Source organism: Vanacampus margaritifer, chromosome 5, assembly GCF_051991255.1.
Source record: "Vanacampus margaritifer isolate UIUO_Vmar chromosome 5, RoL_Vmar_1.0, whole genome shotgun sequence".
NCBI classification, from domain to species: Eukaryota; Metazoa; Chordata; class Actinopteri; order Syngnathiformes; family Syngnathidae; genus Vanacampus; species Vanacampus margaritifer.
This window is the reverse complement of record NC_135436.1, coordinates 22658099-22779994: the sequence shown is the minus strand read 5'-3', so window position 1 is coordinate 22779994 and position 121896 is coordinate 22658099. Positions and strand designations below refer to the sequence as shown.

General features: G+C 39.8%; 11 protein-coding genes and 1 long non-coding RNA gene across 20 annotated transcripts in view; 7 read left to right on the top strand and 5 right to left on the bottom strand.

The window, feature by feature from the left end:
- The first annotated feature begins 758 nt into the window (after positions 1 to 758).
- LOC144052201 (alpha-(1,3)-fucosyltransferase 4-like) lies at positions 759 to 2820 on the top strand. Its single transcript, XM_077566083.1, has one exon. It carries the CDS (start codon positions 811 to 813, stop codon positions 1900 to 1902), a length of 1092 nt encoding a protein of 363 aa, XP_077422209.1. The 5' UTR covers positions 759 to 810; the 3' UTR covers positions 1903 to 2820.
- A 1530-nt stretch (positions 2821 to 4350) lies between these two features.
- Positions 4351 to 6164, bottom strand: LOC144052323 (uncharacterized). 4 transcript variants are annotated; one of them, XR_013294192.1, is made up of 4 exons: positions 6016 to 6164; positions 5552 to 5644; positions 5375 to 5423; positions 4351 to 5223 (listed from the first exon to the last, which is right to left on the bottom strand). It is a non-coding gene; the product is annotated as an uncharacterized LOC144052323 (long non-coding RNA). The 4 variants fall into 4 exon arrangements; XR_013294193.1 differs by having other exon boundaries at positions 4351 to 5144; XR_013294195.1 differs by having other exon boundaries at positions 4351 to 5121.
- An 831-nt stretch (positions 6165 to 6995) lies between these two features.
- Positions 6996 to 35106, bottom strand: col26a1 (collagen, type XXVI, alpha 1). Of its 2 annotated transcripts, XM_077566262.1 has the most exons (15): positions 34651 to 35106; positions 32935 to 33040; positions 32027 to 32149; positions 31216 to 31319; positions 19416 to 19477; positions 19233 to 19335; positions 17757 to 17855; positions 17546 to 17680; positions 12840 to 12908; positions 12711 to 12763; positions 12572 to 12634; positions 12201 to 12236; positions 12078 to 12122; positions 10767 to 10851; positions 6996 to 9296 (listed from the first exon to the last, which is right to left on the bottom strand). In XM_077566262.1, the coding sequence occupies exons 3-15, from the start codon at positions 32080 to 32082 to the stop codon at positions 9169 to 9171; spliced, it is 1038 nt and encodes a 345-aa protein (XP_077422388.1). In that variant the 5' UTR covers positions 32083 to 32149; positions 32935 to 33040; positions 34651 to 35106; the 3' UTR covers positions 6996 to 9168. The 2 variants fall into 2 exon arrangements, with proteins under 2 accessions (XP_077422388.1, XP_077422389.1); XM_077566263.1 differs by lacking the exon at positions 32935 to 33040.
- Positions 34109 to 36254, top strand: srprb (SRP receptor subunit beta). Its single transcript, XM_077566264.1, has 7 exons — positions 34109 to 34368; positions 34673 to 34767; positions 34843 to 34920; positions 35001 to 35083; positions 35219 to 35355; positions 35427 to 35481; positions 35563 to 36254. The coding sequence occupies exons 1-7, from the start codon at positions 34212 to 34214 to the stop codon at positions 35771 to 35773; spliced, it is 816 nt and encodes a 271-aa protein (XP_077422390.1). The 5' UTR covers positions 34109 to 34211; the 3' UTR covers positions 35774 to 36254.
- On the bottom strand, positions 35987 to 39410 carry wdr53 (WD repeat domain 53). Its single transcript, XM_077566261.1, has 3 exons — positions 39195 to 39410; positions 38293 to 38782; positions 35987 to 38027 (listed from the first exon to the last, which is right to left on the bottom strand). Exons 2-3 carry the CDS (start codon positions 38779 to 38781, stop codon positions 37413 to 37415), a joined length of 1104 nt encoding a protein of 367 aa, XP_077422387.1. The 5' UTR covers position 38782; positions 39195 to 39410; the 3' UTR covers positions 35987 to 37412.
- A 947-nt stretch (positions 39411 to 40357) lies between these two features.
- neu4 (sialidase 4) lies at positions 40358 to 43246 on the top strand. Its single transcript, XM_077566122.1, has 4 exons — positions 40358 to 40401; positions 40515 to 40729; positions 40822 to 41077; positions 42028 to 43246. The coding sequence occupies exons 2-4, from the start codon at positions 40529 to 40531 to the stop codon at positions 42933 to 42935; spliced, it is 1365 nt and encodes a 454-aa protein (XP_077422248.1). The 5' UTR covers positions 40358 to 40401; positions 40515 to 40528; the 3' UTR covers positions 42936 to 43246.
- A 1054-nt stretch (positions 43247 to 44300) lies between these two features.
- On the top strand, positions 44301 to 53200 carry lxn (latexin). Of its 2 annotated transcripts, none has more exons than XM_077565355.1 (7): positions 44301 to 44461; positions 49262 to 49429; positions 49512 to 49574; positions 50624 to 50807; positions 51806 to 51942; positions 52032 to 52094; positions 52866 to 53200. In XM_077565355.1, the coding sequence occupies exons 1-7, from the start codon at positions 44357 to 44359 to the stop codon at positions 52977 to 52979; spliced, it is 834 nt and encodes a 277-aa protein (XP_077421481.1). In that variant the 5' UTR covers positions 44301 to 44356; the 3' UTR covers positions 52980 to 53200. The 2 variants fall into 2 exon arrangements, with proteins under 2 accessions (XP_077421481.1, XP_077421482.1); XM_077565356.1 differs by lacking the exon at positions 44301 to 44461 and adding an exon at positions 48937 to 49010 and having other exon boundaries at positions 52866 to 53194.
- Positions 44514 to 58904, bottom strand: gfm1 (G elongation factor, mitochondrial 1). The gene is made up of 18 exons (XM_077565352.1): positions 58716 to 58904; positions 58484 to 58636; positions 58286 to 58418; positions 57871 to 58075; positions 57679 to 57795; positions 57274 to 57424; positions 56040 to 56194; positions 55875 to 55959; positions 55663 to 55800; positions 55344 to 55445; positions 54806 to 54862; positions 54598 to 54735; positions 53141 to 53223; positions 47758 to 47920; positions 47546 to 47690; positions 47318 to 47478; positions 47182 to 47235; positions 44514 to 45999 (listed from the first exon to the last, which is right to left on the bottom strand). The coding sequence occupies exons 1-18, from the start codon at positions 58788 to 58790 to the stop codon at positions 45871 to 45873; spliced, it is 2244 nt and encodes a 747-aa protein (XP_077421478.1). The 5' UTR covers positions 58791 to 58904; the 3' UTR covers positions 44514 to 45870.
- Positions 58905 to 59250: 346 nt separating this feature from the next.
- On the top strand, positions 59251 to 82539 carry itpkcb (inositol-trisphosphate 3-kinase Cb). 2 transcript variants are annotated; one of them, XM_077565354.1, is made up of 10 exons: positions 59251 to 59351; positions 59485 to 59606; positions 64795 to 64845; positions 64966 to 66060; positions 75464 to 75563; positions 75644 to 75857; positions 77987 to 78191; positions 78281 to 78382; positions 80070 to 80141; positions 81262 to 82539. In XM_077565354.1, exons 4-10 carry the CDS (start codon positions 65011 to 65013, stop codon positions 81469 to 81471), a joined length of 1953 nt encoding a protein of 650 aa, XP_077421480.1. In that variant the 5' UTR covers positions 59251 to 59351; positions 59485 to 59606; positions 64795 to 64845; positions 64966 to 65010; the 3' UTR covers positions 81472 to 82539. The 2 variants fall into 2 exon arrangements, with proteins under 2 accessions (XP_077421480.1, XP_077421479.1); XM_077565353.1 differs by having other exon boundaries at positions 59251 to 59606.
- A 924-nt stretch (positions 82540 to 83463) lies between these two features.
- Positions 83464 to 87206, bottom strand: actmap (actin maturation protease). 2 transcript variants are annotated; one of them, XM_077566884.1, is made up of 7 exons: positions 87123 to 87206; positions 86705 to 86893; positions 86196 to 86264; positions 85901 to 86019; positions 84609 to 84738; positions 84358 to 84428; positions 83464 to 83993 (listed from the first exon to the last, which is right to left on the bottom strand). In XM_077566884.1, the coding sequence occupies exons 2-7, from the start codon at positions 86878 to 86880 to the stop codon at positions 83584 to 83586; spliced, it is 975 nt and encodes a 324-aa protein (XP_077423010.1). In that variant the 5' UTR covers positions 86881 to 86893; positions 87123 to 87206; the 3' UTR covers positions 83464 to 83583. The 2 variants fall into 2 exon arrangements, with proteins under 2 accessions (XP_077423010.1, XP_077423011.1); XM_077566885.1 differs by having other exon boundaries at positions 86991 to 87128.
- Positions 87207 to 87457: 251 nt separating this feature from the next.
- snrpa (small nuclear ribonucleoprotein polypeptide A) lies at positions 87458 to 90431 on the top strand. Of its 2 annotated transcripts, XM_077566887.1 has the most exons (8): positions 87458 to 87532; positions 87835 to 87907; positions 88252 to 88424; positions 88511 to 88660; positions 88762 to 88923; positions 89922 to 90010; positions 90090 to 90273; positions 90350 to 90431. In XM_077566887.1, the coding sequence occupies exons 2-7, from the start codon at positions 87835 to 87837 to the stop codon at positions 90247 to 90249; spliced, it is 807 nt and encodes a 268-aa protein (XP_077423013.1). In that variant the 5' UTR covers positions 87458 to 87532; the 3' UTR covers positions 90250 to 90273; positions 90350 to 90431. The 2 variants fall into 2 exon arrangements, with proteins under 2 accessions (XP_077423013.1, XP_077423012.1); XM_077566886.1 differs by having other exon boundaries at positions 90090 to 90431.
- Positions 90432 to 93677: 3246 nt separating this feature from the next.
- Positions 93678 to 121896, top strand: part of LOC144052477 (uncharacterized) — a 39145-nt gene continuing 10926 nt past the window's right edge. The window contains exons 1-6 of the mRNA XM_077566570.1: positions 93678 to 95337; positions 101680 to 102009; positions 117080 to 117137; positions 118675 to 118923; positions 121266 to 121326; positions 121499 to 121629. Of these exons, the coding sequence (XP_077422696.1) occupies positions 95143 to 95337; positions 101680 to 102009; positions 117080 to 117137; positions 118675 to 118923; positions 121266 to 121326; positions 121499 to 121629 (1024 nt within the window). The 5' untranslated portion in view covers positions 93678 to 95142. The remainder of the gene's footprint in view (positions 95338 to 101679; positions 102010 to 117079; positions 117138 to 118674; positions 118924 to 121265; positions 121327 to 121498; positions 121630 to 121896) is intronic.

Genomic DNA, 121896 nt, shown 5'->3' with positions numbered 1-121896 from the left:
ACGACCATGTTTCTTAATGTTTTAAAATGAAATATATATTTAAAAAAAATACTCAATCTTGCTTATAAAATAGTAATCATAAAAATATAAGTTAAACACAGCTATTGTATGTGCATGATCATGATAACAATAAGTTTTCAATATATTGTGCAGCCCTACTTAAAATATACACTCAACATAAAATGATAAAGAACATACAAAATACAAATTTATCAGAATAAATATGATCAATTGTCTGATTTTACTTAACAATTAATAGCCCAATTAAAATAAATAAAAAACCGGGAACCCATTTTGAGAATCCCTGCTTCTAACGATAGATTCGTAAAAAATAAAATAACTTATTATTGTGTTTTAAACCAACAAAATGAAGCTGACACTAAAATCCCTAATATTTGTGAATCTCATTGTGTAAAATGGACTAAAATAAATACCCTATCCTCTTTAATGGATTAAAATTTAGGCATAGTCCCTCAAGTACACTGATATATTCACTGATGGTCACCAGGGCAACTTTTTCGAGCCTTACTATAACCTCGAAGGTACAAAGTGTGTGTGATAAATGTGTCATAAAACGTTACTTATTTCCTGAACTGGAGGTGTTGACTTTGAGTTTCTAAGTGCCAGAGAGGCCGTGTGGACGTCACAGAAGCCTCATTGACTGGCAACAGAAACCCGCCAGCACTCTGCCACGTCCAGTATCAGCGTCCCGATTGGACCGCTGCAAACTGGATTAAAGCTTTTTTAAAGCTTAAGGCTGCCATGAAGACAACTACAAGGTGCGCTTGTGTTCGGGGGTGAAAGGCACCTATGGGAGTTTGGGCACGACAGACCCGCGCATGCTCAAAGAGGCGCCCCGGTTTGTCCAAATGTGACGGCTACTTCTTCACCGCGGGCCTAGTGGCTGCCACCTTCCTCGTCCTCCTGGGATTTTCTTTGCTCCACTTACCGGAGCCGCTCGCGCTAAAGCCGGCGACGACCGCTCCCGAGGTGACGCTCTTGATTTGGACTCATCCGTTCGGGCGGAAGCGACCACTTCCGGATTGTTTGGCGCGCTACGGCGTGGACGGCTGCGTGCTGACTGACGACGCGCGCGCGTACCCGCACGCAGACGGCGTGCTCGTGCACCATCGCGACGTGGCCTCGGGAAGTGCCGAACTGCCGCCGGAAGTGGGCCGGCCGCCTTGGCAGAAGTGGATATGGCTCAACTACGAGTCGCCCTCGCACACGCCGGCCCTGTGGCGCCTGGAGGGGCGCTTCAACCTCACAATGAGCTACCGCGCCGACTCTGACATCTTCCTCCCCTATGGCTACCTGGTCCAGAAACATGGCAATGGGCAGCCGCTCTCAGAACCTTCCAGAACTTCTCGGCCTGGCTTGGTAGCGTGGGTGGTGAGCAATTGGGTGGATTCGCAGGCCCGCGTGGCCTTCTACTTCCAGCTTAGTCAGTACATCCAGGTGGATGTGTTCGGCCGAGCTGGACGCAGCATTCCTGAAGGCCTCGGAAGCGTGGTGCGGCTTGTAAAGCACTACAATTTCTATTTAGCACTTGAGAACTCACAACACACGGACTACATCACAGAGAAGCTGTGGAACGCCGTGCTGGCCGGAGCCGTGCCAGTGGTCCTGGGTCCCGCACGGAAGAACTACGAGCGCTTCCTGCCGCCCGAGGCCTTCATCCACGTGGATGACTTCTCCTCGGTCGAAGCACTGGCCCGGTACCTGCTGTTGCTCAGGCAGGACCCGGCACGGCTGATGGGGCACCTGCGCTGGAGGACGGGCTTCGGACTGCGCCAGCCTGCCTTCTGGGAAGAACATTACTGCACCGCCTGCAGGGCGTTGAGGAAGACCATCGGACGCACTCACGTGGTCCATGACTTGACCGGATGGTTTGAGTCCTGAGGACTTCCCGTGTACAGTAAACAAACCCCCCCAGGACTGGGACAGAACCCTGTAGCGAAAAACTTTGACACTCCCATTTCGAATTCCTCTTGTAACCCTTACAAATACATTACAGGCTATTTGATTTTGGAAAAAAAGAACAAGCGTGCGTCTTTTAGTGGTAGAATGATTAAAGATTTCTAGTCGAATATAATGTGAGTAAAGTCGATGTTCGATTTTTTTTCTTTTTGGTTTCAATAGGAAGATAAGATTCTAAAAACAAAATTAGCTATTAGTCAATTTAAAGGGTATTAAAGACACTATATTGTCCTACTGTGTGCGCGTTAGAGAGACTTTTGGCTAAATGCTACCTAATAAAATCAGTTTATTTATTTACATTTTCTTTTTATTATGTTTTCTATTTCCATTTTACAAGACGGTGATATTTGTCTTAAAAACGAGACAACATGGTGATGTTTTTGAAGCGGCAGGAATAGATTAATGACATTTTAATTAATTCAAGGGAAAATTAATTTGTTACGATTAGCTTCAGTTAGAAGCTTGGTCACAGAAAAAAAAATGAACGTCTCAACTCACTTCAGAGCAAGTAGCAGTTTGGCAACAGCTGCTTATCGTCACTCGCAGTTGAATTTTACTGCCACATTAAACATAAGCATATCCTTTGCTAGCTCCATGCTAACACAACGGGAAACCCCAAAGATGGGCTAATGATTAGCATGTCGCATCAATGTAGTGGTTGTTATAACTATTTGGGCTGAATGAGTTTGAAAAATAATCACATTATGATTATGACTGTGACAATCAAGGCAACTAAGTCTTTTAAAAATTCCGAACATCCAGTTGCTAACTTTGCACATTGAAAACTAACGTACTGTTTTTACTCGTGACTAGCATACAAACCTGGAAGATTGTTATAGTCATTAACTCTTTGACTGCCAGACGTTTTCAGAAAAGGGATGCCGTGGGTGCCAGCCGATTTAAGCATTACTGACTGATCTTTCAAGGTCCACAGAAAATTATGTGTTTGGACTATGGAAACACACATACTACCAAATGAAAGATTGGACTCTCATCTTTCATCAGAAAAAAAAGTTTGTTTCTACCTTATTCCGTTTTTCAGTAATCAACAATAGAAAATGGTTAGTTTCACCTCTGTTTTGAAAAAAAAAAAAAACGTATTTTAACGTCTTTGGCACTCCTCCATAGGATTTTACTAAACGTTATTTAACGTTTTTGGCAGTCAAAGAGTTAATAGTCAAAACAACATTTCATCACATTTTGTAGTCAAAATAAACCCCACGGATCAAATGACGACGACCCAATGCTTTTCAATGAGCGTCGTTTCACCGAGTAAGACCGCCATATTGACTTTGTCGAAATTGTCACTACTTTGAGGAAAAGTGTCGATTACATTACAAACAACATTTAAACGTGAACAACTTCCTGTCATGTTAACACAGACGGCCGCCTTAATAAGCCTGATCAGAGACAAAAAGCATACAAGCGCAGTTATGTATTGTTGTCAAATACTGTCGCCGGGCCTCCCTCGCTATCCTTTCATCTGTGCGTTTTTCGCCCATACGTCTCCCGACCCCCACCAACTACCAATCAGCCCTCCCTCTCCTTCTCTTTCTTCTTGTTTTTCCTGTCTACTGAACAGAGACATGTTGATATGAGGCCCCGCTCGCCCGGCCACAAGGGAGCAAGTCTCTGGTGCCTTTTGATCAGCTGCAAGATCAGACATGTCGCCCTCTCCCCGCCCCCACGTACACTCCAGTGACTGATCATGCAGCATAATGGGCAGCCGCGGACGACCCCGAAAGATGCACACCCACGTCCGTTCCCTCCATAAAGCCAATTGAAGCGGCCTGTTGTCTCTACCTCCGCTCGCACACTGCGGCGGCTTGTTTGCTGGACGCGAGGGACGGCGGGCGCGTGTGGCTGTGCGTATGTGTGCGATTTCCCCTTTCTTGCCCTTTTTTGTTGCCTTTGACAGTAAGATGGATGATCGCAATCACACAGGAGCCATCAGCGAGACAGAGTGGAAGGTCCACGGGCCGGCGAGACACAGCCATGGGAAACCAGCCGTCAGATTACTGCACGCCGCGCTTTTATTTGTCGTCTGTGTGCGTATGCAAGGGCCTTGCTTGCTTGCAAGAACGTGAAAACTTCGTACCTCAGATCATTATTCCCCTATGAAATGAATGGAAATACCATTAATCCGTTCTAGGCTCGCCACAAAAAAAAAGAGTTTTAAAAAAATCTATCTCAAAGCAAAAACACCATTACAGAATGATTTTTTTTTTTTTAAACATTATGATTCATCGCTACTCCTGGCAGTATAGTATAGTACAGTCAGGAAATCATAAGCGAAGAAGATTTTCAAAACTACTGTTAATGACTCAATAAACAGCATAAATATTTAGATCCCGGTTTTATTTAATTCAATTTTATTTTACAAACTGCAACATAATACAAAGATAATGACATTGAAACATTGCCCCTGCCCAAAATTTTTGACAAAAAAACAACTAATAATTAGCAGATTTTTCTCTCTGTTATAAAGTTCAGCAAAAATATTAAAGAACAAAGTATTGTAAAACTGTCAAATGTTTGGCATGTTAGTCGGCAAGTTATTTTATTAGTTAGATAAATTAATTGATTAATTTATTGAAATTTTGTTCTGTAAAATATCAGGTCCTTAGCAATATTAGTCATTTAATGCAGAGGATAAAGTACATATGCATGTGAGCATTGTTATAATGTCTACATGCGTTTATTGATGCACCGTTTGTATTCTAATAGCCATTGCCTAAAGGGTTATACTATACTAGGGCAACTGTCAATGTTATTTGCTAGCCCATATATGGTGTTTTGCTTGTGTTAGCATTAAGCTAGCAAAAGGCAATGTTGTGTTTTAAACAATGTGTAATTGTATTTTTTTATGTTTAGCTTGACAGTAGAAATAAACAGTATGAAGCCTCTTTTTAAAGAATTGTTCACTCTATACCAAAGTACAACATTTTTGCTCACAGGTCAAAGCAAAAAATAAATAAATAAAAATCATCCGAACGACTGGAGTGGACTTGTTTATGTGAGAGTTCTTCGTAAGTGTACCGCGAGTCAATATGTCTGCCGATGTGACGCGAGGTTCTTTCATCCGCCGGGCCCACTTTTCACTCCCCAGTCGGCGGATGTTTTTAGGAGAAACATCTGTTGCTGTACAAATGAGATTAGCGGGTCTCCAGCCCGCGGGGGCCATATGAACAGCACAGTTAGTCAAAAGGATGGTGGGAAGAAGAAAAAATGGGGAGGGGTTTGCTGAAAGGAAACATTGATTTAAATCTACTAAAATTGCTTTGGAATCTAAGTATTCATCACAGCACACCGTCACCCTGTTTAACAGCAGACCCCCCCCCAATCTCATATTGATAAATCCAATTTTTCACCTTGTTGCTAAGCAACGACTCACCTCAGCCCCTGGAAAGTTGTCAGCCGCTGACACAAGGTAATATTTAATCCTGCAGGAGAAGGGGAAGAGGAATTGAAATGGACTGTAGTTTAGCAACAAAGGTGTTGTGCATGCTGGTAAATCTTTTGTAGTGTTACACACACACACACACACACACACACACACATGCCGTCATACCTGCTCGGTCCGTGCACCAATGTGGAGAAAGTCACTCCAGCACTCTTGCTCCTTCTGGGTCAACGATGCTGAGATTCATCGGGGTCTGGGTCACTTCATTGTAAAATGGGAGGAATGCTGAGAGTCCAAGGGATTGTTGATATGTGGACCTGTTCTAAATGGCCGCATTTGCTTACTCATGTTTATAATATACAAGTGAGAAAAGGAAAATTGCGCTATTTATCAAATTGTTTTTGAGGAATAAACAGATGTCAGCATTGCTGATAAATATGGGTCAGTCCACGTTGAAGTTCAACTTAATTCAATTATATATAACTATTCCAATTAATTAGCATGGTAAGCTATGGTAATTTGTAAATAAAAAAAATACTGTTGTTTGAAAGTGATTGGGCAATATCTGAATTTGCATGTTCATATTTTATTTTATTTGGCGTGCTACCTTAAATGAATCAGAAGTTACTCACCAGTTACTCAGTAGGCTACTTGAATAGTTCTTCCACAAGCTACGGTCTTTATCAAAGTAATTATTTTGGCAGAACACTACAATTGTTGGCTACTCTACCTTGAGTTTGCAACGACAGACTTTTTTTTTTTAACCTGTCGACCGCCGAGCTAATTCAGTTTCTTCTTTGTATTTTCCAGCAGTCTGGATGGCGCGTGGCACTATGCTGCCTCTCACAGGTTAAACATGGTACTACAACAGGTATTGTTGGTCACCTCAAGTGCACCACTGTAAGCACACGTATGCTTTTTTTGTTCTTACCATGGGTTCTCTCATATTTGAAAAATGGGCTATGGTTTTAAAAGTTGTGTATTTACCGCTTAGGTTAAGGTAAAGAACACCAATTCTTGTATTTCTTGCTATTCTCCTTACTAAATATGTGAACATTCTGCGTCACTTTCCAAATGTAAACAGAAGCAAATACACAGGTGAATGAACAAAAACAAACAAAGTGGGACGGCAAAAATATCCCTCGGTTCTATTCTATACTGTGTACCTGCAAGCTGTTGCAGCTCCACAAATGGAGAGAGACAGCCAGTCATACCTGATACACTCTCACCACCGCACTCTCTGTATTGAACCTCTTTGAACTGCTGCATCTGGTTGTGCTCAAGGGTACCGTCAATAGTGGGTTTTCTCTGCGTCTTCCTTCGGGTTAACGGCGACTACACGTTTTTGTGTGTTTTTTGTTGTTGTTGCTGATGGGTTAAGGCAGGCATCTATTTGAGGGAGGAGGGTGTTTATTCTATGTGATCATCGCGGTTACAAATGCTAAGGACAAAATTACATATGAAAGAAAATGTACAGATGGAGCCAGACATGACTAATCAATCACCAACCTGGTTAGACTCAAGAAGAAAAAACTCAAGTCGCAGTAAGATTTTTATTTTTATTTTTTACTAATGGAAAGATGTAAACAGAAAAGGGTACAGGAGACTTTATATTACACACTAGACATTTAAAAAATATATTTTTATTCAGTCACTTAGATATGAATTTAGCATGTGAATTATTGTGCGTATAGTTTGCGGTGGTGTAGAAATGTAGTGGGAGTTTCTAATATTTTGGTAAAGTCAATGAACTCAGTGAGAGGTGAAAAATTGTTGTAAACAATATAATGCTGTGTAGATGTACATCTGAAGTGTCTTGTGTGTTTTACAACACAATTCTGATCACTCAAACAGACATTTTGTGACGTCAATTGGAAATCTCATCTGTAGTGTGTATTTGTCATTATTACACCATGTGTTATTGTCAAATAAAGCCCATACACAGTTGAGCCCAAAATGAGTCACAACTTGGCCACGTTTTGAGTTTGTGATTTTTGTTGTCTTTGGCTTCTTGTTGTCATTTTCTGGCTTGAAATGACACACAAAGTGGAAAAAGAGTGTCAGCGCTATTTTAGTGGCTAAATTCTCTTCAGTTCGGTAAATTTTTCAGTTCAACACGTTATTTTTATAGTTAAAATATTATTATTATATTACTGTATGTGCAAGTGTCATTTTTATTGCGTCAAAATTACTGCATTCATTTTTAATTTTAAGTTCCTTTAATGCCACAATTTTTTTTAACGCACGATTAATGACCGCCTCTTACTTGGACATCCTGTACTGGGGGACATGTCCACATCAAAATTTTGCAGTAATAAATTTAATAATAATGCATATATTTGTGGAGACTGGTGTCAAGTTGTATTTTACAATTTTTAAAATGTGCGGAATTTCACAAATTACTTCATGTTAAAGATGTGATAGCTCTTAATATGAAAATAAAAATGCACTGAGCTGTCATCATCGTCTTACAAATGCAATTATGCCATCTAGTGGCAGAAAAAAGATCTCAACACAAATCAATATCACATGTTTTTTTTTTACAGTGCAAACGGTATACCTTTTTAATTTTAACTCAATTTTATGAATTATTATGAAATGACTAAAAGACGGAGCCATATTACTATTAGTTTAACATTTTTGTCCTCTTTCATGTTAAGAGTATGAAAACTTGGAAAAAATATATGTTATTGTTCATATTGAGGTATAAAATTTGCGATTAATCGTGAGTTAACTATTGAAGTCATGCGTTTAATTATGATTAAAAATTGTAATCGCCTGACACCCCTAGTTCTTATATTTAATATGTTCAACCTATGCATAATGATACAGTAGCTTACAATAATATTTAACATACTGTTTATTTAAAAAATAAAAAAAAGTTTTGCTTTATGGTGTAACTTGGAGTATTTTTTAAGTTTCAGAACCACTGACCAGTGATCTAGCGTACAGTATTCTAATTTACTGAACATATGAGTATGAATAATATCATTTTTAATAGAATTCAATAAAAAATTAACTTGACAGTCTTTTTCACTTTGTGTCATTTCCACTTAGTCACCCATTCAACAAATAAAAATGCACTTGAGCTGAAGATATGACACATTTCGGCCTTTACTGTCCATAGCACATCGAAGTTTATTATGCGAGGGACTTGATATAGCGATACAGCCGGCCTTCCGAGGCGCTTACGAAGATGTAATCCCGTCAGGTTGTGAGAGAGGAAAAGAAAGAAGAAAAAAAAACAACTTACTTTCCAGATGTGCGCTCGCTCTCCAGATGTACTCTCTAAAAAGCAAACTATCATTTTAAGCAGACGCTGCTGGCAGCCTGTCACGTCTTACCTCTCCTTTAACGAGGCAGAGAGGAGAGTAAAAAAAAAATATGTTTGACAGGCCGACACGGGATGAATGGCGAGGATGCCGCGCGAGAGTGTTCGACACTAAACAGTACGTTTTTGGGCACCGGCTCTCAGGAAACTCTCCTATCGCAGCCTGGGGAGCTTTTGCCAGCGCAACTGATGTGTTTACTAGGCCGTCTTTTATCTGTAGAAAGAAAGAAGCCAAGACCCTCATAACACTTTATGGGCTTATATTTCACTGTCTGACACCATGTAAGCGCTGCTACTACACTCATGTAGACTGAAATCCTGCTGCAGCCGCGCCAAAAAAGGAACTATGAAATATCATATCGAACTCACTCGGATGCTTACGGCGATAAAAAGGCAATAAAAAAGTGTGAGAAAAAAATGAAACATCCAGCCGAAAATATACACTGCGATTGCCTTAAACGGGAGATGGTTTTTGTTTTCCCGGGGGTGCGGGTTTGGGAGAAGCTTGGCGGCGTTTGGATTTTCTCAGTGTCAAGGACAGGGGGTCCATAATGACATCATAACCGGACCCCTCTGGGATTCCTGTGTGGGGACAAGGACGAACGAGTCAGTCACATTGGAATGCGCAAACGCTTTGATATAGAGACAGTCAACAATACCATTTTTTTAATGAAAAAAAATTCAAAAATAAAAAAACATTAAAAAAAAAATACTAAATTAGCAACCATTTAAAAAATATCAAGTCATAATAAAAATAAATAGCAAATTAATAATACAAAATAAATTAAATAAATTAAGTGATGTATGATTAAATGTTGGTTTAAACTGTTTATCATGTGGCATTGGCTTCATTTTCATTTTTTTTAATCCAGTACAATACATTTGTTACAAATAGTTCAGTTGTATTCCAAAAGTAAGCACAATACATCATTCATGTTAAGTTGACCTCCACATAATTGTGGTATTCACAAATTCCTCTATTTGTGGATTTTTAATTTTTTTTTTTAATTTTGTGTTTGCACCAGATCATACACTTAGTCACATTTACATCCAATTTTTTTCAATGGTAATTATAAATTATTCACAAATTTTTGCTATTCACGGTCAGTTCACTGTAATCATTTAAAAATCTAAATATGAAGTTTTTTGAAGTGTAAATGTTCTAAGTGGCTACCAAAAAAATATTACTAACGTATACTTTTTAGGAAAAAAATCTCTGCTGTGTTTTTGATGAACACTTGTGCCTACTCTGAAAAAGGGTTGAGTGACTTCCGATTTTCATTTCGTAATCGACGCTAAGGTGATGATAGTTATTTAAAAAAATATATATTTTCATAACTCTTCTGATGAAACATCGACTTAAATTCGTTACACAGACTGAAGTCAATTTGAATGTCGGCGCACACAAAAAACGGCGCAATGCTCTTGTCCTCATGGGAAATGCGGTCTTCTTTCAGGCATAACATTACCGCTTTTGTCCATATGGCGGCGCCATAATCAACACAAACCGAAAGTTCCTTAGTGTTGCTTTAAATTGACGTTAATTAATCAACACAAGCTTGCTCACTCGCTTTCCCCGCTGTCCTCGGTCGCACACCGACCTCACGTAACCCAACTGAAGGGTCGCTACTCTGTACACTGAGGAGTATGTAACAATAATTGTTGACTTTAAAATATAAACGTAATTATTGCGCAGTGGTAAAGTTGACACATTGACTAGTTGACTAGACTGCATTTCATTGGTATTTGGTCTAACAAGTTTGAAAGCCACTGTTCTCCATCAAAAGGAAATTAGGTTAAAACCAGAGCCCAGACCTAAATCTAATAGAAAAACAGTGGAGTGACCTCACACAAAAGACGCCCTTGCATTCGGATATATTTGGAGCGCTCTTGCAGCATAAGTACTGTATGTGTCATGTTGATTAATGCGTAAAAAAAAAGTAAAGTTTGAGGGTGTGCACACTGATGCAATTAACACACATAAATTATGTGTATTTTTATGTCTCTACCCACGACTGCTAAATGTTGTTGTGTCGTTGGCTTCTGGCTCACCGTGAATGCCAATCATGTGCTCCAGGATCAGGACTCTCTCAGCCAGGATCTTCAAAGCCTCCCTGAGTTGTGGCACCGCGTCCGGCTTGAATTCAAAATGTCACCGTTAACAGACGAGCGTGTTCCATGCAAATCTTTTCTCATATTGTACATTTATTCTTGCAATTTTAGGACTTTATTGTGGTTTCATTTATTATTATTATTATCACAATATTATGACTTTATTCTGGTAAAAATGTTTGTTTGTTTTTTGCTAGTACAATTATAATTATATAGTACAAAACTGAGTAATTTCTCAAAATACATTACAATTTTATTCTCACAATATCAGGACTTTATCCTGGTAAAAATATATAAAATAAATAAATAGTACTAATAATTTTTTGGCATTGTTTTGTTTTGAGTCTTCCCGCATTAATGAATGTGATGCATTGTAAAGCGCCATTTGGTGTAGAAAACGCGATATAAGATCAGCCCATTCACCATTTACATTACAAATGGGACTTCTGGTCAAGTGACTTCTGGTCACTATTCTGGTCAAGTAACATTTTCATCTACTATGATTACTATTTTGTTATTTTACAAAAATCACTTTAATATAATGTTTGTCTCATAAAATTAACTCATTCACTGCCATTGACGGCTATAGACGTCAAAAATTCATTTGAACTATTTCTATTAGTTAAAAAAAAAAATTCTAACAAGAGTATGAAAACCTAGAATTTTTTAGAACAGATATAAAATTTGTAATTTGTGAAGTCCTGCAATTAATTATGATAAGAAAATTTAATCGCCCCAAATTTTTTATAACCTTTTTTTAAAAAATCGTGTCAGGCAATTAAATGTTTTTAACTGTAATTAATCGCATGACTTCAATAGTTAACTCACGAATAATTGCAAATTTTATATCTGTTTTAAATGAACAATAAAAAAATCTAGGTTTTCATACTTTTGTTAACAAAAGTGGGAAAAATGTTAAATAGAAATAGTTCAAATGAATTTTTGACGTCAATAGCCGTCAATGGCAGCGAATGAGTTAAATTGGATTCTTTCCCCATTATATTACAAAATAGTTCTTGCAATATTACAACTGTAGTCTGGTTTAAAAAAATGTTAATAAAATAATAATAACAATAATAATAATAAATTCAGGTAAATTGACCAGGCTTTTTTTGCAACAACAACAAAAAAAGAAGAAGAAAAAATCTTGTGATACTATGACCATACTCTACTCTTACAAATATTTTGGTAACATGCAAATATAGTGCATATACGGTCGTAAATGTAGGTAGAGTAGCAGACACTTCTTACGTCATTGAAGCTTTCACCTGGCTCTCCTTTGAACCCCGGTCGTCCCTGTGACAAAAAAAAAACAATCATCTTGTCATGCCTTTACTGTTTGTGCTTAATATAACACAACAAGCGTATACTCACATCTTGGCCCGGCTGGCCTATTTCACCTGGAAGCCCCTGACGGAGGAATAAAGACAAGAGAAGAGGACATATTTTAGCACCCTTGTTCTCATACACTCGTCCTGGTCTTCAGCAGACCTCCGGTCTTAAATCATTGCACTAGGATCAGCTTTAAAGGCGGAGGCCCACTAGAGAGGGGAGCAAAGTGGCCTTGGACAAAGAGAGCAGGGAGGATTAGTCACGGGCTGGAGCAAGTCTTTGAAGAAAAGCTGCTTCACCTTTCGGATCACATGACATCACGGGACGCAGACTTAGAAATAATATCCAATCAATTTGTTCAGCCACACAAGTCATCCTAAAACAAACATTTCGTATCAATGAATCAGCCTCACCCTTTGCCCTGGATCACCTCTGGGTCCAGTAATCCCAGGCTGGCCGGGGTCGCCGTCCTTGCCCTTGTGTAGAACACAAGGACACATGTTCATGATGATTTACTCTTTTATTGTTGAACATTCGTGGAAAAGTACTCACATTCTGTCCCGGTATGCCCGGAATCCCAGCAGGGCCCCTGGGTCCCAACGGACCTGTGCACAGTAATTGTACACAATTTTGGATATTATTGTGTATTAATATGAAAAACAAAAATTACGACCTATGTACCTTGAGGGCCAGGTTGCCCAGGTGGACCAGGTGGCCCAGGTGGGCCATTCAGACGGATGTACTCCCCATCTGTACAAAAATAACCCACGCACACAATTAGCACAAATGTTTCACACTATTCATTAACTCTGGCCATTTTCCCTGAAGCAACCCCCTTCGCTCCCGGCTGGTTTACTGGATTTTAAAGGATTTTGCAAGGCCCACAGAATACTGTGCTCTATTGCTATGAAAACATAGAATCTACCAAAAGTTTTAGATAAAGATTACAGTTTCTTCTTTCATCAGGAAAAAAAAAGCATATTTGTATCTGTTTCCATTTTGCAGCAATTAGCATTAGAACATAGCTAAGTTTCATCATTAGTCACAAACCTGTTGAAAACACTGGAAAAAAGAGCTTTTTGCAACATGGCCCTGGTTGATCTCTTAAACTCTACTGCCACCTGCGAGCCGTTTACCCGTTCTCTGCAGTTCAGAGGCTGCATCAAAGCCTTCTGTATGCTCTAGCATAAAAAAACATGAATAATGTTTACATATGTTTTTGGGAGTGCAGGACAAAGTATTAAAAAACATATTTACCGGTATACGTTTCTGGGTTTGAATGAATTTGAATGAGTTTAATATTGTACATCTATATCACAAAAACCTGGCATTTGGCAAGGGGTGTGTAGACTTTTTATATCCACTACAGTATACTGTACATTTTCACCATGATACATGCGATTGTAAAAATATTTTTTGACAAGAATAAAGAGGAAAGTTAGCTATGTTTTGGCCTTCATGTGATGAGACTTACCTCCCAAGCAGGTGTATTAGCTACGAAGGGCGTGTTTCATTGCAAGCTTAAACAGTTTGTTGAATGAGTCTTAATATGCATCTTTAACTCATTTGCTCCCAAAAACGTAAAAATACGTTCTATTTCAAACGTTTTAAGCGTCCCAAAGACGTATTAATACGTTTTTATGTGTGTGTTTTTATGCTAGAGCATACAGAAGGCTTTGATGCCTCTCAACTACAAAGAACGGTTGAAGAAATGGCAGTTATTACACAAGCAGCTAGCAGGTGGCAGCAGAGCATAGGAAATGAACCAGGACCACGTTGAAAAAACCCTCAATCACTCACAATTCTAAATAAATTTGTGAATAATGATGAAATTTAGCTATATTCTAATGCTAATTGCTGCAAAACGGAAGAAGAGAAAGAAAGAAGAGACTCTAACCTTTCTTTTGGTAGGTCTCATGTTTTTATAGCAATAGAACACAATATTCTGTGGGCCTTGCAAAATCAGTCCAAATCCAGTAAAACAGCCGGGAGCGAAGGGGGTTGCTTCAGTAAAGATGGCTGGGAGTAAATGAGTTAATATGCAGGGAAGATTTGTTGTCTACCTTTTAATGTAGTATTTAACATGTAAACGCGTGTTGCTTTGTAGTTTGGAGACTTGCTTGGCACGCACAATCCAGGCGTATCACATTACATCCCAGGCGAGCTGTATAATCCCAACCTCGGATCACCATACAATTAAATTGTGCAACCAACTGCACGGATGAGTGACAAAAAAAGAACATTCACGACAGTCTAATAGTTTCCGTTCCCACCCCACCCAAGTGTAGGCTGTTTTATTAACTTTTATTTTTGCACATGACTAATTATTGAAAACAAATCCGACAGGCTGAAAATAAAACAGAGGACTTTAACATATGCCAGCCAAAGTGCTTATTATTATATATCATAATCATTTGTGGCTTGTATGTTTTTGTCCGTTTCCTAAGAGGCCCTCTGAGGCTTTATTTGTTTTTACAAATATACAGCGGGTCGGATCAAAAGCTCTCTGTGGGTTGTGTCTGGCCCACGGGCAGTAGATTCTCCACCCCCAGTGTAGGAAGCCAGAACTTTAATTAAGATAACATAAGTAGTTGAGATGATAAGAGTCACCACTGAGGTTATATTATTCCCACTGTGACAGTGACTGACAGCAGCAGCAGGACAATCCAAGCCAGCGCTCATTAAACGGCATATTAGAAACTTGAACGTGGTGTGTTTTCACAGAAAACACATTGAGAGTTGGAATGGGCGACTTGTTCTCAGCATGTAAGATGTGTCAAAGAACGCTTCAAAACACCCCTACTTCCTCTTCACTTCAACATATGCTCAGCTTGCCGCATGTCGAGGCTGTGCTGTTACATGATGGCGAGAGTCCACGGAGAGAAAAAAGAAAAAAAAGAAGCAGATTTTCCTCTGGAAGTCATTTTCTTATGTTCCGACCTGGAGGCCTCGCCAAGAAACTTAACATGAGTGGCAGACCATCTCCTCCCCTCGCTGGCCGCGGGCCATGGCGCGTTCCCCCGAAACGCACACTGTTGTGCTGACAGCTAACAAATTAGGGCCGATTTACAGCCGCTTGATTCCCCCCCCGAAGCTAACGCGGTCCCGCAGACCCAAATCTGCATTGTTCCAGACCCGCAGACACAGTTGTGGGCTCAGAGAGGCAGACACAGCTTAATCAGAGCAAGTCGACCACAGGAGCGTGACGCATGGACGTCTGCTGCCTTCTAGTGGTAAGAGTCACAATCTAACTTGCACAGTATTTAGCCATTGGTTCTTTCGCATTCTACTAGAGAGAACACACGTACCACTAGTTATACTCGTATCACACTTTTAGAATGACTTTAGTTGACCCTTTCATCCATCTATATTGTATAGACCTTGTCATCATTTGGGTCATGAGTGAGCTGCAGCCTGTCTCAGCTGACTTTGGGCAAGAGGCGAGGTACACCTTGGACCGAGCTCACATGCAGACAATCAAGGATCCACGCTCACATTCACACCTATGGAGAGTTTAAAGTCTTAAATTAACCAGAGTTGTTTTGTTTTACTATATTATTACTGTGAATTAAAAAATAGGAAGTGTTACTATTACGCCTCGAAAGGCGCACATTTGTCATTTTTTTCTCTGACTCTTTAGTGGAACCCCCCCCCCCCCCAAAAAAAAAATCCCCCCCAAGAAGGAAACCTGTGACATCTATCAGGATAAATGTGATGATAACCAACTGAGAATTGGAAATGGGATTTATTGCGGCGTAGTAATGCTGTGGTAGAGTGTAGACGGGTCTCTGTCCTCACTCCTCAGTCCAGTATGCCCATAATAATCATTAAATAGAAAAACATAACACACGGAAAGAGGACCTTGGGGAAAAAAAATTGTGCAAGGGAGAAGGGCGGGGAATCGCAATTAAGATTATTTTTCAAAATTGTCCAGCCCTATTCACTACATTCATTTGCATCTGTCAATCTTCCGTCACTGTAAAATCAGCTGGGTCAAAAAATAACCCAAATTGTGTCGAAAAGAGACCGACCCAACTTTTTGGGTTATCCTTTTAGCCCACATTCTAAAAACAATTGGGTCAAAAAAATAACCCAACAAATGGTCAAAGATGGACCGATCCTCTACTTGGGTCAATGTAACCCAATTTTGAATCAAGAAATGGGTCTTTTAGTGTAAAACTCATACATATTGGTCAGATCCTTGGGTCAAAAAAATTGGGTCATTTTGTATAAAACAACACAGAAAGCTGGGTCAAATTAACCCATAAAGTGGATCTTTCCATTTTTGATCCATAATTGACCCAACTGTTTTTATAATGCAATAAGTAATATCAAATGAATAACCCACAAAACAAATACAAAAATTGGATTGCCGTGTGTGTTATTTATTTAATTCCACCCTACTTTTTGGGTTAATTAGCACAAAAACTAGGGTCAGTTCATTTTTGACCCAATTCAATAGGGTTATTCAATTCAACCAAAAAGTCAGGTCAAATGAACAATTCACAAAACAACCTCAAAAATCGGGTTGCTTTGTGTGTTATACATTTAATTTGACCCAACATTCTGGGTTAAATAACACAAAAACTTGGGTCGGTTCATTTTTGACCCAATTCACTTGGGTTATTCAATTCAACCAAAAAGTCGGATCAAATGAATAATTCACAAAACAACCCAAAAATGGTATTGCTTTGTGGGTTATTCATTTAATTTGACCCAACATTTTGGGTTACATAACACAAAAACTTGGGTCAGTTCATTTTTGACCCAATTCACTTGGGTTATTCAATTCAACCAAAAAGTCGGATCAAATGAATAATTCACAAAACAACCCAAAAAATTGCGTTGCTTTGTGGGTAATTCATTTAATTTAAACTATTTAGCAGAAAAAGTTGGGTCGGTTAATTTGACCCAATTTGTTCAATTAACCTACAAAGTTGGGTCAAATAAATAACCCACAAAAGAACCCAAAAATTGTGTTGCTTTGTGGATTATTAATGTAACTTGACCCAACGTTTTAGGTTAAATAACCCCAAAAAGTTGGGAGGATTTTTAACCCAACTAATTTTTAGTGTTGTGATTTGAGCCCCTTTGTTGTTGGTGGTCTTCAGTCAGACTGCTGTAAAGTGTGGCACAGCGACGTCAGCTGAGCACACGGGAACAATTAAACTCAATGAGCGCCAGCGCTTCTCTAGTAAAGACGTGCTTCGCTAAATGCGTAAGACACATTGCTCGTTTAAATACTTACAGATCGCTGCTTTAGTCGTTTTTCCACCTGTAAACTCTTTTCCATTCATGTGCTTTTATTTTTTTCCCCACCAGAGTGTATGAATGAATAAACAGCAGGAACGGTTTGAGCGTTGTAAGTGTGAGTGCGATCTTCTCACCTTGCTCATCCACTTGAAACACATCCCCCCTAATGTGTACGATAGAAGCCCTGGAAGGGGGACCTGGAGGACCTGGTGGGCCAGCCGGGCCAGGGAGACCCCCTTCACCAGATAGACCTTTGTCCCCTTTTGAGCCTGAACACCAACAGTTAATAAGTTGAACAGATGATCCTCCTTCCCAAAAAGACATCAAATTCGGACGATGTCTTACCGATGACTCCGGGAAGGCCTGATCTCCCCGGTGGACCCCGAGGTCCGGCCTTGCCTGGTGGTCCCATGGGCCCTGGTACTGCCTCGCAAGCACATGCAGCTGTTTAACAGATATATCTGTTTACAGGATATGTCGGGTGGGGAACGTTTTGCTGAGACTTCATATCAGTGAGCAGTGCGGTTTGGCTTTTGGGGGAAATTTTTCATATAATGATGCAAAAATGGGTTTTTTTACCCCCCACAAAAATCTTGATTTCAACTTTTAATGAATTTGTCCACAAATGATATTGACATTACTGACTCAAAATATAAAGTTTCTATACAAAAAAAAACCTGTCATCTAATAATCAGGGATGTGATTTGACCAAAGTGAAATTATCTGAAAATTTAGCCGGGGGTCTGGGGTTTTCCGTGTTTTTAAGTACTTTCAATGCACTCACATGACAAAGAAATAGACAAAACAACAGCATAAATTTTCAATGTATATTGAACTATCCCATATAAAATGGCAGTTTTAGTCAACTCAAAATCAGTCACATTCTAAAACATTGGACTGTCTTTGCTTTTAAAAACTATCACTGAGAATATCATCATATCTAACTAATGTGATTACTAAGTTAACACATAAATAATGTTGAAGAGTTCAAATTTCATGAACAAATAATTGTATCATGACCAAATGAAAAGTAACTCATATTAGAGCATACCACAAATGTCTTTGTTATAGCAGAAGATGTTATCTGTCGGAGTCATGTGCATACACAATGAACTACTATATAAAAAAAAAATAAAAAATCTGAATAATTTTTTTTTGGGGGGGGAGATAAAAAAAAAAGCGGAATTCCGCGAATTAGCGGAAAAATCACATCCCTGAATAATTCAATTAATCGTTAATAATTGCCCAGCCTGACTCCTCGGTACACTCTAAAAAGAGAATTGATGAACCAATTTAAGATTACAAATCGAATTGTTGACCAACTTAAAAAAAAAAACTTCAATTGGTTACACACAATTGAATTAAGTTAGTCCAAAATGAATATATTAAGCTTAATTATTTATGAGTTCATTAAACATAATATATTTACCTGAATTAAGTTCATGCAAAGTGACTCCAAAACAAAGTATTAAGCTTAATGAACTCATAATAAATTAAACTTAATACGGTATATTCACTTTGGACTAACTTAATTCAATCGTGTGTTAGCAATTGAAGCGACTTTGTATGTAAAGTTGGTCAACAATTCAATTTGTAGTCTTAAATTGGTTCAACAATTCTCTTTGTAAGAGTTTAATACAAGTAGTCACGTCAGAGAGAGGATGAACTTTGAACTCCAGAAGACACAAAAAAAACATTAACCAAACACGTTATCATCCCTAAATGAACTCAAATGTATCAATAAAACTGATTAATCGCCTACTTTATATATATTTAATGATTTGTTTGTAAAAGTCCGATTTAAATGATGTATCGACATACCTGGCGGAGTCGGCAGCGGTGCGTCCACCTCATTGCCGACGGTTCCCTGTGTTGGCCTGGCGACAGTTGGCGCTGGCAGCCGCATGTCTTCTAACAACTTGATCTGTCGCACCACGAGAAGAAGACAATCAGTTCCCCGTGTGCTCGCGAAAACTCCATGTCCCCGGTGAGCTGGATGTTTACCTGTGACTCGATGCTGTTGATTCTGACATTCATGTCCGTGATTGTGGTGCAGTTCATGCACTCTGCGGACAGAAAAAAAAAAAATGGAATGTCACTCACTCGCAGGATAAATATTATTTCATTATTTGCTTCAACACAATACACTAAAGCCCAGTGTGTGCACCTGCTTGTCTCCTGACTTGGCGTATTTTTAGTCTTCCCGAAAAAAAACAAAAAAACAACATTCACTGCATATTACACATGGAACCGCATACGTATCCACACTGGCGGATATTTTTGCATGGCCACAAGACAATCAAAAACACATATTTAAAAGGCACCGTTCAAACAAATGAGTTCTTTCCTGGCAAAGGCCTCAGGAATAAGTGTGGCGCTGTTTCATCTAATATACCGCCTAGTTCAACTGTCGGGACATGATTTAAACATAAATGGGTGTTATTGGTTTGCGAGAGAGTGAGTCATCAAAAATACATCGCTTCATCCTCATGGGAAATGCCTCAGATATATAGTACATGACATTTACGACGTTGATGATCGTAAAAACAAACTAAATCACTCAAGATACATTAGAGTACAACCCATAAAGTCTAATTTTAATATTGCATTTGTGGAATATGAGTTAAGCAGCGGAATACAGTTGTTTTTATCCATCTCAGGGGGCGACCATTTTGCCACCTGTTGTCGACTTAAAATGACATCACAGTTGCTCAGGGCTCAGGTGACGACCAATTACCGTTCACCCTGCTCATTTGGGTTTGGTGATTGGTCCTTTTAAATCATTATTATGAGATTATTTTTAAATCACTGATCCATTTTGAACGCCCACTTTTGTTTCAATAATTGTCCCTCGTCATATCGCAGTTCCCTTTTTGCTGTCTTGTGGATTGTATAATCATATAGGACGTCTAATTTTATAGGATTTTGCATTGATTGTTTTTTGGACTAATGCTATTTAATGCTATTAACTCATTTGTTCCCAAAATCGTATAAATACGTTCTATTTTGCCATAGTCCCCAAAACTTATTTATACGTTTTTTAAATGTTTTTTCTTTATGCTAGAGCAGGGGTGGCCAAGTTCGGTCCTCGAGAGCCACTATCCAGCCTGTTTTCCATGTTTCTCTCCACTAACACACCTGATTCATGATCAGGATCGTTGTCAGGCTTCTGCAAAGCTTGCTGATGAGCTGGACATTAGATTCAGCTGCTCTGAAGGAGGAAGACATGGAAAACAGGCTGGATAGTGGCTCTCGAGGACCGAACTTGGCCACCCCTGTGCTAGAGCATAAAGAAGGCTTTGATGCAGCCTCTGAACTGAAGAGAAAGCTTAAAGCAATGGTAGTTATTACAAAAACGGCCAGCAGGTGGCAGCAGAAGAGATCAACCAGGGCAATGTTACAAAAAGGCTTTCCCCCCCATTGTTTTTAACAGATTTGTGAATAATGATGAAACTTAGCTATATTCTAATGCTAATTGCTGCATAACGGAAACAGATACAAATATACTTGTTTTTCCTGATGAAAGAATATAGACTAATCTTTCTTTTGGTAGGTTGCATGTTTTTATATCAATAGAACACAATATTCTGTGGGCCTTGCAAAATCAGTCAAAATCCGGTAAAACAGCCGGGAGCGAAGGGGATTGCTTCCGTGAAAATGGCGGAGAGTGAATGAGTTAAGTAACTTGTAATCACTTTTCTATTTCTTTGCATCCAGCAAGAGTGGGGAGGGACTAAAAAGGAAGCTAATATTATTATATTGTTGATTTTTGTGATCCTTGGGGTGTGGGGGGGTAACAGTACCACAACACTAGTTTTTTTTCTTCTTTTCTCCACATTTCTTACTAAAAGAATTTACGAGCAGCAAGTGTATATGTTATCAAGCACATACTGCATCTTGGACTTGGAAGACACAGCTTTACATTGTTTATTGCTATGGATGGCTTGTATGAACACATAACAGCGCCGGTCCACAGAAAAAAAGCTTACATTTCTTCTAAATAGGAACCTTTCTCCGTTCTTTGGCTCAAGTCTGGATTCTGGAATGTCAGCTGTCAGTCCCGCAGATGGGACCCACCCACATTGTGGTCATAGCAGAGAAAGCAAAAACGAGAAACAACTGGCGCTCATAAATAACGCACCAACAAAAATGACCCCAATGGCTGCGCTCTGCCTAAATCGGCATCTGCAACCGCAGAGTACAGGATGCTAACAGTGGCTGCTGAGGTTTGTACTTTGCTGAAATAGGACGCCATGTGCCCCCGTGCCAACGGGTCTCCCGGCACGTTAATCCGGTCCTGTGTTGTGCTGGATCTTCATGGGTGTGGTTTTCTCAACGCCGCGTTTCAACCTCTTTGGAGCGCGGCCACTAGCGGAAGTGACAATTAACATTGCAAATGGTTCGCATTCCAAAGGATTTGTCTACCCCAAACACTGGGGACGGGTCAACCGCAGAGGGAAGGGACAACCCCATGTAGGCTGTTTGTTGTGACTGGTTACACAGAGTCTCTGCCGTGATCGAAAATTGTCAAAGTGGCAGCACGAGCTTGAGAGTGTGCAATCACAAAACCCTTGATTTTGTCAATCAGGGGTTTAAAGAGGAAGTTAACCTTAAACATTTCTTGATTTTGATAATACGTTATATGTGACCTCACTAGTCAAAACATGACATGTCTGATTAATATTGCATTTGTGGAATATGAGTTATGAAGCAAAATCCAGCCATTTTATCCATCTCAGGGGCGGCCATTTTGCCACTTGCTGTCAAGTGAAGATGACATCACAGTTGCTGAGAGTTCAGGCAACGACCAATCACAGCTCACGTGTTTTCTGAAGTTGAGCTGTGATTGGCTGTTCCCTGCGACCTGAGCAACTGTGATGCCATTTTCACTCGACAACAAATGGCTGCCTTCTGAAATAGATTAAAAAAACAGCTGGATTTTGATGCTTAATCATATTCCACTAACACAATATTAACCAGAATACCGTATGTAGACTAGTGGGGCTGCATAGAACATATTACTGACAATACATTTTTTAAGGGTTGATTTCCCCTGTTTGCGTGCACATTGAGATGCTTAATCAATGAAAATGTGATTGACATCTACTGGAAAAACACCGGAATCCTCTATAACGGAAGACACTCAACAACATTAAAAGGCACAGGTGGATAAAATGTCCCATCCGTGTAAAGCGGAAAGTGTCTCTGACTCACCTACAATATGTTTGATTTCTGCTCTCCAGGCCTCCTAATATCCTTTCTTCAGTGCTAATGGGCTAACTTGTCTTGTCCAGAGCCAAGAATCAGCCAGACATAAGTTATCATACCATAAAAACACGCACAGCAGCAAAACATGAGAAAAAAAATAATGGAGTCAACCTAGCATGTGTATGAAACAGAAAAAAAAGGGGGGGGCATGTTTTCCAAAGGGATTTCCATTTCTGGGGTTGGAATTTAATTATGTCGGGTTAGAAAACCAAACTTCCCCTTGTGTTCATGCTGATGTTTACAATGAGGCCACAGCTATAGGGTCTTGCTTGGATCCATAATTACACCAAGGCGACAGAAGACAGCGCTATTTTTCTTGGACTGTACTCAACCCATGGGGAAAGAATTCCAATTGGGTTGTGTTCAGTGAGAAGCAAAATAAACAAAAAAAAGCCTATTGAGAGCAATTTGCTCAGGACAAAGACAAGAGGGGGGATGTTTGTCCATCACAGATGTAAAACAAAACTCTGAATCTGTGCACAGTGCTGAGAATCAAAAAAGGAGATTAATGTTAGTCTTGGGCAATCGGCTGCTGAGAGAAAATAGTAGGATCGTACTTTCCTCAGATACCTTAAAATATGACTGGTATTGGCACCAATACCGATGCCTTGGTATCGGTAGTCACCCATCCTAGTCAGGATGATACCACCTCTGTCTCATTTTGAGCCAGGAAAAACCCAGCTCACCTGTTTTCTGAAGCTGAGCTGTGATTGGCTGTTACCTGAGACCTGAGCAACTATGATGTTATTTTCACTCGACTGCAAGTGCCAAAATGACCGATTTCTGATATTGATCAAAACTGCTTGATTTTGCTGCTTAACTCATATTCCACTAACACAATATTACTATAATACTATATTTAGACTAGTAGTGGGGCTGTATAGAACATATTATTGTCACGAAATTTTTGGGCTTTAGTATACTTTGTGAACGATCCAGGACTCATTCACTGCCATTGACGACTATAGACGTTTTTTTTTTCATTTCATTTAATTTTTTATGAAAACCTATATTTTTTTTATTGTACATTTATAAGAGATCTAAAATTATCATGAAATTATGATTAAATTATGATTAAATTATGATTAAACGCCCCTTATTTTTAATATATATATTTTTTTAATTAGGCCCGTCAGGCGATTACATTTTTTAATTGTAATTAATCACATGACTTCACTAGTTCACTAACGATTATTTCCAAATTTTATATCTGATCTAAATTTACACAAAAAAAAATTCTAGGTTTTCATACTCTTGTTAGCAAAAGTGGGGGGGAAAAAAGACGTCTATAGCCGTCAATGGCAGTGAATGAGTCCTGGATCGTTCACAAAGTACACTAAAGCCCAAGTGTTGAGGCTTCAGTACTTGCTCCATCAGGCCTGAATATAGATCCGAGAACCGCAGACAACCTCCAAGAAGACTGGCTGCATCCCAGAGTGGCCCCAACCACCACCAAGAACAGCTGGCATGAACACACACACACACACACACACACACACATCCAAGCTGGAACACACCTACACACATCCTGACAGACAAACACAAATCACACAAAGTCACAAGCTCTTTTGGTCACACACCCATTTTTTCGCCACAATGTGACAGAGTTGAAAGCACTATTTCTGAAAACCAAGATGCCTGCAAGACCACATGTGGCACCATTCAGCATCCCCGCCATGATACCACTTGACAGGTCACACACACCATTCCAATAAAAGGAGACTTCACAAACATTTTGCTAGACGTGATGCAATGACAAATTAACCCCGATGCCAATCATCTCATCCTCTGGCACCGTCTGCCGGCCTTTTCAAGCCTTCAACCGCAGGAGGAGACGGATGGGTCTTGATGGCGCAGACATGCACTCATCATCTTTTAATTATCTTGCGTGATTCCGCAGGGGAGCAGCAGCCATTACAGAACGGAATTAAAGGCGAGCTTATTGCGGTTCAATTGATTTTTACGCTGTCTTGTGAAAGGGTGGGGACGTAAGAGTGAAGAATTGCACACTAGAACTACTTTCAAGTCACAAAGGCACATTTGGAGCAAAAGCTAGCAACAAAATTCTGCTTTCAACTCTACGCCACCAGCTGGGTTTGGGACGGTCTGTTTTTCCACTTCTAACTAGTACACCGGGAACCTGCAAAACCACACATAAGTGGAAACTGTGGAGTACAATTCTACGGCATCTAAGACGGTGTGTTCACAGTGGTCATTTTTGAAAGTTCTTTGATCAATGATTGACAGGTCGTGCTTACATGGCCGCATACGTATATAGCTCCCTTTTCCCCTCCTTTTGTTAAAGAGTATATATGTTCCGGTGTGTTATATTTCACATATAATGAAAGGATGGGCTATTTGAAAAACCCTGATACAAAAGGAGAACTGACAAACTTGGAAGCATCAGTTTTCCATTCCAAAAGGGGGTTGGAAGCAGCAAACAATTCCCTCACGGATTAACTCATTCACTGCCATTGACGGTTATAGACGTCAAAAAAATCATTGAAACTATTTATTAGTTAAATAAAAAAACTACTTTTATTAACAAGAGTATGAAAACCTAGATTTTTTTATTGTACATTTAGAACAGATATAACATTTTTGATTAATCGTGAGTTAACTATTGAAGTCATGCGATTAATTACTAGTAAAAATTTTAATCGCCTGATGCCCCTAATTTTTTAAATAATCATCTCGTCAGGCGCTGCAAAGACCCCGAAAATAATTTAAACTATTTCTATTAGTTAAAAAAAAAATCTACTTTTATTAACAAGAGTATGAAAACCTAGATTTTTTTACTGTACATTTAGAACAGATATAACATTTTTGATTAATCGTGAGTTAACTATTGAAGTCATGCGATTAACTACTAGTAAAAATTTTAATCGCCAAAATAATCATCTCGTCAGGCGCTGCAAAGACCCAAAAAATAATTTAAACTATTTCTATTAGTTAAAAAAAAAATCTACTTTTATTAACAAGAGTATGAAAACCTAGATTTTTTTTATTGTACATTTAGAACTGATATAAAATTTGTGATTAATCGTGAGTTAACTATTGAAGTCATGCAATTAATTACTAGTAAAAATTTTAATCGCTTGACGCCCCTAATTTTTTAAATAATCATCTCATCAGGCAACTACATTTTTTAATTGTAATTAATCGCATGACTTCACTAGTTAACTCACAATTAATCACAAATTTTATATCTGTTCTAAATGTGCATTTTCATACTCTTGTTAACAAAAGTGCGGGAAAAAATGTTAAACTAATAGAAATAGTTCAAATGAATTTTTGACGTTTATAGCCGTCAATGGCAGTGAATGAGTTAACAGGCAAAGTTCCCAGCCTGTTTTGACTACAAAAAGAATGATTACAGATAACATTTTATGGACACATATGTCTCTTATCATCCTCGTAGAATTTTCCAAGATTCTTTTGGGGGAACTTAACCAGCTTAACTCGAGTGGATGCAGACTGAAGGCGGGACAAAAGGAAAGCCGTCGTTAGGCGCTGCAAAGACCCAATGAGAAGCCGTTGAGAGAAATGGAAAACACAGAAGGAGCACGGGGAGGAACATCATCCATCAGGCATATGAGAGCGGGAACAGCTGAGCTTTAGCAAGTTAAAGGTTACCGTTCGACCTATATGTGAGCACAACCGGCGATGTAATAGAGACATCACTCATATCCTCGCATTGTCAAAGTTGCAGTCGACGCAAGCACATGTGGGATATGAATCTGTTTTATGGCTTTACCATAACGAGCATGGAGAAGGTTATCTACAGGACATAGGAAGTTAGATACAGTACGTGAAAGGCAGCAAGGAAATTGCATTGTTCCTCCTGAATCTGGAGGTCAGGAAATGGCCAGGGAATCCATTCCACACTTAAAGCTTTCACTTTCAACACAGGTGGAGTAATGCGACACTGTGATAATTGGTACAGGCCTCACAATCTTCTGCTTAGAAGTTATCCGCATCCTCGATGGAATACTTTGGACAGAACATCTAAGACACATCCAGATCTCCCAACATCTTAGGGTATTATTATATTCAATTCTAACACCTTAAACGACAGGACGCTTCTAAAATTCCAAATTCAAAGACATCTTTTTGGGGCCAAGTAGTCCTCTAAGATGTGGTCCGTGTGCTCCTTTGGAAGACTTCAAGGCTAACCAAAAACCCTTCTGTCTTCAATGTAGCCATCACCTAGCATGATTACCAACATCATTGAGGCTCTGAACATTTGCCCAATCAGATCCGAGAAAAACGAAAAATACCTTGTTTAACTCATTCACTGCCATTGACGCCTATAGACGTCAAAAATTCATTTGAACTATTTCTATTAGTTTAACTAAAAAAACATTTTTAAAAATCATTTTTTTGTACATTTTTTGTACATTTATAACAGATACAGATACTTTTTTTTCCACTTTTGTTAAGAGTATGAAAACCTAGATTTTTTTTATTGTACATTTACAACAGATATAAAATTTGTGATTGATCAATTAATTACAATTTAAAAATGTAATTGTCTGACGCCCCTAATTTTTAATAATCTTTTCTTTTTTATTAGGGGCATCAGGCAATTAATTTTTTTAATTGTAATTAATCACGACTTTAAAATTCGTGATTAATTTTGAGTTAACTAGTGAAGTCGTGATTAATTACAATTAAAAAATGGAATTGCTTGATGCCCCTAATAAAAAAAAAAAAAGATTATTAAAAATTAGGGGCGTCAGACAATTAAATTTTTAAATTGTAATTAATCGATCAATCACAAATTTTATATCTGTTCTAAATGTAAAAATAAAAAAAATTCTAGGTTTTCATACGCTTGTTAACAAAAGTTCAAATGAATTTTTGACGTCTATAGCCATCAATGGCAGTGAATGAGTTAATCTTGATGATCATAGACAGGAAAGAGAGGTCAAGTATTATGGAAGCATCACTCAATTGGAACAGGAAGATGGCATATTGGTTCAAGGTGAGGATCAACGCAATGTCAAAATGAATCATTATCCCCTTTAACACTGCCTATTAAACATTTTCTGCTTTTTTTTCCTCCATTCTGTGTGAAAAGGACAGACATGGAAAAATTTGCAGCCTTTGAAGATAATATCAAAGCTGTAACAGACGCTGGAAGCCAAAGGTCAAGGATATTCCGCAGTGCTTTTGGGTCATTGATGGAGCCCGCAACCATGATCCAAAGATTGATGAATGTCCTTGTGACAAAATGATATAACATACAATGATGAAACTCAGAGATTGCACAAAACATCTTAGATATTTCGAGGAATGTTAAGAGTAGAATCCAGCAATTGTCCGTCAAAAAACAAAAGCATAAACGTTTTGAATCATGCCATTATTTGTTTTTGCTATAAACAAAAGAGAGTAAAATCCATTTAAATATGAAATAGGATTTTTGTAAACACAAAAATCTGAGATTTTATTTGACGACCACACCGCCCAATCCTAACCCCAGCAATGAGCTTCTTAAAAGACTCTCTCTTTCTCTCTCTCCATTTCTGGGGCCTCAGAACATGGAGCCAAAATCCCATCAAAACAGAACCAGAGATGATGAGGTCATCTTCATTGGACAAGACTATCGCCCTGATTACACCGCTGGCTCATGGCCCCAACATGGCCGCTTTCTGCTGTCAACAAAGACATGCACAGTACAGCATAACTACTTCCAGAATCGAACTCTTGAATCTACCGTGAAACAAAATGTCTTTGCCATTTTGTAGCTGACTAGGAAGCGCTATTCAGCTTCCTAGCCTCAATCCTACCTGCGTAAAGGCACCAAATTGAAACACTATTTTTTTTTTTCTTTCACTGGATTGTGCACATGTACCTAATGTTGAGGTCACTGCCATTGACGGCTATAGACGTCAAAAATTCATTCGAACTATTTCTGTTAGTTTAACTTTTTTTTCCACTTTTGCTACCAAGAGTATAACAACCTAGAATTGTTTTATTGTACATTCGTTAGTTCACTAGTGAAGTCATGTGATAAGAATTTAAAAAAAATTATCGCCCGATGCCCCTAATTTAAAAAAATATATATTAAAAAATGAGGGGCATTAGATGATTAAAATTTTTAACCGTAATTAATCGCATGACTTCAATAGTTGACTCACGATTAATCACAAATTTTGTATCTGTTATAAATGTACAACACAATTTTTTTTCAAGGTTTTCAAAAAAATGAAAAGATTTTTTTTTTTGTTAAACTAATAGAAATAGTTCACATGAATTTTTGACGTCTATAGTCGTCGATGGCAGTGAATGAGTTAATTGAGTAAATGATTATTTGAAAAGATTCGGCTTGGTTAAACTTTGCATTTGAACAGGGGTGCCTAGACTTTTTATACCCACTGTATGCTTCAAACGCCTGTTGTCACGCTTATTATTATTATTATAACATGAGCGAAGCCACATTTTCGTCGAAACGACAGCCGCGCTTTTTGTAGCAGCTGGGGGACTATGGCATAGGAACACCTTCAAAGTGTACGTCCCCTCCTGCGCCAGCCCTCGCACGCTCCTCGCCGTGCAATTGTCCATGACATCAGCCTCTTTTTTTTTTTTAAAGGTGTAATTAACAAAATCCAATGTAGTGTGCCAGCCGTCCATATGGCGATGATTTCCCCGGCACTTTGTGGCAATTTGGAGTGCATAAATCAGTTTAGTCAAGCCTTAAACAAACAGCCATAATACTTCTTCACACTTCTACAGTCACTTTGGTCTCAAGTGAACCATAATCGCTGGCATTACAGAAAGAGCGGATATAACCATGTGTTAATCTTTGTGTGAAATAATATCCAGACCACCATAAATAATCATTTCCAACCGCTTTGTAATAAAGTCTCTCTTGATTCCATTAGCTAATGTGTGCTTTTTTTTTTTAGGCCTAGCCAAAATCTTGGCTTTCCAAGTGTAACAATGCTAATTATGACCAACAAGCCAAAATTGAGTCTTGAGGACATTATTATCAACTTTGGGTAGACCATGAGAGCACAATTATGTAACAACCTTTATACAGGATAAAATATCCCACCGAGGTGCTGTTTGCTTGTAACACAGTGCAACTTCGAAGTCAAACACAATCGGTTCTGGAAATAGAAAATAAAGGATATTGAATTACCAAAATTCGATCAATTGAGTGCACCGGTAAATAAGATGCACCCACTGAATAGATTGAAGAATCAATTCATCATTTAAAGTGGAAGTCAACCTTAAACATTTCTTGACGATAATATGTTATATGTGACCTCACTAGTCAAAACACGACATTCTGATTAATATTATATTTGTGGGATATGAGTTATGCAGCAAAATCCAGCCGTTTTTATCCATCTCAGGGGGCGGCCATTTTGCCACTTGCTGTCGACTGAAGATGACATCACAGTGGCTCAGGGCTCAGGCAACGACCAATCACAGCTCACCTGTTTTCTGAAACTGCGCCGTGATTGGCTGTTACCTGAGAGCTGAGCAACATCGATGTCATCTTCAGTCCACAGCAAGTGGCAAAATGGCCGCCCCCTGAGATGGATAACAGCTGGATTTTGCTGCTTAACTCATATTCCACTAAACGCAATATTAACCAGAACACCATATTTAGACTAGTGGGGCTGCATAGAAAATCTTATAGTCAAAACAAATTTGAGGGGTTGACTTCCCCTTTAAAACTTGGATGCAAGGTTTCAATTGGCTAGTGGCTAGCATTAGCAGCTAAGCATCATCTCCAGCTAGCAACACCGGAAACATGATTGGGATTTGCTAAAGTCCCACTGCTTAGTTCACTTAACCTGTCGACCTAACCTGTGTACATTCTTCTCCTTTTCTTCACACTATTTTAAGGATTCTTCTTTTGGAATTAGTAGCACAAAATGCCTCATGTGATGTCGGGATTTTATTTGTTTACTTTTACCCCAAAAAATGATCACAAAAAATAGTTCAACCTTTGCGGGTATTTCAAGTGGAATTGTGTTTGTCTAAGTTGTTGTGACAGAAAGTGTTATTTACACACACACTTGTGCATAACCACCAGGCTGTTCCACACATCTTCTTCACACAGACTGGTTTGGTCTTTAGTGGGTGCACCATTTCTGGTCTGTGGTATCCAAGAGCCGCAGCGGCCATCATTAAAATGTACTGCCACAACTCTTTTATACTGCTCTGCTGGACATTCCATTGTGTTTTTCATTCATTCATTCGACTCCAACAATATGAATGTTTATCAGAGCAGCATATTGCATGAGTCCTGCTTATGTAGTAAAAGTAGAGAATGCCGTTATTTATATGCCTGAAGGCAAACCAAAACAGACTTGATTAAACAAGCAGTCATCAAGGGACCACCTGTACAGTAGCACAATTAGCCAGCTACACACCAGCAGACATTAAATGAAGCTCAGGAAGTTGCCTGGTGTTGTTAAAAAGTCGGATGTAGCCTTCAGACACTCTTAAACACAAACTGTGTTCTTCCTGCATTGTATTTTTTTAAGGCAGATTAACAAAATAGGAATAATCTCACCTTCACGACAATCCTTGCCAACAAACCCGGGGCAGCACCTCCATTCCAATGCAGTCACTTGCTTGTAGGAAACCATGAAAGACGGTCTGAGGACGGTCCTGTAGCTGATCAAAAAAAACATACGGAACATTATTTACAATAGGGGTGTGCCAAAAAAATCGATTCTCATAAGAATTACGATTCTCATTTAGTACGATTCAGAATTGATTTTAAATGTCCCAAAATCTATTTTATTTAAATTATTTTATACTGTCTTCCCTTTGTTTGTGTGTGCCTTTATTGGAAGCGCTGTTCATGTTGTACCCGATTTTTGCCACTGGGGGGCAGTGTGGTTCCACGCGGTCTGATACACTGTTAAATTGTAGCCACGTTAGAGAGAAGAAGGAAAAAGTCACAATCAAGTTATTCCAATAAAAGTTGTTTTTTGCAGCGTGGAGGCGTTCTTTTGAGGGATAAAAGTGCAGCGAGTAGCGCGCAAATTTGCATTAGCGAGTCAGACTGGAGCAGATCATTACGATTCCTTGAACATCTATTAATTGAAGCAAAAATCATTGTCAATCAAATCATTTTGAATCAAAAATCGTTCCCAATTGAAAAATCGACTGAATCGAATCGCACACCCAAAAATTGGAATCGAATCGAACCGTGAGACACTCAAAGATTCCCACCCCTAATTTACAAGGTCAGTTTGTGTAATTTCATGGGAACAAAGATGCGACTGGAGATTGTGTAAAAAATAAATAAATAAATCACCATATAACGTTTAATAAAAAAAAGACTAAAAGAGTGACAAAATCACTGGGCAAAGTACCTGAGAACTTTGGAACAAGTTGCAGGCCACCGGCAGGTCTGAAGCACCCTCTGCATCGTGGGTTGGCTCCCATTGTGCACCTGACAGGATACTGTCTTGGAAACAGTATACTGACACCAGTTCCTAAGGTACAGAATGACAGAAAAGCTGTGTGTAAAATACTCAATTTAGTGTGCAGTACCGTGGTTGTGCTTTTTCCAAAGGGGAATTTTTTTTGTTGTATTGTATTTCCTTAATTCCTAGTGAGCTATTTTTTGAGGTGCACTGTTGAGCTACTCATGCAGTCCATGGGGGCTACGTGTTGCCCACAAGCACCACATGTTGGTGGCACCTGGTATAATGGTTTGCAGGTCTGCCTCACAGCTCTGAGGTTCGAGTTTGAGCGAATCTCAGCTCCAAAATTCTCGAGTGGAACCGACGTAATGTCTCTAAAAAAAAAAAAAACGGATTATTCTAAGCAAGAATTATTATTTTTTAACTCCTATTTGTTTCTCAGTGACTATTTTATGCTATTGTATGCTATTTTTATTTGTTCTTGAGGGATAATGTTGTGCACTTAAAAATATACAGACATGTTTATTATATACTTGCGTATAAATGTTGCCCAAATTCTGTCCTAGGATTCAGCTAAATAATACAGAAATAAAGAAAACTATCACAAAAACATTTAAAAGTCTTTATAATTTAGTAATTCACCCGACTATTAAAAACAAACCTAATACTTTTGATAGGATGACACCACCACCGCTCCCAGTTATTCGCAGTGCATTCTGGGATTTGTAGTCATTATACAGTTGACTGGTATTTGCTGTTGTTTCAAAAGTAATAATAAAATACATTCCGCTTATCACCACAAATGTATACAAAATGATCCAAATACGGGCATTAGATTGTGCAGGTATGCTCACCTGAGCTGGGAGCCGCTACCGGGCGGTCCAATGGGGCCACTCAGCTCCTGTACCGGTACGATGCGCGGCCGCTGCACGGTGATGCCCGGGAGCCGATAAACAAACCCTGTACCAAAAGATACCCCGAACAAACACGTCCATGTGCAAAACGTATACAAAAACGCTGAAACCATTTTGGTTCTCTCTCTTTTTTTTAAGTATCCCTGATGTAGATGCTGCGGATGATAATTCGTCTTTGAGGATTAAAAAGCCATCTTTAACGCAGTGGTCATGTAGTTCGCCGGCTTGAAACAAAGTGGTGCTGTCACACAACTTCTGCCTATATAGTGTAGTACAATGCGGCTTTCTGACGTGTGACACATTGTGAGGAGTCAAATATCCACCGTGCGTAAAAGGCGCATTGGATGCGAGTCAAGGGCTGGACCCACTGCGTAAAAGCCATTACTTAGTCACCGTCTAATTACAGGAACCTCATTAGGAATAAACTTGGGAACCAAAACCGCTTTTTGTCATTCCCGAGACGAATGTGTCACAACAGCCACCCACTTCATCCCAATAAAATCATAAAGTTGGATAGATGCATTTGTAAAAAAAAAAAATTAAAAAAATAAAAAGTCTAATTACAGGAACCTCATTAATGATCGTGGGAACCAAAACCACTTCTTGTCATTTTGGGGACTGATGTGACACGAAAGGCAGCAATTTTAAGCCTATAAATCCATAAAGATGTATTAATGAATTATTTGATAAAACACCCAGTGCGTAAGCCACTTTTAAATACCGTAATCGTCTAATTACAGAAACCTCATTAGCAATTAACTATCGTGGCCACCCAACCAAATTCTTGTGATTTAGGGGGACTAATGTGACACAAAAGGCACCACTTTTACGATCATAAATTCATAAAAGTGTATTAAATTGGGTGCGTTAAGCAGTTACTGTACACAGTAATCGTCCAATTAAGAAATCATTAGGACTTAACGTGGGGAGAACCAAAACCACTCGGACACAAAATCCACCCATTTCACGCACAACGATGCATGAATTGCTTTATTTGCTAAATCTAAAACATATTCACGATGTTCAATAAAATAAGTAGGGATTTGAACGCATTTTCAAGCACACGTTTTAATTTTAAACCGTTAATGCATGTGAGTGTTTGGAAGCAGCGGCACCAACAGGTTGAATGGCGTCAATACAAGCCATTCCCCCAAGAAGTAGACGTGTCCCCACGCTGAGTGCTCACGTTTGACTAGCTTCAACGGGCAGACGGATCGATGGAGGCGGACATCACCGGCAACATGGACGAAAAAACTGACTTGGGATTCTCGCTAGAGCCTTACATCGAGTCCGTGCGCCAGCAACTGGAAGACCAGGACCCGCTTTTCCTCATCGGGGTCCTCGTCGCTTTGGCGGTTGTGATCATCACCTGTGGTACGTTAGCATCGCCTGTGTTAGCATGCTAAGGTTAGCTTAGCAGGCTAAAGGCGTAATAGTCTTTTTTTTTTAGGGGGGGGGGCGGGTGGCATGTTTTAGTCAAACGTAACTTTTACATATGACAATACGTCGATGTATTAATGTAAACACGCTTCGTCTTTTTTGTGAACTTTTAACTGAGGAAGCTAATGGCTAAGCTTAAAGCTATCGTCCCTTCCGCTTGCTTGCATCGGCTACTCGAGTGTTGTCTTCAACTTAACGAACATTAACAGCGAGTACCTTCTTGTTTAATCCTTTGCAGTTTTTCTCAAATACTTCTTGACCAGTAAAACCGTCCGAAGTGCGGTGCTGCTTGTCGGGCTGTGCGACGCTGGCAAGACGCTTCTTTTCAGCCGGGTGAGTGGACACCAAAGCAGGCTGAAGCCGAGCCTGTAACTTATGAATGCTTTTAAATGTATGTTTTATTTTCAGCTGCTCTCCGGGAAGTTTAAACTGACTCAGACCTCCATTACAGACAGCAGTGCTCCTTATAAAGTGAAAAATGATAGGGTGGGTATTTATCCATTTTTCATTTCGGCTCAATTGTTTATTGCATTGACTTTACCTGTTTTTTGTTTGACCCTGTTCAGAACACCATCTGGACTCTGATAGACCTGCCAGGTCACGACAGTTTGCGTCCACAATATTTGGAGAAGTTCAAATCGGCCGCCAGGTGAGAACATAACTGAAAGGTGACTGGTTGTGCATTAATTAACAGTTTGAAATAGTTCTCAGGTACTGTCAAAATATACAAAGGATCAATAATTGTAGTACACTTGATACTCACTTTTCACATACATCTCTCCAGAGCCATTGTGTTTGTGGTGGACAGCGCCATCTTCCAGAAGGAAGTGAGAGATGTAGCAGAGTTCCTGTATGTGCTTCTGACGGACGCTGTGCTCTGCAGGAACACCCCCACACTTCTGGTGGCGTGCAACAAACAAGGTGCAAACCGCACTCTTCCTCTGCCAACTTACTTAACATCCATAACTGCAATATAACATTTTCCTTTCCAGATATCACCATGGCAAAATCTGCCAAACTGATTCAGCAGCAACTAGAAAAGGAACTGTGAGTAACTAACATTAGTGGGGACCCAATTATTTGCATGCAATACATTTTTCTAAGTATGACCCCCATGTCCTGTTGCAGGAACACACTGCGGGTGACTCGCTCGGCAGCCCTCAGCTCCCAGGATGGCTCGGCGGGTGGAAGCGTGTACCTGGGAAAGAAAGGCAAGGACTTTGACTTTAGCCAGCTGCCCATGAAGGTGGAATTCTTGGAGTGCAGCGCCCGCGGGGCCAAAGGGGAAGACGCCGAGGCTGACATCCAGTCCTTGGAGAGCAGCCTGTCTAAGCTGTAAAAAGAAAAAAAAAAGTGAAACCTTGCTGGCAGCCACCAACCATCTACATAAAAGACAACAAGCTCACAAGACTTGAAAGGACGACCGCTTACTCAAAAAATCAATCAAATCAATTAAGACTGTGAAAGTCCAATTGGCAAGGAGAATTATGGAATGACTGCTTGATCTGAAGTTCAAATCGAACAGTGAATAGCTCCAATATGAAAATAAGGCTCAAGTATCGGCACATTTATTGCAAGCACACACATTTTGACAGCTTAAAGAAATCATGGATGAATGTACTGTCATTTCATCGTGGACGGGGAGCTTTGTGCCTTTTATTCGGATACTCTGGCAACAGTGTTTTGCTTTAGAGCAGTTTGAATGTGTGGGGTTGTTGTGAAGAATGTAACAACTGCTCATAATTTATTCCTGCAGAAACAAAAACCTTATTTTCTTGCTTGTTTTTGTACAAAATGGCAATACAGTCTTCTTGGTTGTCCGTGTGGGATTCATTTGCTTACAAGTTTGTGAGTCACTTAGACAGTACAGCCAAACAAGTCATACACATTGGTTCCATTTTTTTTTCTTACCAACATTCTGGTTGGACTACAAATTGTGCCATGTTTGAAGATTCATAAACAAAACACTTCCTAGAATTAGGTAATAATACAGCTGTTTGCGTAGAAGTGAATAGTCACATAATTATACAGTATTTAGCCCAACATCTTTATGTGAAAAAACAGGCAATGTCCTGTTTATCACAGAAATCACATGCTGTGTTATAGCAAACCACAAAAGTATTTCCTGTAAAAAATAAAATAAAATTCTAGGAAACTGAAGGTGACAACTTGATGCACAAAAAGTTTGTGGCAGTCTAATCAAGAGCATTAAATAGAGAACAGAGAATGTGGATTGGCACGCAACTAGTCCAGGGTGTACCTCGCCTCTCGCCCGGGATCATCTCTAGCTCGTCCACGGTAATCTATGTACGCCATGGAAGTGCTAATGTTGTGAGATGAGTTTGAAATAGTGAAGTGGCTCAGGATCAGGTAGTGGTATATTTACATTTAAAACCACATGTCAAGCACAAGACCCACGAGCCAGATCCATCCACCATGCCATGTGATATTCATTCAGTGTTTTATAATATTTAAAATTTTATGTACCTGTGACTAGAAAGCAAATCATGAGTTTGTGTTGCCAAAATCCACAGGTCAGTGAATGGGGCACTCAAACATCGCCAACACCATTTCTATTCGCACCTATTTGTCAGCTTTCATTCGCTTCTTCCTCGACAATCGCACCACGTTTTTGTGGTTCAATTTAAAAAAAAAAAAAAAGCAGTTTATAGGATGTTGAGCCTCAAAACTAGATTTAACGGGTCACAGCACACCAGTAGACGTGCTCTTCTGTTAAATCGCCACTTTTTTTTTGTTTTTGCAACTGTAAGGTTCAGTTGCTTTCAACCACTTCGTTCAGTGTGCAGCAGGCTGACGCGCAGTTTTCCCACTACAGAAAAAGACAAGAGTTTATCGAATACTTTTTGTGACATTTTACATTGGTGGTGCGCTGTGAGACTTTTCTAATATCGAGTATGTATCTTATGGTTGGGACACGCTAAAGAAAAAAAACAGATGGGTGAGTAGGATAGCGTAATCTAGGCCTCAGGAAAAGGATAGACGGTCAAACTGGAGCTCTGATCGGCCACAAGCAGGCTGGCCGTTCCTTTGAGCAAAGCAGGACACAACCAGTTGACTTTATCCCCGTGATCGATATTCACTTTGGGTCCAGATTTATCCATCACATCAGCTTCATCTTTCTCTCTTGCCTCCTCTCCTTTCCTCTTCGCCTTGCTTTTGCCCTTCCTTGGCGGGGCGGCCGCACCCTTGACTTTAGCCTTCCCCTCCGGAGTCACCACCGGGTGTTTGCTGACTTCCCACAGAGCCACGTGGCCGTCGTTGCCGCCCGTGGCCAGCCAGTACGGGTGCGAGAGGAACGGGATGAAATGAGCTTGGGAGGCCCCTTGGGAGTGCGCCTTGAGCGCCCCCTGCTGCTCTAGTTTGGAGCCGCCGCCCACACGCATCAAGTACACCCGTCCGTCTTCTGCAGCGCAGGCCACTATGTTCCCGCAGCTGGCCACGGAGACGCAGTGGGCCAGAGGAGGGTTAAAAAGCTGACCGGGACGTTGCTGGTGGTCGTCTTCCTCCTCCGCTATGTCCTGGAGGTTGAGGGTCCAAAGGGGCCGTGTCTTCTGCAGACCCCACAGCATCACCTGGACGGTAAAAGTTCAACATTTACAAATTATTTTGGATAATTACATTTACGTTTTTTTTTGCATTTTTTGTCCATCATCACAATTGTTTTAAAATAAAACGATGAACCCTTGTGCCCTGAAATTGACTACCTTTTTGAAATCTTTGTGTACTCGCACAAACTATTATGGAATTGTCATCACGCAAAATGTAGCCTTGGCTAAATTAATTGTGTTGGTGTATTAAGGCAAAATCCAGTAACTGTTTTGTGAGTGATATTCTGACCTGCATGTCAAGTCCAGCAGACAGCAGGTTGTTGGGCCTGTGCGGTCGAAAAGCCACAGAGGAGCAGATGTTGGTGTGTCTGCGAAGCGTCCTGCAGACTTTCCCTCCGGGAAGCTCCAGTATCCGCACTGCCCCCGAGTCATCGGCCAGCGCCAGAGCCGAACCGCTCTCGTTAAGCGCTAACGCGTTGATCTCCTCCTCTCCGGCGCCAATGAACTCCTCAACAGTGCTCTTCAGGTTCCTTGGGTCGAGCGTGCTCACAGTGTCGCCGTGTGAAACGTAAAGCAGGCCCGGTGCGGCGGGAGAAAATGCCACGCTGGTGCAGTCCTCCTCCCCCGGCAGGTTGAGGCGACCGACGACACATCCTTCTTGGCTCCAAACGGCAACCTCCCCGCCTTCAGAAGCTGAGGCGACAAGTCCCTCTGGGCCCGGGGACGCACACACACACAAAATGGCCGTGGAGTGACCCTCACGCCACAGCTTGGCCATGCTGAGATTGGTTGAGAGAGAAAAAGAATAACGGCGGTAACTTCTGCCATACTTAAGTATGCTATTTTCAGGGGATATAGACTGAGATTTACAACAACAACAACAAAATAATAATGATTGACTCTATGAGCACAGAGGAACCCTGACATGTATTGAATGCACAGCCAAAGTTGAGAATCCAGTTTTAAACAGTTTATTTACCACAAATATTACACTTCAACATAATTTCCACTACATCTTACAGCATTACACCTACAAAATAAATGGCTTACAGATAAAGAGATTATTTGATTTCTGTATGATTTTCACATAAACAATGAGAGCTGTTTTTGGAGGTCGGGTCAAACAATATTTCGAAAATCAGTTAATCAGTCCCCCTCTCACACACAAACACTTAGCAACCTTGTACTTACTTATTTCTTTTCCGACAGTCCTTGTATTTACGTATAAAAACAATTGCTTAAATGACGCTGTCACGTATAGTCAAAAACATTAGGCTAAAAAAATAAATACTAAAGACAGCTTCTCCAGCCATAGCATTTGTTTTATGGGGTGGTTTGGAAGAAATAAGACGAGACGAGACGACACGAACTTCAGCTAGTAGCTACCATGTGGATGACTGTCGCGTGTTGATGACGTCACATACACGGTTTGCTATGAATCGATGACAGATATATAAAGGTCTGGGATATTACTAAACGTAAAGCATCTTGTTTGCTAATTTTTTTTAATAAAACAAAAATCAGGAGCTGACTTAATATTACTTCAAGAAACGCATTTATAAGAGTCAGATGTAACATTCTGGAAAACACAACGGGCAAATTCTTCTTACTTTATCCATGGTACTAATCACTCTGCTGTGGTCTTGAGTTTCATTGGCAAATTTAAGGGAGATGTTCTCAAACATCTTAAACAATATCTTCAAATGATGGCAATGCTATTTTGTATCATTCGAAATCATTACATATAAAAAGATAACAATTTGACATATATTTCTTGGGCTTTCCCCCAAATAATAAAAATAGAATATATCTAAATATGCAACATATATATAAAAGCATCTTACAATTATAATAATTACTAATAAGTTATATATATTTCCAGTGATTGAAAAAATAAAATAAAATAAGAATAACAGACCATTTGTGTCTGTATATAATAATAATAATAATAATAAAATATACAAGTTAAAAAATTCAAATTGTGAAATAATTACACATAAAAATATACAGTATTTTGTGTTGTATATCTAAAATAATATTCTTTTGCTCTCATCCGATTGTGTAGCTGATAATTAATCACACAAAATGAACGTGGGCAATGTAAAAAAAAACAAAACAAAAACCTTGCATCCTGCTCATCCAATCTTTATTCAGCTTGCCCCCAAAACAACCACATGACCTTTCATCTCCACAATGGCCGCTCTGCGCTGATTCATCCAAAGCTGTAGACTTGATGAGTGCGGTCCATTTCTGGGTCAGTGAAAAGCATACTAAGCTGGTGCGTTGAATAGAGCACAGGGAGGGGAGGGGCCCCCTATTACCCCAAAACAAGCTAAACTAAAAGCCCACTTGAACATCACACTCTCACAGTTAGCTTGCCACAAAGCAGCAGCTCAATGTAGGTACCGTTCTTTTTGAATATTTATCTATTTAGGTTCTTCTTACAATGACATCAATACAAGATCTGTATCAACATTTCAGTCATAAATCAACATTTTTTTACAATTGCAGTCAGTCCAAGCACGATGACTACGCCATATTTCCCAGCGAGGTCGGTTCTTTTCCGCAAGGAGCCGAACGGGGTGACGTACCGAGTGCCGGCGTTGCTCTATCTGCCCCAATGCAGCTCCTTCTTGGCCTTCTGTGAAGAAAGGTTCAGCCCGTCCGACTCCCAGGCTCACCTGCTGGTCATGAGGAGAGGGACGTTCTACAGGAACTATGTTGAGGTGAGAGACATTCATTGGGATGCTTATCTTCTGTTTTTAATAACAGCAACAAAACAAGAGGTTAAATACGGAATCCTCCTCTTCCTTTCCAGTGGGAAGACATGAATGCTCTTGGAACGGCATACTTACCGGGCCACCGCTCCATGAACCCGTGCCCGGTGTACGACGACTTCACGGGCACCCTCTTCCTGTTCTTCATCGCCATTCTGGGCCACACCACCGAGGACTTCCAGCTGACCACGGGGAAGAACTTGACGCGCCTCTGCTACGTCTCCAGCACAGACAAGGGCATCACGTGGAGTCCGGCCACTGACCTCACGCAGCAGGTCATAGGAGACACGCTCAAAGGTCCAGCCTCTCCTTTTTCCTTTTTTTTTCTAAATTCAGATCTAATCAAAGTAGATGTAGATCTACTGTGGTCTACTTTGCCATTTGCTTGGATTTCCTAATTTGGAAAAAAAAAACTAATTAAATTAGCTGTAACAAAATTACAGCAATTTAATTAGTTTATTCCAAAGTAAAAACATTTTTTATTGTATGTAACTTCTTTTTTTTTTTGCTTTGGCATAATAACATTTTTTTATTTATATTTAATTGAAAATAATGCTTCCAACCAAATAGAAAGAAAATATTTTTTTACTTTTTTTTTTTTTTTTTTAGATATTCTTCAAATGAAGATTAATGTAGATGGAATAAAATAAAATAAAAAATACCATAAAATGTCCAAAAAGTAAGAAAGCAAAAGCAAAAAATACCATCAAATCTCAATGAAAAAATGCCAGGAAAAAAATCTAAAGGAAAAAAAGGCAGAAAATTACCATTTGTCCATAAAATTGCCAAAAATGTCTGAAATTTAACAAAAAGGCACAAAAGTCCAAACGACGTATGAAAAATTACCGAAAAATAATTATTAAATAGAAAAATCCCAAAATGGAAGACGAAAGGTAGAAGAAAATAAATCTAAAATTTTTGGATGCTGCATATTTTTCCTTAGTACATTAGCCTAACAATAACACGTCGTGTTCAAATGTTTTGCAGCTTATTTATTTGTCCTATCATGGCTTTTTTGACAGTAAAGGTTGCTGACCTTTGGACTAATCAAATCTATCAAACCCGCTCTAATAACTCAATAAAACTAACCGAAATTCAAAAAAGAAACATGAAAGTAAAAAAAAAGATGAAACGTATTTTCAACCCTGGTCCCTGTGAAACGTTGGGATTTTACAGTAATGTTCTGGTACCGGACTGCCACCTATTCATCATATTTGACCAGCTCCTCTCTGGTCTCCTTTTTCTAGAATGGGCCACCTTTGCGCTAGGCCCAGGCCACGGCATCCAGCTCAAGTCCGGGCGCCTCCTGATCCCCGCCTACGCCTACCACATCGAGTGCAAGCAGTGCTTCGGAAAGCTTTGCCAGACGTCCCCGCGCTCCTTCTGCTTCCACAGCAACACCCACGGGCGAACGTGGCGTTTCGGGGAGACCATTCCGGGCCCGCAGAGTGTCGAGTGCCAGGTGGTGTCCGTGGACGAGGAGGACGGGACCAATTTCTTGTACTGCAACGCGCGCAGCCGGCTGGGGTTCAGAGTTCAGGCCCTTAGTCTGGATGACGGGGCCACTTTTCAGCAGGGTCAGTTGGTGCAGCGGTTGGTGGAGCCTCGCAATGGTTGTCACGGTAGCGTGGTGGGTTTTCCGGCTCCGCTACATTTACATCGGGATTTACGCTCGCGTCGACTCGCCCAATCCTCCGGACGCTATTTGACCTTCTCGAACCCATCACAAAAAGACGCCTCTCCGGATTTCCTCGCCCCTACATGGGTGGTGTACTCCCACCCAACATGGACCAGCGCGCGCAAGGACCTAGGTGTCTTCCTGAGTATTTACCCCCGGGACCCTGACTGTTGGCGCGGACCCTGGGTGATCTACGAGGGTCCGTGCGCCTACTCCGATTTGGCGTATTTGGAACTTCCGCCCTCGCCCGGCTCCCCTCCCGCAGTGGCTTTTGCTTGCCTGTTTGAGTGCGGCACTAAGACGACCTACGACGAGATCTGCTTTTGCATCTTCACCCTTTACGAGCTCATCAATAACCTCCCGCCGGGCGAGACCGTCGTAAGCGGGGAGTATAATGAACAGCGAAGGCCTGAGGTCAACGCAAGCGGAAGTGACGAGAGGAGGTGGAAGTTGGGTGACACCTGTGCTTTGTCTTAAATTGATTTGATGTACCTTGTCCAATCATATTTCATAGAATATTCTACAGTGAACCACTACATATTGATGGTTTAGCATTTGCAGATTTTTGGGGGGAACTTGTCCTCTGAAAAAGCAATAATATCATTTTTGGCGCCATCTGGTGGAAGCTTTGTGTTGTTTGGTTTAATTCATTGATGGTGTTTTTTGGTGAGCTTCTTGCTAATTGTGCATTATTTTCATTATACAGTGGTGAACTTGGTACTTGTTTTTGTTCAACTATACTCTGTAAAGAATTCCTGGAAACTTTTAATAATAAAAAACTGAAGAAACAGGATCACACTCTTTAATCCTTCCTGGAATTGTGCACACTCAAGGCTATCAACAGACATTCCATCCAAGTTCACTTCCCTGTCGACCGACTTTGTTGCCCTTAAATGTCTTAATATTACAATGTCAGCATATTTAGCAAATTGGGTCCAAGTGTGTGTGCGTGGGTGTGTCAAGCATGTTTATACAAGTGCTCTCTGTGTGTGTGTGTGTGTGTGTGTGTGTGTGTGTGTACTTCCCATGACTGTTGTCAGGTCAACTTGAACTTGGTGTACTTGCTATCGCGCAGTTGGTTAGGGAAAATTGAGTCAAATTCTTTTTTTTTATCAGCAATACTTAGTGTGTTGCAGAAACCTGTTACTCAGTTTTCGTTAAAAAAAAAAAAAATAAATAAAATAAAAATAAATAAATTAAAAAAAAAATAAATAAAAAATATGTAAACTGTTTTATGAATTAAGGATATTTGCAAATGTCATGGAATTGTAAATACAGGTAACTCTAATCTGATAAATGTATCCACAATTTTATTTTGACTAGTCACAATTCCAGTTCAGGGATATTTTTAATTCACCTCCCATTTCCGATAAACTGAAATCAAGTTCTACGGGACGTAGATATCTGCAACTGGAATTGTGAGTCATAACACTAATTACAGATCCCAAGTCAATCTTGTGGTTTTGAGGTGAATTTGCTGCAATAGTGGCCATTTTCCACAGAGGACAAAGAATATACTGTATATCACAATATTCTTTATGAATGAAAGAATGCACTTATATGCATTCTTTTGGAGAATCATCAACACGTATGAGTGAGGGAGTTCTCATATGGCATGACAAAAAGGTTCGGGGGCACAAGCCACTGCTTAAACCAACCTTGTGAGCCCACTGGATGACGTTTTAAGGACAAAACCTGAAAAACCAGAGCCGTGTTGTTGGGTTTATAGAAAGTACAACAAACAGATTGCGTAAGGCAGGAATATGGACATCCTCTCTCCCCCCCGCCACTTCCCCTTCCCACCTCCTCGGATACAAAACAGCACTCGCGACAGGAGGTCACTCATTCCACTACATTTTTACTTCTTCTCCGGCATCTGCGGCGCACGACATCACATCATGATTTTGTGGGTCCTTTTGGCCTCGGTTGCACTCAGCGGGGTCACAACCGGGAGCCCTACCGTGACCGCCCACCCTGATGCTGCATCAGAGAATCGTGTTCAGGTGAGAGAATTTCTCAACATATTTATGAGTTAAAAGTAAATAAATCGACACGTTCAGTTTTAACACAATATGTATTTGTTGCAGTCATAGTGATGTCAAGGCCATTCTGTACAAAGTACAAAAAACAGTAAAAATATTCATCTTTTTTTCCCCTAACCTTTCATGGGGGCACTCATTTAAATAATATCATTCAGTTGTGTTCAGTTTAGACACCCTGGCAGAATTTGTGAAATATTGCCATTTAAAAATGTCTTCATTGCTCTGCGTGTGTGTTTTTCGTTAATTATTGTGCAATTTTGCCACATAATTAAATTTTAATTCCAATAAAATCAAAATAGATGCATTTACCCTAATCACTCAAATTCACACAAGGTATGCAAACTTATGAGCACAACTGTATAATATGTGACATAATTTATAATAATAATATTTTATTTTTACACTAATTTAATTCCTAAAAGGAAATTAATTTAAATATTATTTATAGTAATTCCTTGCCATTTTCTGGTACTGACATTATTTTTCTGTTGAAATACAATTTACAATACCTAATGTGTTTTAACCCTGGAGAACCCAAGAACCCTTTTCTTCTTTGGAAAATTATGAATTATACATTAAATGACTGCTATAAGTTCACTGAACACCAAAATATATGTTTTTTCAATTTGAACCCTTTTTTTAAACTAGCTCAGAGTTGCTAATTTATCAAAATATATATATATAAAACATACTCCTAGGCATTCTGCAACATGATATGAAACAGATTAACAAAAAAAACTTTTTTTTTTACCATCTGATGGTTTGCTGAGAAGATGGTTTTGTTTGGATTGATTTCCAGCTCAACAAAACAGCATGTTGTCAGTCATCTTGTCACCACCACTCTGGCTCATGTAAGTGCAATATTCCTCCACTAGATGGCCCCATGTAGGGGTCAGAAGTGGCACTCTGGACTTTTGAAGTTAAATTTGTAAAAAAAAAAAAAAAGGTCTTTGTTATTTGAGTAGCAGAATTTATAGGGGCCAAATTTGACCCCGTGGGTTCTCCAGGGTTAAGTGTGGGACGTCACCTGTCAATAGTATTCATGGCAAGAGCAATACTGTACACTCTTTTCTCCCGCCCTATTTCTCACTATTCATGTGTATCCCCTCTGAAGTGGCTAATTTACAGGACCTAAGAGGGGAAAAAAAGGCTTAAATGAAAATTCATATGCTTATTGCTTACTTGCCCTAGGTAGGATTTAACCAGCAATTGTTTGGAATGCTGACTGCTCATGATGCACATATCAAGGTACTAATAATAAATTAAGTTTCCTCAAAGCAGGTGTGAGGTGTTTTCCACTTACACGATCTAACGCTGTAAAAGTTTCGAGTCCACATGATTGAATTAGAAAGCTCTACCGTGATGCGAAATCAACTCTTCCACTTCTTCTTAGTAGGCAGCTGGCCGGTAGCTTCCAAATATTTGTGGATGAGTTCTTCCTGTGCGCTCGGCAGACACGGCTGATATCTGGTGTACTCCATAGTGTACTCGCCTTTTCCCTGATTATGGCACACAGACAAAACAGAGACATTAAGCTAAGACAAATCAATATTATCTTTAAGGTCATGGCCAACACCAATTTGGGAATCCATGAAAACACCTGTAACGTTCTCATGAGCAGTTCAGGATGATTTATTGTAAATTTTGTAATGTCGGTATGACTGAAAAATGGCAGAACATTTGCTCAAATATTTTGAAATGTACACCATTGGATGAGCTGCCCCTGCAGGTTAGACTGGTATGGAACCGCTAAGGTGACATAGAAAAAAAAAATTTTTTTTGAAAGTTTTTGCTAGGGAACACAAAGATTGTGAGGGAAGGGAACGCAAAAGTTATTTTTTTCTTCCAAGTCCTCTTAGGGGCTCCTTATATTTAAATCCATTTTGTTCTCCTTCCCATTCTCAAAACCTGTAAATGACAGTTGGCGGGGTGTGATTTCATTAATGTATTTATTTTATTCTATTTTGTTCTTTTTTTATTTTCTATGATTTGATTGCATTTTTGTCAACAGTGTTTCATGTTATTTGTGCTATATTTGATCTAACTACGGATGTACAGCAGTTTGGTGTTTTTAAATGTGCTCTATAAATCAATTGGATTGGAATGCTATGCTTTTTTGTTTTCTTAGTATAAATAGTGCCTTGAGATAGGAGTTTAAAAAAACACTTGTGTTGTATGTCAAATCCTCTTTTGTCATTGAAATTAATGGAAATGCTATTAATCCGTTCCAGCCTCCTCAAAAAAAGTGTTTTTTTAAATAACAAAATTAGCACTCTAATATTGTACTTTAATATTGTACAAAAACATGAATAAATAACAGACTGTTGAATTATTTACATTCTATTTAATGCTGTTATTACTTTGTTTTGTTTTTAATAAAGTACATTAAATAGTGCTACAGTCTGCCACATGGAAATTGTGCTACTCCTGGTGTGTGCACTTTGGCCACCTGGGGGCAGCATAATACAGACATACAGATATACATGGAGACAGTCACAGCTCTTCAGTAAGCTAAAATATGATGTCGTTCTTCGCAGAGGACAAAGACCATCTGCCTGTGAGTATTGTTATATTAGGTCTGCACCAATGAATTCACACTATATAATTATTTTTTGTTGTTGTGGTTGTGCTTTGTTGTGCAAATGTACCAGATATAGTTAAAACAAGACGTGTTTTCTTACTTCAGTGCGAGAGCGTAGCTCTGTGGAGTAGCCAAACATATCGTTTAGTGGAATCTGTCAAAAGGAAACAATCAGTTAAAAATAATTAACATGACCCTGAGGAGTGTTCTCATGCTACATGGCGAGCTCGACTCACATCAGCGTACATCGTGAAGTATCCTTCACCTCCGTCCTGGCCCGTGATGACGCCGTGTCGACGGTTCACCCCTGCGATAACCACACCCTGAAACTCCTGAGGCGCTGTGATTTCCACCGACATGATGGGTTCCAAGATGGTGGCGTTAGCCTTCTCCATAGCTTTGGAGAATGACACGGATGTTACGGATGGGATGCGGGCAACGAATGGGATGGAAATGACCTTCACCTTGCTTTAGAGCACCCTCCCCTGCACGGATAAAAGAAATCTCGTTGGAGTCCACCATGTGATGTGCGCCATCCTCCAGGAGGAATCGCACTCCGGAGATCTTGTGGCCACTCAGGGGTCCCTTCTCACAGGCCTCCCTGAAGCCCTGCAGCATGATGCGGGGGTGTAAGACAAGGGAGAACGACAACAGGACTAGAGAAGCGAACGCAAACCTTTTCCACAGCCGGCACGAGCTGCTTTGGAATGTTGGTTCCCACAGTCTGGTCTTCAAACTCCAGCTTGGTGTAATCTTCCTGCTCCAGAGGTTCAAGAACGCCAATAACTTTTCCATACTGACCAGAACCACCACTTTGCTTCTTGTGAGTGAACTCAAACCTGCAGAGAGGGGAAAGTTAAAATTTTGTTGCACAGACTTTAAAATAGGTCTTAACCCCCCCCCCCCCCCCCCCCCCGCCCCCCTCTCAATTTAGTGATTTTGATTTAATATATGATTAGTCTTTCAAGGTCCTCTTCCCATGTTTTCCTCATTTGTGAATGATTTTATCTAGACATTACAGTATCCAAATAAAATATGTAAAAAATAAAGCTTACTGATTGACCGAATTGTTCAGCCCTACTTTAAATGACGATGTAATGACTTCAGGGCAGCATATCAGGCTAGTGGTCAGGAATTGGGTTTAAATCTCTGCTTCAAAATTGAAATAAATTATTTATGTAAATTATTATTATGATCATTCATTATTATATTATATTTACTCTTTAACTACCATTTAAACGGGCAGCCGCTATTTGAGGGGAAGATGGGTAGAGCCCCACTACAAAAGGTTAAACTCCATCTAATTGCCATGGGCTGAATTGGAAAAACTGCAGATATGCAGAGGATTGGAAAAAAACATGATGAATAAACAGGCATTGGGTAAAAAAAAAAATGGTTAGGTGGGGGTTTCCAATAAAATGGGGATTATTTGAAAATGCCAAACCGTTCAGACTTTTCAAAATTCCTATATATTAATCCAGCGGCTGCAATCCAATTTGTAAAAAATCATTTCATTTTGCATAGGGTTATAGGCCAGCTGGGATGAGCCTTATAAAATCTGCCTGGTAAAAAAAAAAAAAAGATCACACAAACGGCACAAGTAAAGTATGCAAGAACATGAATGTTAAGTTCAATAAAGACTAACATGTCCACAAGTGTAAATATAATTGTGTATATGTGCTCTGTCATTGGCTGGAGAACAGTCCACCGTACGCCAGCTCGTCTGCAAAGTGAGCTCCAAATCACCTGTAACACTAATGACTATAAGTTGTGATAATAACGATAATTGATGTGTTGCATTCATAAGGTTATGCGTGGGACAGCACTGTCTCTTTAAAAGGGGGCGGTTCTCTTGCCAAACAGGAAGTAAGAGGCAAGTCTTCCTCTTTCGTGAGAACCACACGACTGAACAAAAAACAGAAGACGCAGGCAAGAAGTGTATTTAAAAAATAAAACAACATTAGACAAATTCTTCACTTTAATGGGAATTGTGCAAGATTCTTATTGGCTAATTTGTTTGCACTAAAGTTCATACTCTCTCTGCTTTTGTTTGGTTTTCAGTAGATCCATCTTATCTGAAGACAAACTAGCCCTGCCCTGTTTACACCTGCAGTACACAAAGTCCAAAGCTGCCTCCTTCGACCTGTTTGATTCATTCCTTCCCTGTTTTCTTGGAACAGGCAACTGCGGTGGTTGCAGTCGAGGAGGTGATGGAGACCGGAGAGCTCAACCCGAATCACTATCCTGCTCAGAGGCCAGCCAAGGTGGTCCAGCATTACCTGAATACCCTGCACGGCTCGCCATACAAACTTTTTGGACTGCACAAGGTCAAAAGGGCCTATGCAGAGGCAAGTTAGTCTAAAAGTCACTATGCTTGTTGTTTATGTGCGTGTCTATGGGTTTAAGTGATACATGTGTTTTTCCTTTTAGGATGTGCCTGGCTCTGGGAGAAAGTACCAGCTGGAGCTATCTGTGCAAGAGGTGGTTCAGAAAGTAAGCCATGCTTATGTTTTAATACTTTAAATTGCAACATGTAGAGCTTCGGAACCAATTTGTTCGCGATTGTCTAATTTTTGGCTGCTTTCGAGTTCATCGTTTGGTGTGTGATGGACCTTAGATATCCTCGTAATATTATAACCTCATTTATAAAAATAAAAAAATCATAAAATGATGACGACTTGTAAGTAATAATATTTCAAAATGTGTTTTTTTTAATATGCTTGTTCTTAATATTTGGCTTCCTGGTAAAAGAACAATATTTTGTCTCGCAATATTAATACATTTTAGTTATAAAGCACTTTTCAAATGAACTCAAAGAGGCTTTACAGTTTAGAACAGTTTGAATTATTTTCATGAAAATACTTATTTTCCTTGTATTTCAACTTTATTCTCATATGATTAAAAGTTTTTACGTACGATAGAACAACTTTATTGACATAAACATATTTTTGCGTGAAATATGAATTACAACTTTTGTGGTGTTACAACTTTGTCCTGATACAGTACTTTTTACCTCATAATATTACAATTTTATTCCCATAAAAATACCCCCCCCATATGGACCTCATTCTCCTCAAACTACAACTAAATTTAATGTGACCACATTTTTATTGAAATAATGAATTTCGCTATAACAATTGCATTGTCTTATAATTAAAACTTTTTTTCTCCTCATATTACTAATGTATTCTCCTAAAAAAGTAAGTCTGTTTTATTTTCTGATTTGAAAAGAATACAACTTTCAATTTTATGACTATTAACAAAGTACTAGTTTTTATTTTCAGTGTAGCCCTTAACTCCTTCATAAGTGTTGTTGCATAGCTGGTAGGTGTGCAGGTGCACTAAATGAAGTCTCTGAAATTTGTTTTTACCTGGCCTCATTTATTAGCTGTCAAAAATGACAAAGAAAGCTATTGTTAAACAAATATTAGGCTCGGTTTGGAACGACCCTGACAAAACACGCGCAAGCAGGTTTGACAGGCCTTCTCCCTTTTTCACCCTCTTACGCCGTCTTTCCTTTCCACCCACCAACCATCCTGCAGCAGACCACAGCAAGCTGCTCAGCGGAAGTTATATTTCCTCGCGAGGCGACCCACCCTCCACTACAGGTCAACATTTTATCATACGGTGATGACCTCTTGAAAATCAACGTGAGCGTTCAAGAAGAAGCCTTGTACCAGCAATACAAAAAGAATCACAGCCTGCTGTTTGCACAAAACCTACCCGGTATGTGACGCCTTGTTTGCTATCCAAACAACATGGCTGAAAAAAACTAAATGCATATTTGTTTGATTGTGTGTGATGTCATGTCAGTTTGTGCTAGTGTGTGTTATTTGGGCTTTTATGTCAGCTGATACGATGGAGGAGCCTCATGTGACGGTGGTTTGTTAAACTAAGTATGAGCTCATAATTGTGTACCGGTACATGATAGAAGCATGGTGTTGATGCTTTATGATCCTCTCTGTTGCAAGTGCTTTGCTGCCATCTTGTGGCATCTAGGCATAATTACTAAACACTTATGGGAGGATTGTCAATTGTTTGCAGATTTTTGCTATTCACGCAGTAGTGAGAATAGCGCGAGTTTGCTGTAAATGACCAGTATTACAATAAATATTTTTTTATTATGGTCGAAAGTGAAAAAAGTTCAAGTTTGTCAAGTAATTATTCATGAATGTAAAGACTGTCTGTCCTGTTAAATACCATAAGGTAGAAAGAGTAGGAAAAAAACTATTAAAAAAAAAACAAAAAAAACACAAGTTAGGTAAATTTATCTTCTTTTACCTTTCTATAAGGTTTTCAGAAATAAAAACCGTTCTGAAAGAATACTAATAAATACTTAGGTGTGCAAGTACGTCATGACCCACATTAATATAGAGCTATAAAAAAAAAAGGTTTTATTCTAAAAATGTATATTAACATTATTGTAAGCCGTGCAAATAAATTGAGCACAAACACTGCACTTCAATGTAGAAGAAAGAACTCTTCTTAACGTCATAATTAAAATGCAGTGCATATAAAAGTGAATTTAAATGGAAAATGGACTGAGCTTATTGTTTTAAAACAATAATGAAAATGTACTGCACTAAAAGTAAATACAAATAAACTATAAATAAATAAAAATAAAACTAGACTACTACTAGTTCCAAACTTTGAAAAGCTAAACTAATACTAATAAATGTGTGGCGAGTTACCAATAACTGTTTTTTTCCCACCATCATTCTCAGACAGTTACGGTCACATGGAGCCCGAGCATGTGCCTTTCTGGCATCTGGGCGCCGTAGCGTCCAGCTTCGTCATGCTCGGCGAATCGACTGAATACACTTTGTACAACATGGCTCAAGTAGCCAACGTCACGCAGCTGGTAGGCTAATCTCTCGGCTAAAGGAGGCCCCTGAAAATGTGCTAGTTTGACTGAATGACTCTTTCTCTCTGTTCTATCGTGTCCTGCAGCCAAGTGACGACGACCTGCTGAAGTTTGAATATGACGTACTGCTGCATGAAATGGTCTCACAGGTATGCCTGATAACACATTTCTGCAAATGGTGGGCAAGGATGCTTACTAGGCAGACCTTTATTTGTTTATAGTACTTTAAACCAATCGCAGATTCCTCATAAGTCTTTGGGAACTCGTTGATAACATGCTCCAAGTCTCAACAATTTGAATGATCTGAGAGACTGTTTAATTGCCTCAGTAGGTGTCACTGTTTTGGTTAGCGACAGAGTTCTAAAAAGCTCTGATGTTTTATATTTGTCTAAGTGGATGACGCACTCGGCAAATAACTACAGAGTGACACTATGTGAGGAAATATAGTTAACAACCTTGTCACATTATATATTGAGGAAGACTATAGCCTCTCAAATAGGCCACAAGTGGAACATATTTGAAATTTCTTGTGAAAATAAGGATGCTAGCTATGGTCATTTCAATATTATTTCCTGGATTTTTTTCCCCACTCACAAGAAATTCCATTAGGTTGATTTCCAATAAAAGAACCATAACGCGCCTTGACAAAGACTATAATAGCTTTTTTGACACTCTTAAGAATGTATTAATGTTTATTATTTTGGTTGTGGTGCTGAATATAATGTTCATCTGGTGTACCCCCCAAAAAAAAGAAAAAGAATCACCACTATGATGCAGTGTAGTTCTACACCACTACAAACTATGATATAACTCCACTTCAACGTTATTATCTATACATCTGGATATATCAGATTGACCTGTTAATTTTTGTACAGTATTTTATGCATTTAAAGTGGGTTTTTTTTGTGTTGTTGATACAGGATATTATTGCCTGGAAGGTGCTGATCACCTGGTCTCCTCCAGAGGGAGTTAAAGTACTGAAGATGGAGAAGAGAGACTACACCGTAACTAACCTAAAAACGACACTGTTGTAAAATGGCACGTTAATACTCCACTTGAGTATTGGAGTGAGGCTATGAGTACTAAACTGCATTAACATATACAGTATATTAAAAAAAAAAAACATTTACACAGACTTTGTTGTCTCCTGTTTGTATAAAGTATGTGTGTGTGTATGTTGGGGGTAATCACTTACGGCACAGCGTCAGTGATGGTCTCTCTGAAAGCCACTTTGGGTTTCCCCATCACACAAGGGCAGTTATACTCCCTCTCCATTCTCTGGAAGGACAAACCATGACAGACTTCAAACTTTTTCCTCCTCCCACACGAGAGGAACAGAAATTAACTCTTTGACTGCCAATGACGTTAAAAGATGTCATCCATTTTTTTTTTTAAACTGGTGGAGGAAAGCCTTGGCCAGCTGCTGTGAAAGTTTCAAGCAGATCTAGTGAGCCTAATGACTATTTTTGGCCCCTAGGTGGCAGCAATGACTCTCTTTTGACAAGATTGGGTAGGCGTCAGTAGAAGATGTGAGGCGGAGCTAGAGGGGACAATGGCTGGGGAAGGGAAGAAAACATGGCGACCGGTTGCAAGCAGCTCACGGTCGAGCATTTTTTTTCAAAGACGAAAAGCATCGCCCAACGCTAAAGAGCACATTGATGACGACGATGATCATCATCGATGATGATGATGGTGACTCCGAGGTTGACGCTGAAGTTGCAAGCGTTGACGCGGCGGCTATGACGACGTCATAAAGGTTCACCGGCTAGCGATACTAACACCGGAAAACACGGAGCACAACCGAGCACGCTCAGGCGGACGTTCAATCGGACGACGAAGAGTACCCCGAGTCCAATGCATATTCATCGGTCGGACGACGAAGAGTACCCCGAGTCCAATGCATATTCATCGGAGGAGTGGGTACAGTCTGCTACTTGCTATTCCCCGGAAAAAAAGGCCCTCAAGAAAGTGTAACGTCTGCACGCGAAAGGAGCCATCGCAAGTGAAACTAATCTGTTGTGCAAATCCTGCTGCGTCTCCTTGCATGCATGGGAGCGTTACAAAAAGAAAAACTGTATTTGAAACATCCACATAATTGTAAATAGTACCACAGTTGCACACATTTGTAAATAGTTTGCGAAATTGTTTTGTCAAATTGTTACACTGTTGAATGGAAATAAACGTATTTTGCAACCAAAAAACACTTTTTCATTGTTGGTGATAGCGTTTTACAGAAGTAAAGCACTATTTAGCTGTATGTGGCATCATTCATGGACAAAAAGTGTACAATTCACTAGAGTGCATGAAATAACATTGTTTCACAAAAAGCTCTTTTTCTACGCTTTTTGTTTCAAAACAGAGCATTTCGGAGAAACTAACCATTTTCTATTGTTGATTACTGAAGAAGGTAGAAACAAACTTTTCTGATGAAAGATGAGAGTTCAATCTTTCATTTGGTAGTATGTGTGTTTCCATAGTCCAAACACAACATTTTCTGTGGACCTTGAAAGATCAGTCAAAATGCTTAAATCGGCTGGCACTGGCGACATCCCGTTTCTGAAAACGTCTGGCAGTCAAAGCGTTAAAATCCAGGTTAAAAACTAAAGATGGAGATGAACGGGGCTCTCTCACGCCCTTATGAACTAACTGTACCTGGGAGTAGATCTCTAGATGCAGTTCGCCCATGCCCGAGATGATGGTCTCTTTGCTTTCGTTGTCAAAGTGAACCCTGAAGGTCGGATCTTCCCGAGTGAAGCGGTTAATGCCTTTAGAGAATTTATCCAGGTCGGTCTGCTCCAAAACAAACAAGAGTTGAGAGATAATTCCTTACAGGGTGATCACTTGATTGTATTTAATTCACCTTGTTGGCCGGCTTCATGGACACAGAAATGACAGCATCTGGGATGTGAATCGATTCCTGTAGATTAGAACATGACAAGGATTTAACGAACACTTTTTTTTCAAAATCTAACAATATAATGTTCCTCTACTACAGTATATCATGGTTCATTGCCCCTTCTATAATTAGTTGTTGTTTTTTTACACTGTACTTGCTCAACCCTAATGCCCTTGCATTTAGGAAAGGAGAGCCACGGCAGCTGATGTGAGACGGGAGAACAGTAAAATGCATAAACAAGAGCAGTCGATCATTTAAAGGCATATGCACATACACAGACACAAAAATATGCACAGGAGTTTCACATGTAATGCTTCCAATGTGTTAAAAGTATGATTTAATACATTTAATTGTGTTTTAATAAATATGTGAGAGGAGTACAACTAGTACTAATTTGGGGGGGGATTTTTTTTCATTTTAATTGTCACCTATTGTCGGTGGGTCTGGAACATACCCCTGGCAATAAACGGTGTTCACCATATTGACAATATGTAGTACTCACCATCGAGAGGTTATCGCAGGTTTTGGACGTGAACGTATCTCCGCTCGCGCAGTCAATTCCAAACAGAGCACAGATGTCCCCAGCATACACCTCCTCTACATCCTACAGAATAGTACGCAAAGAGAATACATTAGATTTGTTGTCTTTGTAAAGCTAGAATGGCCATTTGTTCAAAGATAAGATGAAGCTTTACAGTTTAATTACCACAATATTGATGCTCATTTGGTTAGCCTGTCTATGGCGATTTGCATTGAGCGCTAGCATTGAGCTATTATCTTCGTCATCATCAAAACACAGCCTAATAATGAACTGCTCTCACCTCCAACTGGTCGGCGTGCAAGCGCACCAGCCTCTGCACGCGCACCTTCTTGTTGGTGCGCGTGTTGTAGATGTAATCGCCCTTCTTCAGGCCACCCTGGTACACCCGCATGTATGTCAGCTGACCAAAACGACCTGCCTGCTCGCGGCCAAACAACCGTGTCAGAGAGACAGTATGCGGCGAGCAAGTGCAAGCTGAAGTTAAGCACTCACCTCCAGTTTGAAGGCCAGACTGACGAAGGGATTTGTGTAGTCTCTTGTCGGGTCCATTTGAAACTTTGAAGTCTCACTCGAATGCCTACGTTGTCAAAAATATAAAACGATAGTCAGAAAATATGCATCAATGGCTGCCTGTCATACAGACAATTCCATGCTTACTCTTCATTGAGGATGGCGTAGTTTTTGACCTCGGTGGGGTTGGGTAGGTAATCGAGTACGGCGTTCAGCAGGGGCTGAACACCTTTGTTCTTCAACGCCGAGCCCACTAACACCGGCGTGAAAAGACGCTGCACTGTGGCCCTGCGCAGAGCAGCCTGCCACACAGTAAGATCAGAAAACTCACATTTTCGGAGGAAATGGGATGTCTGGTAAGTTACGTTGACAGTAACTAGAGAAACAGTGTGGACTGAGTGCGATTCCCAACCAGTGTCAAGGCACATTTTTGTGCCGAGAGAGATCATCGGGTGTTCCGTATTACACTGTGATTGTGCTATAATGAATATTTGTGGAACTGAAAAAAATAAAACTCACCAATGGAAAAAAAATATGCAAACAGTGTACCTGAACAGCATATTATTATGTTTTACAAAACATGGGCTGCTTCTTCTATTGCAACACTTCTCATTTAACTTATTATTTAGAGAGTGCCACCTTAGGGAGTAATTAAGTTTATTTATTTATTTTGTAATATTTGTATAAGTCTGTGCTGTAATTATTAATTAGTATATCAAATCAAATACATTTTTCATTTACTATATTTTGATTTCAATTATAATAATCATTAACTCATATGCTCGCAAAAACGCATGAATACGTTCTATTTTAAATATTACCATGGTCCCCAAAACGTATTTATACGTTATTTTTTATTATTATGCTAGAGCATACAAAAGGCTTTGATGCAGCCTCTGAACTGAAGACAACACTTGAAGCAATGATAGTTATTACAAAAACGGCCAGCAGGTGGCAGCAGAGTATAAGAGATCAACCAAGGCCATGTTGCAAAAAGCTCTTTTCCCCACTGTTTTAAACAAATTTGTGAATGATGATGAAACTTAGCTATATTCTAATGCTAATTGCTGAAAAACATAAACAGATAGAAATGTACTAATCTAATCTTTCTTTTGAGAGGTTCCATATTTTTATAGCTATAGAACACAATATTCTGTGGGCCTTGCAAAATCGGTCAAAATCCAGTAAAACAGCCTGGAGCAAAGGGGGTTGCTTCAGTGAAAATGTTTAAATGTGTCTAAATGTTGATATGATCATTATTAGTCCCACAATGTGGAAATCTAACTGATATTAGCATGCTTAGTATTTAGCAATGGCTAGTTTTTGATGTACTAATGCACGCTGTCTTGCCTACGCATTACAAACGACAGACATAACCAACCTTCAGGTCATCATTGGTCGGAATCTTTTCTTCAAGGAACATCTCTCCTAAGACTTCATCAGCGTTGGCGACGCATTCCACCAGCTCCTGTCGGCGGTCCGCAGCCTCCGCACGGTAATCTGCCGGGATGTCGTCGTAGCGGATGACTTGCCTGCAAATATGGACGGATTTTGATTTAGCGTTACAGCACTGGAATAAGCATAGGATTATTATTTTATTTTATTTCTTGGTTGCAATTATTTTCTGTGTGCAACACCATGGAGAGCTGCTAAATATTTCACAGATAAATGATGTGGTTATTTTTCTGTGAAAATCTTGCTTTTTATCACATAAACAGGCTGCTTGTTGTCTTTAATTATTAGATTTCTTGCACACACAAAAAATAAGCAAAGAAGCATCTTTTACCCAAAGGGTCCTTCAAAATACATGCTTCTCTCTTCTACAAGATCAATGATGCCTTTCAGGTTGCCCTCCAGGCCCATGGGGATGTTCACAAAGGCGGCGTTGTGGTTCAGTTTGGACCTACAGACGATTACAAAATGTTAATCAAATTACAAGTTACATTGGAAGATGCGTGTTGAGACTGACACAAGTCACCTCAGATTCTGCAGGGCTCGGCCGGGGTTGGCGCCCATGCGGTCCAGCTTGTTGATGAAAGTGAGAAAGGGCACACTGTAGCGCTTCATCTGCCGGTTCACCGTCATCGTCTGACACTGGACACCGCCCACGGCGCACAGGACCAACACGGCGCCGTCGAGCACACGCAGCGCTCGTTCCACTTCAATGGTGAAGTCCACGTGACCTGGACAACAAATGATAAGACTCATAAGATACTTTTGGAGATATTTGCATTGTTGATGTTGTTGAATTGTCAATTTTTTTGCCATATATTGTGCTTTTTATTTGAAATTTTGTGTTAGTTCATGTGCTCATTTAGGGCACAGGTGAGTTTCTTCCTTCTTTCCTTGCTTTCATACCATACACCCTCCCTCCCTCTGAAACTCTTGTGCACCTGGTGTGTCAATGATGTTGATATTGTAGTTCTTCCACATGGTGTAGGTGGCAGCTGACTGGATGGTGATGCCCCTCTGCCTCTCCAGCTCCATGGAGTCCATGGTGGCCCCAACGCCATCCTTCCCCTTCACCTAACACACCGCAGGGACACGGTGAGTACGCAAACCAACATTTCAAACTGTGTTAGGCTACAAACCTCGTGGATCTCTGCTATTCTCCCCGTGTAGTAGAGTACGCGTTCGGTCAGGGTGGTCTTCCCCGAGTCGATGTGCGCGGAGATGCCGATGTTGCGAATCCTCTCGTTGGGGACAACACCGGACGAGGACAACCGGCAGCTGTCGATGAGTACCTGGAGCAATGACACGGGAGACATTAAACCCTCACCCATCTAGGCTAAACCATCATGTCCCCATTCGTTAATGCGTTACCTTCTTGAGGGTGACGCCTGCGGGAGCGAGAGCGCGTCTTTTTGTCAAACATAGGGCCGTTTGAAGAAATCTCATTTTAGCGAGAGTTTAGGTGTTCGTTCTCTTGCCTTTGCCAGACTCCCCAAAGCCAAGCAACCCGGTGAATGTCACGCTGGTGCCCTGATGGTTGTGAAACGCTACTTCCGGGTTCTACGGAAAAGGAGATGTACCAAAAGTTCTAAAAGGCATAATAAACGTCAACCGATAGTAGATTTTAGGAGTGACAAACATAAATCACATAATTGTATTAATTAGATATCTATGAAAAAAAATATTTTGTACATTAGTAAATTAGCAGGCACCTGAGCTATGCATTGTGATTTTAAACTTTTAAAATAAATGTTTAAATATATTGTATTTAAATCAATTATCTGTGATTATTAACAATAAGTGCTAACGAGTGTTTTAGACACATGTTTTTAAGCAAACATTTTACATTTTAATCTGCGAAGGACTCGTGAGCATTTCGAAGGCGGCACGCTTTAAATCACGTGACCAGAAATGTCTCATTTGCTAGTTTTGCCATTTAGTCGCCGCGTTTAACTTTTTTTTTTTTTTAAGGTACCTCAAAACGCTCCGGGATTTCGTAGTTTGCATGTTAGTGTTATTATTAGTATTTTTTATGTATCATTTTGTGTTTGGTTAAGCTAACTTGATTTGAAGCACTTTTAACTAGAAAACGACCTTTACGTTATTAGCGTTTCCTCTTTCTCATTAACCGCAAAAACAGCAGATTAAAAGAGGGACTCACTGCGGATTCTTGTCCATGCTTGTGGCCAGTGGAACGCCATCAGGCGACTTTTAAACGCTGCCAACCTCATCTGCCTCTCGTACACGAGAACAAGAACTCCGGTAAGTTTGTCCGTTTAACTTTCACGCACGCGTTCTTACTGGTTCTTTGGGGTTGATCCTTGTGCGTCTTTAAATTGCAACGAAAGTGGGATAACATTTGACGTGTGAATAAAATTGCTGAAAATAATACAGACGCATGTTAATGTATTATAGTATTGAGAAGTTTATTTATTTCAGTAGTTCGATTCCAAAAGTGAAACCCATTGCGCATACGGAAAAATACTTTTCAGACGGCCAAGTCTTACCTTAATAATTGCTATATTTAAAATAGTTTAAATTCTTTCTTATGTGCGGCACAATAAATGAGTTGTCACCATGTTAGCCTTATTTTGTCACATCAGTCATAATTTTACAAGAAGTTGTACAATAATGAACACGTTTTTGTAAATAAGTACAATAGGACACTTTACTTAAATAGTACGTCTCACAGAAATGAGTCACATGGTGAGTCATACATTTTACAGTTTATACAAGGGGAAAAAAAACAACAAATCCAAACCATCAAGTTCAACTGGAATGCCTGCCTAAACAAATGTGTGTCAAAATTGTTAGTAGATGAGAGAAAAGAACATGACAAGTCTCCACTGACCAGTATGAAGTTGCCAATTTGCTGAAATTGTAATCTTGTGATCTCAGTGTGCATGACATCACTCACGTTGGCTGCTGTGACTTAAGGTTGAATGTAACTAAACGGATATTTTTTACAATAAATAAAAGGGAGTCGGCAGACCGCAGTGATCTAACAGGGCAGTATAATGACAACAGATCCACTAAGTTTGGAAAAGCCTAACTATAAATTTTGTACTGAATTCTTAAAATGAAGAGAGCCAGTGCACAGAATGGGAGTGATGTGGTTGACCTATGGAAAAATTCATTATTAAGTCTTAAGTCATACATTTATGAGTGTAAAATCCTTAATTTTTCAAGGGTGAAGTTGTAATTTTAGCATTTTTATTTATTGAAGCACCACCATAATGACCAACATTAAAAAGCGGTAACATCATGTGCCCAAGTGTTTATTTAATATCATTTTAAAAAAGAAAATACATTTTATTTCTAGAAAATAATAAACACCACTGCAATATTATGCACATTTTGAACATTAATACTTGGCTTAAGAATGGAGAAGTAAAAAATGAAAAAAAAACAGTATTGTTCAAATGTATTGAACTTAGAACTGAACTGTACTCTAATACTTTCCAAACTATGATCGTATCTTCCTGTATATGAGGCCACACGTACCCCCCCCCCCCCCCCCAACTGACCTGACAACTTGTCACACTCTATTTTTATATAACAAAAGCTTCCTATAAAATATGCATAACTACACTGTCTGTCTATGTCACATTTAGGACCCATCCCCTCTTATTAGCTAACTCATCATGAGTCATTTTTTTTGTGTGGAATATTTTTAATCTTGACATAAAACTGTGCGTATGTGCATATATTGGTGTTTCATCCGCAGTGAGCTGTTGTTTCCATTGTTATTGTTCCTGTCTTGATTCCGCTGTGTGAACATTCCTTCCTGACTGCAGGGTGACTGCTGTGTCACAGTGCATGACAGGGAAGTGAGCACAATCCTGTTAGTGTTTCCATTTTTCCCTCCGATGCCTTTGAAACTAATGAAGTTAGAGCTGGGGAAAGAAATCAGATCATGTGGTTAAGTCGACCACACAAATATCTTGACACAAAATCATGCCTTGAAACTATAATTGATCATTTTAAAACTATATTTTCAATGCCTGGAACCATTGTTTGGCCCCATCTGTGTTGCCGCAGGGACATTTGTTGCTGACGGACGCACTCTTCTGGCAACAAAAATGTCCGTCCTTCAAGGATCAATACCCAAGTAATGGAATAATTGATAGGATAATCAGTTGTAAAAAGATTCATTTGTGATAGCTCCGATTTAAAAAAAATATATAAAAAAGTCATAATGTTACGAGAATGAAGTCATAATATTCTGGAAACATTTGTTTAAGATAAAGTTGCAAAGTTAGGAGAAAAAAAATATTTTTACAAGAATAGAAACAAGGTCGTAATATTGCAAGAGCAAAGTTATATGAAAAGTTTTAATTTTTCAGTTATTCTGGGAAAAAATCATGGTGCATTTTCCCCTCATACTATAACATGAGAATGAAGTAATGTGGGATAAAAGTCCTCTTATGCAATAGTCATATTTGTCATGTCTCGGTTCCCCGTCTCGTTATGTCTGATCACGCCCACCTGTGTGTCTCTTCCCTTCCCAGTGTGTGTGACCAATCAGTTCCCTCTGCCGATTGTGTTCCCCAGGTGTGTCTCATTAGGGTTGGTGTACTGTATTTAGGCCCTGTCCAGTCGTTCACGTCACCATAAAGTCTCCCTCGTCTTAGTCTTATCACCCTCGTCTTCGTCACGTCATCCTTGTTACCGCCCTGTTGCCCATGTCACCTTCAAGTTGCCCACGTCCTGTCCTGTTATATGGCGACCAGCCTATCCCTACCCTGTCTTAGCGACCCGTCCAGTCACGTCATGTCCAGTCTTTGTCCAATCACCTGTCTCTACATAATAAAGTTCCTCACATTGCTCTCCATTCCTGTCTCCCTGCCGTTTCTCCCCAAATTTGGGTCCACCCTCTCCCACGCACACCTTATCATGACATTAGGAAAGTATGAATTTACAACAATTAAGTCTTAATGTTACAAAATAAAATTAAAAATTGTCATATTTTGAGAATGAGGTTACTATATTCTTAAACATGAGTAAAGCTTTTGTTAGAGAAAAAAAGGTCGTAGCGTTATGAGAATGAAGTCATATTATGATTCTAAATATGTTAAGATGAGGACGTTTTTTCTCATTTAATATAAACGGACTTTATTCTTACCACTTTATTACAATAGTCCTTTGTCTTCTCTTTGTCTTTCCCTCCTAATGTGGCCTTAATACTTCTTTACAAGTTAATTCCATTATCTGTGTTATTTAGTTGATTTTTATTTCAAACATGGCTCTATGTGACTGCTACTTTTAACTTGACCCAATTTACTTGACTATGGGTGTTAGTTGATTTAATAATTGTCATTGTATTCTCTCGTCAAAGTGACAAACAGTTGTTTATCCAGTTCCCTTTCAGGGAGGAACGCATTTGCTCACCGATTATTGCTGCTCTAAATGATCTTATAATTGCAGGCGTGCCTGTCGTGATTCATAAGGTCTTTCTTTTCATCTATTGTTTTATAACTGTAAAAGTGCATTGTAGCTCAAATATAGGTGAGTTTCAGATAAGTTGTGTTCAGACACAGGAGGGCAGTGTTACGTTTGGTGGAACTTTTCAAAGTCTTGGCATGCATCAAAATTAGGCAAGTTTTGCCTTATTTGATCCTCTTCTCCCTGCATTTGAATATCCACGAGTGAATTGTAGTTAATTGGGTGGAAAATGCACTCTGGAGCCAACTACGGCAGGGCGGGATACACCCTGGACTGGTTGACATTCACACACCTAGGCACAATTTAGCCTTCAGTGAACCTTACATGAATGTCTTGGAAGTGTGAGAGGAATTCGGAATAACTGGGTAAAACTCATGTATGATTCGAACCCTGAGCATCAGAATTTTGAGTAGCAGAAACTCATCTATGACAGCTCTCACCATTTTTTCATCTGACTGAATGAAGGAATGCTTTGTAATTATACCCTACAAAAGTAACAGTGTCATACTTAGGCTCTATCTAGTGATATGTGAACAAATCAATGCCCAACTACAGTTAAGTAGTTTTGCATTTATTTATTAAACATGTGTAATTCATGTTTATTTAACTTTTATGTGTTCTTCTATTTAAAGTGCAACTCACCCCCAACCAGACTCTTGCTCCACACCTCACTAATATTTGAAAACGGCGCTCAAAGGTATGCTAAATAAACTGACCAAATGCTATGCTAATAAATCACTAAGCTGAAAATCGATATAAAGAAGTTCACAAATCCTACAATGTGTTAATCCCAAACTTGAAGAAGGCATACAGAGGGTTTTTTTGCTCCAAGTTCAAGCTTTCAACAAAATGTCAAAATAAAATAATGACCGGGTCACGTAGACAGCATTAGTAGAAACCAGGGCTGGGTATCGATTGTAATTTCCTCAATCGGTTTGATTTCGATTCACAAGTGTTCAGTTCGATTCAATTTCAATTATTTTTCCCATTTGATTCGATTCCCTTCAATCCGAAGTTGATTAATTATGGAACATCAATTCTTAATAATATCAAAGACATGATTAAAAACGCCACAAACATTAAATTCCATAAAATTTCAAATGTTGGCATGAACTGGTTAAATTATTTAGTTTACTTTTGAAAGTAACACATGTTATAATCACTTAAACATTGACATCGGCAAGGATGAGATGAAAATATTATAAAAATTCAAATTCAATAATTGTAAATAAATGAATAAAATAAAATAAATGATAAATTAAAACGATTCTGAACTTAAAGGTGAATTCAAGGATTTTCTCGAAAAGTAGAAGTCAAAAGTCTGTCACTTTTTTTTTTTTAATGCGCATGCGGATTACCATCCTACCAGCTCTCCTGCTCGTCCGGGGAAACGGGAGAACTAATCGTTAAGATGATCCACCCGGGAGACGCAGCGACAAAAGATTATTGAATACACCTTTTAAAGTACAATGTCAGGTCTTTCAAAAATGTAAGAAAATACTTTTAAATCCACGTGAACAGTAAATTTCAAGAAAACAGTAAGATACCAAAATAATAGCCTTTAATATTCTATTTTATAAATTTATTGGAAAAAGAGATATTAAAAATATAATGATTCATGGTTTTTATGAATCTATCAGGCTCTAAAAGGAAAATCAATTCAATATTGATTACTGTATTCGTTTGTTTGTTTTCCCCAGCCCTAAACACCAATTTATACAGTTTATCAGCAAAAAAAAAAAGATTTGATATGGTTTCGAGTTGCTCTTTAAACGGTGGTGCTTGAAGAGCAAAAGTATTTGTAGGTGACACTACTTGAGAATCTCTGACCTAGAAGCTTTTTCCATAAAAAAAATTGTTTTAACTGTTATTGTTAATTCACTACTTGGGTTTGCATAATGGAACGTTCCGAAACTCTGTCGTAAATCGAGCTCCCCCTGCCAAAGTGAATTTGTCAATTGCTTATGCACGTCATGACTGAACAAGAGTCTCTTTGCTCCCACAGATGTGAGCAGTCTCCTGAAGCAAAACGACTGAAACTGAAGGACGGAACAATGTAAGATTTTCCAGGACTACACACTGACTAATGGTTCAAGCACTGTGTATGATTGTTAAGAGTCACGCTGCATTAGGTTTCTTTTTTGTTTTTTTTAATCACCACCATCATACTTAACAGCCAAAAGGAGTGTCTCTGGAGTTCTTCTCTTCTACGGCGAGCGAGATGGGCCAAACTCGCTCTGTTGCCTCGCATTCAACCACCACCACCCCCGGCACAGCAACATGGAAAGCAGGCGAGGCTGCCCAGCGTCTCGATACTCATAGACTAAAAAGCAGGAAAAGTCGTCTTACTATCCGGATAAACGGGAACCCGATGAAAAGGCAAGCGCTGTCGTGTTTGGGAAGGCGAAAGCGAGACTCCAGCTTGACGCGATCGGAGCCGAGCAGCGGAAGCGAAGCGGGCGAGCCAGCCGCCCGTCACGAGCGTCGAGAGGGAAAGTTACCCAGGGACGAGGCCGTATCGGCGGCCGAGGAGCAGCGATTTGCCGCGGCTGGATTGTTGGAGGCGCCGACGCCGGCCCGAGATGTGAGCGGAGAGACGACGGTTGGTTTAACCGAGGAGCCACTTGCGGGTGGGCGGAGGGCTGAAGTAAGCGCTGCGGGCTGCGTGGAGACGAGTACCGAACGAGAGGACAATGCCTCGGACCCCTCGGCGGGGGCCATGGAGTATCGGCCACTGGGGGGAAACAGCCACGATCGCGTAATGGCACCGTTGGGAGAGTTGAGTCCCGACGAGTCGGACTCTAAGCGGACTAGCTTGCAGTCCGGCGATTGTGTTAATCAAGCGGACGATTCGATTACAATGACAAGTGATTTGATTACAGTCCTCTGTCCGCCCGAAGATACAAACTGTGACTCTGACAAGCCCCCCCGGATTCGACCTTATCGCGGCCCCATACCGAAACTCATTATCACCCGGGACCCCAGTCCCACCCGCTCCGAGGAGTCGTCAACCCGGCTGAGCCTGCGCACCGAGCTCAGCGCCGGGTGGGGATCGGAGCTGCACCCGGACGACGAGTCTCCATGCTCGGATAGCGGCTGCGGGGGATCCCCGGCGCTGATGCGCTCTCCAAGAAAGCTGTCCAATTCGTCTTCACTCGGCCTGTCGTCCGCGTCTTCCTTCGAGGAGTCAGAGGACGACTACACTGGCAGCGACATCGAGTCCAGCTTGTCCCCGTCCATGTCACTCTGCAGCCCGGACGACGGCTCAGCGGTTAGTGCCTTCTCAGTCTAAGCAAGTGTTAAAAGCGGTTTTGTTTAGCTGAATTATTTGCATTGCACATTTGTTGTAACTTACATTGAAACATGGTGCAACACATTTTAGTGTAGTGGCTTGAATATCTGATGAAGGTTAGGTTTGAATGTCTGCTTAAACTTTCCCAAGGTACTCTACTACAAGGTTCACCTCACATTCCAAGTCATCTGGGATATGTGCCAGCTCAACTGTAGTGTAGAAATGGATGGCTGCATTGCAACATACATAAATATTATACACACACTACATATACATACTAGGCCCACGCACAAATTTGAGCATTCAGTAGAAACTTGCACAGGTGTTGCAGAAGCTCATCTGGGGGGAAAAAAAAGTTCTCGTGTTGGTTGTGGGAATAAAAGCTCACATGTCACGCTAATTGAACAAGTGCACACCAACTATTTAACTTTCATGACTTCCTTAATTACTAGTCTCCAAGCGCAACTGTTGATATGAGGAAAGAAAGTTCTTTACATATTTTCAACCAAGGAGATCCTTTACATGATGTTGCAGTTGACTGTGGGATAGCTAATTAGCATTATTTGCATGATCGCTATATGGCCAATGGTGCTGGTCTTTCCAGTAGCTTTGTGTGTGTTTTGTTTTTAAATGACGTTTTAGTGAATTTCGTTACTAATAGAAGTTTCTTCAGTAGTAAATATCAATGGTGGATGAATTAATTCTCCATCCGTCGGCATGGCACACCATTGCGTTCATCATAATAATGTGGCACATTTCAGTTCTTTATGCATTCCGTTCCTCTGATCTGACCCATTTGTTGTCTCCCAATCAGATCACAGTACAGCAAACCTTTTAGGTCAATCCAGTGTTTCCCACAGCATGTTAATACTTGGGCTGGCCACCCAAGTAAACTTGCTGCCACCCAAAAAGCTTTCAAGAAAATTTAATAAAAAAATATATTTAAAAACGTGTCGCGACCAAATATACCGCATGTAACGTTAGTTCGCCTTCACTCACTTGTGGATCTTGCGGCTAGAGGAGACAGTAACACAGACTAAGAAACAGCCCCACACCCCTCCATCGGAGGCCGCCCACCCACGTAGATTTCAAATCTGTGGGAAACACTGCAATCCATTCATAGACGTCCAATTTGTTAATGTTTTTTAAATTTTCCAATTGTGGGTGAAGTGCATTTAAAACGGCTTACTTTGGGAGAGATGTGAGATAGACCTTTGACTGGTCGCCAGTCAATTGCAGGACACAAGCAACCGTTCATACTCACATTCACACACCCACTGCATGGACAATCCAGAGCCTTCACTGAACCAAGCATGTATTTTTTTGGGAATAAGAAATGTGATATCCGCAGAAAACCCAAAACGCAGGCACGGGAAGAACATGCTAATTCTACACGTGAAGACCGGAGCTGAGATTCGAACCCAGTTACCTTAATTGTGAGGCAGTCATGCTAATCACTATTTCACAGCTTCCCTGTTAAACTACTTGCCTATCCTACTCACAAAAGGGAGGCTTGCTCAGTGAGTCAGCTTCTTACATCACACACTTAAACATTCTTATCAAATGACAACTTTATGGACGTAGTTAGTAGGGGTGCCAAAAAATCGATTCTCATTTAGTATGATTCAGAATCGATTTTAAATGTCCCCAAATTTATTTTATACTGTCTTGCCTTTGTCTGTGTGCGCCTTTTATTTGGAGTGCTGTTCATGTTGTACCCGGTTTGGCCACTGAGGGGCAGTGTGGTTCCACGCGGTCTAATACACTGTTATGTTGTAGCCACATTAGAGAAAAGAAGGAAAAAGTCACGATCAAGTTATTCCAATAAAAGTTGTTTTTTTGCAGCGTGGAGCCGTTCTTTTGAGTGATAAAAGTGCCACGAGTAGCGCGCTAATTAGCGTTAGCGAGTCAGACTGGAGTAGATCATTACGATTCCTTGCACATCTATAAACTGAAGCAGAAATCACTGTCAATCAAATCATTTTGAATCAAAAAGCGTTCTTAATCGAAAATCGATTCTGAATCGAATCGCAGACCCAAAAATCCGAATTGAATCGAATCGTGAGACATTCAAAGATTCCCACACCCCTAGTAGTTAGCCCTGGTGGTGCTTCCAACTAATTTCCGATCCAATGAGTTCACCGCCGCTCACCTTCCACAACTGGGGCTGCACGTGGTCGTCGCTGAATACCGTGATTCGGGCTCCCGTCGCTTGTCACCTTCTGCTTGGCTCTCGCAAGCTTTTACTAGCTTTTTTTTTTTTTTTTTTTTTTTTTTACTAGCTTCTCCCGCTAGCGGTGGCCAACCCTGGTCCTCGAGAGCCACAATCCAGCCTGTTTTCCATGTTTCTCTCCCCTAACACACCTGGTTCATGATCAGGATTGTTATTAGGCTTCTGCAAAGCTTGCTGATTAGCTGATCATTAGATTCAGCTGCGCTGCAGGAGGGAAACATGGAAAACAGGCTGGATTGTGGCTCTCGAGGACCAGGGTTGGCCACCCCTGCGGCTAGCCGCTCCAGCCTATGACTCCGACTAACTCCCGCTAGCCGCCCTTGTTAGCTGCTCCGACTAAATCCGACTCGCTCGAGATGCTCGTTTGCGGATGCAAAATATATGTGCGCGTGCTCGCTCCGACTGCATTCTACGCTATAGTGGTTACTTATTACATACTGTAGCTTTAAATTTTCATACGCGCTTGACTCGTTTTGTCAGTCGCTTTGGCAAATCAGCACTCTTGCCGTTTACCTGACGTTTGTTTTTAAAAGTGACCACGAAGAGCATTCATAGACACAAAAGGCTCAGGCGTTTATTCAAAAGAAGGAAGACATACAGTTCATGTGTATTTTCCTCTTGAGTCTGGACGCTTGGATGGATTACGTAAAACTTCTTGGAATGACACTTGACTTAACTGTAAAAATAAATAAATAAATAAAATAAAATGCCTTGACGAGAGGCAGGTTTCCAAAATGTCCACCTGGTTGAAAGATAATACTTGTCTGCCCTACCCAGTACCTACAATTAAGAAGTCATTCCTAATCATGCTGTTTCTGTTTTCCATTGACAATAATGAACTTATTAACGTCAATTATGTGTGTGGAGTTTTAGTTTCCTCTTATGCAGACAGAAAAAGTAAGGCAGATATGAGTCATGAATCAGTTAACTGTAAGAGGTTTAAAAGAGCCTCATTCATGGTAGGACGCCGGTCAGCCAAATCCCCTCCTCTCGTTTTGAGTCACTTTCAAAACTTTTAATCACGCCTAAATATGGCTTCCACGAGACGAGAGGCAGCGGATTTATTGTCTCGGCGGTCCTTAATTCTTGGAATGATGAGTTAGACAGCTCATTCGTTGTGTTGACATGTTTGCAGGATAGTTTGCTGTAGGGCTTGAATGAGAAAATAGTTTTCCATTGTCGACTTTTTTGTGATGGAAGTCGAGTTATATTTCAGCAGACTGACTTAAACCTCTACGGGAAGCAAAATTGTTGCAATTAGTGCGAGCAGTTTGATCCTTTTTTCAGTTAGGAAATAATCAAGCAAAAATTCAGCCACGTTGTTTTTTTTTTTCTGTTTTAGGGATGCAGGTCATCAACTAATGATAATTTGACAAAGAAATGAATCAAAATGACACACACAAAAAAAAGTTTAAAAATAATAATACTGTACCACTTTCATTTAAAGAACTTCCACATATCGATGGTGTATTATCGATTACAGAAATCTTACATTGGGTAGTCTGCTACTTGTGTTGAACCCTGTACATTTCTTCACATCCTAATGCATTTAGTAAGAGCAGCCGTCATTTGGCTCCAGTCAACAAGTGGACACGGTCATTTACTGGCTACTGTAGTACATCCACAAGCAGGAAATGAGCAACTTGAGCACACTTGAGCTGTTGTAACAAACAGGATGACGTGTTCACGTTAGTTTCTGATAAGAGCAGCCCCGGGCCTTAATGGGCACATTGTGTCCTCTTCCTAGTTAAGTTAAAAAATAAAATAAAAAAGAAGACTTTACGTCCCAGAAAAAGAGGGTGTGTGTGTGGCGGCCGCAAGCAGCCTCAAGAAATCCTCGGCTTCGCCGTCAAACCAGTTACGGTCGGTACACTCTGAAGGCTGCAGGAACGTGTTCACACACGCAGAGACGCACACACGGCATCGGCGTGATGCCGCGGCGTACTCTTGAGTTGAGTGTGTGTGTCATGGAAAATTGAAGTGAGGCCGGTTGCTAGGCAGCGTCTTTGCCATATATGGTACTTTTTTTTTTTTTTTCGTTTTCTTCTCCATGTCTTCAGCTCAACTTAGCACCTATGCTATTTATTTACCCTTTCTCTGGCACAAGAATGTTATGTATTTGTGTGTATACAGTAATTAAGTACAACACAGCCTGTCAACCCTCCCTACTGTATGTACAGTATATTCAGCCGTTGGTAAAAGTAATATTTACCGACTGAATGTTACAACATGCAAAGTGGAACAAAATACAAGAGGAAAAATGTTGTAAGCCGAGATAAGATTGCACACACTGAAACGTAAAATGTCTCGTATACGTGTGATGCTTCCCGTTTTACATAAATGCATACTTTACAGCCACACTTAGTTTCTGTGGTTATGCAAACTCGGCATTCCTTCCCGCTGGCTGCGTCGAAATCCGTGAAATTAGTTAGAAAAGCAAATAAAGACCCCCGAAGGCAACACAGCTGACATCTACTTATTGTGGCAGCAACAGGAAGCAACCCTTTCTGTCTGTCTGTAGTGGTAAAAATGACTATACTGCGACTTGTTCCAATCATGGCTGCAACACTAAACTTCGTGATTTTTGAAATGATGAAATGTTCCCAATGTAGTCTGATCAAATCCTTCCACTAGCCAAACTGTAAGCTGCTGAGTAAACTTCTCTCCAGCGCGGGCGGCAGGAACGAGAAGGAGTTTGATGCCAGTCTGGAAGGCAAGCATTGTTTTCTATAATATTACATTTGAATGCAGCGTATTAAAGCAGATTTTTATTTTTTTTTTGCTTTGGAAATACTGGGAATGGAAATTTGTTTTATGGTCAAAGTGATGGCATTTTATTTATATATTTATTTATTTATATTTTTAGCTAAAGAGGCATTGTTTTAATTTTAACATTCTTGATTGTTTTACAATTGTGAAAATAATTTAAAACATATTGTAATGCATATTGCATAAAAGTTAAAAAATATTAATAAAATTAACAATTTGCCAATACCATTCTTATTCTAAGGTATCGGTACTCGACCTATACCATTATCGACCGCCCTCCTGCAGCCATTTTATGATCAGGGACTAGAAATGAGAAATTATATGAATACAAAGTTCCCATTAATTTCTGCCTCTTTTTTTTTTTTACTACAATAATTAAAAATTAGTACATATAAAATTTTAAATACAGTTCAGCATTGTTGTAAAACAGTATTATGTTTATTGTATATACTGTGTTTTTATGACTTTGCGGATGGCTGGAGCGCGCCACCTCCGCCTCACAACGAGGAAATGAACGTGTGCAGTGGTTGCCCCACGATCAAAGAAAAAAAGAAAGAAAGCTGTTTGTTCTTCGGTTGTTGCTTCAGGTCTTTCCGGTGAACTGCTGTTGATATAGCGCCTCCATAATGGCGCAACACTGCAACTGCAGTTAAAATGCGTTGCTGCCGCGCTCAATCAATACAGCAGGATCGATGTGTTGCGCGATATCAGTGGCTCAGGCTGGAGGCGGCCGCCTCTGAATTTCGTACACAGAAAAAACCCTGACATTAAAACTATTTAACATTTATTTAATATAAGTATGATTAATGCAAATATTTTGTGTGCACTATAATTGTATTAAAATGAACTGTTTTCCCAATTTGCCATGCTTTTTTTTTTAAAATTAACTATATAATGAAATAATTGATTTATTGTAAATAATCAAATACAAAAATGTACAATTGTTTTATTTTAGAAGTATACAAGAATAAGAATTCATTAATTTATAATTAAATTCATGATAACAAAATGAGTGAATTAATTCATTACTAAAATGAAAAAAAAAAATTATATTCTAGGAATGACCCAGCCGATTGTTGAAATCAGACATGGCCCTTGAGCATCGTCGTGTCGTCGGTGCGAAACTGCCGTCAACACATTTGAGCAGCTCGGACGATGTGGGGCAACGGGATGTGGTTTTGATACAAACCACTTTTATGCTGCGCAAACGGCTGCCATAGTGCACAGCGCTCCTTTCACTGGTGACAGTCGTCTGACAAGTTCGGCGCGTGCGTGCGTGCGCACACGCACATTTTTCCATCACTCGAGTGCACATTAAATTTCATTCAGTTCTTGCAACCTCCGCGCAACCCTCAACATTTGCACAACTTTGTCTCCGCTACACAGTTTGCACCAACGCACATGCCTCCTGTAGGTTTTACACACCACTGTGGAATTTACCATGGTGGGAGGGAGAATGGAGGTCCGCTCTTCCTACCCCCACTTTAGCGTGTCTGCTATTGGCTCTGCGTGGGGGCTCAGCATGGGGGGATTATGGGATGAGGAGGAACAAAGAAGACGGGAGAGATGGTAAAAAAAAAAAAAAAGGAAAAGACGACGAATGCGGGCTTGGTTGTTGTCAAGACCTGACAAAGTAAAAGTATAAGGACGTGATCGGATATTGGACCGGCACCAATAGCATTTGGAATTCACCCGCAGAGAACTTAAAGGGGCTCCGTGAGAAGATTTGACTGACGGATTATGAAGCAAGCAACACAAGCCTGCACATGTTGAACTGGGAGAACAACAGAAGGCGCTCTAGCTAGGAAAAAGATGTTTGGGGAGGATTCCAGGACGAGGGGGAGCCACACTAGTGGAGACCCTTTACTGACGGTGAAGACAAGCATTTGCGGGATGCGTTTTTGTTTTGTCGCTGAGGCTGCATGTGTGTGCGCATCTGTCCATGAACTCTATTTGAAATCCTTAAGAAAATTGTGCATTTCTGACAGAAGGCTGAAATGTTAGTTCCTGAAAAATGCATTTGAAAGGGTTATTTATTATGTAGCATAATGGCATCTCCGCCTCTTAGTCAAAAGGTTCTGGGTTCGAATCTTAGCCCTGTGATTACTCCAGGTACCTCCCACATTCCAAAAACATACATTTCAGGTTAATTGTAGACTTTAAGTGGTGGTTTTGTCTGTATCTCTCTCTCTTTAATTTTTCTACGGCCAAGCTTTGTCCTTGCATGACTTTTTATACCAGCACCAAAACAAAAATCTCCAGGCGCAAAGAAGATTAAAATCTTAAGATAAAAGAGTTGATTGGTTGATTGTATGTAAAAGTTGATTTAATCATGCTTTGAAACCTTGCACTAAAATGCAACCACGGACTGTTAAAATGAAAATCCTGGTCATGAGAAATAAATAAGGGTCATTGAAGGATTTTGTCAAGGTGTGCTGCAGCTGCAGTCGCAAGTCTGTGTCAGAAGTACAAGAGGAAATCAGACGTTTCAGCAAAACATTCTGCAAGCCGTTTGACGCATTTTGGGCTGTGACGTGCGTTGTCGAGGTCAATGCGAGGATACAATTTGAGGGAGAAATCCACAGGTGACTACGAGTCACACTCATTATTCATGGGCTAATCTTTCCCAACACTGAGCAGCTTTCTGGAAAGTCACAAACAATAACAATAATTGTTTGGGACTTTTGCTATGACATCATCTGATATTGCTCTGATTCTTAGGTTCCCTTTCAGTAAATGTACAGTGGATAAGATTTAATTATGAGTGCTGTCCCTATCGAATCTTTTTTAAATCGATTATCCATCAATCCCGTTTTTTCTGTTAATCCACTAAGGTTGGCCGTAAATTGAATCAAGTGTCTATAAGTACTTAATTTATTATAGTATTTATATGCCTATGCTAAACGGTTAGCAATCGCGATTAGCATTAGCGCGCTAGCAATTACCAAGTCAGACTAACCACAATTTAGTTCACACATGCATCATTATATGTACATTACACGTGTAATAGTGTCTTAAAAGTCACTTAGAGACGATGTTTCAACATTATTCCATGATGTTTCAACATTATTCCATTATTCTTCCAAACAAAGGTACAGCTAGCTGTTAGCTACATGAGGCCAATAACTTCCTGTTCCTGTCTCGTTCTTGGCACGTTTAGTGCATGACTGCCCTCTACTGGTTAAGTTATTAACACCTAAAAGTGAATGGCAAGATATATTTTGGAATAATTACAGGCCAAGTGCTTTTTAGGAGGTTCAGAACCGCCTTTCCTGTGTTTTGGGGAAGTTTAATGTGCTGTATTGTCTTTGATAAAAATCCTCTAAGTGCTAAGTCAGTGAGCATTTTTAAGCAGACAAATAACATCTGCCTTTCGGCCACTAAATGATCCACTAACAGAAGAAATAAAGATCAGATCACAGCCGTCATTCCAATACTGCGTGTAAAAGTGTGTGTATAAAATGGATGGCCCAAACATGGTTCCGGCGGCGCTTCGAGGCAGAAAAGTTTTTTCCCAGCCCTAATATTAATACTAATTTTCTGATTTCATTTCAGGTTTGTTTGTTTTTTTAAATTCAATTTTACTCCAATATACATAAATATAATTATAATCAGTTGCTATCTTCTTTTTACAGTTGTATGACAAATTGAATTGCATTCATCAAATCCTTCAGCTCAGTGTAACATGACTTGACAGTATTCCAACTTTGGAGTGACAGAAGAGCTCCAAGTCAAATGCAGCCAGTTTTTCAGGTAAACAAAGGGCCGCTGTTTACGCTGGCTGTGGATATTGACGCGCGACGACTGTTTTATTGTGACAGAATTTCCACACAGCAGCTGTGGAAAGAATGCATGCGAGGAGAGCCGAGATATTGCCGGCATGTAAACACGGCGGTGATAGGAGTGGAAGCGTCGCCGCAGGTTTCGCAGCAATCATTATAAAAATAAAAATAAAAATCTTTTTTTTTTCACATCTTTGCTTTTCATGTTCTCTCTCCTGTTTTGTCTATTTGCTTCCAAATCACAGGTTGGTTAGAATGCTCGGACTGTAGGAGTCAAAATGAATAACTTGGGAGTGATGACACGCACACTTTGTCCATTTGTCACACACGCACTCGAAATCTGTTGCTTGCGTCAAAGCACCAAGTGAACACTGTCCTCGCCGTGCAGATAAAACACACTTTCAGACAGTACGGCTCTGTTTTACGACTCCCCGCTTTAGTAAATGTTTTATGAATGGGTTTTGTCAGTACCTGAAAGGGGAGGGTCCGACCAATGTCTACAAAGGTGTGTGTGTTTGTGTGTACATTTTGTCCGCTCTGTGCGAAGCTCGCAGAGCGACTACATATCAACAATGACGCCCTTCTGTTTGCCTTCCAGAATAAGTCGTGGCATAAGTTGAAGACGATGGTTCACTGGTCGCCCTTCGTCGTGTCCTTCAAGAAGCGCTACCCGTGGGTGCAGCTGGCCGGCCACGCGGGTACGTTCACCAACCGCATGCGTGACCACGTCGACAACAACAACCCTTTTTAATCGTCAATCCGCCCGCTTTTCATTCAGGTAACTTCCAAGCCGGCGAGAACGGCCGCCTGTTGAAGCGATACTGCGAGTGCGAGCAGCAATGTCTCCAGGAGCTGATGAAGGACACTCTGCAGCCGTACGTGCCCGGTTATTATGGGGTGGTGCAGCGAGACGAGCAGGATTACAACCTGATGGACGACCTGCTGGCTGATTTTGACTCGCCGTCAATCATGGACTGTAAAATGGGCAGCAGGTGAGAAGAAAATGCGTGAAGGTTGCGCTATCTGTAATCAGATTAATTTAAGCATTTTTGCCATAGTTTAGATAAAAAACACATTTTTAGAGACCCATTGCATATTCGTTAATATTGTCAAGAACTGTTAAAACTACTTTAATAATCAAGTAATCGTTTAGAAGACATTGTTTCGCTTAAAATTGTCCAAATACTCCCAAGTTCTGTCTGTCAACAGTAATTAATCTCTGATGTCTGTAGTCTGTTATCAACATAGACTGATTATCTTCTGTGTGTAATCGAAATGTGACACTTGTAACCATTTGCTTTTACTTTGGGAAACGATGACTGAATCAGTTTCCGAAAGGTTGGCGAATACAGCATCAATCGCTCTCGAGTGAAATTGCCTAACCCATTCACTCGCAGCCCTTTTCACTGAAGCAACACCCTTCGCTCCCGGTTGTTTTACTGGATTTTGACAGATTTTGCAGGGCCCACAGAATATTGTGTTCTATTGCTATAAAAACATGGAACCTACTGAAAGAAAGATTAGTCTCTTCTTTCAGTAGGAAAAAAAAGTACATTTGTATCCATTTCCGTTTTGCAGCAATTAGCATTAGATTCTAATGCTAATGGATAATGATTAGAATATAGTTTAGTTTCATTATTATTCACAAACCTGTTGAAAACACTTGGAAAAGAGCCTTTTTGCATCATGGCCCTGGTTGTTCTCTTATACTCTGCTGCCACCTGCTGGCCGTTTTTGTAATAATTGCCATTGCTTCAAGAGTTCTCTTCAATTCTGAGGCTGCATCAAAGCTTTCTGTATGCTCTAGCACAGGGGTGGCCAAGTTCGGTCCTCGAGAGCCACTATCCAGCCTGTTTTCCATGTTCCTCTCCACTAACACACCTGATTCATGATCAGGATCGTTGTCAGGCTTCTGCAAAGCTTGCTGATGAGCTGATCATTAGAATCAGCTCCGCTGAAGGAGGAAGACATGGAAAACAGGCTGGATAGTGGCTCTCGAGGACCGAACTTGGCCACCCCTGCTCTAGCATAAAAAAAATAAAATAAAAATAAAAATAACGTATAAATACGTTTTTGGGACCATGGCAATATTTAAAATAGAGCGTTTCTATACGTTTTTGAGAGCAAATAAGTAAATCTATGTTTAGTTGTTTTTTTTAATCACTAATCACTAAACAATACTAAAAACAACCAGAAATCATTAATAAACAAACAGTGATTAGGAAAAAAAATTATAATACACTTTAATTCAAAATAAAATTGTATCCGATTATTCGATTAATCAATGGAATGATAAAATAATCGATTCTAAAACTATTCTATAGTGACAGCCCTATAGGGTATATGTCACGGAGGAGGCGGGACTTCCAACTTCCTGGTTTTCACACATCAGCTTTGTTTCTTTTTGGAGAGAATCGAATTCAGTCATATGATTGGACCGATCCAGTTTCACTTTTTTGTTGTGGCATTGACACTTGCAGAGGCATTTCAAAGAAGAGAAAAGCTACCTCAAAATGGCGCCTAGTCCAAGAAAATAATACAGAGTTCCAACTTGAACCACTTCTTTGGGGAAGTCAACCCCCAAAAATTATATAATATGTTCTATGCAGCCCCTATTAGTCTACATGCGGTATTCTGGTTAATATTGTGTTAGTGGAATATGAATAAGCATCAAAATCCAGCAGTTTTTTAAATCTATATTAGAAGGCAGCCATTTTGCCATTTGTTGTCGCGTGAAAATGACATCACAGTTGCTCAGGTCGCAGGGAACAACCAATCACAGCTCAACTTCAGAAAACATGTGAGCTGTGATTGGTCGTTGCCTGAACTCTGAGCAACTGTGATGTCATCAGTCAACAGCAAGTGGCAAAATGGCCGCCCCCTGAGATAGATACAAACAGCTGGATTTTGCTGCGTAACTCACATTCCACAAATATTAATCAGAATGTCATGTTTAGACTAGCGAGGTCACGTATAACATATTATTGTCAAGAAATGTTTACGGTTGACTTCTGTTTAACTGTTCAACAAATGTCTGTCTTGTTAAATAGGGAAGCACTGAAATGCAAAATCAAATCCATCATTCATATGAAAAAATGTGGACTCCTCTCCCGTCATCAAGGACCTATTTGGAGGAGGAGCTGATGAAAGCGAGAGAGCGCCCGCGCTTGCGCAAGGACATGTACGACAAGATGGTGGCCGTGGACCCCGGGGCCCCCACCGAACAGGAGAGGGTCCAACAGGGCGTCCTCAAGCCCAGATACATGCAATGGAGGGAGACGCTCAGCTCCACCGCCACGCTCGGTTTCCGCATCGAGGGTATCAAGGTCAGTCATCCAATTGCATAGCAAACTCAATTCCTGTACGGAATGAATTGAATGAAAGCCCTCCTGTTTTTTTTTTTCTTCTTCCGCAGAAAGCTGACGGCACCTGCAACACCAATTTTAAGACCACCAAACTCAAGGAGCAAGTGATGCGGGCCCTGGAGGACTTTGTTGACGGAAACACTCAGACCCTGGTGGGTTGCAATGATTCTTTTCTTTTTTTCTCTTGATTATTCGATAAATCGGATTTTTAAAAAAAATTCTATCGCTTTTTATTATTCCAAAAATGCACAAAAATAAATTAGGATTCGTTACTGGTTTGGTCCATAACATGTCAGAAAATAGGCAAAAAGTGTGATCATTGTATTGCAAAGTAAAAGCAAATGTTTCATTTTGATTCAACACAAAGCTGATCAGTCTGCTTTCACGGAGGACTACCGAAATCTGAGAATTTTTACTGTTGAGAAGCTGAAATTCAGAGGATTTAAAAAAAAATTAAATTTTAAAAAGCTGTCTAAAGAATTCATCAATTATCAAACGTAATTTTCGGTTAATTTGATTATCGATTAATCATTCCTGGGTTTCTAAATGGCAAAATACCCCAAGGATCAACAATTAGTTTACACAGACGCTATGTTTTGTCCTCCTACTGAAATTAGCCTGTTTTGAGGGGTGGCTCTGTCTTGTACAAGTGAACCAGCCATTATCTTGCTCCATATTCTGCTCAGCCATTGCAGGGACCGGTTTTCTATTACTATGACAACCAATCAGAAAGCGCTTTACAACTAGAGCCTTCACAGGGTGCCTCTCATCTCGCCAGTGAGTGTATGCATATTCATGGGCTGGATCTCGCCGGCAAGTGTGTGTGCATTCCAGCTTGTGTTTGGCCATCCTCCATTTTTCACTTCAAACACAACCTCTGATCTTTGCGAGCCACCTTCCACAATCTCACCAGCAATCGTGTGTGTGTAACATCGGTCTTGATCTCGCCTGTGAGTGTGCGCGTTCTGGCCGGCGTTTGGCCTCTTCACTTTAACACAACTTGTTGGACTTTTTGGAGCGGGAACAGGAAAGTGTTTTCAGTGCAATACTGTCACCTGTTGGCTTGTTATTGGTATTGTATGTCTATCATAAGACCAGTTTATATATTTGTTTAGGCCACGCCCCTTTATGGTGGCTGGAAATTTTATAAATATATTACAAAAACGGGAACAAAAATTAAAATGTGTTACTTTTTTTTTTAAGTTGAGTTTTTGTCGACTATTGGGGTGCACATTTTTTTTCATTGGCTGTTTAGCGACGCACTTCGAAACTTTTTTTCCTGTCCTTTTGCCTGCATCCGCCTTTTGTTTGTTTGTTTTTGTTAATTTATTGTGCTCTAAAAAAAAAAAATAATAAAAATAGAAAAAAAAAATTATATATATTTTCACTTGTTTTACACAGTAATTGTTTTTGCCATTTTCTCCCTCGAATTTGTAATTGTTTAGGAGTTAAGTGCTTCCTGTTTTTAAAAATACCCCCGCCACCCCACACACACACACACACACACACACACACAGTCATTTTTGAATGCTTCATATCTCAGCCACCCTTATGTTGCAATATGTTTCGTTTCCTGTTTGCCATTCCCAGTGCTTTTCTTAGAAAAAGCCAAGGAAAAAGCAAATGACATTCTTTGCTTGCATTACACAAAATGAAAGTTTGAACTTCCAAGTTTAGTTTTTACTTTTGGGTTGTTTTTTGTTGTGTTGATGTTTTAACTCCAAGTTTCTAAATGTTACCACTTTTGGAGCGTTGGACTTTAGCTGTTCCACTGAAACATGGCTGTCAGTCAAACTCTATTTTGAGGCTTTCCTTCTTTTTCTCCTTCCATTGGTTTAGAAGCTGTACCTGCAGCGTTTGGAAGAGCTGCGGTCGGTGCTGGAACAGTCGCATTTCTTTAGGATGCACGAGGTAACACACACACACAAAATCCTGAACAAACCTGTTAGCTGAGTTTTGAGATTTGGTGATATTTACCCTGAGTTGCTTCCATATCCGCAGTGTAGAGTAGTAATAGACAAGTACTGTATTTAAGTAGATTATTAACAGTGGTACAGGTATAATTCATTCTGTAGGCATGTTTATAACACAAAATGGTCGCAAATCATCTTTGCTCATTGAAATGAATGTAAAACACATTAATGCGTTCCATCCCAAACTTTGTTGTTGTTGTTTTAAGTTTGTGCTCTAATCAGAAAAAACACAAAGATTTGCTTTACTGGTTCTTTTTTTCCTATTTTGCTCATAACGCAAAATATTTGCAAATCGTCTTTGCTCATTGAAATGAATGTAAAACACATTAATCCGTACCATCCCAAACTTTAATTTTTTTTTGTTTTTGTTTTTTGTGCTCAAATCAGAAAAAAACACAAAGATGTGCTTTACTGTTTCTTTTTTTCTCTATTTACAACTTGGGCTGCAACTTAGAATTATTTCAGTGATCGATTAATTTGCCTATTATTTTTCCATTAATCAGATAGAAAAAAAAGTTTAAATTTCCATCACTTTTTTTCAAAAACAAAACATTACAGTATTTCAAATATATATTATTGAGTAACTGTGATTCCGTTACTAGTTTCATCTAGAACGTGAGGAAAACAGGCAAAAATGTTGATCATTGTTTTCCAAAGTAAAAGATAATTAGTCCGGTTTCATGGAGGACTACTGAAATCTGAGAATATTTACTCCTTTTGGAGCATTTAGACAGTTAAAAAAAAAAATGTAAACGATTCATCCATCATCCCAAAAAATTATTGATTCATTAGATAATCGATTACTTAGCGATTAATTGTTGCACATATATTTACAACATAAGAAAATCTATTAACACATTTTGATAGCATAAGAGGCCAATGCTAGCTAGATAGCTAGCTCTTGGTTTTTAAAAAAATGCAATATGATTTTTTTCCCCTTTCTTTTCAGTCTTAACTTATTTTAGGAGTTGAATTAGCGCTTCTACTTTTACCACAGTCTTGCATTCCTCAATTATCTGTCCAGAGTTTGAGTACTTTTGTCACCCGTGACCTTGCAGGTGGTGGGCAGCTCGCTACTGTTTGTGCACGACGCCTCGGGGAAGGCCCGCGTGTGGATGATCGACTTCGGCAAGACGGTACCCCTGCCCCCCCACAGGACCTTGGACCACCGGACCCCCTGGGTGGAGGGCAACCAGGAGGACGGCTACTTGTGGGGACTGGACAACCTCATAGACATTTTCGCCTCCATGCTGCCACAAACGTCCTGAGCTGGAGACGTTCAAGACTCGTGGATGATGAAACTGGAGAAAAAAAAAAAAAGTACAGGTTGCGGACTCAAGCCACTTAAGCAAGATAAGACTTTTATGGCTTAGTGGATTCCAGCTTTGTTCTTCATGTCGTCGACTCCTGGGGATACTTATCGCCTCGCTGCCTCCTCTGAGGTTATTTTGCCTCATTTTTACTGTTTGCATTTAAACACACAGCAACACTAAAACACTGGTTAGTCAACCGTGTCAACTCAACGACTAGTGTAAATATAAATGTATTTAATTTTTCTGGCCTTTATATCACCCGCTTGCTTACCTTTGTACAGTTTCAGTGCCTACCTTTTTAAAAGAAAGACCATTCCAGCAATTTTTTTTTCTACCCTGAATGTGAGTCCCCCCCTACTTCCCCCTTCACGGATCTAAAATACATGCAGCAACCATGTTTGTTTGGAACTTGCCGCACTATGCATCCTCAAGAAAGCCATCGATCAAAGCGTGCCGTGCCTCTTTTCAAGCTGCACTTCAGTTGGGTTTACACAAGCACACTCGAAAGAATTGAGCTGTTTTACACTTTTACTGCGATGATAGAGCCGTAAAAAAAAAAAAAAGTTCTAAAGAACATTTAAAACTGGAATAAGCTGTTGAAAGTGAACACTTTTCTTTCTTCTTTTTTTTTTTACCAGCAGCAATAACTATTATATACGGTGAGAAATGATTGACGTGCGATAGTAAATGACCTTGTGTCTTTGACCGCTTGTGTGGGTGTTGATATTAAACACAGGAAATCAGAGCCGTCATCGTTGAAAAGTCAACATGGACTTGTTTACAAAGTATTGTACAACTTCTTCCATGCATGTATACCAGCTAACAAGTTCTGCTTTTTGCCCTTCTCCTCCTAACCGGGTGCTTTCTAATGTGAGGAAACGGAATATAATAATGTCTATATTCTATAAGCACAAGTGTATTTTTAAGTGGAGAAACTGCAACATCAGGTTACATTTGATATGGAATCTTTTTTGATTCTTTGCCATAAGGTAACGGATTGCAATAAACTGGAATAAGACTTAAGAGAGTGGCTTTTTTCTTATTCATGACTTCTTCTTTTTTTGTTACTTTAGTAAACGAAAACTAAAAAAAAACAAACACTGTCTTTCATTTTTGTCTATGGGAATGTGATTTTAAGTGTTTCCATATTAAGTGGAATAAGGACGTTATAAAGTCCGTCGCACATAAGTGACGTCATCTACCAGCAGCCAATAGAGAAGCGCCTTCAGATGATGTCACTTCTAGGATAACTAATAATAATGGCTTTTTTCTTATTCATGACTTCTTCTTTTTTTGTTACTTTAGTAAACGAAAACTAACTAAAAAAAAACAAACACTGTCGTTCATTTTTGTCTATGGGAATGTGATTTTAAGTATGTTTCCATATTAAGTGGAATAAGGACGTTAGAAAGTCCGTCGCACATAAGTGACGTCATCTACCAGCAGCCAATAGAGAAGCGCCTTCAGATGATGTCATTTCTAGGATAACAAGTGCGTTTTTTGGGGGGGTTCATTTATAACTAACTATACACCGTGTGTGTGTGTGTGTATATGTATATATATATATATATAAAAATTAGAAGAAGAAAAAAAAATATATATATATACATATAATTAGAAAAAATATATATATATATATATATAAATATATATATAGTAAACTGTTCAAGCAGTTCCAAGTATACAGTAAGTATTGAGTTGAGCATTTTATTTATGGATTATCCATCCATAAATGAAATGCTGTTTTACCATAGTGTTTTTTACTTCTTGCACGCAAATAATAAATTTAAAATTAAAACAAAAACTAAGCATTTTTGGGGGGGGGGAAACTCAAACTAATCAAAACTAACAAAGCCACCCTGAAAACCAGTTAAAACTAACTAAATATTTTAAAAAACTCAAAATGAAAAAAAAAACTACAATGAAAACTGCATCAATAGGCCACCATTTGGTGAAAAACAACTTTAATTTATCCACATTTGAGTTCCACATACTTTTCAGTCTTTGCTAGTTTTCCAGCAATTATCTTCCAACATGCATCAAGTATTTAGAAACAAACCTGTGAATTCACTGCTGACCATTTAAAATCATCTTCTCCGTCGACCCCAGCACGTGATTGTGTTCATGTGCACCACCATCACACTCTGTCCTTAAGTGCAGTAAAACAGCCTGACCAGCCAGCCCGCCTTCCACTCCACCTTCGGGAAGAACATATTGTGTTCCATCGCTGCATCTTTGTGGGTCCATCGTCTTGAGCTGCTGGTTGCTACGGGCAACGCTGTCCAAATTCCACAGCTGGTAGCGCAGACTTTTGCCCTGCTTGGCCAGGATGTAAACCTCTCTGAGACGTGAGCTGTCCACTGTGGGACACGATGAGGAGGAGCCGGAGTGTCCACGCAGGTGAATCCACGGCAGAGTGGGGTCAGGTTCAGTGGGCTCTGTGCTCTTGTCCCCCTGGTCCGTACCCAGGAGAACACCTGCAAGGTAAAGAGATGTGTTTTTTAGTCCAATCAGATTTCAGGCTCTATGTGTTGCCATATCAATCTAATCTGCCCACTGTAATTGAATTAAACTATATTAGCAATGATGCTGTGTCTTTAACCAATCAGATTTCACATTTGTCCTCACAGAGCCAAAGAGCTGGCCCTCGATGATGTCAGCATTTTTACATCTTCTGATTGGTTGTTCTTCGACAAAAAATAAATAAATATGCACACATTTAGTAATCAGCATTTCTGATAGCATATTAAATTTTGAAAATATTTTTGTCAATAAATATTGATTTTGAACTGCTCTAGATGACGTACGTGGAACATTTGCAATTTGGCCGCCATATCGTACCTGAAGCCACGGCCCAGTGCGCCCTGTGGCCGCCACGCTGGCAAGGCTCATGATTGAAGTCTTCATCATATCTGGATAGCCGATGTCAAGGTACATAATTCCTGCTTTGAAACTATTTTGCAATTACAGCTCACTGTGATGTAACAATGGAGCTCATTTGCATAATCGCCACCCTTGCACTGAATTTCCCCACCCATGAGTTGACATGATAGCTAGGCAGGGTGAAGATCACTACAAAAATCAGCGGATACGGGATGAGAACGGGCTGTCTGCTCCACAGGTGTGCGATGATCCTGGTGGCGTTGTCGCCATTCAAACCACCCGACAGAAGCTCCGCCTTGCAGCCACACATCTCCTCGGCCAGCAGCGCCATGTTTCTAGCTGACAAAAAACAACAACAACAAAAAAAAGATATGATGGGTCATCAGGGACATAATTCAGGATTTTCTCTCAAACACTACTGAAATGCTCTCATAGTCAATAATTACAAATTATCCACTCTCATATACACTACTTAAATGCTCTAATTCTACACACTACTGAAATGCTTTCAAATCCATGACTAAAATACTCTCTCACACACTACTGAAATGCTTTCATACATACTTCTGAAATACTATAACATACAATATTGAAATAAACTGACACACACAGCACTGAAACACTCTCACACAATACTGAAAGGCTCTCATATATAAAACTGAAATGCTCTCATACACTAGTTCACTACTAAAAAACACTCCAGGCAATACTACTGAGTGAAACACTCTCATACACACTACTGAAATGCTATAACTCTCACTAATGAAATGCTCTCACACACGCTACTGAAACCCTCTCACATTTTTCAGAAACCCTAAACACATTCCCGAAACCTTTCAGTATACACACTACTGAAATGCTCTAACACTCACTATTGAAATGCTCTCACACTTACTACTGAAACACTCAATTCATTACTGAATTACTGAAACCATATACCGTATATACACTACTGAAATGTTCTAACACTACCGATTGAAATGCTCTCATACATACTAATGAAAACCTCTCTCACACACACACCTGAAACATGGAAACAATCTTGACACACTACTGAACCCTTCTAAGAGTGTACAGTATTAAAATGCTCTAACACTCACTACTGAAATGCTCTCACACCCTACTAAAACACTCCACACACGACTGACACGCTTTCCTACCCACTACTGAAATACTTTGGTAAACACTACTTTAGCGCTCACATGCACACAACTGAAACACCCTCTCGCTAACTACAGAAACACAAGTGAATTTCAGTACATTATATGACTGTATGCCAATATGAGGCGTGATACAATTTGAGTTGCGAGTGAGAGCATTTCACTTGTGTGTAAGGGTGCTCCTCTAGTGTGTGAGAGTGTTTCAGTAGTACGCATGAGTGTGATTCAGCGTGTGAGTGTCTTGGCAAATTGTAAGAGAGTTTGTGTGAGAGGTACATCAGTGACACCCTATTATACAAACACTACATGTGTTTGTATAATAGGGTGCTCCTTTTCTTCACCTGAGAACATTTCCCCCTGTGCTGTGAAGCCTCGGCCGAGCGCAGCCTGAACCACGGCGTGCATGTCAACGGCCGGCTGCAGCAGGTGAGCAGCCATCCACAAGGCCACCAAGCCGCACCTACAAGATAAACAGAAAACCACAATCGGCGTACTGGCACACCTTGGCAGGCACTGTACAGTATACCTAATAATGATGTCAATGTGAAAGTATTTTTGAGATTTTCCAGCATTACATAAGTACGCTGTCAGTCAAAGGTAGGGCATGACGGGACTTGACAAGCATGCAGCACTTACTGTGGGCCGTCTTGGATGAGCGAAGGCACGTACGTGTTTACCAGAGTCCAGTGGAGAGCTTGGCTGAAACTGAAGTATATAATATATAAATTACATTAAGATTACTGCTTTTATGCACATGAAAAGAGTTCAAATGAAATAGTCAAGCATAGTGTCATTATTATCTCACTCACTGCCATTGACGGTTATCAAAAAAATCTAATCACAATAAATTTTGTATGCTTGAGATAAAAAATAAATAAACAAAAATGCGTTGGGTGTGTAAAAAATTTGAAAATAAATACATAAAAATAAACTACATAGTTCAAATATTTTATATACCATTATATATAATGCTGGCCAGTAATACAATTCTTTATTGTTCTCAATTGTCTTACCTTGAAATAAACACTATAAAAAAATATAATAAAAAAATGCAGTCATGTGAACCATTTGATGCAGGTGAATGAATACGGCCATAACAATGGAAGAACAACTGCTTTATGATAATATATTTATTCATCTGTCACCTGCTCTTCCTCTGGCTGATAAGCAGGAGGGGCTCCGTGTTGTCTCCTTTCACTGGGCTCTTGCTGCCGCCTATCGTCTGGTACAACTTCTTCTTTCTGTCCATTGAATCTAGAGGTGCTGGAGGAGGTGGAGGCAGAGGAGGTGGAGGTACAGGGGGCATCGGGCACCCCGACATTTTCTCAGATGTCCTGCCAGTGATAATGACGCTTGATTAGTGATTACTAACATTGCAGTTGCACCGTACAGTAACACACAAAATAGCACACGATTCTACCTGCAACATACCATAGCCTAAAAGTTTGTCACTACGTGCTAACTAGCCGTGGCAATTTTCTATTAACGACTAAGACCTACAAATGTAAATCACAACGTTCGGTTGCACATTTTCAATAGTTTTGATTAATTGTGTTTACGTACTTTCGGAGTAGCCCCGCTGGCTAGCGAAGCCGGTGTTTATGACCATATTTGGCACCTTCAAACATTCTTCTTCGTGTATTCAGCGGGTTACATTGCCGAATATGCACTTTGTCGCCCCTTGTAGGAAATTCTAATTGCTAAGTGATTGTATTATTTACGGAACACTGGCGTCTCAAAGGGCACATTTATTTATTTATTTTATAGAGAAACCATATCAAATTGATGTTCTAAATTCAATACGGTGATAGGACTGTTTGTTTAAAGTACTGTAGTATGCAACCCCAATTGTTCCTGAAGATGGCAGTAATGCGGCTGAGAGCTCTTTGCCAAAACATGACGAATAAGACTGTTTTATTTTTTTATCGCGAGACTTCGCATCGGCTTCATTCGCGTTTGATTCAGCGTTCAAGGTACGTACAAGTCCACTATAATAAGTCTGTATTTGATCTACAAATCACTTATTTAATCGCAGGCTTAAGTGAGCATGTTAGATTTTTGTCTCTTTTAAGTGGTTCGTGCGTTTCTGAGCAGCCGGTAGTATATCTTTGGCTTAATAATGCTGTTTTAGAATTTGCTTTTTGGCTAAGGTTAAGCCCACGCCATTCAAATGAATGGCGGTTGCTAATGCTAACTGTGCGTCCAGTCGCATGTAGTTTTCTATCGATTTTGTGAAGTTAGTTCCACTTGCAAGGTGTTCTTTTCGAAATTACAGATGGCCACGACGGAGGTTCGGCTCAATCACACAATCTACATCAACAACTTGAACGAGAAAATAAAGAAAGATGGTGAGGACAGTTTTTTACATTCTATGTAACTGTATTTTACTGGATGTTTTTATAAAGTACAATACCCTAGAGTATTTTTCTTAATATAAAAACAATTTTAAAAAAATGTTTGCGGGGCAAGAACAGATTAATGGCATTTGCATTTATTTCAGTGTGGAAAGCTGATGTTAGATACAAGTGTTTTTAGTTCTAATCTTGGTCATAGAAGAAACAACTTTTAAATGAAGCTACAACTGAGATTTTTTTAATTTTATTACTAATATCTCACTTTACATCAGATCACCCATTTTAATCTGTAAATGTGTGCAATGTGAATGAATAATGTATCTATTTTGTTTCCTCAGAGTTGAAGAAGTCCCTCTATGCCATCTTCTCACAGTTTGGCCAGATTTTGGACATCTTGGTGGCCCGTACTTTGAAAATGAAGGGTCAGGCCTTTGTCATCTTTAAAGAGGTCAACAGTGCCTCCAATGCTCTCCGATCCATGCAGGGATTTCCTTTCTATGACAAACCCATGGTATGTCCTTGGTGGCCCTTTTTTCACCTTACATCCCTCCTTTAAAATGCTTTATGGTGATTTTTATGGGTCAACACTTTCCACAGCGCATCCAGTATGCAACTCAGGATTCGGACATCATTGCCAAAATGAAAGGCACTTTTGTGGAGCGCGATCGTAAGAAGGAGAAGAAGAAGCCTGTGAAGCCCGAGTCGAGCGGAAACAAGAAGGCGGCTGCAATGTCTGGAGGCATGCCTGTAAGATGCACACAATTGTATTTGTAATAACCTATAATATTTATTATACTCTACTAAAATCGCTGAGCCGTCATGACTGCCTTTTATGCCGTTTTCTGCAGGGAATGTCTCAGATGAACCAGGGGGGCCGCATGATGCACATGCCAGGACAGCCGCCCTATATGCCCCCGCCGGGCATGATGCCGCCCCCAGGGATGGCACCAGGGCAGATGCCTGGTGGAATGGGTCCTGGTCAGATGATGCCTGGACAGATGCACCAGCAGGTATTTTAAGGCGTCTTTGAAGGGCATTTTGTTGCTCTAAGGTGACGAACGATGCTGTAGTCTACATTTGTATTTATGAGAACCCTGGCGGGTCACCTTTCAGTGCCCCGAGTTTCTTGATTTTAAAAAAAAAAAAAAAAAGGAGGGGGGGGGGCGCGACAAGCCCCTTTAAATTTAGGCAAAATATGATGTTTATGCCATTAATCTGACACTTAAAACATAATTTAACATTATACAGTACATTTAAGCACCAATGTGTTGCAACTGCATAATTTCATGGAATGAAAGTACACTGGCTTAAAGTTCGGAGAGGAAAATTTACTCTTCTTAGACTTCCTGTTTTTTTGCTTATCAAAGACAGGAAAAACTGCTCAGGTTTGGCTGGAATATCTGTATGCATGTACAGTATTCCACTGAAATTGACTTGTTGCAATGTTGTCAACGGTGTCCTTTTATAAAAATTTCCTATGAGAAGCGTGCCCTTTATGTTCAAGCCAACAGTAGGCAGCAAGGTTTTAAAAGAAAAATTAACCTCAGTGATGGTACAACCAACGCACTGATTTGACATTTTGCATCAAAATGTGTGTTTTTGAAAGGTTAATTGAGCAAGATGATTTTGTCTGACATTAAAACGAGATCCTTTCATTGATTATTAACAACCTGAAACGGTCAAGCGAAGAAGTACCGATTGCTAATTGTGCTTGGGCAAAATTAAATCACGACCAGACTCGAACCAAAAACAATAGCACTGGAAAAACGCATGCAGAATGAAATATCAAAATTGCACAAAAAAAGACCACAACATTAATTGCATTTAAATCTCTGAAATGGGGGGGCGGGGGGGGGGGGGGGTTGCGCGTCACTTCATGTTTTTGTTCATGTGTGTTTATCAATTCCTTTTAGGAGCAAAATATGCCAAATGGGTTCAAATTTAAAGTCAAAATAACAATCAAGTTGTCATCATTCATTTGTACACAGTGCATTTCTAACGCTTCCAGATTTCAGAGAATCCTCCCAATCACATCCTCTTCCTCACCAACTTGCCCGAGGAGACCAACGAGCTCATGCTATCCATGCTCTTCAACCAGTCAGTAAAAACTCACTGCATTTTGGCACAACACATTTTGTCTTCATCCATATGTTCAACGCCGTGGTTTGGTCCGCAGGTTCCCGGGCTTCAAGGAAGTGCGTCTGGTCCCCGGCCGGCACGACATCGCCTTCGTGGAGTTTGACAATGACGTGCAGGCCGGCGCAGCGCGAGAAGCTCTGCAAGGCTTCAAGATCACGCAGAGCAACGCCATGAAGATCTCTTTCGCCAAGAAATAACCCATCTGTCACTTCCTTGCGCAGGTTTGTTGGAGCAGTGACACAAACTGAGGATGCTTTTTTTTCCCTACTTTCCATTGATTTTATGTTTTTCCAAAAGCATTGCACCCAGCGTCTGGTCTGTCAGACATCACACCTGGAGCTTTCCATTTTTTACAATAAAAACAAACTTTCTCAGATAACGTGCTGCTTCATGACTAATCATTGAGTGTTCTTAAGTCCAGCAGATGGCGCCATTGTTGTGGTTATTGAATTAAGTGTGACAGGAGGCAACTTCCCAGTGAAGGTAGGCCAAAGAGTAATAAATTACAAAGGATTACGTTGATTTTCAAACAATTGTATGTCATTTCTCTGTGGGGGGAAATTATCGATGTAAAATCAAATCAATCAAATCAATTAAAATTCATTGCATTACGCCCTATTTCATGAAGCCACGCAATGTGGCAAATTTACAGTAAAAGTAGCATTAAGGGTTGCTTATAAACCAAATTTTTGGTTCTCAAACTTTTTACAATATGACTGACATTAAAATACAATACATTTGTAGGCTAATGTGTTTACATTTTGTAAGCCACTGTAATTTCATGCAGTTTGGACATTTGAAATGGTATTAACTCCTTTTATCCCTAATACGTGTAAATATGTCCTATTTTAAATATGCACCCAAAGGCGTATTAAAAAAAAAAAAAGTTTTTATTTATATTAGCGCATACAGAAGGCTTTGATGCAGCCCCAACTGCAGAGAACGATTGAAGCAATGGTGGTTCTTACAAAAACAGCCAGCAGATGGCAGCAGAGTATAAGAGATCAACCGGGGCAATGTTGCAAACAAGCTGATTTTCCACACAGTTCTAAACAGATTTGTGAATAATAATGAAACTTGGCTATATTCTAATACTAATTGCTGTAAAATGGAAACAGATAAAAATGTACTTTTTTTTTTTTTTGCCCTGGTGGGAGAAGAGACTAGTCTTTCTTTTGGTAGGTTCCATGTTTTTATAGCAATAGAACACAATGTTCTGTGGGCCTTGCAAAATCGGTCAAAATCCAGTAAAACAGCAAGGAGCGAAGGGGGTTGTTTCAGTGAAAATGGCTGAGAGTGAATGAGTTAATATAGAAAGGAAAAAAAACACAATTATTTTCAGTTTGAAATGTATTACACAAGTTAAATAAAAAGTCATTTTTCAATGCAAATGTACTTGAGCTGAGCTGTACTACTGACTACTGTATTTTTTTATTATTATTGTGTACCAATAGTAATCGCTAGCATGACACTTTGAGAATCACTAACTTCAAAATGCAAAATAGAGTCTGGTCACACTATTAAAATTTTGAATATTTACTTATACCACCTGCAAGTTAACCCAATCACAACTGATAAAAACGGCTTTCTTGTCAAAACATTTTGAGCTCCAACCAATTATTTTAAGACGACTCTGGTCAATCGGAGGATCGCGAGCCCTCTCCGTGTTGACAAGCCAGCAATTTGGATTGAATCAAACTCTTGATGAAGTTTAACAGCCACTTGTGCTCACAGTAGTGTGCCAATTAGTAAATGCCCAATTCCTGTTTGCCCACCGTATCCTCTGTGGCCTTCGCTTATTGTGCAGTGTAATTATGTTGCAAACACTGAGTGGATTGAGTGTGAGTTAGTCTTAATTTGGACTCACTTTGTGCCCACTGTATGTACACACACACAGGGAACCCCCCACCCCCCCGTTGTGGACTTAAACTGTGCCCTGAGTTATTGTCTTTAGGTCGCTTTGACTGTGTTCGCACAAATGCCCATTCTTCCGTCACTTTCCCAAGCCTTTCCACACTCCCTTATTTTGCCTTGAGAAAGCGCTGACCTTAGCCACCAGGGCGCCATATGTGTGTGTGTAGTGTGCTGGATGCTCCTGGCAACATGCCTAGCGCCTTCCTACTCACCAGCACAGTGTTCTTACAGTTGCAGGGGCTGAAAAGGCGACTTATCTGTCGACTCGCATGTGGGAGGGTGTTGACGTCACTCCGCAGTCAAATAAAAAGAGAGTGCGAGATCTTCCTGATGTTACCCCCCCAACCCCACTCCCCCTTTTCCAGACTGTATCACTTTTTTTCCTTTCTATCCACTTGTTTGTAAAGCCCGGATCTATTTAGAGAATCTTAGCCGCAAGTATTGGAGTTTCATGATGCAGATGTCATGCTCGCATACAAATGAATGATGATACACTCAAGAGATTGGGAATCGCTGAGTCGTTCATGAGTCTGCTCTAGTATCACCGTATCAACAGAATACTCTACAGTGATTGTGCCATAATTAATATATAGAAAACGGAAAGAAAAAAAATCAACTGATTGAGTATTTGGAAATCAAAAGGAGGAGGACTTAGAAGTGAGCCCTGGGGGATTCCACGTGATTATTGCGTAATCAATTGGAAACCTGCAGATAAAAGATATTTACTTTAAGCATGACAAATCTTTATGTTCTTTTATTCCAAAACAGTGCGATAAGCTCTTGTTTATTCACCAGTAACTTCCTCAGGTGAGCTGTGGAGAACTATGGCTTACAGACTTGGTCCTGTCATGTCGTTTTCCCCCTTTTGCATTGGTTAAGAATTCATCTCGGGCACAGAGGTCATGGCACTGGCATGCAAATCGAGGCCCCCGCTTCCTCAAGGGTCCTCTCTGTTCCACTGCCGGAGGTTTGGGGGTTGGGGGGGTCAACGGCGAGCGCCGGGGGCCGAGGAAACACCAGCGGTTGTCAGGGAAGTTCTTGAGCAACAAGACCACCATCGGCGATAAAGAAGGTACATTGTGTGGACACGTGTGGAAAATATGTCATGTGCATGGGCCCAATACCCTGAAAATATTTTTTCCTGTTCCATACATGTCTTCATTCTGTTAGTGTTTAATCAACGGTTGGGCTGTCTCATTTGGTTTCATGGCGAGTGTTGTGTGTATACATAACTTTCAGACCAATAAAGATAATGATTTTTTTCTCCAAATACAACTCTTATCTGTCTTTACCAGTGACATATAGTAACAGACAGAGAAATGAAATGCTCTTCCAGTAGATGGCAGAAGTTGCAAGGGTCCTGTGCAGGTTCCAAGCTGTAAAAGTCAATTTGTGAGTAAATTGAGTCAACATAATCATTGTTTCAGTAGATAGACTTTTTGGGACATATCTTTCTAATTTAAATTATGTCCCCGGGGAGAAACATCAGTTTGTTGAAAGAGGAGCAGGAGACTCGTAAGATTTATTCATTGATTTTGTGTGGAACTCCAAATTGTTGCTAGTTATTGCAAGCGTTATCTAAATTAAATCGAATTTAACTTGATTACCTCATTTCAAACACATGCATTTATCCGCTACGTAATTCTTCTTCGTGTGTCTTGATATCTGTATTACACTGCCCCCTCGTGGCCAATGTTCACACCAGAACTAGCACAACGTCTGGCTCGAATGGATGAACGACATTTCTATTTCCTTAAATGGGGAAAGATGATTTGAGATAGCCTACAGGTGTTTCGCATTATGTGTGTGGCCATAGAACAAATTAAACTCTTAACTTTAATGGAAGCGACCAAGGAAAGGACGAGAGAAATATGGGCACAACAGGCGTATCAACATCAGTGATAGTCCCATGATGACAACACCTCTGTCCACAGCTTCACCAACGGCAGTAAGAAGCATGTAAATATGAAGCAGGAAGCGAGACAAAGCCGGTTACATACTATGGATGATGATGATAATGAGACAACAGCACATCTAACAAGAGCAGTATGTAACCATGGTAACTAGCATAGTGTAATTATAAGCAAGTTGAGATAAGGAGCTCAAAGTCAACTGGCATAGGCTGCAGCCCACCCAGGAGTGTGATAGAAACTGGATGGACTCCAATATTGTAATATCGTGAAGTAATTCCTATATGGCATGCCTGAAAATTTATCGTTGATGAGACAGATGCACAAGGTGACCACAACACATGGACAATCTAATGGCATGAAAGAAAAATACACGAAATGTCATGTCTTTATTAGATTGTACAACCAATATTACTTTGAGTGTAATTTAACTGATTGCTAGAGCAAAAAAAGTGTCACACTAATGCAGTGATTGAATGGTTTTATCATCCAAATGAATTGGTAGAAGGGGGCGGGGAATGAAAACACATGGGGCCCCTGATGTCCAGCCGGTGTAAACCCCCGGCACTGCTGCTAATTGGCACACGGCGAAGCTTTTGATGTAAAAGGACAACAAACAGAGCCTGCTCTGGGTTGCGTAAAGACTTTACGCATGGATAATCTGGACCGGGCGGCCAACGTGATGCGTAATGAAGCAAAGTTGGAGAGCAAAGAGAGAGAAAGTGGAGCTTTTGTCAAGAGCTGGGAATCTTCCGGACCGGCGTTGAAAGACGGATAGTCCCTGCTTCAGGACACACCCTCCGTGCGCTCCTTTCTCTCTCTCTCTCTCTCCCTCTCTTTTTCTCCCTCTCTCTCATTGTTTCCCACATTGACTCGCCGCCAGGCTCCGTGTGCGCTTGACAAATGACCACCCGGCCGCTTTTTGCATGAGGAGCGCACAAAGGAAAAACAAAAAAACAAACTTGAGGCCAACCAACCAACAACAACAAAAAATGGGCTAGAGTCCGAAGATGTTCGACTACTCCGGGGCTTGATTGATCAGCCTTGAAGAGAGAGGGAGAGTGACCTAATTGGGATGAGAGTTCAAGTCCAGCGAGCCGCCAGATTGGACCTTTAAAGCCGCTTAAAAGAGGAAAGAGAACCCGACACGCTCCGGTGGTGCGTTTACGGTCGCGGTGCGTTTGAGAACGCACACCTTTCAGGAGGGGCGCAGGTGTACGCGCGGTGGGCGCAGATCAAAGCAGGGATGAAGTAAGTGGGAAGGAGATGGGAGCTGTCAAAGGTTCGGTTCGGAATAGGAGGAGGAGTGGAAAGGGGACCATCGCCGCCTCCGACGCTGGGATGGAAGGCACAAGTCGGCCGGAGCTCAGAAGCGTCACCGGGAAGCCCGCCGCGCACCCGGGAAGCCTTCACCTGCCTCGGGTTGTGATCTTCCTCGTCGCGCTCGCCTTGCAACCACAGGTAAGCCGCCGATTAAGTGCTATTTGCAGCAACACTTAAAGCACGCCAGCTGACTTTTAACACACTTTGGTGCCCACTTTTGTTTAGTTTCACATTTTCGTGTAATTATGTCTGCTTTTGTCGTCCGTCTTATGCTGCCGGTTCTCTTCGGTGGCGCTCTGCCCACCTGTTGTTCTCAGGCAGAGAACCGCACGAATCTTGGTTGAACTGCAAGCATGCAAACACCATGGATTATTCTTATAAAATAACACTTTGTCCAATTTTAGTTGACCATTTTGCATTTTTCATTTGTTAACATGTAGGCTAGCTGTCCTGTTTTCCAGTCTCAAAACCCACATGGCCACATAGTCTAGGTGTATGGTTGTTATGCCAACACATACAGTAGCCTGCAATGTGATGGTGACCAGTCCAGGCTACATGTTACACAGACATGTAACTGTAGTGTTTTCCAGAGTGAAGACTCACAAGGCCACAGGCTCCAGGTGTCTGGTTGTTATGACAACACATAGTCTGTGATTGGCAGGTGACCAGTCCAGGGTTTACCACGCCTCTCACTCAAAGTAAGCTAGAATAGGTTTCAGGTTACACAGACATGTACAGGCAATTGTCCTGTTATCCACAGTCGAGACCCATAAGGCCGCATGTCCAGGTGTCTGGTTGTTATGCCAACACATAGCCCGCAATTAGCCAGTGACCATTCCAGGGTCTCCCCTGCTTCTCACTCGTAGTCAACTCGGATAGGCTCGAGGTCACATACAGTATAGACATGTACTGTCCTGTGTTTCAGTCTCGAGACTCATAAGGCTACATGCTCCAGGTGTCTGGTTGTTATGCAAACACATAGCCTGTGATTGGCAGGTGACCAGTCCAGGGTTTACCACGCCTCTCACTCAAAGTAAGCTAGAATAGGTTTCAGGTTACACAGACATGTACAGGTAATTGTCCTGTTATCCACAGTCGATACCCATAAGGCCGCATGTCCAGGTGTCTGGTTGTTATGCCAACACATAGCCCGCAATTAGCCAGTGACCAGTCCAGGGTCTCTCCTGCTTCTCACTCGTAGTCAACTCGGATAGGCTCGAGGTCACATACAGTATAGACATGTACTGTCCTGTGTTTCAGTCTCGAGACTCATAAGGCCACATGCTCCAGGTGTCTGGTTGTTATGCAAACACATAGCCTGTGATTGGCAGGTGACCAGTCCAGGGTTTACCACGCCTCTCACTCAAAGTAAGCTAGAATAGGTTTCAGGTTACACAGACATGTACAGGTAATTGTCCTGTTATCCACCGTCAAGACCCATAAGGCCCCATGTCCAGGTGTCTGGCTGTTATGTCAGGTAGAATTGATTCCAGGTTATATATAGACATGTAACTTTCTTGTGCTTTGGGCTATGTCCAGCCGTCTGCTTGTTATGCCACCACGTAACTTTTAGGATTGTTCTGACTGAAAGAAGCATAAATGTATTCTTCTTCTTGTTCAAAACTGAACTAGGATCGGCTCAAACTCTCCCGTGATCATAACGAGGATAAGCACTATACTGTAGAAAAATAGTCTGCGTCACAAACAGGCGTCATTAATATTTCAGCCTTCTCTTAAGCAGTGAAGCAAAATTGAGTATTTATTATCCATCAAATCCCAATGTTTCTATCAGAGGTGTATATAATGAATTGGCCAATGAGCACATGTTGCCTGCGGCTGCTTGACGCATCATCTATTGTAAATCATTAATTGGTCATCATTTTACTTTAATGCAGGTGATGCTTTATGGAGAGATTTATATAAAATGGTCCTGTTTGGAAGAATGAATATGGTCTTGAAATGCTGACTTTATACTGTGCAGCTGTCAGGCACTGAAGGATGCCTGGGATGTGAGTCGGGCCCAGAGGTGCAACATGTATATGCGTGCGTGTGCGTGTGTGTATGTGTGCGTTTTATTAACAGGGAACACACATCTGTGTCTTGGGAGTGTGTGTGTGTGTGAAGCCCCAAGGCCACTGCCATGAAAACTCTGGAGCATGTGAATGTTGAACATTAGGGCATTTCTCTCTCTATGTATGCTTTTGTGTGTACGCTGCAAGCCCCATAGCTGAGTAACAACACACTCCACTCGCTGCATTCTCGGACCACACGCACACAATCACAGCCTTTGGTGGTGACTATTTTGTAAAAGATGTTGAGGAGATGAGCTGTTTGACAGCGTACCTCTTGTTTTGAGAACGTTGGGTGCAAAAACACCACATGATTCTGACATGATATAGTGATTCACATTGCTGACTTTCATGCAGCTGTCCTGGAATCAAGTCCCACTTAATGGTCTCTGCGGTAAGGATAGACCTGCGGCTCTTTAGTCCCTCTCCTGTGGATCTCTTGATAAAAAAAAATTAAAAAAAAAAATTAAAATATATATTTCTTAAACATAAAATATTCTATAAATAAATTAAGGATTAAATATTTAAAAATAAATAATTAAATATTTTAAAAAATATCAGTTCAAATTTGTAAATTGTCAGAAAAAGAGAGACGAAAGGTAAACATTTTTAAAAAAGGACTTACAAATGTCCATAATGTGACAATAAAATGTCCAAAAGGAATAGGAAAAGCATAAAATTGCCATAAAATGTCTTAGGAATTGCCAAAAATGGCAGATAATTTAATAAAAAGGCAGGAAAGAAAATTTTCAAAAAGTAATCGTAAAATATTCAAAAACTAAAGAAGAAAGGCAGAAAATCACCATAAAATGCATTTGGAATTGGAAAAAAAAGTCAGTAAATTGATATATTAAAAAAAAAAAGTCTGAAAAGAAAACACTCAAAAAATAACTATAAAGTGTCCAAAAACAAAAGAAGAAATCCTGAAAATTACCATTAAATGTTCACAAAATTGCCCCAAAAAATCAGAAAATTGATTTAAGAGAAAGCGCAGGGAAGAAAATGCTCAAAAAGTAACCATAAAATGTCCAAAAACAAAAGAAAAAAATGACCATAAAATGTCCACAAAATTCCCGAAAATTCATAGCAAAAAAAGGCATAAAAATTGTTGAAAAATAGAAAAAAATGTAAAACAACAACAAAAAAAGAACAGATGCAGAAAATTATCGTAATACTTAATGTCCATAAAATTTCCAAAAATGTCAGAAATTTGACAGAAGCTGAAAAGTCTAAAAATGTATGAAAAATTGCGGTGCAGCTCTAATTAGCTCTTCGGCCCTCAGCAGATTAGACTAACACTAAACTAAACCCTGTTTCCTTTATGACAATCTTCACATGTTTTGCGGCTTCAGACACATTTTTTTTTGTGATTTATTTGGCTTAAAATGCCTCTTTTTCTAGGAAAGGTTATTGACCCCTGGGTAGGCGGATGATATCAGCCAGTTCAAAGATGAGCACGTGAGTGTAGGTGTTTAGTAGGAGTGGAGTCTCCTTTGACAATAGAGTCCTATTCTAAACATCTGGAAGAGCTTGAAACCTGCTTGACTGGGTCAAACAGATGCTGCGCTATGACTGCTAGCCTTTGAATTTGTGTATTCATTTGCATGTTTTTTGATTTGCAATGCTCTACTTTGAATAGCTGATTGTGGTTTGCGGTACACTTGTGTGTATTCTATGCAGACAACATGAGTTCAGTTCCCACTGAGTGCGAGTCCACCAAAATAGCACAAAATCTTCGCCAGCTCCTGTCCTATCGGAGGCACTCGTCCGACGTCGCGTCAACGCTGCGCTCTAATAGAACATTTTTCAGTTGGAGGCACCTTGCCGTCGCAGTGGACATCCATCACCCAGCAACGCGTCAATCCGTGGTTCCTGCCCCTCACCACATTCACAATGAATGGGTTGGTTGACCGCAGGCTGCACCCTGCTAAGTGCAGTGTGAAAAGGGCTTAACTGTAGTTGATACAACAGCCGTATCAACAAGTGCTCGCGCATTTCTGTGTTTTTCTTGTATAGTTGACTTGATCGAGTTGACTTTTAGGAGTCGCCAAACTACATCTGTTAGCTTTAGCCACACGCAATGACAAAAAAACTGAAATTTCTCATAAATGTGCACTTTCAAATTTGGTACAGTTTGGATAAGGAAGGACTCCTAAAAATGGTTAATATGACCTCTTCAAACCAAAATGGCGTTTTCAGGCGACAGTTCTTGAGACCTTGAGACGTTTTCTCTGTGTGTGTGTGTGTGTGTGGGGGGGGGGGGGGGTTGTTTTTGTTACATAGTGGGGCCAACATTTCAGGATTTCACAGAGTTGCGGGGCCCACTCGTTCATGTGGGGGCCATTTTGCTGGGCCCCACAAGTTTAGACCTCTTTTTGAGGGTCAAGACTTGCTTTTAGAGTTTAGGTTTGAATTGGGTTATGGTTGAGGTTAGGGTAAGGAACAGGGGTAGGCAATGGTGGGGGTTAGGGGGTAGGACTTAACTAAGCGATTTTCACCCCATGCCTTGGGCCATAATTGGGGTTCAGCATTTTTAGTTCAGTGTCACGCAAGAACACTTCACGGAGGTTTGATGGCAAACAAACTAGATAATGTTATGGGGGGGTACTTTTTGGGGGTGCTTTTTGAAGACATTGTTGGCAGCGCCATTGTTTCACCCCAGTAGACCGATAACACACACACACACATGACCCTGCTGCTCTGACACTCTCAGGGGGTCTTATTAAGTCTTGCCTGTGTGTGTGTTTTCCACCCATCTCCAGCTGGAAGAAAAGAAGAATGGTGACACAGCGGTGTAGCCCAAAGAAAGAGAAATGACAGGAGCTTGTTCCCATGTCGAGAAAAGAGGAGGCGACCTTAACAAGAGAGTGAATACTATGAAGGGTGCGGTCGTGAGAAAAGAAGAGATAATCATTGGATTATGTTGCACGGCAGCCAGTGTTGATGATTTTGATGGCTTGCTACGCAGCTTGAGGTCACTTGATGTTATCGTTAATTCAACTTATGTGCTTCGAAGTGTTATTCCCTCTTTCTGTGCTGACAGGCAGTTAGCGATGTACAACGGAGGTCTTCAATAGGCTGACTTTTTAGACAGACTTAAACCGTAGACTACAGACATACAGGAAGTTTAACAGCTGAGTAATATTATGAATTTGTCACAGTATAGTTATATTGTCTGTAAACATGTTGCGGCATTATTGGTGTTTAACTAGCATTTGCTTAAAGAGTTATACAAACAACTATAACACTGATGCTAGTTTTGTTAGCTACTCTACAGCATTGTGTTGTGTCTTAGCATTAAGCTAGTAGCACTTTTGTATAAATTGTGTGGTTGATTTAAATTTACAATGTGTAATTCTTATGTTTAATGCATCAGTGAAATCACAAAACTGAGTGACAAAAAATATCCTGAAACCTCTCTTTTTTATTTTTAAGAATTGTACACTATTTGCCAGACTGCCTCTTGTTTAATGAGTTGAGTCAAAATTGCTGGCGTTCTTATCTAAAAAAAAAAAAAAAAAAAAAAGCTGACTCATTCTGTGGTGTTCAGTTGTTAGAGTTTTGTGTTCTTTTGGCGGTGATGAGTTTGGGGACGGTCAGCGCAGATGAGTCCAGAGAGTAGTCCGCTTTTCAGTCAAAGTCTAGTTTTGGGTGCTAGCTTCCGGTGACCCTGAAAAGGAGAAGCAGTATACAAAATGGATGGATGGGCGTTTTACTTGAAATAAAAGTATTGCTTTGATTGTCAAAAATCAACAATAAATAGGGTAGAAAATAGGCATACTGTTTTTTATTTGACAATGCATAAATAGAACTGTTGATGTTGACAAAACTGCTTGCTAGAAGTGAATGAAAATATGTGTCTTATATGTGGATTTCTGTTTTGATACATTTTAAATACATGATACATTGCAAATACCCACTTTCAGCTACTTTATACATTTACATTGGTGTCACTTTCTGAACAGAATTCATTGAAATCCTGCAAATTGTGCCTAACAGTCCCCCATTTAAAATGATGGCTCCCCAGAAATATATAATATATTCATTTTCTGGTCATGTACTGACAGTTTGAAGAAAAGGATGCATTATTATTATTATTATACATTGTAATTTTCAAAGTCAAATGACACGAAAGTGGTTCGGCTCATTAGGATGTCTGCAGAATCTCTGGAGACGTCAAGTCACTGGAAATCAAAGCGTGCTTTGCATTTTCCATGGCTTTTTTTGCAGTAAAAGGAAAAGTGAGAGGATATCTATCCATCCATTAGCCGATGAGGACATTTGATTCTTGGGTGAAACATGGTTGGACTGGTCACCCGTTAATCGCAGGACTACTATTCATTTATTTTCCCGAGAAGTAGTGATTTAAAGATGCGAGGATTCTGAACTTTCTATCTATCTGTGTTGTCAGACGGCGCACACGGTGGGGATGTTCGAGCTCCAGATCCGCCACTACCAGAACCCCAACGGACTCCTTCTGAACGGCGACTGTTGCGACATCCCGGCCGGCGACGGGCAGCAGCAGCGCTGTTCTTCTCGAGACCAATGTGACACTTTTTTCCAAGCCTGCCTCAAGGAGTACCAGGCCCGCGTGGTCCCGACCGGCACGTGCACCTTTGGCTCGGGCAGCACGGGGATCCTGGGAGGAAATTCCCAGTCGCTCCACCGCCGCGGTCATGACGGAGGAGGAGATGATGGAGCTAATGGACTCATTGTCATTCCCTTCAAATACGCCTGGCCAGTAAGTACAGGGGCAGAGCTGGTTATCTGTGGGGTTACCAAGGTAACGGCCTAAGCTTCAAGCACAACAATACACTCAAACAAGGCTGGCTGGAATAACAATGACCCTCAGAGGCAGAGTTCAGATTCCTTTTCTTTCCCTCCCTGCCAAGCGGGGCTGGGCGACAAAGGCTTTATCACTCGATCTGCTCGGGGAAATTCCCTTTTAAACCGACCTACTGCTCAGGTCCATCGCGCTTAATTGACTCATAATGGAAATCATTCTTGACTCAAAACATCCCACATTGTAAACATCATTGGCCCCCTTGTTGAAAATATGTACAAGTGGACAAAAGTATTTCGGAAAAAACCCCACCTCCCAATCAGTCAATTAATGAATCAATAAAGGGCTGGACTACTCGCACTAGTTCCCACTGAGTCTAAAGTTGAGGTACCGCTTTATAAACATTACAAATCGACAGCACTTCTCCTGTCTGTCATAATTTTACAACTCCAACAACAAGAACTAAAAGTTCCTGGAAATGCTAATGCCTGCAAATAAATGAGTGGTACCAACTCTACATTTGCTTCCATTTTCACTTGAAGTGTAATGAACTGGTGTCTCAATACCTTTGGTCCTTAAATGTACAGTAGTCCAGTTAAGTTTATTTATGTGTTTATTTGAACTCAATCACCTTTAAATGAAGTTGAGTTGTGTTTTTCGTGGTAACAAGTGACACTTCACAGATGAATGAATTTCTATGAAAATGACACTCGTTGTTACATACGTTGCTTTTTAGATTTATTTAATCAAGTTTCCAACAGGGCTATTAATTTTAATGAATTTGTACCAGCTATTATTTTTTACGTACATTGAGTACCATTATCACTATCAAAATTTTGAGATTCAAGCCATGAAGCGACTTGTTAGTAATAGCCAATGCTATTGCTAAATGTAGCCTTCACAGCTGCTAGCATTAACATTAACTCGAATAATTGACTCTCCCTTTTTATTTGAGTATTTATTAACTTGTGCTACCTGCTTGTTTTTGAAATGATGAGATTTACCTCTAATGGTCCGAGGGGATTAAAGTCAACATGTGCTTTGTTAATGTTTTGTTTTTTTTATTGCCGAAAAAACTGCTAGGTGCGTCCGTGAGAAATACTAGCATTAGCATTAAATCACAAAGATGCTCCTTTTGTATTGGTACTTTATTAACTTGTGCTACTAAGTACTCAACATTTCGCGCCACTATAGACTATTATAGATTGGAATTAATTAAAGTCATGAAGTGGCTTTTTGTGACTTTTTTTTTTGATTAGCTGCAGAAAGTGCTAAATGTAGCTTCCAGGATTGCTAACATTTGCATTAGCGCTAATAAACGTTGTCGTTTTAGATTTTAGCGACAAAGTACTTGTGTTTATACAAAGGACCGTTATCGCTATGAAATGTTTGAGGGTGATTTAATTCATGAAGTCACTTTGTGTGGGCATTTTGATGATTACCTACCGAAAAGGCAATGCTAAGTGTAGCTCTCAAAGTGGCTGTCATTAGCATTAGACTCTATCTAATAATAGACATTAACTTTAATAGTTGACTTTTTAGTAACTTGTAAAAGTCGATACTGAAGTTAATACCTGGTTTCACAATACTGAGGAAACATAATGAAATCACAATATATCCCACTCGGTGTAATTGAACAGCCTAACTGCTGACTTTTATGTTTCGTGTCCATTTGAGCAGAGTAATTAATCTTCCATTAGGACAATATGTGTAACTCGGAAATGTATTGATTATTAAGTTAACCAATCAGTCTACCTTTTATTTAAAACACACCCAGACCCACTCTGTCTTGCTTTGGTGTGTCGAGAGCATTAAAAAGCAACACAGAAATACAAAAAATGATCCTCTATTATTGCGCTAAACCATCCACACACCGTTGTTTATCATAACGAGCCTTTTCTCTTGTTAAATCACATCCGCCCGATTATCTGATTGATTCTAGCAGAACTGATTATTACCCTTGTTCGTCTACGTTGATTGCATTGTGCATCGCACCTTCCTGTGTGTGTTTTTTTCCTCTCGTGCCTGAGCTACGTTTTTTGGAGCTCGGTTAGATGTGAGACAACATGGAAGTGTCAATGCATTCCGGCCGGGAGGGTCTCTTAGGGGGAGAATGTGATCCTCCGCCGCAGGTGAGGGGGGTGAGCATGCGCATTGTGAAGAAAGGTGAGCTCACTCACTCGTTCTTTTCTCCCTCATGGGAAACGCGAGCTCGGAGCTTGGTGTGCGCACTGATGTAATTGTCGCTTTTTATTTGGATCTCATTAGATCACATACACAGCCCGCTTTGTTCTTTAATCTGGCCAACTAAGCATTTACATGAGCAAGGGTCTGAAGTGTGGAGGTGGTATTTTGAAAATTAGCTGTATTGTGACATCACAGTTCTGCAAAATTATAAACGTCTCGCTCAACAGGCACCTTTTCAAAAATGAAAACATTTTACTCTTGATGAGTGCCGAGGTTTTGATGTTCAGCGTCGCGGTTCATTGGTTAACATTCTTCATTGTCATACACTAAAACGTAAAGCTGGCATTGTTGAGGCTCTTTTTTGTAATAGTTCTTGTCAAACTAAGCCATAGCGTAATCTGCAGGTCTCACGAGCATAAAGATAATTCCATTTCACAAGAAAATGGTTTTCTTCACTTTCTGCTCCATGTCATGGTCTGATTTGTGACACATCTCAAGTAACCGCTTATAAAATTGTCATCTAACAACAAATTTATCTCGTTTTGGTTCTGAATACGATAAAATAACCTTTATTATTCCCACAATGGGGAAATTTGCATGTGAAATTTGAATGTGGAAATCTGCTCTAGGGATTGAATGCTGGGAACCACCTTCCAAACGATTTGCCTGATTACTTTTAACAAAAAGCTGTAATTTCAATGTGGCTCTTGTCAATTTCCCTGCAGTAGCCGTGAGAGAATTTAGTTTGGACTCCATGCTATCGATTATAGTGTGTTGTTGTTATGGTAAACTCTCATCATGACTTGATTGCGAGAACTGCACTTAAAGTCAAACGTGCGCTTTGTAGTTTTGATCTCTCCTAGTAGCAACATCCTCATGTAATTTGCACATATCCTGTTTGTGCTTCGTAATTAGCGACCTATTAGCTTATCTTTTTTTTTTCTTCTCCCCCAAATCTGGATGCAAAACTGCTCCCAGCGTTGCTTCCCTCTTGCTGAGATAGTCTTGTATTCTTGTCTGTTATGGGAACTCTAGCAATCCCTGGGTGCCTGTTTGACCCTTTTGGGCCACCGTATGCTATCTGGGTATTGCTATTGTATGCTGTAATTATTTCAAAATGGCTTCGAGAACAAATTGCGTGGCTCGTTATGGACTGGTTAGCCGTTAGTGTATATAATGTGATATTGTTTTGATAACCACTGGATTATTTTTTAATGGAACAGCCCCCCAAAATGAACATGAATCAATACTAAGCTAGCATTAGCACTGTTAACAAGTTTGACGTTAGCCACTGCTGTTGCAATGGTGAACTGGCTTATTTGTATTCAAGTGTTACTATAACAGGTGTGTTGTAAATCTGTGCAGGGGTGGGCTAGACTAAGTTTTGATATTAAAAAATATATTTATATTTCAATTTTTTTATTTTATTTTTTTTAATTGAGATTTTTTTTGTAATGCTTCGAGACATTGTGGGTGTGAACACACAATCGAAATGGCTCCTCTTGTTCCCTCTAAATGGTGCATGCGCAAAGGTGCACTGATAGTCATAATAATAATAATAATAATGTGTTCAATGAATTGAAATTATGCAATGATTCAGAGGGTTCGATTAAATATGATGATATCCACCACTCATGTCCACAGAGCACAGAAAATGTCTGCTTGTACCCTCGATCAGATGCACCAAAACACGTTACACTACTTCCTCCAATACTTAGACATGATCCGAGCAGGTGTTGAATTTAGTAGCGTGACCATATTCTCATTTCCCCAAAAAGAGGGCACTTCCCCCAGCCTTGAAATTGTGGTACCAGTCGCAGTTACACAGTGAAGTACATCACTTCCTATGAGGCACGCAAGGCCAACCGGACATTTTCATGAATTTTTAAAAACCCCGGACGCCCGAACAAGACGTAAGAAAATGGTCCGTCCTCTCAAAAGAGCACACGTTTGGTCACCCTAATTTAGTCTACTTTCACCCACCAGGTGCACCATGCGCATGTCATGTGAAACGTTGCATCATCATACTGTCATCTGGTCCTGAGGGGACTTGAAATAAACTCCCATCCGCGATATGATAATACAATTTTGTGACTATAATCGAGCTGTGTTGATGAGTTATTGACTTAAGAGAACGCTTGGACTAATATTTGGTGACTTTGTAGCCCTGAAAGCGAACGCAGCAAAGTAGATATAGCGGAATAGAATCCCCGCATGCTCTTGTCATGGTGCGTTGGCGCTGTGATCATGTGAAGCCAACCAAGACAAACCCGAAGACAGGAGAGCTCTTTCTCTCGCCGGAGTCTCTCTTTCACTCTATTGTGCTCTAAATGACTCTCCCACGCCGCCTCGCTGCATACCTGCATGTGCGCTGATACTCTTGCGCACACACTCGCACGTTTGGGTTTTCCCCCTCCATTGGCGCACCCTAACTGAGAGCTCATGAATCGATCGTACACATTCATAGTCGAGAGTAGGTTATGAGAGAGTTAATTCCCTTGAGGATTTGGAGCAGTTGTGTGTTGAAGAGATAAGTGAACTAACTGCCACACAATCATCTCATGGGAAAAGCTTTCTTAATGATTTAATTTGTGTGCAAATTGGATTTTGTGAAATGAGACAAAGGAGTTTGTGAGAAATTGACCCGTTTCCTCTGTGTGTGTTTGTGTCATATATTGAGTCACAGATGTAATATCTTACACAGGTGTAATTATAACTGATGTTTTCCTTTCACTGCCAGGCATCGACTTCTTCTCAGGCATCCGAAATCTTCACCCTGCAGTGATGTTGAGCTACTTTATTATTGTTGTCCTGGCGGATTAGAAAGAGCCAAGTTGCATTAAATGTGTGCGGTCAGTTGTGTGTGGATGGTTGACCGCCAATATTTCAAACCATCCTATGGTATATGTAAGTGGCTTTTATAGCACTACAGCTCACTTTCAGTACAGTATGCACTCTAAAAATATCAACACAATTATGGATCAAAAATTGACTCATCGGTCAATTTGACCCAATTTTCAGTTGTTTTTTCACAAAATGACCCAATTTTTTACCCAAAGTTGGTTCAAATTGACCCAAGTTTATGGGTTGTTTTACACAAAATTGGGTAAAATTGACTCGAATAGAGGATATGACCCAATACTCTGTGTTGTTTTATACAAAATTAACTCTACTTGGATCAATTTGACCCAACTTTCTGGGTTAATTTGCATTTTTTTTTTTTTAATTGACCCACTTTTGGGTCAAAAATTGGGTGATTTTTTTAAATAAAAACAACCCAGAAAGTTGGGTTAGATCCTCTACTTGGATCAATTTGACTCAAAGGTGGGTCAAATTGACCCAAATAGAGGAACTGACCCAAATTTATGGGTTGTTTTATACATAATAAACTCTTGTGTGTATGTGTGTGTGTGCGCTTGCGCATGCGTGTGTGTGTGTGATGCAAATCAACCCAAAAAGTTGGGTCAAATTGACCCAAGTAGAGGACCTGACCCAAAATGATGGGTTGTTTTATACAAAATGTCTCGATTTTATACCCAAAGTTGGGTAAAATTAACCTGAGTAGAGGATCTGACCCAATTTGCTGGGCTGTTTTATACAAAATGAACTTTAAAAAAACAAACAAATACAAATCAACCCAGAAAGTTGGGTCAAATTGACCCAAGTGGAGAATCTGACCCAACTTTCTGGCTTGTTTTATAGAAAATGACCCAATTTTTGACCCAAAGGTGGGTCAAACTGACCCAAGCAGACGTTCTGATCAAATTTTCTGGGTTTTATACAAAATAACCCAAGTTTTGACTCAAAGTTGGGTCAAATTGACCCAAGTAGTATTTTTGACTCATAATTGGGTTATTTGTGACCCTACTACCTCTAAGCCGAATACTTGGTCATAATTCGCAAGGAATCGTGGTCTACAATACAGGAACTACTTGTATGGGTGTCGGCCATCTTGCGTTGCCACCCGCTAAGCGAAGCAAACGTGAGTGGCAAGTGTTAAACTTTACACTACTTGAATTCCTTTACCCACAGTTCGTGCCCCACTTTTTAAAAAAAAGTGTCTAAGCCATTTATACAGAACAGCAACTGGGAATAGGGGTGCATAAATGTCTGCTTTTACAGGCAGTGTGGTTTGCCTTCTGGTACAACACAGACCCCCCACCCCCAACCACACACACACACACACACACACACACACACACACACACACACACACACACACACACATTTTCCAGTCTATCCTCACTAATGCCACTTTCTAAAAGTGTCTCAATGGATGTGAAGCCACTAGACTAGACAAGGTAATTTCCTGCGGAAGTTTCAGAGGAGAAGTGGCGCGGGGGCCCTTTTGGCGAGACGAGGGCATTTGGTCTGGGTGGGTGTGTGGGAGGGGACGACCGGGAGGGGAAGTGAGGGGAGGGGAAGGGTGGAGAAGGATGCCCTGCTGAGGGGATGTTAAGAAGCAGGAAGTGAGATGAGGGGGCACAGGTGTTTTTGGGCGGGATCTGCTGTATGTCGTAGTGCATGCAATTTTGTTCTCGTCGATGGATTTGCTATTTGGATTTCGTCAAGGGGGCCTACAAAATAGGAAAGCAATATTAACAATATGCTTCTTATTGTTGTTACTTTAAGCATCACAGTGAGGGAAGTTGCAATTGAGGATGTGGTTCAAACAGACGACATGAAACAGCATTAATGAAAATAATCTAGACATGTAATTAGATGGGCGGAGGTCATAGGAGCGGGTATGTTAGTTTTATCCACCTGAGGGGCCGGGATGTTGGCCTCCACTTGATTATGCTCTCAGATTAACATTTTAGGAATCAGCCACCGTGAAGACGTGTCTCTGTTCTGAGACAAAAAAGTCACAAAAGGAAGACATTGATTTTCTTTTTTCTTTGCTCGTGTAAGCAAAAAATCCATCAATACGACAACAATCATGTCATGCGGGAGTGAGCTTTTGTGCTTTTTATGTCTTTTATGGTGAGACTCTCAGTGGCCTGATAGCCTTGTATTTTATTTTAGTTCAGCGGAGTGGAAATCGATCATGTGCCTTTTCAGCTTTTTTTGAGCCAAGCGTGCCAGACAGAGATAAAAAACAAAAACAAAAAATGAGCACATGTGCACATGTAGCTTTTTAGCTAATTGAATGCGCTCATTCACACAAGTGATTTTTTTTTTGCCATGTGAAAAATGAAAAGATTTACACTCACTGCACAACTGATTTTTTTTTTTTACAGTCATACAAAATTAAAAAGCATTTGTACATACACAAGTGAAACGCTCAAACGCTTGTGCTAACTAATGTGCTAAATTAAATGACTACTATTTCCAGTAACTCATAACCTAGCATAATGGATCAATACACCAAATTCAACCACGGTCTAGTAGATGCATTGTTCGCACATGGAACAAAACTAATAGTCAGCAATTAATAAAATAAAGGATGCCAATGAAGAAAGAAGAGATAGATAGATAGATCGCTTCATTAGCTCGCTAGCTAGCTTCATTAGCTCGCTAGCTAGCTTTATTAGCTCGCTAGCTAGCTTCATTAGCTCGCTAGCTAGCTTCATTAGCTAGATAGATAGCTTCATTAGCTAGCTAGCAAGGAAGGAAGGAAGGAAAAGAAAGAGAGAAAGAGAAAGAAAGAAATGAAATGAAATACACAAGTCAAATGTTTCTTGAATACACAAGTAAAACTCTTTTTCATGCACTAGTGGAATGCTTTTACATACAGTAATGAAACACTTCTATTAATAAAATGCTTTTATACTAGAGAAACATGTTCTCTGTGAAATGTTCTCTCGTGCATAGCAGAATAGTTTTGACTCGCATACACCAATGAAACAATTTTACATACACCGCTGAAACGCTTTCTCACGTCATACTCAAATGCAATCATCTAAAATACTGAAATGTGTGTTTCACTAGTTCATATGAGCCAAAACAATTTCAGTTGTTTGTGTAAGAGCATGTGCATGTGAGAGTGGGTGGTATAAGCCCCGCACTCTCACTCTGTATGTTTTAACGTCAAGTCTGAGCTTTCGCTGTCAGAATAATAACAGCCCCGTTACACCATGCGCGTCGCTCCGCCACTAATTTGGCGTTCAGGTGAAGCGTGTGCTGTCCAATCCGACTCGGGCGAAGCCGCTGTCATGACAACTGTGTATGTCTCTGTGTGTGTGTGTGTGTGTGTGTGTGTGTGTGTGTGTGTGTGTGTGTGTGTGAGAGCATGTGTTTGCATATGTGTGAGCTCGTAATTGCGTTGGGCCTCCTCACACTCCATGTCAGCGTTGGCAGGTGCACGAATGCATGAAAATACACAGCTGCATATTATCACGGTCACGAAAAAGTTAGCAAGTCGAATGTCCGCTGCACGGCGTACACGCTTGCATGTTTAATTGTCAATTAGCCTCCTCCTTACGACACGCTAATGGACTGACTTCAATTCATTAGACACGCTGATGTTGCAGCCTATGGAGGGGCGGAAACACTTCATGCTCTGATTCCACCCCCCCCCCCCCCCTTCCCCCTCTCACAGTAATTCAATGCCGCTGGAGCCTAAAACCAGGAATTTAATCATCCGCTGCTTAAATAAATGCATAATGCACAGGCACGCCCATGTCTCATTGTCTAGTCATACCTTGATGAAAATTTGTAGTTTATTAAAAATGAAGGAAAATGTAGGACTTAAACTAAAAAAAACTTCCAAAACGTATTTAAAATGGAAGTGAAGTGGGAAAAAGAGAGATAATATATATATTCCAATAATATATTTGTGTTAGTATTACGTTTATGGAATATGAATTAAGCAGCAAAATCCACCTGTTTTAATCTAGTTTAGAGGGCGGCCATTTTGTCACTTGCTGTCGACTGAAAATGACATCGCTAAGGTAACAACCAATTACAGCGCAGCTGTTTTCTGGATTTGGTCATGTGACATTCGCGAGCTGAGCCCTTGGGCACTGTGTTGTCTTTTTCAGTCGACAGCAAGTGACAAAATGGCCGCTCCGGTGATGGATAAAATCAGGTGGATTTTGCTGCTTAATTCATATTCCGCAAACATAATATTAATCAGAATTGCATGTTTAGACTAGTTGGGCTTCGTAGAACGTATTATTGTAAAGAAAAAAAATAACTTGACTTCCCCTGGTTGATCAATATGATTTATAAACCATTGAATCTTTTGTAAATATGAAACATTGTATTGATTATTTGATTTACAGTAAATTATTTCGCATTATTTCGCAAGTGATTACATGCTAACCAACTGACTATTATAGTTCTACTTTTCCATCGGGTTTTGTTGTTGCATTTTTCCGTTGGTTATCATTAGTTCCAGTTTTCCATCTAAATGACTGGAGAGTACTGCATGCCTAGGTGGCGCTATTGAGTGATGCTTTTGGCATTTTTCCATTGGATATCATTATTTTCCCTTTTCCATCTAAATGAATGGAGGGTACTTTCAAATAACACTTTTCCATATAAATAAAATAAATAAATAAATAAAAATACCTTGTAATTTTCGCTTTTACTTCATAAGCATTCAGCTTAGCATCCAGCTATTAGCATTCAGCTTTCAGCATTCCCACACAATTTCTGCAGAAATTGCGCTTAGTCTATTTAAATATAACTTCCTAATTATCATCAATTGGTTCACGTAGCTCTACTAAAATACGATCCTGCCAGTGGTGGCCATTTTTTAGTTACCAAAAAAACGTTTTCCATATTTCATATTTTGTCCGGCATTTTGTCACATTGTCAAGATTGCTGTTATCGCACCAATTCTCCCAGAATATACTGATATTATTATTATTTTTATAGTCCCAACCTGCGATAATCAGTAAGCACTCCATCAATGGTCTCTATTGTTGAATGATTTGTTCCTTGCTGTCAAATTGTCCGATTGTGTTGATCTAAAATGACAAATTTTTGTTGGTTCTATTAGAGAGCCAGTCAAATATTGTGTGTGTGTGTGTTGCATGCAGTGGACATGCATTGCAAAGGGAAATTCCTCTCTCAGGGTTGGGAGTTCTTCCTGTGGCAGAGCTGTGTTTGTACAGCCTGGCTTTGTCGGGATATCCTACCCGGCCCATGTCTGAGCTGCATGCAGGGGAGGGAGGGAGCGCTTGAGAGGGGATGCTTAATGCTGGGAATCGTAGAGCAGTACATGTCGGGTTTATCAGGAGTCTTCTCAGATCTTCATTAAATGCGAATTTGGCCTGTTGTCAATAAAGGTTTCAATGAGGGACGTCTGCGCCAGCCGCTGTAATCCTCCTCTTCTTTTGGCTTTACCGCAGCCTCGGGGAAGAGCCAACTTCTAATTGTCTGCTATTTGATTTGAAAATCCCTCATGTGTCTAGCCGTGATGGGCTCAGACTCTCGGAGGAGACTCTGATCTCTATAGGAGACTTGGCGAGAAGGTTCAAATCCAGGTCTGGACTTTTTCCGTGTAGACCAGCTTCCTGGCACAGCTCACAAACATGTTTGTTTGGTTCTTTGTTGACTTCAATTTTTTTGTATGAGACTCCATCGTTTTGGGGACACCGTGGTCAATCGGTTCCAAATATTAATTTTTTGGCTGTGCAGTTTGTTCCAGAAGGACTTGAGTCGTCAGTTATTTTTTCATTGAAATAGATCAGCAGTTACTGTATGTAAACAATTCATCATAAATAAATAAATACAACTGACAAATAAATAAATAAGTAAATAAAAATAAATAAGTAAATAAATAAAACATACAGATAAAATAAATAAATAATAAAAAACTTGAAGCTTTTTTTTCAAGATCAAAATTATAATGCAAACCCTGCAATCCCTTTAGAGTCCTTTTTTTTCTATTATTTTTTAAATTTTTTGTTAGTAAGGTCAGATTCAAGAATGTTTTTTTTCTTAATGTTTACATGGTCATTTTTGCTAACATTGAGATCTTTGTGCACAGCTGTTCACTCATTGAGTTTACACGAGACAACTAAAGTATTTTAGCCTTGGAGGTCCGTGCCAAAGTTAGCTGTGTTTTGACAGTCAGCTTTGTCTGCTCGGTTCCTCATCAATGCACACACACACACGTTTTCCCATGATGTCATTTCCCACTTAGACAACCAAACTGTACCTGCCATGTCACTTCACCAATCGGGATGCCAGCAGATTTTGATGACAGTTCTGTTGTCCGCTTTGTGCTCCACATTGTTGTTTTTGACCAATTATTTTTTTTCCCCATACGCGCTCCGTTAATGCTCGCTTGACGTCACACGTCATTGGCTCGCTTGTGTGTTTTTAAAAGGCGCTCAGGATGTGCCCGCTAACCTTTTTTTATTCTCTTATCAGCTCTCGTCGGGAGCTGTAGTTAGCGTGCCTCTGCGGAGGTTCCAAACATAGTAAAACAAAAACAAAAAATCTTTCCCAGACGGGCCTTTCCTGGAGCGATGACATCATCTCAACGGCATGTCGTTTGTCAATTCATTTTTTTGACGTCATTTTTCTTTTGTATTTTGACGTAAAATAATCTCTAAATCACTGAAATGCTGTGGAAAACGGTACGATTCTACACACATTGCTTCCCCTTCCACATTTATCATTTGATTCAAATTTCAAATCATTCAACTTTTCAAATATTCAAAAAGTTCAGAACATGGCTGCTGTTGTTTTTTTAGCGTTTCCCAAAATTCCCAATTTTTCACACACACACAAAAAATCTATTATTCTCATTCCAAATTCGAGATGTGGAGCTCATTCACATCAGCTTAAGAACTATTTTCGACATTCCAATTCCCACATTTCTAGAATTACAAATTATTCATAATAATTTTACCAATTTCCCCACAACAAAACTCCCACATTAACATACATTCTTCCTGCCAAACCATTTTTTATTCATTAATTAAACTTATTCAGACATCCAGCAAACTATACCCCACATTTTCAAAATAAAATGTCTCAATTCAGAGATTTCTTGCAAACTTCTTGACTGATTCAAACCATTATAAAGTATTTTTCACATTCAATGCATTTCACATTGCACAGCACATTTCAGTTTGACTTTACTTTCGATTTGACTTTTCGCCCAAAGTCAGCTGGGATAGACACCGGCTCACTTGCAACACTAATGAGGACAAGCGCAGCAGAAAATGGATGGATGGATGTTTTAAAAAAAAAAAAAACACACACACACACACACATTTTTTTTTTTTGGACGAGTTGATTTATAATCATCATTTTTCAGGATTGTACTGGTTTGACCCTGGGCTATTTATTCATGATATTCGACTGTGCGCTCTCACAGTTTTAAGGTGGAAATGATGAATTTTAATGGTTGGTCTGTCTGGGTGCTTCCTGCTCTCCGTTGCCCTTAATGAACTGCTGCCCTGCACATCTCTTTAGCACCATGCGTGTGTGTGCCGGTGTGTTTTATCGTCTCTCTCTTGACACCCCCTGTAATCTTTCCACTCTCTTATATCTCCACGTGTTTGTTCCCCTCCCACTTCTGACCTCTTTCTTCTTCTCATTCATCACATATCTCAGCATCCTACAGGTGATTTCATCTACTTTGTACCGCCTAGTCTTGTTTTCCTCCTTTCGCCTTCATCAAACTTCTTACTCCCGCACACGCACACATTATGCAGTAGAACTAAAGTATTGTATAATAGAGGACACATGATTTTATTGAAGCATGGTATGGGCATGATATATATATATATATATATATATATATTATGGGTGTCAGTTGATTTATTTTATCGTAATTAATCGCATGACATCAATAATTAACTCATGATTAATCACAAATTGATCTTACATTTTATATCTGTTCTAAATGGACAATAAAATAAGATGTTAATAATACCCCCCCCACCACCAATTTTTCATACTCTAGTTAACATAAAAGTGGAAAAATGTGTTAACCAAATCCAAATATGGTGGTATTTTTTTTGTTCATTTTTACAGTCATTTCATAGTAATTCATAAAGTTAGTTTAAGTTTAAGTTACTGTGCTGTGTAAAAAAAAAAAAAAAAAGAAAGAAAGTGTGAGACATTGATTTGTGTTGAAGTTTTTCTTAGATGGCATAAGCGTTTAATGTTGGACATTGATGATGCAAGGGGTGGGCGTTAATCGAGTGTTTAAAAAAAAAATAGTGGCATAAAAGGAATTTTAAATAAACTCGATATTAATGCACCAATTTTGACATCCCTAATATATCACAATCACAATATTTTCTTGAATGACTTCATCTAGATGGTGGGAGGGAAGTGGTAGTAAAAGAGGCCAAAAAACTCTCGGCAACAGACCAGTTTCATACAGAGTACAGATATAAGTGTTAAGTTGAGATTTAAACTTTTCTGTTCACGTATTTATGAATGAATACGTTGTGTTTGACCAGCTGTCTACCCTGCGCCAGCCACCTAACCAACTTCCTGCCATCAAATTGTCACTCCGCCAGGTGCAGGTCCAAGGCATTGTTTCTGCTGCACCGACTTGCCCAACTTGGCAAACAGAAAGCCTTGCACTGATACGAAAATCAGGATCCGCCATCATTAAAATAAAAAAATTAATTGATTAATTTTTTGTATCTTTTAATTCCGTTCATAATATGAGCTGTGGTTAAATGACCTTGGATTGTTTTTTTTTTGTGTGAACCCAGCAAGATTTTCCACAGCAATTTTCTCCTCCCCGTCGCCATTTCGCACCTTCCACGCCACCGTCTCCCTCGTGCACTCCACTGTCCTCCTTCACCTCCATCCTATCTCCTTCTCTCCGCTTCTCCTCCCCACCCTCTCACAATAACAACGCGACCATGCCGAAGCGCTTTGGGGGGGACGACAATCACAGAATAATAACAAATGTTGGCTGGAGGCGTTGCGATATGCGTGCCTGTGTGGTGTGAATGCATTCATCAGAAAAGAGTGCGTGCCCTCTCTTATCTGTAATGTGTGATATACCTGCCAGCTCAAAGTCACCAATAGAAGCTGGGCTGCTATCTCCGCACACGGCGATGAATTTGAATGGCTTTCTAAATTTGACTTGGAATGGAGGACCAGAACTGCCAGAATTGAAAATAAATAAATGGCAGAATTAAAAAAAATAAATGACTTAAAGTGAAAATAAAAACGGACATAAAAAAATATAATTAGAAAATTCAATCCAAAAACATAAATATAAATGGAAATAAAAACAACAAAAAATATAAATATACAGAAATAAATACATTTGTATTTAATTACTGCCATGACGAAATGTCATTCAAATAAGGGGGCGGTCCTAAGCGTGTCATGGGTTGGACTCCCCTATTGAAAGGTAGTTTGTAGCGGCGGAGTCCAACCCAAGACACGCTTAGGACCCCCCATTTGAATAACATTTCGACCTGGCAGTATGGACCAAAACTGCCAAAATTAAAAATAAATAAATGACTAAGCAAATAAATAAGTGACAAAAAGTGAAAATAAAAACAAATATAAAAAATATTATTAGAAAATTAAATATAAATGTATTTATTTATATATATCTATATATATATATATATATATATATATATATATATATATATATTTTTTTTTTTTTATTAAATTTATATATATATATATATATATATATATAAATAAATAAATTCATTTTTATTAAATTTATATATATATATGTTATATATATTTTTTCGAATTAGATGTTTTTATATCTGTTTTTATTTTAATTTTTAGTCATTTTTTTTTGTCATTTATTTATTTTTAATTTTGGCAGTTTTGGTCCTCCATATTATATGACTATACAGGATTAACCAACAAATACACAAAGTGCAGTTTAAAAAAATCAAACCCTAAAATGCTGTTTTGTGTGTGTTCTCCCTTACAGAAGTCCTTCTCTTTGGTGCTGGAGGCTCAGGATGATGACAACAGCACATCACAGCCAGGTGCAGTACATCCTCACACACAGTGCTGGCGTTTTCATCCCTGTCATGCGTCCGCTTTCATCCCGCCAACGCCGTCGTGGCAGCGGGTGTAGCGTGGCTTCATCCCAAAAAAGATAGCGGAGATAATGAGGGGTGGTCTCTCGCTTCCTCCGCCATTCTTTCCATCTCCTTGTCATTCCGTCTGAGCTCCTGACGGCTCCCCATTTTACCACTGAAGCTATTCTGCCAGCGCGCAGCCGGTCTAACACGGGGCGTCCAACAAGCAAGGCATGGACCGGCGTTTAATCAAAGAGGATTAGTGGCCGTAACCCTCCAACTGCCCTTGATGATATATAGTGAAAATACATTAAATACTTGGAGGACACAATGACTTTGGTTAAGATAGCGCCAGTGTGATTATTCAAGGTCTATTTAAATTGGGTTCAACTTTTCATCACTTGTGATTTAATAAGCAGCTCAAAGGCAAGTGGACAATGTCAGGACAAGCCCCGCCGCGCTGTATTACAGCAAAGGTACAGGTAGTAGCCTGCTACATTTACTCAGTCATCAGAGTCATTTTAATACAACATATTTTTTTTTGCTTTTCATTGAGTATTTCTGTCAAACATAAATGTTTGAAGATAATTGCTGACAACCTGCAAAGACTGACAACTGTCAAGTGCTCAATTATGGAGACACACGCTCGCATTGAATTAAATCTGAACTTCTGGTGCAGTCGCGACATGCAGTTAGCAAGAAAATGCATCCTCCATTCTGATAGTCTTCTGTCTTGGCTGCTTTAGAGCGCCTCATGGTTGGCCACGAGTGCAGACAAGTCACGGAGAGAAAGGAGGAATAGCGAGACGGGGAGTCAGATGTGACAGTGTGGACCAGGGCTTCGTCTCATTGAGGGGGGAAAAAAACTGACATGGCCACTTTAGAGTGCCTTGTTGTCGCTGCGTAAAAAGACCCATCATGAGTCATGACCCAGCAGGTTATGTTCCAGTTGCTGAAGAATTTAGGAATGTGTTGGCATAAAAAGGTGCTAGGCAAAATAGCATCCATTTTTCAGCAGGGCAAACACACACATTGGAGAGCAGACACGAAGGCTTGATTTTTCTTGATTTTGAATCCTAATTTAGTACTTGAGTAGTTTTTTACTGTATACTTATTTATTCTTACTCAAGTAATTGCTTGGCAGACTACTATTTACTTTTACTTTCAGTCATAAACATCTTAAGATTACCCTTTTTTTTTAGTACAAATTTGGCTTCTCTACCCTCCTTTGTACACGGTTGCACAGAAGACCATAATATGACTTTCTAACAATATTTTTTTTAGTAACACATTGCATTAAAAAAATATATACAAGCAACTTTTTAAGTAAAGCCTTCATTTAAAAGCTTTTTGAATTTTTTTGCCTTGACATGCGAGCAATGACTTCAGCGAGCTTCTGACTCCAAATCTCCGTATTCGCAATAATGATGAATTATAATATACCCAATATGTGCCCAAAGATTAAAAAAATGTTTTTTTTCTTCTCCCACTGCTCCCCCAGATCAGCTGATTGAGCGTGTTCTTCTCTCCTCCATGTTGAATCCCGGCGAGCAGTGGCAGGCGTACCGCCACCACGGCCGCTCCTTCAGCCTGGAGTACCGCCTCCGCTTTCGCTGCGACTCCAACTACTTCGGGCCCTTCTGTAACAAGTTCTGCCGGGGCCGGGACGACTTCTTTGGCCACTTCAACTGCGACCCCAGCGGCTCCAAGGTCTGCATGGACGGCTGGACGGGACCCGAGTGCAAAGAAGGTCAGGCGCTACACCACTCACAATAATAAGTCATTTCGTTCAGTACTTTTTCAGAAAGAAACACTCGTATCCCAGAATGCAGTAGCTGAGCAACACGGCATATGACGGCATAATCTAAATGGGGTCACAGCAATTATTTACAAACTTATTTCCCTCTTGAAAAAACAAATTCACACAAATATTAGAAAGCTCAAGACTAATGTTGACAGTAATAATTATAATATGTGTACACAGTTTGGTGAATTTTTGTTCATGTTAATCATTGCCAGGGATAAAAATAATAATAAGGATTTCTATATAATTAATAGGGCCCTAACAGTAGTTGCTGCTCGGGTCATAATATAATAATAATAATAATTATTATATTATTATGTTAATAATAATAATAAAAATAGTAATAATAATTTTTATTATATATGTATAATTTTTCTTTTTCTAATTAAAAAAATATGATTATTATTATACTACTACTACTACTACTAATAATAATAATAATAAAAATTATTAGTACTATTATTATTATTATTATTACCGAATTAAAAAAAATATGATTATTATTATACTACTACTACTACTAATAATAATAATAATAATAAAAATTATTAGTACTATTATTATTATTAGTAGTAGTAGTAGTATAATAATAATCATATTTTTTTATAATAATAATAAAAATTATTAGTACTATTATTATTATTAGTAGTAGTAGTAGTATAATAATAATCATATTTTTTTTAATTAGAAAAAGAAAAATTATACATTTATTACAAAAATGAAAATATATGCTATTTAAATTATAAATGTACATTATATTACATTCAACCTTAATTCCCAACGATTTTATTGTATCCCGTTTTAATTATTCAAAATAAAATAAAACTAAATAAAAAAAATAATAGTGAAATAATAAAAAAATACAATTGAAAAATAGAAAGAGATAGAAGTTATAAAAATAAAAATAATAGTAATAATAATAATAATAATAGAAAGAGATCGAAGTTAGACAAATAAAAATAATTTATTTTGAATGTTTTTATTGTATTTTTTGAATGATATTTTATGCAAATTTCATTTTCCATTAACATTTTATTGTATCCAGTTTTCCATATTTCCAAAGTTCCAATCAGTATTATATATAATACAACTGTGATTCAATCAGCTTATATATATATATATATATTTAAACAATAGGGCAATTGTAACTGTACCCTGCCAGTAACAAATTATGCAATTGCTGCATCTGCTGGTACAACATTATTTTAATACAAATTTGAAGTATGATTCTTGGCATTTGAAAACATTACAGACGGTAAGAGTCTCGTGTGGTTTTCCTGGTATGTCGCCTACTTGAGTAAATGAGTCACCTTTTTCCCATATAAAACAACAACTGACAATAGTACATTTGCATTTAAATGGGTTATTCTCCACCTGCGTGTGTGACTCATCAGCTGGATATGAACCCTGTGACCACCAAGCCCTTGCTTCTGTGTCTCAGTGGTTCAAATTGAATGCAGGAAACCAAAGGGGGAAAAAAATCAGTTTAGTTTTAGGACATCCTGCAGCCATTAGCACCCCGCCCTTGCCTCGCCTCGCCTCGCCTCCTCACGCTTCCTCCTCAGCAGGTCGCTGATTGGACCGCGGACATGCAGGAAGTCTGAAATATTAGCTGCCTTTAACGCCTAATTGTGATAAATTGAAGGTGGTTTTGGGTCTGGATGTTTGTTTATTGTCTATGTTCAGTAAGCCTTTGCTAATTTGCGTTAGCCTGTTTATGGTGTGTCTTGTTAGCATTAAGCTAGCTCACTTTCGTTCGATGAAATTCCATAGTTTGGATGAAGGTTTTTTTTATTTTTTTTTAACATAAAATGTTTTATTGTATTTTGTGTTATGTGTCACTTTCACAATAAACTTCAACTGGGAGTCATAAATAAACAGCTAGAAAGGATGAATGAAATTTTAATTTCCAACCATTTCATTGCGTATGCCATGGCTGTACTAGTTTTGTAGTTCCATTTTATTAAATTTTTTCTGGAGAGCTCAGTATTGTTCATTCGGTAATTTTACCGATTTGACATGTCATAATCATTGCTCTCCTTTTTTTTTTTTTTTTTTAAATAATTTCATTTAATTTATTTTGTATGTGGGTGAGTATTTGTATGTGCATGCGTGTGAGTGTGTGTGTATTCATTAGTTCACCTAAAACCTATTAAAAAATCCCATACCCTTCACCGAAACCGAACACTTCCAGCCAGAGTCGTGAGGCCGTCAGGAGACCCGAGGAAGGACCAAAGAAAGGAAAGGTTTGTAGTTCCTAATGTATGTGTGTATGCATGTTTTTGCAGCGGTGTGCAGGCAAGGATGTCACCAGGCCCACGGCTCTTGCACCGAACCCGGTGAATGCACGTGAGTGACCCACACTGCACGTAATTTATTTATTATTGTTTATGGTGCAAGTATACAATATTGTGGCCAGCGAGTGTTGTAATTGGTGCTTTTCTGTGGCGTGGGAGAATGGACGCCTCGTCAGTCCAGAGAATGTCAAAGTATCCTGTTTCTTTCTCCTGTCTTCTTTCAGGTGTCACTATGGCTGGATGGGGTCTCTGTGCGATCAGTGTGTGACGTTCCCAGGTTGTGTGTATGGGAGCTGCACTGAACCCTGGCAGTGTGTCTGCGACGTCAACTGGGGAGGTCTGCTGTGTGACAAAGGTATACGCTTTTAGTACGATATGGATAGATGGATAGATAGATAGATAGATAGATAGATAGATAGATAGATAGATAGACAGACACAGAGATAAGTTGCTAACAAGTCACTTCGCGCTTTGACAGCTCTAGCCAATCGCCAATAGATTTTTCTTTGTACAGCATTATTTGTATATATTTCAAATATTGCCTATGTATTGCATAATATGTATTATGATTTGATAACCATTGTTTTAATAATAATAGTAGTATTTTTTTTTAATATTTGGT

Excerpts from the sequence above, each read along its gene's own strand:
- srprb (XM_077566264.1), top strand. The coding sequence starts at position 34,212 with ATGGAGGCGGACATCACCGGCAACATGGACGAAAAAACTGACTTGGGA. Across the intron at positions 34,369-34,672 it reads GGTTGTGATCATCACCTGTG|TTTTTCTCAAATACTTCTTG; the intron begins GTACGTTAGCAT and ends AATCCTTTGCAG. Across the intron at positions 35,482-35,562 it reads CAGCAACTAGAAAAGGAACT|GAACACACTGCGGGTGACTC; the intron begins GTGAGTAACTAA and ends GTCCTGTTGCAG.
- neu4 (XM_077566122.1), top strand. The coding sequence starts at position 40,529 with ATGACTACGCCATATTTCCCAGCGAGGTCGGTTCTTTTCCGCAAGGAG. Across the intron at positions 40,730-40,821 it reads TCTACAGGAACTATGTTGAG|TGGGAAGACATGAATGCTCT; the intron begins GTGAGAGACATT and ends CTTCCTTTCCAG. Across the intron at positions 41,078-42,027 it reads CATAGGAGACACGCTCAAAG|AATGGGCCACCTTTGCGCTA; the intron begins GTCCAGCCTCTC and ends TCCTTTTTCTAG.
- itpkcb (XM_077565354.1), top strand. The coding sequence starts at position 65,011 with ATGGGCCAAACTCGCTCTGTTGCCTCGCATTCAACCACCACCACCCCC. Across the intron at positions 75,564-75,643 it reads GCAGCTGGCCGGCCACGCGG|GTAACTTCCAAGCCGGCGAG; the intron begins GTACGTTCACCA and ends CTTTTCATTCAG. Across the intron at positions 78,192-78,280 it reads TCCGCATCGAGGGTATCAAG|AAAGCTGACGGCACCTGCAA; the intron begins GTCAGTCATCCA and ends CTTCTTCCGCAG.
- gfm1 (XM_077565352.1), bottom strand. The coding sequence starts at position 58,790 with ATGAGATTTCTTCAAACGGCCCTATGTTTGACAAAAAGACGCGCTCTC. Across the intron at positions 54,863-55,343 it reads CCTGCGATAACCTCTCGATG|GAATCGATTCACATCCCAGA; the intron begins GTGAGTACTACA and ends TCTAATCTACAG. Across the intron at positions 47,236-47,317 it reads ACTTCACGATGTACGCTGAT|ATTCCACTAAACGATATGTT; the intron begins GTGAGTCGAGCT and ends TCCTTTTGACAG.
- snrpa (XM_077566887.1), top strand. The coding sequence starts at position 87,835 with ATGGCCACGACGGAGGTTCGGCTCAATCACACAATCTACATCAACAAC. Across the intron at positions 88,425-88,510 it reads CTTTCTATGACAAACCCATG|CGCATCCAGTATGCAACTCA; the intron begins GTATGTCCTTGG and ends CACTTTCCACAG. Across the intron at positions 90,011-90,089 it reads CTATCCATGCTCTTCAACCA|GTTCCCGGGCTTCAAGGAAG; the intron begins GTCAGTAAAAAC and ends TTTGGTCCGCAG.
- lxn (XM_077565355.1), top strand. The coding sequence starts at position 44,357 with ATGATTTTGTGGGTCCTTTTGGCCTCGGTTGCACTCAGCGGGGTCACA. Across the intron at positions 49,575-50,623 it reads TGCAAGAGGTGGTTCAGAAA|CAGACCACAGCAAGCTGCTC; the intron begins GTAAGCCATGCT and ends ACCATCCTGCAG. Across the intron at positions 50,808-51,805 it reads GTTTGCACAAAACCTACCCG|ACAGTTACGGTCACATGGAG; the intron begins GTATGTGACGCC and ends CATCATTCTCAG.
- actmap (XM_077566884.1), bottom strand. The coding sequence starts at position 86,880 with ATGTCGGGGTGCCCGATGCCCCCTGTACCTCCACCTCCTCTGCCTCCA. Across the intron at positions 86,265-86,704 it reads ATCAGCCAGAGGAAGAGCAG|TTTCAGCCAAGCTCTCCACT; the intron begins GTGACAGATGAA and ends TATATACTTCAG. Across the intron at positions 86,020-86,195 it reads CTCATCCAAGACGGCCCACA|GTGCGGCTTGGTGGCCTTGT; the intron begins GTAAGTGCTGCA and ends TTTATCTTGTAG.
- LOC144052201 (XM_077566083.1), top strand. The coding sequence starts at position 811 with ATGGGAGTTTGGGCACGACAGACCCGCGCATGCTCAAAGAGGCGCCCC.
- col26a1 (XM_077566262.1), bottom strand. The coding sequence starts at position 32,082 with ATGCAGAGGGTGCTTCAGACCTGCCGGTGGCCTGCAACTTGTTCCAAA. Across the intron at positions 12,237-12,571 it reads GAGGTGATCCAGGGCAAAGG|GGGCTTCCAGGTGAAATAGG; the intron begins GTGAGGCTGATT and ends TTCCTCCGTCAG. Across the intron at positions 12,123-12,200 it reads TAGGCCAGCCGGGCCAAGAT|GGACGACCGGGGTTCAAAGG; the intron begins GTGAGTATACGC and ends TTTTTGTCACAG.
- wdr53 (XM_077566261.1), bottom strand. The coding sequence starts at position 38,781 with ATGGCCAAGCTGTGGCGTGAGGGTCACTCCACGGCCATTTTGTGTGTG. Across the intron at positions 38,028-38,292 it reads CTGCTGGACTTGACATGCAG|GTGATGCTGTGGGGTCTGCA; the intron begins GTCAGAATATCA and ends TTTACCGTCCAG.